Here is a 144179-nt window from a genome sequence, read left to right as displayed (position 1 = left end):
CATAGCAGCATCTTCATATGGTAGACTCGATAAGATGTTGAACCACTCTTTTTCATGAGAGGGATTCACAGTGGATAACATCTACACATAGCATATACACTTCAATGGTAGTAGCTTTCCAATGCGAATTTTCAAAGGGTATTATAACTCACCCGATGTATCTTCCTACGATACGTAGCACTGACTGTCTTTTTTATTGTCTCCACTTTAGAATCACGTTCATCCTTTGGTGTTGTGGAGCGAATCTTTTTGCATGCGACATCAAAGTCTTCCCTATATTTCAATCACACAATGAAAGAAAAACATATTATAAGTCTTCCTTCCACTTTCCCTATATTTCAATCACACAATGAAAGAAAGACATATTATAAATGAAAATTAAGCAATATTACATAATCTTGATATGCTAAGATTCTATAAAAAAACACTCACCGAGAATACCATTCAACCAAGAATAGCTTGTCTGAGTGGGTACCACTCTTGTGCCATTTTCCACTTCGCTCTGTCTTGCCTGCTCAATTTCTTTCTTCTCTTCTTCACTAAAACCCTCTATGAAGTGACTAGCAATAGCATCACAAGTGACAAGTGAGATAGTATGGTAAAGATAGTCTTTAAGATTGGTGACCACAATGGCATCCTCATTTAACCTATCAATTGAGAAGAGTTTAATTGTCATGAAAGATGTATTAAAGAATCTTACTCTTTTAGAGTGAGTATCCCACAACAAACATATTCATGATACCAAATCAATAGAGAGATTTTGTAAAACAAATCAAACATTGATGTTCAGGGCAAAAAAACATTATTTACAAGTTAAATATCTACAATGTGGCAATAAGGCGCATCTTGTCCTTGCTTGGAGAGATAATTTAAGCTTGCACTATAATATGTCGATACTTTATGTTACTATAAAGTTCTTATATACTTAGCATCCAAGAAGCTATCCAATGATTCCCTTCCCCTACAAAAAACATCTTGTTGGAAAGGAAGGCCTATGCTGCATTATTTGCAATTTCAGCCTCAAACTCATCATTAACCCAATATTTATCTCATGTAGCCCTTATGTTATCGTCCACATCCTTTCAAGTTTCATTTGGCATTGTGATTAAAAGGATGAAAGAGCCCTTTGTGCTAATATACCCCTCTTCTTCAAAATCCCTCTTTAGAGTGGCAAGATCACTTCTTAATTGCCTCAAAATTGGATTAACAATACATCTACACAAGGGAATGCAAGGGGGTATAAGCTCTTTATGAATAGTAATGTCCTCTAGGACATCCCCACCTTCAGGATTTTCAATGCTAGCTGGAATAAGATCCTCCACGTCATCTTTATGATTCTCTTGTTTATCTTCTCCATTATTGTTCCCTCTTCCCTCTCTGATGGGATTAAAGATACAAGGAAGACCCAAATCAAAGAGTGAGTGAAATATATACCCAAATCAAAGAGTGAGTGAAATATATACCCAAATTAGAGAGTGATTCTCTTGTTTATCTTCTCCATTATTGTTCCCTCTTCCCTCTCTGATGGGATTAAAGATACAAGGAAGACCCAAATCAAAGAGTGAGTGAAATATATACCCAAATCAGAGAGTGAGTGAAATATATACCCAAATCAGAGAGTGAGTAAAATATATATTTTACAAGAGCGAAATACTAAATCCACAAAAGGCAAACCCGTCACTATTGTAGACTCTCTCTCACTCCATATATATTTTTGCAGCAAAATACATTAATAAGGTTGCTAAATCCGCAAAAGGCAACACGACACTATTCTCATTGATCTCTCTCACTTAAACTTCATGTATATTTTACCAACAAAATATATAAAGATCGTGATCGAAGCTGCTGCCTAAGTGCAATTTTTTTTTTGAGTGCTCTCTCCATATCCAAATCCTTTCATATGACCTTGGTACACCTTAATTGAACACACACACACACACACACACACACCCCATATCCACCAGATCCTTTTGTTATTCTATGCATGCATGACTTTCGATCACTTCTGATCACTTGATTGTTGCTGAGCATCAACAAGTAACAGCAGAATATCTATGGGATCACATTGGATACATGGGGTTGATAGGGGTATATGTAATCTTATGTGTGAGATCCCTTTGCCCCCTCCGCGCACCGTTTTCTTGGTAGCTAACAGCAGAAGGAGCCTCCTCATGCGCAGGGTAGGGTTTCTCACTCGGGGCCTCGCCCAAAATGTTCGGGCACAAGACTAGGCTGGTGGTCACTCCGAAAACCGAAATCGGGAAAATTTCCCATGCCCGGAAAGCGGGGATGATTCCACCTTTTTGAATTTTCTTAACGAATTTTTCTAACGCGATCAATTCTAAGCTATCCTTCAACTGAATAAACCAGATAGAAGGAAACTATCACTGATATAATTTGATCATTTTAGTAAATTCAACGCTTTTTTCCTGATCAAGATCAGGCACAGCCATTGATCCACTCATTTGAAAAATTTATTAGGGAATTGACTAGCTACTCGAATCCTAGCGTAATCCTAAGATTTTTCAGTTTGATTATTAAAACTCCACTGATTCCAGCCTAACCCCATTTGGCCCATAGTACCACTGGAATCGGTGGAACCGAACAAGTACTCACCCACCCATAATTGAAATGCCATTCTTAACTTTAGCTTTAGAAAACAGATACGCACACACTCCTCTTTAAAAGTTTAATCTATAAAACAATCCATTGACAAACAATTTACTGGTTACACATGTCATACTTCAAAATTTCCATTGAGTCTTTGTTTCTCACAAAACAGTATCACTATAGACTCTCCGTTGAGACCAGCGAGTCAACAACAACAAGATCCAGTGATAGATTACAATAAACATAGGTCCATCATATAATCTTCCTCGACATACGCATGGATGTCCTCGGCACCGTGAGCCCGTGCATCTCTTGGTCAGAACCCTCCAGGATCCTCCTTAGGTGTCCTGGCACTTCACTCAGGGACCGCTTCGTCGGCCCTCGTCCATCGTACCGGAAGCGCACCATTTTAACCATATCGAGGCTGGTCAAGACTTGGGCAGGCTTTGCCGCGTGAGCTATCCCTTGAACACTCCCCCGCCAGCTGTTGCAACCGAACTTCCCTTAGAAAACATAAATGCCAAATGCTCCCTCCAGCATTCTGGTGCGTAAGACAGTCCTTTTAAGAAAACAAGGTTTCTATGCAAGTTTTCAGTTTTGATTTTGTTTGAATACCATGAATAAATCTTAAATCTGTATCCCAATACTTCTAGATCCAGGTCTGAATTCCAAATAGAATTCCTCGAATTCTGTTAACTTGATCCTCAGATCAAAATCAAAGTCTTAACTTAGTTTCAGATTCGGTGGGTGTTTTGAGTGCATTTTTCCTGAACTGATCACATCGTCATTGACGAAGGAATTAGGTCTTGGTCAATGGTCTGAATCAGAGTTTGGGTCTGGAAAGGTTCTTCCTAAACTATCTTTCTCGAAAGGTACTATTTCAATTTCTCTTTTTCTAAATTTCATTCGATGAATATTTGCTTACAGATTTCTAAAACATGGATTTCTTAAGAGGAATAAAATAATCATTTATCTCGATCTCTGACTTCGATAGTTTAATTGAATTTTCTCATTACCATCTCAGTGAATATGAAATGGTAGAATTTTCTCTCACATATTATCTACCTATTTATTTTTTTATTTTTTACAAAAAATTTAACAGAAGATTAAAGAGAACCCTTATTTAATTATAAAGATTCTATATGCATCTAATTATGCATAAAATCCAATTCTGATGAAAGTAAAAATCATCATAAAAATCATTTATGATGGAAGTCACTCTTTTAACATGAAAGAATTTCTTTTATGCATATATTTATGCATACAAATCATTTATGATGAAAATCACACTTTTAATATTAAAAAATATCTTCTATGCATATGTTTATGCATAAAAATCTTTTATGATGAAAATCATACTTTTTAAATAAAAAATATCTTCTATGCATATGTTTATGCATAAAAATCTTTTAATTGATTTTATGCATACTTTTATGCATGAAAATCAATTATGATAAAAGTAACACTTTTATAATTAAAAATAATAATCTTTTATGCATGAAAATTAATTATGATAAAAGTAACACTTTTATAATTAAAAAATAACCTTTCATACATACTTTTATGCATAAAATTTAATAATGATAAAAGTAACACTTTTATAAAAAAATAACCTTTCATGCATACTTTTATGCATAAAATTTAATAATGATAAAAGTAACACTTTTATTAAAAAAATAACCTTTCATGCATACTTTTATGCATAAAATTTAATAATGATAAAAGTAACACTTTTATAATAAAAACATAATCTTTTATGCATAAAAATCCATTTTGATGAAAGTAACACTTTCATAATAAAAGAAAATTATTCCTTTGTGCATAAAAATCTATTTTGATGAAAGTAACACTTTCATAATAAAAGAAAATTATTCCTTTATGCATAAAAATCTATTTTGATGAAAGTAATACTTTTATAATAAAAGAAAATTATTCCTTTGTGCATAAAAATCTATTTTGATGAAAGTAACACTTTCATAATAAAAGAAAATTATTCCTTTATGCATAAAAATCTATTTTGATGAAAGTAACACTTTCATAATAAAAGAAAATTATTCCTTTATGCATAAAAATCTATTTTGATGAAAGTAACACTTTCATAATAAAAAGATTATTCTTTTATGCAAAAATAATAATAATAATCAATATGCATCTTCTATGCATGAAAATGACACTTTTAGAGTATAGAATTGATAGGAATTACTCTTTTAGCATAATAAAAGATAATTCTTATTTCCAAAAATTTTGCCATAACCTCCTTTGTATGGCTGACCATTTTTTAATTTTTCCTACTTAATTTTGTCTTAAAAATTAACTCTAATTGATTTAAAGCAATCTATACTAATCAAAATTCACTTATAAAAGCGAAAACATTATAAAAAGTTTAATTCCAATAATTATCACTTAACTAGGATAAAGAAGGGTTGATTCTAAGAAGAGAGAGAGAGGAAAAGCCTTTCGATCAAGGCATAGCATCCATTTATCACTTCAAACAATAATAAACATTAGAAAAACATAAAATCAATAAAGAAAATTACAAAAATCTCTACTTACATAATTTCTTGGAGATTTCCTTTGGCTTGATGGTTTGAGGGTTCAACTCTTGTTTGTAACAAGAGTGGCCACCAATCTTTGGAAGAGGGAAATGTCAAAAACCAGTGAATTATTAATTAAATTCACAGTTCTTGGCTTGGGAGGAGTAGAGTAACAATGCATAAACATTATTGTTTTTCAACAAAGAGGGAGTCTTCTATTTAGGAAAAATTGAGCTCCTAACCAAACAAACTGATTCTAGAATTTTCTAAATCAGTTTGGTCAATTTTTGACCATTTTTAGGTCAGTTGAGCTAACTTTTTAGAACTAGACTTGAATTAGGAGAGATGAAATATCTCAAATTTTGAAGATTTAAAACTCAATTGCACATGTGAAGTAGGCTCCTCATTCATGAGGGGGGAATCCCCCATGCAGAGGTGTCAAAAATGCATCATTACTTCTAAATATCTCCCCTTTTTAACTATTAACCTTGTCCTTAGTCAACTCTTCTAGTCAACTCTTCATCTTATGTGAGTATTTACTCATTTTTTTGGGGGATTTTTCTTTTATTTCTTCATTTATCTCCTCCCTACATTTGGATGAATCTTATTGGTCCATAGGAACCTTAATTTAAAATTTTAAAAAAATCTTCACCCCCAGGATAATGCCTCTTGAACAGATTATACTTAATTTCTAATGCACCTTCTGAAAATCTTTTTGAACTTCTGTTTTGAGGAAACTTATTTTAATAAGTAGAGATATTTTTCCATCCAAAAATATTCAAGATCCGAATATTCTCTCTCTAGAATATTTTCTCTCTCTAGGCTAAAACAGGTAGAAACAAGATCTTTTATATTTCTGAAGAGGGAATTGATTACAGGGAAAGATGCTGGACATCTTGAGAGGCTGGGGAGGAATCTTACATTATGTAATATTATTAGATGGTTGAGCAATCGAATGGGGTATTCTTCTCTGGCTCTGCAAAGGTTACATTGCATGCATGGGGGCTGAATGGGGTATTCTACTCTGGCTCTGCAGGGGTTACATTGCATACATAGGGGTTGATAGGGGTGTATGCTCTCTTATGCAGTAATGCCAAATTATTGAGGAAGCCCAATGGGATAAAGGCATTCATGCTCAAATTATTTGTAGAGGATATGAGCTAGATGTTTGTGTTGCAATTCCCTTATTACAATATAGCATCAAGGTATGGTTCTCAAATGCAGCATCAAGGCATGGTTCTTAGCATGAATGGGTATCCCCAATCAAGTATTCCACCCGTGGAATAGAGATAAGATAATGGTCTAGAGAGAGATTGCATTTGCATGACTCAATGATTAGAGATTTGATTGATAATATTCTTCACAAAGTACAATGCCCTTTTGTAGGTTGGAAGCCTTATCTTTTCACACATTCAAACACACTAAACAATGACACTTGGTATATGCCATGACATCACTACTTATGTCGCACACACACACACAAAACAATAACACTTGGTATATGCCATGACATCACTACTTATTTCACACACACACACACACACACACACTTATCTTATCCACTCTAAGATTGGGTTCACACCCATTGGGTCATGTAAAAAGGGTCAGAGGTACCATTCCATGGTGTCTATTTTTCCATCATGCAAGTGTGAGGACTTTGTAAAATAAGGGCATGCTCTGGAGGAGGATATGTGCCATGCAAACACCTTTATTACATCTACCTCACATATTTAGGGCTTGATGATGCAGAGAAATATATGTTTGTTCACCAAGCAGCTTTAACCAATCATGAGCTATACCAAGCATTGCATACCCTTATATAACACTGGCAATAGAGCCATGCCTTGTTGACCTGTTTTGCATTTCTACTTATACATGCTTTTTGGAAAACGTTTTTAATGAATTTATTAGAAACCCCAACATTCATTTTTCTTGATATTCCATTTGGATATGTAAAAGCATTTTCTTGATATACCATTTGGATGTGTAAAAGCATTTTTCTTGCTTTTATGTTAGCATATCGAAATTATAAGTATTAGAGAAATTCCAACAATGTTTTGATCAAGGTAATATTCAAATATGTATCTTTGATTTAATTACTTTTTATGATTCAATGTGCATAATTTGGATAATGTCAAATAATGTTTTTATATACATAGTTTTCATAACTTATATGAAAAATACTATTTTATGAAGTTAGAAACTTATCTATGCCTTCACTTTGTCGATCGGATTGCTCGTATGTTTTTTCTCGAAAAATGCTCGTCCCCCTCCACTCTCCCAAGCCTCACCTCTTGCTTTCACTAAGAAGGTGTTGCACCACCTTGCAAGGATGCACTTCTCTCTCCCTCTATCTCTCCCTCTCTCTCTCTCATACATATTCTCATGTACTAAGAATAACAATTTAGTCCTCTCAACTCTCCCCCCCCCCCCCCCTCTCTCTCTCACACACATACAAGAGTAAAGAGCAAGGAGCATACAAGAGCTCAATTAGCACAAAGTAGAAATGTGTTTGCATTATGAGAAAAATGACTTATATACAACTAACCCTTCCTCCATTTGGGCATCTAAAACTTAAATAATTGACTAGGTGGTGGCAAGCTTATCTCATAAAGATAAAAATGTTTATGGTGTCTCTTCATGGCACTTATTGCTAACTCTCTTGGTGGTGGAGAGTGCTTTCAAGATCTCTCAACCATTCACTCTTAACAAGAAGCTTCCAAGCTCAGGATCTTTGTAGCCTCCAAGCTCCACCACCACTAGTTGCTAGCTCCACTCTCCCAAGCCTTACCTCTTGCTGTCACCAAGATGTTGTTACACACTGACTTGCAAGGATGCACACCTCTCACTCTCTACACTCTCTCTCATAAAGCTTATAGACAAACTAAAGATGAGGTTCCTCATAAACTAGCTAGCCCTAAGGTGCCCATTCACATCTAGATGGCCATGGGGAAAAACCTAATGGGACAAAAGTGCCCATGGCATAAGTGCATGACCAATGCTCGCATGGATTCCTTTGTGATAAGATAGTCCTAGACACTGGCTCCTTACCCCTCCCCATGTTGCCTATTATTCACGATGCACATTTCCGAAGGAGACATCTTTTGGGGTGGGGATCCCTTTTTTAGAGCGCGGGCCTTGATATATGTGTCGGCACGTTTGATGGTGGCGGGGCTTACAAAAACAATTTTGATGAAATTGTTCGGGGTTTTTCCTAGTCACAGAGGTGCAATCCGTTCATCAATTGGACACCCAGACATGCATTTATCAAGGTTGGAAGTTTACCATAATTTAACTAAAAATTTACGTAGAGGCTTATTTCGGTGTCCGTTTTGAGTGCTGTAAAATCCTATATGAAGGTAAAATCATGCGTAGATTTCAAATTTGGACTCCGAATTTTAAGATTCCAAGTAGAAATAGCTCAATTATTAAAATGATGATTTTTACACTATAAAAAGGACCATAATTTCATTTATTAAATTGACATATATTATTATTGATGGGAAGATGGGCATGTTACAGACTCCCTTTCACCAATAACTTTGAAAATTCCTACAACCACCAACAAGGGAGTACTATCCTGCCATCCCTAATCTTTAGCTCAATTTTCAACATTAAAACCGCGTTGACATTTTTATAGTATGTATATTATAAAGAGAATGTGGGGGGAGAGGAAGAGCTTCAAACCCTAGCAAGCAAACACACACACACACAAGAGAGAGTAAGACACAAGAGAGAGATGGGTAGCTAAATTTTCTTCTATCTTGTTCTTCTCTACTCAACCAACATAACATAAAGATAAAAGTACAAACTATATGGGTTAGTACTCAACTACTACAACATACAAGACTCGGTCCATAATGTGAACCTGACTAAATGAACTGGTACTATAACTATGCCAATCTCTAGTAATTCAAAATGGCTGTCACACAGCCTATACTCCCACTAGCCACATATTGTACTCGACATGGTAACTGTTGGGCTGCTTCTTACTGCTCCAACTCACAGCAGCACTCCCAAATGAGAACATAAAACCACTGGTAGATCTCATGTCTGTAATACTACTACCATCCCAAACAGCATCTGTGTACCCATTCAAATGTCTGTAATACTACTACCATCCCAATCAGCATCTGTGTACCCATTCAAATGTATCTCTGTACTAGCCTCATAGAAAAGTCCATAATCAATTGTGGACTTTATATACCTGAGGATCCGTCTAGCCGCATCCAAGTGTGGCTTCCTAGGGGCCTGCATAAACAGACTCACAAGTCCAACAACATAGCTCAAGTCTGGCCTTGTAATGGTCATGTAGATCAAACTACCCACCACTATGCACCTGTATGTAGTGGGGTCCTCCAAAAGCTCACTTGTATCTACGGAAAGCTTTGTGTTCTGCTCCAATGGCACTGAAATAGGCTTACAGCCTGTCATACCATACTTGGACAACATGTCCAAGCCATACTACCTCTGCAATAGCAAAATGCCATGAGGTGATCTCACCACCTCTATGCCCAAGAAATACCACAGCTCACCCAAATCCTTCATCTCAAACTTCTGCTTCAAAAGCATCCTGACATCATATATGTCTGCATCACTATCACCAGTGATAATCAAGTCATCCACGTAGATAACTAATAGCATGATCCCTGTATATCTGTCTTTTTCACATATAGTGAAAAATATGCATTGGATATCTGAAATCCAATGGTAACAAGATACTCCCCGATCTTGTTTGACCATGCTCTGGGTGCCTACTTCAAGCCATACAAGGCTTTGCGTAACTTGCACACAAAATCTAGATTTGCATCACTCTCATAACCTGGTGGCTGCATCATGTACACTTCTTCTTGCAAATCACCATGCAAGAAAGCATTCTTTACATCCATTTGATGTAGAGACCAACCCTTTGCTGCTGCAGCCATAGCAATGACAGCTCTCACGGTTGCCATTCTTGCAACTGGGCTGAATGTCTCCTCATAGTCTATGTCCTAAGTCTGTGCATAGCCCTTGGCAACCAATCTTGCCTTGTACCTGCTCACTGAACCATCAACATTGTGCTTCACTTTATACACCCACTTACATCCAATTGCCTTCTTTTCCTTAGGCAAAGGCACTAACTCCCATGTTGCATTTGCATCCAATGCTGCCATCTCCTCATCCATGGCATCTTCCCATTTCTTATTTTCAATTGCCTACTCAAAGCAAGTGGGCTCAACCTCCTGTATTGCTTTTACCATGTAAGCATAATGATGGGCTGTGTATCCATCATATATCAACCTGTCAACAGGGTATCTAACCCTCATAGACTTGCATAGACCTAACAGCCCCGGTTCTCCTTACACTAGGAGTAACCACAGACGGAATTCCAAGCTCCTCATCAAGGCTCTACTCAGAGCCACTAGAGTCACCATCCACATATGAGTGACCTACTGACAGATCAGGCACAAAAGGTTGATCTACCTTTTCCTTCCCTTTCCATGATACATGTGTACCTGCATCATTCCTCAACCTGCCTAACATTGGATCCACTGCTTGAGGACTCCCCAGGTGTGATTGCTGCTCTACATGTGGTGCAACATCATCACTTCTTACTTCTTCATCTTCTATTGCCTTCACTACTACTGGTGCATACCAGCTACTCATCTCATCGAAGACAACATCTCTGCTTACTCGCATCTCACGAGTGGTAGGGTTATAGCATCTATAACCTTTTTGCTCCATAGCATAACCAATGAAGATGCATTTCTCTGCCTTTGGATCCAACTTTGTTCTCACTTTATCAGAAAAAGGTACATCTGGTCTTATGCCTGTCAACTTCTGTTCAGGAGTCATACCATGAACAGCCTAGGTAGCAGTGGGTGTCCTATTCATAATGTGCACAACAGTTGCTACTACTGCTTCTGCCCAAAAGTAATGTGGCATATTCTTTTTAGCCATCAAGGCACGTGCCACTTCTGTAATGTGCCTGTTTTTCCTTTCTGCAACACCATTATGTTGCAGAGTGTACCTGCACGTAAACTGCCTCTTGATTCCCTGCTTTCTCACGAAATCGCTAAACTCATTGGAGAAACATTCTCCCCCACCATCTGATCTTAGGCATTTTATTTGCATGCCTTTTTCCTTCTCGACCAAGGCTTTAAATCTCTGAAAGTGAGCAAACACCTCACTTTTCTCCTTCATGAAATGAACCCACACTTTCCTAGTGTGGTCATCAATGAATGTAACATAGTACTTGCAACCTGCAATTGTTGCAATCTTGGTCAGTCCCCATACATCTGAATGTATGACATCCAATGGCCTTGCACAATGGCCTTGCACACTGACATGCTTTTCATGTGGGAAATTATGTTTGGCCTGCTTACCAAGTTGGCATGCTTCACATACCTTATGCATACCGTCAACCTTAAACTTTGGTAAACCTGCAATAATATTTTGGGCCTACATAGACGTCAGTCCACTGTACATTCACATAACCAATGTGCTTGTGCCATATGTCAATATCTGCAATGACACGTGTTCCATGCGCAAACATGGATGCCTTTATCTCAAGCATGTTCACATCCAAAGTAAACATCCTGCCATTTTTGTTATCCTTTTCAACCAAGCAATGCTTATTTTTGAAGTCTTCCACAAAACATCCTTGGTGGTGAGGATCAAACCTCACTTGTTGCAGACCCTGCTCAACCATCTGTCCGACAAAAACCAGGTTCTTTGTAATATTCAGAACATGAAGTACATCAACCAAGTACTTCATTTTGCCATCGTGTATAGACAATGGCACTTTACCAACATGCACAATGGGATGCATAGTATCCTCACTTGTTTCTACATAGCCTAGTTTTTTTATTTTTTTGCATATCTCTAAACCACTCAACATGACTAGTCATGTGGTTAGAGGCACCAAAATCCACATACCATAAAACTTGACATCCTGACACATCCCCTGTTAATGGAACTAAGCATGTGCTGCATCACAAATAGCTGCTCACTTCTGTCATCACCTCCATGTTTGCTAGATGATACAGAGTTGCCTTGCTTACAACTTCCCACTTTTAATGTCATTCTGCTTTTTATAGCAGTCCTTTGCCATGTGTCCTGGTTTGCCACAGTAATATCACTCTATGCTATTTACATTTTGATTTCTTTGCCACCTCAGCCTCTTTGGCTCCCCCTACCTCTAGACTGGCCTCTTCCACCTGTGTATGATTGCTGCTGTGAATCATTGGACTATTATTGTCCAGAATTTTGATTTCCTTATCGGCCACCACCTTGGCCTCGACCACGGCCTCTACCTGTTCCTCTACCTGAATTAGAGTAGAAGGCATGTTTAGATGTGTTCTTGCTTTGTGTGAAGAAGAATCCTCACCTAAAACCTTTTCTTCTATGATCAGCATAGATATCAAGTCCCGAAAGTTGGGAATATTCTCCCTAACTACAATGGAGGTCTTGAATGGCTTGTACTCTTTGCCAAGCCCATTCAGACAGACACTCACCAAATCATCAGTCCTCCACTGATACATTGATAGACCCAAGGGATTCAACAATGCCTTGGATCTTTAAGGCATGTTCATTGATGGACTTGCTTTTCTTTTCCACAGGACGTAACTCTTGCTTTAACTGCAACTTCCATGCCTTTGTGTTAGTCTAGAACATCTAAACCAAATTCTACCATGCAACTGCTAGAGTGTTTGCATCCTGTATGTGTAATCCTGTATGTGTCCTGTCATAGTGTCTGTGACACTAATTAAAAGCCAGTACATGACTTTTCTTGCACCCTGATTCCAATCCTTGAATGCCTTTATATCTACAGGAGTGGCATTCTCCTCAGATATGTAAGATTCCTCCCCAGCCTCTCAAGATGTCCAGCATCTTTCCCTGTAATCAATCCCCTCTTCAGAAATATAAAAGATCTTGTCTCTGCCTATTTTGACATAGAGAGAGAGAATATTCTAGAGAAAGAATATTCAGATTTTGAATATTTTTAGATAGGAAATTTTCTCATATTATTAAAATGAATTCCCCTGAAATAGAAATTCAAAAAAGAACTTTCCAATGTGCAATTAGAATTTATTGGAAATGGGTATAAAGGACCTTAGCCTAAGGGTCTAGATTTTCATAAATTTTTGGATTATGGTCCAATTAAGGTTCCTATGGGCCAATAGCATCAATCCATGTGTAGGGAGGAGATAAATCCAATTTGTAAAAGAAGATACCCAAAAATGAGTAAATGCTCACATAAGATGAAGAGTTGAAAATGTACAAGGTTTATTAGTAAAAAACTATGAGCAATATTAAAAATATGAGATATTTTGGGTATCCAAAAATGAGTAAATGCTCACATAAGATGAAGAGTTGAAAATGTACAAGGTTTATTAGTAAAAAACTATGAGCAATATTAAAAATATGAGATATTTTGGGTATAATGATTCCATTTTGACACATATGTAAGGAAGGGGAGTTCTTTAAAGGAGGTGCATATTTCACATGCTTGAATGAGTTTTAAACTCAAAAATAATGTGATATTTTTATCTCTTCTCTCTCTTGAACCAAACCAAATCAAAATGGAACCAAACCGAATCAAAAAGTAACCAAACTAGGTCCAAATCTAGTTAGGGGATACACGTGTCTCATCCCTCCAAAATGTGTAAACCAGCTCTTTCATTTCATCTGTGATTGTGCTATGAGCGACGGGCATGTTTTTGACATGCAGTCAATGAAAACATTCCACCGTCAACATTCGATGTCACCCGCAGTTTAGCCTTGTACAAGGATCGACGCAGAACTTTAAGGAGTCTCGAGACTTTTGACATTTGCATGTTCTCCTTTGAATTCAACATCATGGACAATGCTGTATGCTTCAAATACAACTCCTCATTACAGCTTGGCTGCTTTACAAGCGCCAAGGTGTTACGAACATTGCACATGATTGCACTTTGAATAGTAGACTCCTCTGGACACACTGCTTGCAGGACAGGATGATGAGATACTAGATTCCAAATTTCTTGCTTGTCTTCTGTACTAAGTCCTTCAGTCCTCCTCTTGAACAGTGCCACAATCTCAGACGAGATTTTCTTCTTCTTTTCCTCCTCAAAGGCAAGCTCTCGAACCTCAACCTGCTTAAGTTTTTTCTTCTCTCGTTGTTTCCTCTTTCTTTGTCTCTCATAATCCCTAATGGCAGTACAAGTTGGGTCCTCCAAGTTCGGATTCATTGTCTGTAAAGGATCCCTTCTGCTAACGTCATCTGCTGCCCTTGAACGCGCAAGTAAACCTACCAGATCAGATTGCAAGGTATGGTTCGCCATAACTCTATGAGATGGGGAGGAAGTGGGCTACACGGAGAGAATGTGAGGCAAAGGGAGAGGTTGAGACTGTTTGAGTAGCATCAGAGAGAGAGAGAGAGCGAGCGAGAGAGAGAGAGAGCTTGGCTTACACAGATCATGGAGAACCTCGAGAGAGCGAGAGAGAGAGAGAGACACAGAGACAGAAAGATAGATAGATAGATAGATAGATAGAGAGAGAGAGAGAGAGAGAGAGAGAGAGAGAGAGAGAGAGAGAGAGAGAGAGAGAGAGAGAGAGAGAGCTCATCCACTACACCATGATTTCAGTAACTGAAAAGATGCTACATTTGAATTTGGCGGTCGAGTAAATTTAACATTAATTATGGAAAGTTTATTTCAAAATGGACATATTCTTGGCTCTCGAGTGTATGCTAACAAGCACTACTAACTAGCATTGTCCGGGACAGTATTTTTTGTGCACGTTAACATGCTTTTACCCAATCCTGAGTCCCAAGAAAAACATTGTGCAAATTAAATGAGTACTTTTTAAGTTGTACGTACCTTCAACTATATATTCAATGGTTCTTTCCTCCACATCACCTATCTATCTTGGTTTGTTTACGAAACCACCTACACAATAAATAATTAGACATTGGTTAAGTATTTAAAAAAAGATGTCAATTGAAGTTAAACGTTTAACCTCAAAGCTTTAGCTTTATTGGTGATAGAGGACTATGTGTAGGACCCAATGTTGGTTGGAGAGGAGCCAAGGGAGGCTTTCCTCTTTTAATTCCTTCCTTCTTGCTTCTTTGTTCACAAAGAATCCATATGTTAGTGATGGAGTATTGTATAGAGGAATTCAGAAAATAAATTTTTAACATACCTGTGTAGGTACTACCTCAGTTGCTGCTTGGAGACCTTAGTAGTGAGGTATACAAATCATCCTCATTCTTACTATCTTTGACCTCCTCACCATCATCATCCTCTTACCTTAGTGAGGTATACAAATCATCCTCATTCTTACTATCTTTGACCTCCTCACCATCATCATCCTCTTCTCTTCATCTTCGTCGAAGTCATGAGATCCTCCTCATACTGCTTGATTCTTCCTCTTGCTCCTCTTTGGCTTGAACATGTATTCCTTACCTTTTCCCTTCTCACTTTGAAGACTTTCTCCCTAAACATTAATGTTGTGTTGTATAAGTTGTCGACAAGCCTTGGTGTATGAAGAACACTTTTGTAATAAGACTACATTAAATTTTTTACCGGCTTTGTCCTTCTTGTTGTCAATGCATGAGCATATAACTTCTCCTCCTCTTTTGAAAACTGATCTTTATAGAATTCAAGGAATAGTGGATAACTTCTATATATTGTAGATGACCACACATCTCTCCATTGTGCTTGTGAGTGCATGGTGTTCACATGATCAATGTCATACCATTCCTTCAAAATTCGTGGTGAGTGAAAAATGGTCTTACTTGCAATGCAGCTTTGTATCCATCTGTAAAAGAATAGTTAAAAAATATTATTCATATCTAACCATAATGTAATTAAATTGATACCGTAATCAATTTAATGCTACTTGAGTTAAGGTACAAGGCATTGCACCTGTAAACACATCTTGTCAGTTGCAAGCTTCACATCCGGATGTGAGTCGATTAAAGAGAATGTGGGAGAGAGAGAGAGCTTGAGTTTCTTGTAAGAAAACACACACACACACACACACACACACACACACACACACACACACACACAAAAGAGTGCAAGACACAAGAAAGATGGATGGTTGAATTTTCTTCTCTCTTCTCTTCTCTATAACCATATATCTAAAAGATAAGAGTACATACATAAAGGGAAAGTACTCTCCAACAACAACATACAAAATAGTCGGTCTATAGTGTGAACCCGACTATATGAGTTGGCACTATAACTATGCCATAACTTTAGTACTCCAAAGTGGCTGTCTCACAGAGTCTATCATCCACTAGCAACTACAAGATACTCTCCCATTGTGCAATTGAGTCTTGCTCTTGCTAATCCTCTTGCTAATCTCTCTCCCTAATGCATGCTAGTGAGTGTGTGTGAGTGAAGTGAGGTGAGAGCAGGGACGAGTACCCGTAGTGCAACACGGTTGTGTGACAACGCGCGGTGGAATTTCTTCTCAAGGAGTTGTAGAGCTTGGAGACCTCAAGGGTTACGAGCTCAGCCATTGGAAAGATCCTCACTCACGATAGTTGCGGTTCACTAGGTAATCTCTTTTTGGATGTGTTTTAAGGAGGGTTAGGGTGACCCTTAACATTTTTGGCATCGCTGCTGTCAGGGAGCCATTCCTTGGCTTTTTCCATCATTTTTCCTCTAATCTACGTATTATACCCATTGTCCATTATCTTGATTAATGGTTTCCCATGAAAAAGATGTGGATGATAGTGATTTGTGTGAGATTTGGTGTAGAATAGCTCTCTTTTTTATTTTTGAAAAGAATGTATTTTGCTTAATTCGTTGTTTTTGTTGTTATTATTGTAGTTTTTCATGTTCTTAGGGCTTGCACATAGTTTGTATTAGGCTTAGTTTGCATCCATTGCATCAAACAATACAATAGAATGTAATTTTTAGTGAATATTAGATCTCTTTAGTGTTAAACATAGAACTACGATCATGATTTTTAGTTTAATTGTGTGTTTGTTGTTGAAATTGTTTGGATTAGAGTGTTAGCAAGCATTAGAAGTAGCTTAATCTTTCAAAACTTTTCTTAAAACCATAAAAAACCCTTGAATCTGACTAATTTCTTTTAATGGACTGGTTTTTGTCGTTAAGGGTGATTAATCTTGTTCAAGAAGTAAAAAATTTAGAAAATGTGTTAATTGGGGTCTAAATTGATCATATGAGTGGTCGAAATTGTGTTTTTGTGTTTTGAGAGCATCTAGATGCATCAAAATACCTAACTACATCAAGTTTTTCATTAACTGGAGAAATTTATCTCTCTTTGCTTAATTTTACCTTAAAGAGGAGACCATAATTAAGAGTCTAATTAATCTCCTATTTTAGATTAATTTACATATTTGTTGATGCACAAAGATTAGCATTCCCTTGCTTTATCCAATGACGTGCTCAATTGTGTGTGAATTAATTAGGAATTAGTGGTTAATTAGAGTCCTTGATTAGTGTAAAAGAGAGAAAGATTAGTGAAAAGATTAATCTTGGATTAATTATTAATCACTTTTTTACATAACTCATTAAGGCTAATGAGCATTCAATGAGTAGATGTTCATGAGTTGTAAAATTATCCATTTTGGGAGTTATTTATGAAGGGTATAAGGGGTGTCATTAAAAGCTTGACTTTTTTTATTCCCACTTACCTTTTTAGGAAAATGCCCATATCTCTTTCATTTTAAATTTAAAAAATATCTCCCCCAAAAAGGGAAATTCGTATTTTCCACTAGACTCTAAAAGAAAATCAAATTTAATATTTTCGTGAAGTCCGGTTCACGGCATGAACCATTTTCTACAACTTCATGACCTAAGGGTTTACGTCCTCAGAAATCACACCCTCGAAAATCGCGCTAAAAAAAAAGAATTTAATATTTTCGTGAAGTCTAATTCACGCCGTGAACCTTTTTCTGCAACTTCATGGCCTAAAGGTTCACGTCCTCGGAAATTACGCCCAAAAAAAATTCAAATTTAATATTTCCGTGAAGTCCGGTTCACGGCGTGAACCATTTTTTGCAACTTCACGGCCTAAGGGTTCACGCCCTCGAAAACCACGCCCAACAAAAAAATTGAATTGAATATTTCCGCGAAGTCTAGTTCACGGCGTGAACCATTTTCTGCAACTTCAGGGCCTAAGGGTTCACGCCCTTGAAAACTGCGCCCAAAAAAAATAAAAAATTAATGTTTCCGTGAAGTCCGATTTTCACGGCGTGAACCATTTTCTACAACTTCACGCCTAAGGGTTCACGCCCTCGGAAACTATGCAAAAAAAAGAATTTAATATTTTCGTGAAGTTCGGTTCATGACGTGAGCCATTTTCTGCAACTTCACAACCTAAGGGTTCACGCCCTCAAAAATCGTGCAAAAAAAGCAAATTTAACCTTTTTGGTTCATGACGTGAACCTATAAAAGGATTCATGGCATGAGACTCTTCGTTGACGTGAACAAACATAAAAATAAAAATCCTATGAAGTCCGCTTTACAGTGTGACCAGGGGTCCGTCGGCCCAAAAAAAAGACTCTAGAAAACACTCGTGTTTAGAAGCCCGTATCTCCTAAACCGTATATCCGATGAACCCAACGAAGAGAATGCCAAGCCTCTTGAGGCTGTAAACGGGTTGTGGGAGTATTAAAAAAAATTTGTGTTTGCTCATTAAGGAGAATTTACGCAATCAGACTGCCAACGAGATAGAGGGATTTCCAGGGATCACACAAGGACTGAACCCAATGGTCAACATCTTCAAGCCATTGAGATCTATGCCACAAATGCACCTCCCAATACCATTGGCTATGCCTATAATAAGTGTGTCATCGGGTTTTACACCCCCTATCACTTCGATCCCATCGGCGGGCTTTGGTCCCTTACCTATCATTTCCACAAATCCTATAAGTACCAACCCTTTCCTGGATGCCCACACCTTGGACATACTGACTAGTCTAGGAAGGGGGGTATCCCAAGGACTCAGTGAGTCTCTCCCAACAAAAGTACTCACATAAGGTCTCAGTGACTCATTAAAAAATACGGCCGTACAAATTTTCAAAATTATGGGTAAATACGATGGAACAACAGACCCTATTTAATTCATTCAAATGTTTGAACAGAGATGTGAAGCCTTTGGAAATCCCAACTGTCCCACCACCAAGGTACATGCATTGAACCTATGCTTAAAGGGAAAAGCTAGTCGATGGTTTATCACATTGATGCTTATGATCAAGACCAACTTCAAAACCTTGAAATTAGCCTTTATACATGGCTTTTTCAAACAAGGTGATCGGTGGAGTGCAGCAACAGGACTCTTTTCAATTGAGCGTCAACCAAATGAATCCATTAGAGATTTTATCCTTCGGATAAAACTCTTGGACTCACGTTGTGAGTCATGGAAAAAATTAAACGATGTTCAATTGAAGAGATGTTTCATGATGACGGGCTTGAAGAATAACAGCTTACACAACTTGGTCATTGTATCCAATCTCCACAGAAACATTCAATCAATGTTGTAAAGAGGCAATACGTTTAGATGACAACATGTTGGAAGATGATCATGCTACGAGGTGTTCCTCATCTTAACCAAGTGAAGCAATGGTAAAAGAAAGATTGATCTCGGAATTGACATTCCTAGAATTCTATGCAGCCTTACTTAAAACCTTTCCACACCAACATCTCTAAGAGAGGATTAACTCCTTCAAAACCAGACATCCTTAATGCCTCTACAAGTGAGGAACGAAATGCCTTGTGTTGAGTGCAATCACTACGACCATCCCAATCCCCATTGTGCATACAAGGCACCTGTTCTTCTATACTGCATATATTGTAAAACCTTTGACCATGATACTAAAAAGTGTCCCGTTTTATCCACAATTGACTCAAAACCTCCATCTCCCGTGCACCAAACAGAAATAGTCCAAAGAGTAGAAACTGCTTTTACGAAGAAGCAGTTAATCGAACACTTCAGTGCTTTTATTGTTGTGGACATCACAAAGTGGCAGCCTGCACAGTTTGGAATACTTCCATGCCCATAGTCACTGACACCTTGCAACCCATGTGTGAATAATGTGGCATTAATCACATGTTCCAAAATTACCCAAGAGGAGTTGCTTCAATTAAACTTGCCTCACAAAATACAACTCTTAACATCTTAAGTGTACAAAACGTCAATTGGCCATAGTACCCTAGAATGTGCTTACACGCTTACAAGGCACGAGAGACAATCAAAAAGGACACGAAAGACAATACCTCAACGTGGTTAGAAGAACATGCTTTAAAGAAGGACCCAAAACAGAAAACAAAACCTTTTAAACCCAAGAAAGATAAGGGGTTACAAACTATCAAAACCAAGGTTGAATTAAAGGACAGGGAAAAGGAGCCTATGGAGGACATAAACCCAAAAGGGGACATAAACACAAAAGAGCCAAAAGATACACAAGATGCAGAAGCATCCACCTCAAAAGATACACAAGATGCAGAAGCATCCACCTCAAAGGCCGCCACACAAACCTCAAAACCCATATGTGCGACACATGGTACAAAAGCCTAAAGGAAAATTTGATCTCATCGCATGGGCAAACATAATGAAAAATTGACAATCCAAAGAAAGTCAGAAAATGAAACAAGTTCTAGTACATCACTAAGTGAGAATGAAACAAGTTATGACTCTTCACTCAGTGCACTACATAGACCAAACAGGAAACTAGAACCCACCCAACCACCCCAAATTGATAATAATAATCACATGAGATATGCAGAATGCAAAAAGTAAGCTCAAGAGAGCATGCTTAGCTTGGTTGAATGTCGGTTGTGATTGAGCCTCATAATGCCAATCCTAAAAAAGTAACCAAAATACAAAGCTCAGAGGAGTACATCTTCCCCTTTCAAGAGGAAGACATACTACAGAAGAGTCAATTGAGACAGATTACACAAACTATATGCTTGAGAAGGCATGTGAGGAATTCGATAATTCCCTTACAAGATTAAAAGAGTCTCTCAAAACCTCATTTGGAGGAATTCTCTTCTCTCATGGGGTGAAGCCAGCATAACATCCACACTTGCACCTTTAAGGGCTCAACCTGAGTTATACTAAGACATAAAGAACTCCATAGAATAGGACTGTGAGGATTCGCAAGTTTCCAAACGGATCTCGTTAAGAAGTATCAGAGGGCAAAGTTGTTGAGAGTTTTGATAGCCCAAGCTCATCTACATCTTCATCTATGGCAGTACATCATGAGCTTGAGAGGGGCTGTTGAGATTCAAGCTCAATGTCAGCTTGTGGTGGCAGCTGTGCTATGTGCTGGCATGTTAGGTAGCAGCATGTGTGAGACATAAATGACCGCGTTCAGCTGGTCATAGTGTGTGGACATTAGCTAGGGTTAGTAGTGTGTGGACACAACACATAGTGTGAGTTGTGTATTATGGATTATGGCTTTATGCATTGTGTGAGAAGGGAGATGGCTTCCCTCTATGGTTAGGGTTTGCAATATACATTAGGGTTTGCTCCTGTGTGTATGTCGCCTCTCCCTCTACGTGTTTTTCATCATGGTATCAGAGCCTGGTGCTCTCTATTAGGGTTTATGAGTGAGTGAGAGAAGAGGGAGAAGAAGTTATGAAGAAAAGCTGTGAAGCTTTGCCATTGATGCTGTGAAGCTTGGAGCATACCGATTTCTATCAGATCTGAGAGCTTGGCCTACCGGGTAAGGACTACTAAACACCCTTAAGTGGATTGTAGGTGATTCAAGCATAAACAAGGCAAATTAGGGTTGCCCAAAGCAAAAGAAAATTCTGGTTTTTTGCAAGCTTTCCATTGGAGCTTGGAAGCGGTGATGTATGGTGAAAACAGATGTAATCTGGCAAAGGAAACATGTATGTGACAAGGATTAATGTATTGGCAACTCATGTGCAAGCCCTACAGTGAATTTGGAGCAAGTATGATGCATTTGAATGATTAAAAATTACTGTTTTTGAAGCTCTCACAAAACAGAAAAAAAGAGTCACTTGGTGGATGAAATTAGAGCAAGTTTTGGCAAAAATCAGATGATTGATGGGTTACACACATGCCTTGGAGTGTTAGGCAACTACAAATGGTCTCAATTACCACAACAATCATCCCAAATCCCCTCTACAGCAGGCAGCGTAGATTCTACAGAGAAACAGAGTACTTTTTCACATGCTTTTGATAAGTGGAGGCCAAATTCCACTTGTGTGGTTGATTAATTCCAAATTTTGCTTAGCAATTGGGTAATACACAAACTCAAGGAGGTTTCTACATGATTGGTTGGAGCAATTATGATCTATGGAGCTGGAAATGAGCTGATTAAACAGGCTTTCTATTGTGATTAGTGAAATAGAGTGTGATTAATCGGCTAATTACTCTCTCATCTTAAATAATTGGTCTAATTCCTTTTACATGGAGTTAGTGGACATCATTGCTAATCTAATGAATGCCTAGTCTCTCAATTTGGACAAGCATTGAAGAAATTAGAGCAATTCTACTACTGGTTTTTACTGGTTTTTTTGGTTTTTCTCAAAACAGAGAAGGGGGTTTGACAAAATTGGTATGTACACACCTTGGTTGGTGCTGATATGCAACATTGAGCTTGTTTAGGTGTCAATGCAAGTTATCCACACTTGATTGAACAACTACATTGCAATTTGAAGCCTTGGAAAGTGCGCCAAAACAGGGTACCTTGGACTGCGTATGCCAGTTCATTTTGGATGAAACCAGTTTGATTTTCTACATCAAAAGTGAAGTTTGTTGAGTACTTTGGAGTAGCTGGAACACTTATTAGAGTGTGGTTGAGCTGAGGAAGGCTCGTTTATAGATTTGGACGTGTGCAGAAGGTACATTTGCATTGAGCAAATATGTCAAACAATCTAGTATAAATTATGGGAGAAAAATTGGATAGGAAGAACTTCCAGGCATGGAAGTATACATGATTAAAAGTTTTTTGAAGGAAAAAGGTTTTTGAAACCTTATTACAGTACGGAGCCAGAGCTCGAACTACCCCGACAACCTACACAGCAGCAGGTTATAGCTCATAAGAAATGGTCAAAAAGAGCATACAAAGTGTTGCATTATCTGTCTATATGTATCTCGGATGCTATACTCATACATATACATGATGCTGAGAATCCCAAGGATGCATGGGATACATTGGTAAAGCTGTTTGATACAGACACTAGTGCTCGCAAGTCTCAGTTTGTGACAACAGATTCATAATGTGAAATAGAAAGAAGGAGCATCCATGATTATGTACAAGAGATAAAGAAGTATGCAGATGCATTGGCAACAATCAATGCCCCCATGCCTGATGATGATTTGGTAGACATTATCTTGCGTGGTCTTGGCAAGGAGTATAAGTCTTTTGATACATCCATCTCGGTCCGAAGTACAGGTTTACCAGACTTTGATGAGTTGGTTTCACTCTTGCTTCTTGAGGAAATCAAACTCAGTGACTCCTTTCATGATGCATCTACTAGCCATGATGATAATGGCAGAAATCAGGCTTTCTATTCAACAAAGGGGATTTAGAGGCAGGAGGAGATTTGCATCATGTGGCCATGGTAATGGTCATGGATGGCAGGACAGGTCACCACAACAGAATTTTCAGCCTACATATGGTGCTAGAGGTGGTCGTGGATATACACCTCAGAGAGGCAGAGGTAATCCTCGTGGTAGAGGACGTTGGCAAGGCCAACAAACATCTATGCAAAATGTGGAATGCCATTACTGTGGGAAATTTGGTCATATGGCACGTGATTGTTTCTGCAAACAAAATGATTTGAGAGGGGGTAGAGCGCAACATGGTGGACATTATACACAACATGGTGAAAATTATGCATCAAGCAGTAAAATGATGGCAGTGCAAATCACTTGTTTGCCATGAAACATGTTGTGGGATCTATGATGTCGAATGGTGAAAATGATGACACTTGGTATATGGACTCTGGAGCATCAAACCATATGACTTGTCATGGTGAATGGTTTGAGCATATGAAGCATATGGATGTGAAAGGCTATGTGGAGACAGGAGATGATACCCAGCATGCTATCACACATGTTGGAAGTGTACCATTGGTTATGCACAATGGTGAAACAAAATCTAATACAGATGTCTTGTATGTGCCTTCTATTACAAAAAGTTGGTCAAATGGTGGAACAGGGTTTACAGGTTCGTTTCAACGAGCATGGTTGCTTCGTTGAGGATTTCAAAAATGGATGTAGAGTCATTGCCAAAGGCAAGAAAGAAGGCAGGTTGTTTAAGCTGGATGCTGGGATTCCTGAGTTGAAATCAGCCATGTTCTCTAAAAGCCGAAATGTGGTACAGGACATTGACATGTGGCATAAGAGGATTGGACATGTAAACATATAAAGGTTAAAGAACATGCAGGCAAGAGGCATTGTTAGTGGGCTGCCTAGATTCAAGTATGATGGGAATATGCATGTTTGTGATGCCTATCAGTTTGGAAAGCAGGCAAGGTTGCCATTTCCTAAAGAAGGCAACATGAGTTGCAGGCCACTTGAGATAGTTCATAGCGATGTATGGGGTCCTGCACAAAATCCATCCATTAAAGGCAGCTTATATTATGTGACATTCATTGATGATTTTAGCAGAATGACTTGGATTTACTTTCTCAGAGAGAAAAGTGAAGTGTTTGGGTAAGTTTATGGACTTCAAAGCTTTTGCGTAGAGAAGCAATATGGCTCTTGGATAAAATGTTTGAGGACAGATGGAGGTGGTGAATACACCTCACATGCTTTTGAGCATTTCTTGAGAAAGCATGGCATAAGAAGGCAGTTAACTTGCAGGTATACACCTCCGCAAAATGGTGTTGCTGAGAAAGAATAGAGTCATTTGTGAAGTGGCCAGGGTGATGCTAAAAGAAAAGAGCATGCCAGACTATTATTGGGTAGAAGCATGTATCACTGCAGTGTATATACTTAATTAATAAGACACCCACAGCAGCCATACATGGAAGTATGCCAGAGATGCGACTTACAGGTTTTAGGCCAGACATTGGACACCTCAAAGTGTTTGGATGCATAGCTTATGTACATGTGTCTGACGAGAGAAGGAGGAAGTTGGATCCTAAGGCAGAGAAGTGTGTTTGGATGCATAGCTTATGTACATGTGTCTGACGAGAGAAGGAGGAAGTTGGATCCTAAGGCAGAGAAGTGTGTGTTTGTTGCATATGCATAAGATCGCAAGGCATATAAATGTTACAATCCACAAACTAGGCAAGTGGTTATCTCATGAGATGTGGTGTTTGATGAACTTGCTAGTTGGTACAAAGCAAAGGATGAGGCTATCATTGATTCTCTTGATGCTGATGTGCATGTGAACTTGCCACAAGCAAGTTCTATCTCTATGTTTGGGCCAGCAGAGTCTGAGAGTAGCACTATACGTTGTCGTGACGTGGGCGGTGTCGCTGGGAACACACTGGGTGTCTGGCTGTGAGAGTTACATCCAAAATCCCTTACAATCCAACTAATATGCTCTGTATCCCTCGTACCTTAAACCTTCATCCCAAGAAATGCCCCAACAGCCTTCAAACAAGACAACATGCTCATCCACAACTGATACCATGCAATATAGAATCATCCAAAACAACACCCAAACATCATAGAAATATCATCGTGTATCACCATCATCCCATTTACCATATGTTCAAACCAAATCCTCAGTCATCTTTGCACTTGCTAAAAAAAGATGTCTCAACAACCCTGAGACAGGGGACTCATACACGAGAAGAACAAAAATATAGACATGAAAGTGAACATCCACAAGTGGACTCAAGAAAATAGAACCTCAAACTTGCATCCTCATCATATGACTCAAAATCTCACATCGCTGGCTTGCTCTTCTCCAGCTGCCTTCAGAGCCCCGCCGTCCTCTTCTTACGAGCCGGCCTTCCATGTATACAAGTTCACAGTCCTAATAATGAAGGAGCAGACCCTGGAATTTCAGCGTGGATTTCCTTTCACTATTGGCTTCAGCTGCTCCAAGGGCGGCCTTCACCACTCTGCTCCTCTTCTGTATAAATACCCAGCCCTCTCATCATCTTCTACAGCGGCTGTTGCGCCCATCAGTTACCTGCTGAGGTTGTCTGGCCTTCCCAGTCACTCTCCTCTGTGGCTTCAGCTGCCCGGTTTCACAGCGTCTAAGAGCCCCCCCAGTACGTCTGCATCTGAGAACCCCCCCACACTCTTCTCTTTCAGGCGACGTCCTTTTTTCTATCTCTTCCTCTGCAGATGGCTGCCGCTACCCCTTCTCATCAGCAGCCTTCAGTGCCTCACACCCGCTGTGATCCTTTTGTGGTTGCTTTTTCCAGGTACCCCAACACACACAGGGCGGCTCCTTTCAGCGCCTGCAATGGCGACCCCTCCACTGTCTTCTACCCAGCGGCTCGCTTCCTCAGTCAGACGATCCCCTCCTTTTTCCTCAGGCCGCCAGCTCACCAACCTATCCGTCTTCTCACTATTCCCACGATCACCAAGGCTGTCGTCTTACCAAGCGGCTTCCCGCCTCTGGTCCCTGAGAATCACCAAGCGGCCACCTTCCTTTTTCTGCAGCAGCTGCTGCGCCCTTCCTCCTAGAATTCCCCTGGCCCCGCCTGTTTTTCCACCAGGCCGTATCCCTTTCTCCCTGCAGCCCGCGGTTCACCCCCACCACCTCTCCTTCTCGTAACTTCTCTTCACGTGCTGGCCAGCTACGCTTGCCGTAGTTCTACTTCCACGTGTCTGCTTTTTGGGCCACGTTTTTATCATTTATTTCTTGCATTTGTTTAAAACCTAATGAATGGCCACCATCCCTCTTATCCTTTTCACACCAAATGTTCAAAGCAACCTTGGCCCCTCTAATCATTAATTGCTCCCCATGCCATACCTCTTCAAGACGCAGCATACAAGTGCCCGCTCATTTCTTTGGGGACGCGTACACACTGAGACGGCCATCAAGCAGCTAAAGTCACCCCTACTGACCTTACTCCAGACAGGCTTGTAACAAGCTCAGCACCAAACCATTTCACCTGTACACCTGGCGACGCCCTCAAAAGCAAAACTCTCCACACACCATACATCCCGTATGTACACAGACACTTAATCCCATGCATCTGGATTTGTATTTAACGGCCTCACATGCATGGTTTCACACCATAGACGTGCCGTGGCACGACAACGTCCATGGTCAGGATGCTTGAGACATGAGAGTGTGAGCACTTGGAGTAGTGCTGTCGATAAAGGGAAAAAGAAAGTTGAAGGAATTGGCATTACAGGTTATGAGTCGTCAAGTTCAGAGAGTTTGGATGAGGAACTTGGCATACCAGTTTTACGCACACCTGGTGCAAGGCAGGATAGATATGTGCCTCCACATGCTAGAGTGACAAGTGTTCAGAGTGATCCGCATGCATTGTAGAGATTCCAAAGGGTTAGATATCCAGTTAGGTTGACATATTGTGATTTTGCTATGCATTACGCATATATGACCTCTTTGGTGAAGCATGTGGAACCTACATGCTATACAAAAGCTATTGGGAAGCATGTATGGGAGAAGGCAATGGATGTTGAGATGGACGCATTGGTTCATTAATGAAACATGGGATTTGGTTGCATTACCACAAGACAAAAATGTTATTGGTTGCAAATGGGTTTACAAAGTGAAATGCAAGTCAGATGGTTCCATTGAATGCCATAAAGCGAGATTGGTAGATAAGGGTTATGCACAAACCCAAGGCTTGGACTATGATGAAACATTTAGTCCAGTTGCAAAGATGGGAACAGTGAGGGCAGTCATTGCTATGGCTGCAGCAAATGGTTGGGAAATGCATCAAATGGATGTGAAAAATGCATTTCTAAATGGTGATCTACAAGAAGAAGTTTATATGACATAGCCAGAAGGATATGTACACCCAAAGTATCCCACTCATGTATGCAGATTAACGAAAGCATTATATGGTTTGAAGCAAGCACCTCGTGCTTGGAGTGATAAGATGAGCTGATATCTTATCTCCCTTGGATTTCAGGTTTCTACAGCAGATTCTTCACTCTATGTGAAGAAAACAGATCATGGGATTGGCTTACTTGTCATCTATGTGGATGACTTGATTGTCACAGGAGATCATGCTACAGATGTTATGCATGTCAAGAGGGCAGTTCGACATGAAAGACTTGGGTGAATTGAGATATTTTCTTGGAATTGAAGTGATCAAAGACCATGCAGGTACATGGTTAGTGCAACGCCAATATGCATTGGATATGTTGGCAAAATATGGGATGACAGTGTGTAAGCCAATGAGTACACCTTTGGAGCAGAATGTGAAGTTGCGGGCTGTTTTTGGTGAAGAGTTGGATGATCCATCTATGTATAGAAATATGGTTGGTAGTCTCATTTACATGACTATCACACGCCCGGATCTCAGTTATGCTGTGGGGCTAGTAAGCCAATTTATGTAGAGCCCCAGAAAACCTCATTTGGATGCTATGAGACGCATTATGCGATATGTAAAGACCACTGCACATTATGGTCTTCTTTATGAGTATGGTAAAGGCTTGGATATACATGGCTACACAGATGCAGATTGGGCAGGTAGCTTGTATGACAGGAGGTCTACTAGTGGTTATGCCTTTACATTTGGAAGTGCAGTGGTGAGTTGGAGTAGCAAGAAGCAACCTACTGTTGCTTTATCTAGTACAGAGGCTGAATACAGGGGTGCAGCCATTGCTACATGTGAAGGAGTATGGTTAAAGAATCTCTTGGGTTGATTTGGGTGAGCCTATTGATGGCAAGGTTGTCATTCATTGTGACAACATGAGCAGCACATACAGTTGGCCAAGAATCCAGTTTTTCATGCGCGCGGACCAAACACATAGAGGTCCATTATCACTTTGTCAGAGAGAAAGTGCTGGTTGGTACAGTGGATTTACAGTATGTGAAGACTGAGCAGGTGGCTGACATCTTTACAAAGCCACTTAGCAGGGAGAAGTTTGAGTACTTCCGTGTACTATGTTGGGAGTACGTGGGATGAGCTTGAGGGGGAGTGTTGAGAGTTTTGATAGCCCAAGCTCATCTACATCTTCATCTATGGTAGTACATCATGAGCTTGAGAGGGGCTATTGAGACTCAAGCTCGATGTCAGCTTGTGCTAGCTATGCTATGTGCTGGCATGTTAGGTAGCAGCATGTGTGAGACATAAATGACCGCGTCCAGCTGGTCATAGTGTGTGGACATTAGCTAGGGTTAGTAGTGTGTGGACACAACACATAGTGTGAGTTGTGTATTATGGATTATGGCTTTATGCATTGTGTGATAAGAGAGATGGCTTCCCTCTATGGTTAGGGTTTGTAATATACATTAGGGTTTGCTCCTGTGTGTGTGTCTCCTCTCCCTCTACCTGTTTTTCATCACAAGTGTGCCAGTGTACACATTGGGTACTCTTGAAAAAGTTGAGAAGGGAGATGGCTTCCCTCTATGGTTAGGGTTTGCAATATACATTAGGGTTTTCTCTTGTGTGTGTGTGTCTCCTCTCCCTCTACCTATTTTTCATCACAAGTGTGCCAGTGTACACTTTGGGTACTCTTGAAAAAGTTGAGATTCAAAATGAGGATGAAAGTGAATGGGAGCATGAAACAGAAATGGGATCTGAAGCTGAAATAAAAAACTAAAATATCCATGGTTCCTTTGGAAGATTCTATCATGGTATGGTTGGATTTCCCTACAGGCAATGATGTTAAGCCACAAATGCGTATTGATTAGCTCTCGCGCTAGTAACAACATCATGACAATAGACACTTGGGTGTCATTGGGACAATCTAAACTCATCCCTACAAACAATACTCTTGCGACGAGGAGCCAATGGACAAAACATCGAAGTTCTAGGTTACTTTAGCTACACTACTCAAAAAATCAGTGGAGATATGAAATTTGCATTCCATGTTACTCTAGATTCCCTTGAGTATGATTTTGTCCTAGGTGGAACTTGGATAGGTGAATCGTTGTATTCAATAGATGAATCCATGCAGACAGTCACCTTGAACACTCCTGCGGGCAATGTACAATTGCTATTCGGGAGAGGAAGAGACCTTGGAGGAGCTGGAACTTCTAACATATCTTACTGAAAAGATCCCTAGGATTCTGATTGGATTAGAAATTTCAAATAAAAGCACCACAGCTCAAGTACAGCTTTATCCAACACGAGAACACAATCTCATGACCCTTGAGCTATGGGATTTGTTAGGTCAACCAACACTCATAGCCCATCCAGAAAGAATAAACTTCACACAAGACTTGAACATGCCATGTTTGGGGTACTTTGAACATACAATGGATATTGATACTAACCCCCTCACTTGCAAGTTTTTTGTGGTTGAGTATGTGTTGGAAGCAGATTTGATTTTGGGGCATAAATGGACTATTGCTGCCCAAGCACCATTATGCTTTGCTAGTGATACAATCATCATGATGGTCAACGATAAAAATTAGACAATACCATACTGCAAAGAAGAGGATCCAACTTTAATGTATTTCTATGATAATGAATGCAAAAAGTTACAAGCCTCTTCCACAGAAGCCCCTCTACACAATAACCTACCATTTGCGTCTACAACCAACTGTGTTAGAGCATCTACTCCTTCAATCCCATCCTCATCTACGAAGTTCGATGCCAAAACCTTGCAATCAATAGCTATTCTTGAAGAAGTTCCCATAGCTCAACCTTCTATTTCTAGCAAGGAGCTCAAAGGAAAAGCCCCGGAGCCTATGTATCTTCATCGACAAACCTCACCAAAAGAGACAGCCACATGCTTGAAAGCCTCATCATCGACATCCACTCCACAAGAGACTGTAGTCTCCTCATCGTAAAAAATGCCCGTGAATCTCAAACCTGTAGTCTCAGCGCCAACCAAAGTCAAGGAGGGCCCAAAACCTTCCACATCAACCCAAAAGAAAACTCCACCAAGACAACCACAATCAAGGTATCTTAATAGTATCAAGATGTGGGTGGAGAAGCAGCTACTTGTAGCTCAAGGCTACTATAAAGGTGCCAATCAAATTTGGGTGCCTTATGTTGAGATATCGAGCTCTAGTGAGGCGGTGGACACTGATGACCCGCCTGGGGGATAGGCCCCGCACTTACACCACTGGCATGGTTGGTGAGATCTTGGGTGATATACGGCCAGTGGGATGACAGGCTGTGTGACAGCCACTCTAGAGACTGGCATAGTTATAGCGCCAGCTCATTTAGTCGGGTTCACACTATAGAGAACCCGTGTATGTATTGGTTGAGTACCTTTCATATTGTGTGTACTCTTATTCTTGTATATGGTGTGTTGAGTGTAGAGAAGAAGAAGATTTTCAGCCTCTCACCTTGTGTGTTCTCTATTAGGGTTTTGTGAGTGTGTCTGTGTGCTTGCAAGAGCTCAAGCTCTCTTCCCCCCTGCAACTTTTCATGGTATCAGAGCCTGGTTCATGCTAAGGGCTGAGCTGCAAGCAAGAGAACCACAGGAAGCGGTACGAGGGTAAGAGCTTCAACTACTCTTCCCTATTGTGTTGGTGACTACACCCTTATCGGGAGCTCTACGGGAGGCACCGGCAAACGGTCTCTGATTGAGGAGCTTTCTTCGCGGGAGTAAAGCTATAGGGCAACTATATAGTCCTTTGGACTGATATTTTCGGGCCGAAAACGCGTTTCGGGCGCGTCTGGACCTCCGTTTTTCAGAAAGCAGGCAATTTCGAGCACTGCGGGTAAGTCATCGATTCTCTGCAGAACTCTGTTTTAAGTACTGTAGGAAAACAGATTGACTGTGCAGACACTGTGGGTGCTGCAAAGAGGTCTACAGTTGCCATTGGGTGTATGTATGCACATTGAGGTCACTGGTTGTGACATTTGAGTGGACTGCAGTACCGCTGTGCAGAAAATACAACAGTTGTGCAGGAAAAACCAGAGTGCAGTTTCTGGTAAAATTGTGTGTTTGGCAAGATGTCTAATGATGGCATAACACAGATTGTGGCTGAGAAGCTTGACAAGAATAACTTCCATGCTTGGAGGTTCAGGTTAACGAATTTCCTGATGGGAAAAGGCTATTGGGACTACATAGAAGGTGAGCATGAAGAGGCACCGGAGATACCGGCGACTGCTGCAGATGTGAAAGAGTTTAAAGACTGGAACCAAGGAGCCAGGAAAGTAATGTATTGGCTTTCCATTAGTATACAGGACACCATGATTGGGCACATTCAGGATGCCAAGTCCCCCAAGGAGGCGTGGGACACCTTGGTAAAGCTTTATGAAACAAATACCAAGGCACGTAAGATACAGTTGAAGAATGAACTTCATACTGTGGAGAAAAAGAGCATGTCTGTGAATGACTATGCGTTGAAGATAAAGGGTATTGTGGAATCCCTTACATCTATTGGTATGTCAGTAGATGATGATGACAAGGTGGAAGTCTGTCTATGTGGTCTCAGGCCACAATACAAGGCGTTTAAGACGTCCATTCAGACTCGGGAAAACATTCCCAACTTTACAGATTTGGTGTCTATGCTGATTATCAAAGAGAAGAGCTTGGGTGAAGACCAACCGTCTTCACAAAGCAAAAACAGTTCAGAGCAACAGGCCTTCTACACGAGTTCAGGAAGAGGACGAGGTAGAGGAGGCCGTGGACACGGTCAAGGAGGTGGCCGAACAGGTAATCAGAATTATGGCCAGCAGCAGCAGCAGCAACAACAGTCTCAGAATCAACAACAACAACAACAGCACGCAGGTGGAAGAGGCAAATTCAGAGGCAGGGGGAGTCAAAGAGGCCGTGGAAATTGGCAAAGGCAATATAATGATGCACGTGAATGCTACTATTGTGGTAAGCCAGGACATGTGCAGTCAGAATGTTATAAGAAGCAAGCTGACATGCAAAATGGGAAAGTGCAGCAAAACAACTATGCATCCTCAAGCAGAAATAATGAGGATAATGAAAGGTTGTTTGTTATGCAGCATGTTGTGAATGCCATGTCTGAAAATGTTGATGCAGCACAAAAAGATAATGTATGGTATGTGGATTCAGGCGCTTCGAACCACATGACGAGTCATGGGGAGTGGTTCAAGGAGATGAAAAACCCGGAAAGACCAGGTTTTGTGGAAACAGGGGATGACACTGCTCATCCAATTGCCCACATTGGGGAGATGTGCCATTGTCTATGCAGGATGGCAAAGTGAAGTACCTTGTAGATGTACTTCATGTACCGAACATAACAAAGAATCTGGTTTCAGTTGGCCAGATGATTGAGCAGGGTTTGCAGGTTCGGTTTAACCCTGATGGGTGTTATGTTGAAGATTTTAAAGACAAGTGCAGGTTGGTTGCAAAAGGCAACAGAGTGGGCAGAATGTTTACGTTGAATGTAGACATGCCTGAAATGAGTGCTGCGATGTTTGAAAATGGTTCAGGAGTTGTTGCAGACACAGACATATGGCATAAAAGAATTGGACATGTAAATGTGCAGAGATTGAAGTCTATGCAGACAAAAGGAATTGTGACAGGGCTGCCAAAATTTAAAGTGGAAGGTATGCAAAAAATATGTGAAGCATGCCAATTTGGGAAGCAAACAAAGCATGTGTTTCCACGTAACAGATATGTGAGCAGAAATGCACTAGATGTTGTGCATTCAGATGTATGGGGTCCTACGAAGACCGTGTCTATGGGAGGCTGCAGGTACTATGTCACTTTCATTGATGACCACACAAGAAAAGTGTGGGTATATTTCATGAAGGAGAAGAGTGAGGTGTTCACTCACTTTCAGAATTTCAGAGTTTTGGTTGAAAAGCAAACAGGGAAATATGTAAAGTGCCTAAGGTCAGATGGAGGGGGAGAGTACTTCTCCAATGAGTTCTCTGAATTCTTGAAGAAGAATGGTATTCGGAGACAGTTCACATGCAGATATACTCCGCAGCAAAATGGAGTTGCTGAGCGAAAAAATAGGCACATTGCTGAGATTGCGTGGGCATTGATGGAAGAGAAGAATATGCCGCATTGCTATTGGGCTGAGGCTGTTTCTACAGCAGTATACATCATGAACAGGACTCCAACTGCAGCCATACATGATGTAACTCCAGAGGAGAGGTTTACTGGCAAAAAACCAGATTTGTCTCATCTGAAAGTTTTTGGATGCATTGCATATGTGCATGTGCCAGATGAGCTGAGAACTAAGCTGGATCCGAAAGCTGAAAAATGTGTGTTTATTGGATATTCCCTTGAGCAAAAGGGATACAGGTGTTATAACCCTGCTACACGTGAGTTGAGGGTAAGCAGGGATGTTGTGTTTGATGAGATGAGCAGCTGGTATGCTGCTGAAAAAGAAACTGTTGGGGCTGATGTGAGTGGAAGTGTGGTTGCACCGAATGCAGGTCAGCAATCATAGTCTTTGAGTGGACCAGGAGAGTCCTCATCTAGTGGGTCTGTTGATAGACCATGGAGTGGCAGGCTGCATCATAATACCAGCCCTGCAAATGTGATTATAGTACATCACGTAAAGGAAAAGAGAAAGTGGTTGAGCCCCTTGGTATGCTTGACATTTCTGCAGGGCATTCTCATGTTGATGGAGAGTCTAGTGGCTCAGATATGAGCCTTGATGAGGAGCTTGGGATCCCAGCTATGAGAACACCTGGTGTAAAGAAGGCTATGGAAGCCATGAATGAAAAGCTGCGAAGATCAGGGAGAGTGAAGAACCCTGTGCAGAGATTTACATATGATGGTTATGTGGCACATCACTATGCATATATGGCAAAGGTTGTGCAGGTTGTAGAGCCCACATGCATTGATGAGGCTGTTGGAAATGTGTGTTGGGAGAAAGCTATGGATGAGGAGATGGATGCACTATATGGAAATGAAACTTGGGACTTAGTGCAATTGCCTGAAGGCAAGAAAGCCATTGGATGCAAGTGGGTGTACAAAGTTAAACATAACAGTGATGGAAGCATAAACAGGTACAAGGCTAGATTGGTAGCCAAAGGATATGCGCAGACATATGGGATTGATTATGAGGAAACTTTCAGCCCAGTTGCCAAGATGGCAACGGTGAGAGTTGTGATAGCAGTGGCTGCGTCAAAGCAATGGTCTTTACATCAGATGGATGTAAAGAATGCATTCTTGCATGGGGATTTGCAAGAAGAGGTGTATATGTTGCAGCCACCTGGATATGAGGATGTGAGTCACCCCGAGCATGTTTGCAGGTTGAAGAAAGCCTTGTATGGTTTAAAGCAAGCACCAAGAGCATGGTCTGACAAGATTTCTGAATATCTTGTCACTATTGGCTTTCATGTAGCCAATGCAGATTTCTCATTGTATGTGAGACATGGTGATAGAGGAGTTGTGCTTGTTGTCATCTATGTAGATGACTTGATCATTACGGGGGACCATGATGCAGAGATCTTTGATGTAAAGATCTTGCTAAGACAGAAGTTTAAGATGAAGGATCTGGGGGAGCTCAGATATTTCTTGGGCATTGAGGTGATTAGGTCACCACATGGTATTGGATTACTGCAGAGACAGTATGGCTTGGACATGTTGTCCAAGTATGGTATGACAGGCTGTAAGCCTATTTCTGTGCCATTGGATCAGAATGGCAAATTGAGTGCAGATTCAGGAGAGATCTTGGAGGATCCTACTATGTACAGGAGCATAGTAGGAAGTTTGATCTACATGACAATCACCAGACCAGATTTGAGCTATGCTGTTGGGTTGGTGAGTCAGTTTATGCAGGTTCCACGGAAACCGCATTTGGATGCAGTGAGACGCATACTGAGGTATGTGAAGTCTACTTTGCATTGTGGACTATTCTATGAGACTGGGACAGAGATATGTGTACATGGGTACATAGATGCTGATTGGGCTGGTAGTATCTCAGATAGACGATCTACCAGTGGATTCATGTTTTCTTTGGGGAGTGCTGCTGTGACTTGGAGCAGCAAGAAGCAGCCTACGGTTGCTCTATCGAGTACAGAGGCCGAGTACAGAGGAGCTGCTATGGCAGCATGTGAGGTAGCTTGGTTGAGAAAGCTACTTGCAGATTTGGGTCTATCAGTGGATAGACAAGTTGTCATTTTCTGTGACAACATTAGTAGTATACAGTTGGCCAGGAACCCAGTCTTTCATGCTCGTACGAAGCACATAGAGGTCCACTACCACTTCGTCAGAGAGAGGGTCTTGGCAGGAGACCTTGACCTTGTCTATGTCAGCACAGAGGATCAGGTAGCTGACATCTTCACCAAAGCATTGGGTACAGAGAAGCTCCGCAGATTCAGGGCTTCGCTTGGTGTACATGAGATGGATTTGAGCTCGAGGGGGAGTGTTGAGATATCGAGCTCTAGTGAGGCGGTGGACACTGATGACCCGCCTGGGGGATAGGCCCCGCACTTACACCACTGGCATGGTTGGTGAGATCTTGGGTGATATACGGCAAGTGGGATGACAGGCTGTGTGACAGCCACTCTAGAGACTGGCATAGTTATAGTGCCAGCTCATTTAGTCGGGTTCACACTATAGAGAACCCGTGTATGTATTGGTTGAGTACCTTTCATATTGTGTGTACTCTTATTCTTGTATATGGTGTGTTGAGTGTAGAGAAGAAGAAGATTTTCAGCCTCTCACCTTGTGTGTTCTCTATTAGGGTTTTGTGAGTGTGTCTGTGTGCTTGCAAGAGCTCAAGCTCTCTTCCCCCCTGCATCTTTTCACCTTAATAGTCAAAGCCTCTTCCCCAACACAGCACTGAGAGGCCGAGGAAAAAGAAAAATACTCCACAACATAGTCCATAAAAGCCTATGCGAGTTCCTTAAAGAACACCACCAAGTCAACAAGTGTGGGTACAAAAAACACTATTGTAGGCACAAGGGTACTACCAAATAAATACCAAATCTTGGGTCCCCGAGTGCATCACAAAATCCCCTAAGCTTGCACAACGAAGGAAGACTCAGCACCAACCACATTGGCCACCGGTTTATAGTGTTCATCAACCTATGCATGTGCTTCAACAACATGGATACTGGTTGCCAAAATTGAACAATCTGAAGAAAGCCTCATTGACTTCAACCTCAATAGCTTCACCTAAGGTTTGACAAGAATGGAGACCCAAGCAACAACAAGCAAATCACTCAACCACTCTCATGCATTCAGCACCAACACAAGAGCTTGTGTGCTCAAGCAAATAATCAGCAGTCTTCCCTACTACCTCGACAACATTTGAGAAACAAATTTAAGAATCAATACCCACATCTACAACGGAGACTTATGAGCGCATCAAGGACAAACTAACAATGCTCTTGTCACCCCTCTGGATGTGAGAAGTAAGTGAACAAGAACCTGTTGCTCGCATGCCATGACCTAGCTGACCCATAAAAGCATTTAAAATAAAAAAACCATCAAGTCAAAAAACCTACAAACGGGTTCAAAACTTCCAACTTCACGAAATTCCATCTCACGGAATTCCAGTTCACGGCCTGCACCTTCACAGAATTCCATCTCATGGAATTACACTTCACGGAATTCCAATTCACTTCCTGCACTTTCACAGAAACGCCATTTCATGGGATTAACTTTCACGGGATTAGGCCATCTCATGGAATATCCCTTCACGGCAGCCAAAAAACTTGCAATCTCACGAGTTCAGGTTTCTCACAAATTACAGTCTCGCGGCTTAAGAACGTGCACTTTCATGATTTAAGCCTCATCATGGATTAAGCCATCTCATGCATTAACACTTTTCCAATGATATTCAATACCCATTATATATTGTTAAGCTAATTGCTTAATGTTGTTGAAATTTGAGCATAATGATGAGCTATGGTGGATCAAATACTAGAATCAACATCATTAACAAAGTGATTAGTAAATGATTAAGATGTAATTAGTGAATAATTAGCAAATAGATTAATGTAGGCATGGATACTCAAAAACCAGCAAATTCTCATTAGGGCTATGCCTCAATTTATAGAGTTTACATCAAGCATCAAATCCCATTGATTTCTCCATGATTCACTCCCAGAATATCTCCACCTCTTGCCTGATTCTCTCCACCTCTTCTCTTTTCCCTGAATATCTCCACCTCTTGCCTGATTCTCTCCACCTCTTCTCTTTTCCCTGAATATCTCCCAGCTTAACTCCACACTCCTAAATTCTCTCATGCTACCCTTTATTCTCTCCCAGTAGATTCTTCTCACCTTTTCACAGGTTCTTTCACAATTACATCTTCTCTTTTACAACCTCTAACCAAGGGCTTGTTCCCGCACACACCCTATTCACTTGTATTTTCAACACCTCCCCTCAAGTGAATAATCCTAGCACACCTAGACCCTATACCAAGTTTGCCTCCCCTTACTTGATAGCCCGCGACTAGTGTCTACTCCTCCCCTCAAGTTATCTTAGCACACCTAGACCCTGTATCAAGTTTCTTTCTTACTTGACAGTCCGCGACCAGTGCCTCAAGTCCCTAAACTCCATAGTCCTTGACACTCTCTCTCTCTATGTGTCCAAGGCTACTATAAGTGCCCGCGACCTTGACTAAAGTGCTCACACATACATCTACCACGTGGCCTACATCATCGGTGGCTCAGAGGTGGTTTTACTTTGTTGGGGCAGGTTACATTGGGTTGTGGGGTCTCTCTCTCTCTCTCTCTCTCTCTCTCTCTCTCTCTCTCTCTCTCTCTCTCTCTCTCTCTCTCTCTCTGAGATTTTCACATGGCTCCTCACTCTTTGGAGCCTCACATCTTCTCTTTTCTTCAGTCTTCTTGTCGTGGCAGCTTCTCTCCACGCGTCCGTCTCTTCTTTCAGTCTTCTTGGGGCAGCTTCTCTTCTCGTGGCAGCTTCTCTTCTCGTGTCCATGTCTTCCTTCAGATCTTCTTCTCGGTGTGGATCCTCTTCTTGGAAAGAGATATTCTTCTTCTTTCATGGCTGGGGCCATGAGCTCGTCCGTCAGGTCTTCTTACTCTATGTGAGCAACATGTTTCAATGTTTTGCTGATAGTTCCTTTGGGTTTTTGATGTTTATCTAGTATCATTATGCAATGCAAACCCAAAATTATGCGGGAGGTCTTACCTCTTACCTTATTCTGGACAAGGGCAGTGTCTGTTCCCATTTTTACACTGATGTAATGTGCCCAATACATAATGCGTATAGCATTCATTCTCATGCACATTCCAAATGCAACTCTGGCTGTGAATAATCTTGAATTTGAGTGAGATTTACAGGCATTAACCAAGGGTTAAATGCAAAATGATGATTATCACAATTTTATCAGCACAATTTTACCAGAAATTACATTAAATCAAGGGTAACCAATTTGTACGGGATGGTTGGAGTATCAAACCAACTCCGATTTGTGATCTAATAGGGATCTGTATCAGATACCTAATGGTTAATTTGAACCCTCAATTGTACCAAAATACAGTGATTAGCATTGATTAGCAAATTAATGCTCTGTTTTGTGTGCAAAAAACAGAGGATGCGGGGAGCCCAGATCTGGTGCCTTACACTTCAAATGAGCTCAAATGCTTTCAAAGGCATCAATAGCAATGAGTCTAGTAGAGGATTAAGCCAAGAAACACAAGATTTGACCAAATATTAAAAGCTTAATCTCTGTTTTACCAAAGTCACCTGCAGATTTGATGAAGAGCTTGGATCTCAATGTAGACTTGATGAAATCGAATTCTGTCTTCACCAGCTTGTAGAGCATGCTCGAATACACCTTGGGCTAGGAGAAATTAGAACATTTGAACTAAGCAAGAAGAAATCTCCAATCTCCTTTAGAAAAAAGGCACCGACGAAAATAGCGATTTCTCCTAAATTCCTTCGCGGTTTGCTACGCCGTCTTGATGGGCTTGAAGCCAAGGATGTTGACTAGCTTGTGTTAGAAGGGCTTGCCCTAATTCTATGTGTGCAAGGTGAATGGAGTCCTCCACTGGCTGGGGGTGAAGGGGGAAGTGAAAAACTAACTAAAAATTTGATAATTTACTAATTATCTACTAATCCTAATTAATTAGATAATGGGCTCATGAATCTGATAGATTCTAGGCATGGCTCTGATACCATGTTGAAATTTGAGCATAATTATGAGCTATGGTGGATCAAACACTAGAATCAACATCATTAACAAAGTGATTAGCAAATGATTAAGACGTAATTAGTGATATAGATTAATGTAGGCATGGATACTCAAAAACCAGCAATCTCTCATTAGGGCTATGCCTCAATTTATAGAGTTTACATCAAGCATCAAATCCCATTGATTTCTCCATGATTCACTCCCAGAATATCTCCACCTCTTGCTTGATTCTCTCCACCTCTTCTCTTTTCCCTGAATATCTCTCAGAATAACTCCACACTCCTAAATTCTCTCATGCTACCCTTTATTCTCTCCCAGTAGATTCTTCTCACCTTTTCACAGGTTCTTTCACAATTACATCTTCTCTTTTACAGCCTCTAACCAAGGGCTTTTTCCCGCACACACCCTATTCACTTGTATTTTCAACAAATGTAGAGCTGCTCCATGAGTACATATCCATACTCATGCATAAGAGAACATTTGCACCAAAGCCTCACCATTGACAACTTCAGGTACATCTCTAGATGTGGGGGCCATGGTGGTGGGCAAAAGCCTGGTCAATGATGGTACAACCCATCACCTGGAATTTTCCTTCAACTTAAAAACTTTTCCAAACAATGCCACCATCTTCACAAATCAATGATCTTCAATCCTTAGTGAAGATATCTATATTAGCCTCACAAGTCGATGTAATTCTTTGAATCCTCACCAACAAGTGACTACTTCAACATAGAGTAGTTCAATAAGAGTCTATATTACTCAATTCTTGTACTTCATGTATATCTACGTCATAAGAGCACTTAAATATACATAAAAACATAAAAAACACATGGGCTGAGCTTAAAAAAAAAAACAAGGGGGCTCACACAAATATAAAAATGCAATCATTCACAAAAAACCCCACCCCCACCCCATTAGGAATTCCACATAAACCACTAACCTCTTCATTCACTAATTAGCTTTTCTTATTCCTTCCGGAGGAACAAAGACCATTGAACGTCGTGAACATCAAAGCCATTGGCAAAGCTTGTTCATTCTCCCCACACAAAGGCCTTCAACGACGTGATCACCACACAAGAATGTGATCGGCCCCATCAGGAAGGGGGGAATGTTAACCCAATTCTAGGGTTAACAAGAGCTACCACCATTATCTTACATCAAGGAGTCACGATAGACACACCAAAGGGTCATACATTCAAGATATAAAGCAACAGTGTCCAAAGCTACAACTTGGATAGGCGCTCGTAATGGTGTGACGGAGTATTTATGGCAATTCCCACTTTAAGAGCGTGTGGTAGAAAGCCAAGATGAAGTCCTAAGTGATGTACTTCATGGATATATTATCAGAGTAGTCATTGTAATAGCATTAGGCCTCTTATGAGCCTAAAGTGCCCGGTTGGCCACCGTTTAAGTGAGTGTGAACACTTATGGCCATGTATATTAGTGAACTTCTCTCATAATACAAGATACTCTCCCATTGTGCAATTGAGTCTTACTCTTGCTTATTTTTCCATTATGCATGCTAGTGAGTGTGTATGAGTGAAGTGAGGTGAGAGGAGGGATGCGTACCTGTAGTGCAACGCGATGGTGTGACAACGCTCGTGGGAGGCGCAGTGGAATTGCTTCTCAAGGAGTTGTAGAGCTTGGAGACCTCAAGGGTTACGAGCTCCGCCATTGGAAAGATCCTCACAATAGTTGTGGTTCACCAGGTAATCTCTTTTTGGATGTGTTTCAAGGATGGTTAGGGTGAGCCTTAACATGCCATCTCCTCATTCATGGCATCTTCACATTTCTTATTTCTAAGTGCCTGCTCAAAACAAGTGGGCTCCAAATCCTGTATTTCTTTAACCATGTAAGCATAATGATGGGTTGTATACCCATCATATCTCAACTTGTCAACAGGGTACCTAACCCTTGTAGACCTGGGTACACCTGGATCACTACCAGGTGTCCTCAAAATAGCCCTCATTCTCCTTACACCAGGAGTAACCATAGATGGGATGCCTCATCAAGTCTCTGCTCACAAAGCCGGAGTCACCATCCACATATGAGTGACTTGCTGGGCAGATTAGGCACAAAAGGATGATCTACCTTTTCCTTCTGTGTGTGTGATACATGTGTACCTACATCTGTCCTCAACCTGCCTCACCATGGGCTAACATTGGATCCACTGCTACTAGAGAACTCTCCAAGTCCACTAAGCACATGTGATTTGCTGCTCTACATGTGGTGCAGCATTAGCACTTCTTACATCTGTATCTTCTATTACCTTCACTGCTGGCATATACCAGCTACTCATCTCATCAAAGACACTCACATCTCATGAGTGGTAGGGTTATAACATATATAACCTTTCTGCTCCATAGCATAACCAATAAAGATGCATTTCTTTGCCTTTGGATCCAACTTTGTTCTCACTTCATTAGGAACATACACATATGCAATACACCCAAACACTTTCAAGTGAGACACATCCAGTCTTATGCTTGTAAACTTATGTTTAGGCATCATATACAATGAATAGCTGCAGTGGGTGTCCTATTCATAATTCCTATTCATAATGTACAGAGCAATTGCTACTGTTTCTTCCCAAAATAATGTGGCATATTTTTTTCAGCCCCATCAAGGCACGTGCCACTTCTACAATGTGCCTATTTTTTCTTTCTGCAACATCATTCTCGTATGGAGTGTACCTGCATGTAAACTGTCTCTTGATTCCCTGATTCCTTAGAAAATCGCTGAACTCATTGGAGAAATATTTTCCCCCACCATCTGATCTTAGGCATTTTATTTGCATGCCTTTTTCCTTCTCGACCAAGGCTTTAAATCTTTGAAAGTGAGCAAACACCTTCATGAAGTTTTCCTAGTGTGGTCCCCAACCATCAATGAATGTAACATCATACCTGCAACCTGCAATTGTTGCAGTCTTGGTCGGTCCCCATACATCTGAATGTATGACATCTAATGGTCTTGCCTTGACATGCTTTTCATATGGAAAAACATATTTGGCCTGCTTACCAAGTTGGCATGCTTCACATACTTTGTGCATACCATTAACCTTAAACTTTGGCAAATGTGCAACAATATTTTGGGCCTACATAGACTTCAGTTCATTGTACATTCACATGCCCAATGCGCTTGTGCCATCTGTCAATATCTGTAAATGACACATGTTCCATGTGCAAACATGGCTGCCTTTACATCAGGCATGTTTACATACAGAGTAAACATCCTGCAATTTCTGTTACCCTTTGCAACCAAGCGACACTGATTTTTGAAGTCTTCCACAAAACATCCTCGAGGATTAAACCTCACTTGCAGACCCTGTTCAACTATCTATCTAATAGAAACCAAGTTCCTTGTAATATTTGGAACATGAAGTATATCTACCAAGTACTTCATTTTGCCATCCTGTGTATAGACAATGGCACTTTACCAACATGCCCATTTCTACATAACCTAGTTTTTCCATTTTCTACATGTCTCTACACTACTCAGCATGACTAGTCATGTTGTTAGAGGTACCAAAATCCACATACCATGTATCTTGAGATCTTAACACATCTCCTATTATGGAACTGAGCATGTGTTACATCACAAACAGCTACTCACTTCTATCATCACCTCCCTGCTTACTAGATGACGCATAGTTGCCTTGCTGCAACTTTCCACTTTTAATGTCATTTTGCTTTTTATAGCAGTCCTTTGCCATGTGCCCTGGTTTACCATAATAATAGCACTCTATGCTACTTGCATTTTGATTTCTTTGCCAATCACCTCGGTCTCTTTGGCTCCCCCTTCCTCTAGACTGGCCTCTTTCACTTGTGTGTGCTTGCTGCTGCAAATCATTGGACTATTGTGTTGTTTGAATTTTGATTTCCTTGTCGGCCACCGCCTTAGCCTCGACCATGACCTCTAACTTTTCCTCTACTCTTGAATTGGAGTAGAAGGTCTACTCTGATGTGTTCTTACTTTGTGAAGAAGAGTCCTCACCTAAATACTTTTCTTCTATGATCACAACATAGACACCAAGTCCCGAAAGTTGGAAATATTCTCCCTGACTGCAATGGAGGTCTTGAATGGTCTTGAATGGCTTGTACTCTTTGCCAAGCCCATTCAAACAGACACTATGCGCCTATACATAGTAGGATCCTCCAAAATCTCTCCTAAATTTACACTCAACTTGCCATTCTGATCCAATGGCACTGAGATAGGCTTACAGTAGCCTGTCATACCATACTTGGATAACATGTCCAAGCCATACTGTCTCTACAGTAATCCAATACCATGTGGTGACCTAATCACCTCAATGCCCAAGAAATATTTGAGCTCCCCCAGATCCTTCATCTCAAACTTCTGTCTAAGCAAGATCTTTACATCAAAGATCTCTGCATCATGGTCCCCCGTAAATGATCAGGTCATCTACATAGATGACAACAAGCACAACCCCTCTATCACTGTGTCTCACATACAGTGAGAAATCTGCATTGGCTACATGAAAGCCAATAGTGACAAGATATTTAGAAATCTTGTCAGACCATGCTCTTGGTGCTTGTTTTAAGCTATAAAAGGCTTTCTTCAACCTGCAAACATGCTCGGGGTGACTTACATTCTCATAACCAGGTGGCTGCAACATATACACCTCTTTCTGCAAATCCCCATGGAAGAATGCATTCTTTACATCCATCTGATGTAAAGACCATTGCTTTGACGCAGCCACTACTATCACAACTCTCACTGTTGCCATCTTGGCAACTAGACTGAAAGTTTCCTCATAATCAATGCCATATGTCTGCGCATATTCTTTGGCTATCAATCTAACCTTGTACCTGCTTATGCTTCCATCACTGTTATGTTTTACTTTGTACACCCACTTGCATCCAATGGCTTTCTTGCCTTCAGGCAATTGCACTAAATCCCAAGTCTCATTTTCATATAGTGCATCCATCTCCTCATCCATAGCTTTCTCCCAACACACATTTCCAATAGCCTCATCAATGCATGGGCTCTACAACCTGTAAAACTTTTGCCATGTATGCATAGTGATGTGCCACATAACCATCATAGGTAAACCTCTGCACAGGATTCTTCACTCTCCCAGATCTTCACAGCTTTGCGTTCATGGCTTCCATAGCCTTCTTTACACCAGGTGTTAATAGCTGGTATCCCAAGATCCTCATCAAGTCTCATCTCTGAGCCACTAGACTCTCCATCAACATGAGAATGCCCTGCAGAAATATTAGGCATACTAAGGGGCTCAATCACTTTCTCTTTGCCTTTATGTGATGTACTAATCACATTTGTAGGACTGGTATTATGATGCAGCCTACCACTCCATGGTCTATCAACTGAACCACTAGATGAGGACTCTCCTGGTCCACTCAAAGACTGGGATTGCTGACTTGCATTCTGTGCAACCACATTTCCACTCACATCAGTCCCTACAACTTCTTTTTCAACAGCATACCAGCTGCTCATCTCATAAAAAACATCCTTGCTTACCCTCAACTCACATGTAGCAGGGTTATAACACCTGTATCCCTTTTGCTCAAGGGAATATCCAATAAACACACATTTTTCAGCTTTTGGATCCAGCTTCGTTCTTAGCTCATCTGGCACATGCACATATGCAATGCATCCAAAGACTTTCAAATGAGACAAATCAGGCTTTCTGCCCAGTAAACCTCTCCTCTGGAGTTACATCATGTATGGCTACAGTTGGAGTCATGTTCATGATGTAAATTGTTGTAGAAACAACCTCAGCCCAATAGCTATGTGGCATATTCTTTTCTCGTATCAATGCTCGCGCAATCTCAGCAATGTGCCTGTTTTTCCACTCAGCAACTCCATTTTGCTGCGGAGTGTCTGCATGTAAACTGTCTCCGAATACCATTCTTCTTCAAAAATTCAGAGAACTCATTGGAGAAGTACTCTCCCCCTCCATCTAACCTTAGGCACTTTACATATTTCCCTGTTTGCTTTTCAACCATAACTCTGAAATTCTGAAAATGAGTGAACACCTCACCCTTCTCCTTCATGAAGTATACCCACACTTTCCTTGTGTGGTCATCAATAAATGTCACATATAATACCTGCAGCCTCCCATAGACATAGTCTTCGTAGGACCCCATACATCTAAATGCACAACATCTAGTGCATTTCTGCTCACATTTTTGTTACATGGAAATACATGCTTTGTTTGCTTTCCAAATTGGCATGCTTCACATATTTTCTGCATACCTTCAGCTTTAAACTTTGGCAGCCCTGTCACAATTCCTTTAGCCTGCATAGACTTCATTCTCTGCACACTCACATGTCCAATTCTTTTATGCCAAATGTCTGTGTCTGCAACAATTCCTGAACCATTTGTAAACATCACAGCACCACTCACTTTAGGCATGTTTACATTCAATGTAAACATTCTGCCCACTCTGTTGCCTTTTGCAACCAACCTGCACTTGCCTTTAAAGTCTTCAACATAACAACCATAGGGTTAAACCGAACTTGCAAAGCCTACTCAATCATCTGGCCAACTGAAACCAGATTCTTTGTCATGTTTGGAACATGAAGTACATCTACAAGGTACTTCACTTTGCCATCTTGCATAGACAATGGCACATCTCCAACATGGGCAATTGGATGAGCAGTGTCATCCCCTGTTTCCACAAAACCTGGTCTTTCAAGGTTTTTAATCTCCTTGAACCACTCCCCATGACTTGTCATGTGGTTTGAAGCACCTGAATCAACAGTTGTTTTGTTGCATTTCCCATTTTGCATGTCAGCCTGCTTCTTATAGCAATCTACCTACACATGTCCAGGCTTACCACAATAAAAAGCATCCACGTGTATCATTATACTACCTTTGCCAATTTCCACGACCTCTTTGACTCCCCCTGCCTCTGAATTGGCCTCTTCCACCTACGTGTTGTTGTTGTTGCTCTGCTGTTGGCCATAATTCTGATTACCTGTTCGGCCACCTCCTTGGCCACGTCCACGGCCTCCTCTACCTTGTCCTCTTCCTGAACTTGTGTAGAAGGCCTGTTGCTCTGAATTGTTTTTGTTTTGTGAAGATTGTTGGTCTTCACCCAAGCTCTTCTCTTCTATAATCAACATATACACCAAATCTATGAAATTGGGAATGTTTTCTCGAGTCTGAATAGACGTCTTGAACGCCTTGTATTGTGGCCCGAGACCACGTAGACAGGCTTCCACCTTATCATCATCATCTACTGAAATGCCAATAGATGCAAGGGATTCAACAATACCCTTGATCTTCAATGCATGTTCATTCACAGACATACTCTTTTTCTCCACAATATGAAGTTCATTCTTCAACTATATCTTTTGTGCCTTGGTATTCATTTCATAGAGTTTTACCAAGGTGTCCCATGCCTCCTTGGGGGACTTGGCATCCTGTATGTGCCCAATCATGGTGTCACTGTATATTGATAGAGAGCTAATACATAACTTTTCTGGCTCCTTGGTTCCAATCCTTGAACTCTTTCACATCTGCAGCAGTTGAATTGATTTCCGGTATCTCCGGTGCCTCTTCATGCTCACCTTCTATGTAGTCCCAGTAACCCTTTCCCATCAGGAAATTCGTCAACCTGCACCTTCAAGCATGGAAGTTTTTCTTATCAAGCTTCTCAACAACAATCTGGTTTATGCCATCATTTGACATCTTGCCAGACTCACAAATTTACCAAAAAACAACACTCTGGTTTGTCCTGCACAAACTACTGTATTTTCTACAGTGGCACTATACTACACTCAAATGTCACAACCAGTGACCTCAATGTGCATACATACACCCAATGGCAATTGTTGACCTCCTTGCAGCACACACAATGTCTCCGCAACCAATCTGTCTTCCTGCAGTTCTTAAAACAGAGTTTTGCAGAGAATCGATGACTTACCCATAGTGCTCGAAATCGCCTGCTTTCTGAAAAACAGAGGTCGTAACGCGCCCGAAACGCGTTTTTGGCCCGAAAAATGTTGTCCGATAGGATTGTATAGCTTTACTCTCGCAAAGAAAGCTCCTCAATCAGAGATCGTTTGCCGGTGCCTCCCGTAGAGCTCCCGATAAGGGTGTAGTTGCCAACACAAATAGGGAAGAATAGATGAAGCTCTTACCCTCGTACCGCTTCCTATGCTTCTCTTGCCTACAGCTCAGCCCTTAGCATGAACCAGGCTCTAATACCATGAAAAGATGTAGGGGAGAAGAGAGCTTAAGCTCTTGCAAGCACACACACACTCACAAAACCCTAAAAAGAGCACACAAGGTGAGAGGCTGAAAATCTTCTTCTTCTTCACACAACACTCAACACACCATATACAAAGATAAGAGTACACACAATATGAAAGGTACTCAACCAAATACATACTAGGGTTCTCTATAGTGTGAACCCAACTAAATGAGCTTGCGCTATAACTATGCCAGTCTCTAGAATGGCTGTCACACAGCCTGTCATCCCATCGGCCGCATATCACCCCCATGATCTCACCAACCATGCCAGTGGTGTAAGTGTGGAGCCTATCCCCCAAGCGGGTCATCTCACTGTCCACTGCCTCACTAGATGAGCTCGATATCTCAACAACATTGGTAGACCCAAGGGGATTCAACAATGCCCTTGATCTTTAAAGCATACTCATATAGACATGCTTTTCTTTTCCATAGTATGCAACCTTGCCAGTGGTGTAAGTGTGGGGCCTATCCCCCAAGCGGGTCATCTCACTGTCCACCGCCTCACTAGATGAGTTCGATATCTCAACAACATTGGTAGACCCAAGGGGATTCAACAATGCCCTTGATCTTTAAAGCATACTCATATAGACATGCTTTTCTTTTCCATAGTATGTAGCTCTTGTTTTAGCTGTAATTTTCTTGCCTTTCTATTAGTCTAGAACATCTGCACTAGGTTCTACCACGTAACTACTAGAGTGTTGGCATCATGTATGTGTTCTATATGATAATCATGTATATGACACTAATTTAAAGCCAATACATGACTTTCCTTGCACCCTGGTTCCAATCCTTGAATGCCTTTATGTTTGCTGTAGTGGCATTCTCTTCAGACAACTCATGAGGCTCCTCATTGTCTCCTCCTTCGACATAGTCCCAAATTCCTTTACCCATAAGGAGATTGGTCATTCTGAACTTACAGGCATGGAATTGTTCTTGTCCAACTTCTCACTGACAATCTGATTGATTCCATCACCAGACATGTTTTTTTTATAATAAAAAAACTGTAACATACAATTTTTGTATGCAACTTGTAACACCTATGACTACTGCAGCAGTACTTCAGCACAACTTGTAGGTCACGAGATCTGGCCAAAGTACATGTACATACACCCAATGTCAACAATACGTGTGCAAACACTGTCTGCACTCCCAAAGTGCACTGTTACACTACAAAAAACAAGATTTCGACTAGGGACAATTCTCAACCAGAACTTCCCAAAACTATCGAAAATACCTTGCAGTGACAAAACGGAGACCGAGACGGACCCGAAACGCGATTCTGGTTGTAAAAGTACTGCATACCACACAGGCACCTCCAAGCCTATGAAGATAGTTCCTCAATTGGATATGTGTAGCTCCCGGAGCTACTTAGGGGTGTTGTACCTAAACTAAGAAGGGAAATAGATGATGATGCTCTGTGTACCGCCTCCTTCCTTGCTTATTCTTGCCTCTTGCTTGCCTCCTTAGCTCTCTTGAGTATAAAGAGAATGTGGGGGAGAGAGAGAGCTTGAGTTTCTTGCAAGCAAACACACACACACACACACACACAAAAGAATGCAAGACACAAGAAAGATGGATGGTTGAATTTTCTTCTATATTCTTCTCTTCTCTACAACCATATATCGAAAAGATAAGGGTACATACATAAAGGGAAAGTACTCTCCTAAAACAACATACAAAATAGTCGGTCTTTAGTGTGAACCCCATTATGTGAGTGGGTGCTATAACTATGCCATATCTCATACTCCAAAGTGGTTGTCACACAACCTGTTATCCACTGGCGGCATATCGATCATAATCTCACCAACCATGCCAGTGGCATAAGTGCGGAAGCTTTCACCCAGGTGGGTCATCAATGTCTGCCGTAGCATTAATTGAGCTCGATATCTCAACATCAATGCTCTGGTTTGGTCTCACCTTCACTACACACTCAAACGAATTCTCTCTATGTTGACGTGTCAACTCAAAAGTCTCCATAGCAAAGGTGGTTGACATGACTACTATGTACGTGTCTTCTATATGTTTGACAAATAGACATCCATACTCCACTATTTGATGCCACATCACCTCCCTCCAGCCAGTCATGAAATTGCATTGTTCGAGTTGTGTCATCACCTCCCTCCAGCCAGTCATGGAATTGCATTGTTCGAGCTATGTCGTCATGCATTAAATGCAATTCAATAACAATTATGAATTATTCATATTGACGTCACATTTAATAATAATAACTTACACTTAGGTACTCTAAAAGACACAAGCATGTGTGCATCTCATGACCATAGTGCCTAACACATTTGTCTTCTCAGAAGGTGGCAAGGTCAAAGAAGTTAAGAAGCTGTACAGCCTCTCCTCGTTTAAGCAAGTAGGCTTCTCCTAGTTTACTTGAGATAGTAATCTTCAAAAAAGAGAAATAAAAGAAAATTCAAGGTTCATTTATGGGACTAAATGCTACAAAGGTTTATAGTACATTATACCTGATGAAGAACTCTTCTCCTTGTTCAAGACTAGCGATCACTGCAAATCTCCAGGTAGTTTCCCTCACCTTTGGATTAGGCTTGTAGTATGTATCCCGCCATCCTTTCTTGAATTTCTTTCGAGGGAACTGATCTTTCAATATCTCAATTTCTCTTATTGCTGCTCATCTTGGAACACAACATGATATATGCTTACATGAGTTTATATATGAATCAAACCATTGAAAATGTCGTGGAGCTTTACGATTATACTATGGTTACCTGTAATACTATTTGTGAGAGTATGCCAAGTAGAAAATTATACTAGGATGGTCGACTAGCTCTTCTTTGGGTCTTGACGTAATTCTCATTCCACTTCTTATTAAACTCTGAAGCTTGTTGAAGTATTATCTCCTTGTTGGATTGTCCCAATGCTCTTATCCAACACAATCTTATCAATGGGAGAGGAAGGAACATATCCAACCTCATTCATCCTAACACAGCAAAAATATTAATATTGGATCACTAGAAATGTGTATACGTAGAGATACATGGCATGCTTAAAACATGCATACCTATTCAATCTAGCAACAAGAGAGAGCACCTCTCCTTTTACCTCCTCCTAGAACTCCAAGAGAATCATAACCACAGCTAGGTGGTAGTCCTCTCTATGTTTGAATGCTGCGTTTTAAACTTCAAAACCTCAAGACATTCATTGCTCACAAATTTCAAGAACATTTAAATAATTGATTGATTTAAATGCATACCTTTGTTTATCTCCTCCATCCACGCAATCAACTGATGGTTTCCATCCCAAACATAGTACATCGTCTTTCAGAGGAACGACCACTCTGTATCTTTAATCAGGTTCTCAAAGTCCTAATTTTTCTTGTGCTGTATGTCATCCCAAGATGCCTTGTCAGCTTCCGTTATGTCTCTCATATGCAACTTTGATGACTTCAATGAGCATATAAACTTTGCCTTGTCCCTCACATATCCATAATAAAAAAAACTCATAACTGAGATTTTGATATCTAGAAATCACCCTTCTTATGAAAGGGTTGCTCACTAAATGACTTAGAAGGAAAGGAGGCAAGGGAGTAGACTTTGTAACCTGTATAAGGATAAGAAGTGTGCAATTGCTATTATGCTACATTTCAACAAAGTATAATCCCAACAATGAATGAGGTAAAAGGCTTACCATAAATCTCTCTTATTGTGTTTTTTAATAGATTCAAACAAAGCCTGGTAGAATATGTTACTTTGAACAGATCTTGTCTTACTCCTTAGTCTACCTCCACCTCATCCTCCTCTTCACTTTCTGCAATCACCTCCACTTCTCCTCTTTGTCTTTCTCCAATGTGTTTTGGGCGGTGGTCTCCTCTGTCCTTTTTGTCCTCTGGCTAAGTGTAGATTTTCCATACTCTTTTCCCCTTTGCCTCTTTGACTTCTTTTTTTGTTCTCCAGTACTTGATGGGATCCAATCGTCCTCATTGTTAGCAGGCACCACACGCTTCTTCTCCTGGAATTTTTGAGAAGCAGTACTTCTCGAAACTTTCTTTCATTTGGAAGCCCTCGTGGCTTTCTCAATGGTTGAGTCTTTTTCCCAACCCTGGACCTCTTGTGCAGCCTCCTCTTTCTCCATTTGTACCTATATAACAATGTACCATAGAATGTTATAGATTGACAAAGCAAGACGAAAAAAAATCATAAGAAGAAAATACTTCTCTTACCAAATGTTTCGTAGGCCAAATTATGATGGATTTGATTGCCTATGAAGATATGCAATTTCACCATTCTCTATTGGGAATGGTAGAGGTACGTTTTTCTCTTCACAAACAAGCATCGACAGAAATGCCTATGTGATTTTTAGGCAAAGGTACACCATGGACTCTATGTCGCCCTCCTTTCATTTGCAATACGATACCGGAACTAACGTGTACTTTGTTGTGGAAAAAATTCACGTGATCTCCTCTTGAAAAATCCATACTATTTGCCAAACATAAAAAAACCAACCAAAAAATGAAATTTGATTTTTTTTTCATCATTAATAAAATCTATGGAAAATTAATGACCTATTCAAATTTTTACTGGATAATGGATAGGAATGGAGAAACTGGCCTTGCGAGTATAAGTTGTTGACAGAAGCTCTAGTGTACCTAACCCTTTGTATAAAAGCAATAGTTAAGAGCTTAATGAACCTCTTTTTTAGGCTACACACACATCCTTAATCCACACATTCTTCTTTATCTATACTATTAGTTGTTAGACTAACACATGCTTAACTCACAAAACATGATAACGTCATTTGTTATAATGCTAGAAATCAACTTTTGGTGTCTTTCAACCAAGATTGATTTATGATGTTGCTAGAAATAAATAAGCATTTAGAGTATTTTTCATGACAAAATAAGGGCTAAAATTCTGGCTCGCTTTGAGGTTTCTATTTAATATTATATAATTTTGAGCTTAAAAGAATGACCAAAATTTTGACCACTTGGGGAAAATGGCTCTTGTTTTCTTAACACACTGGGAAAATCTGCATGCAAGAAATGATAAAATAAATGAACTGGTATCTGGCTTTCTACTACAAAATCAACACCAACTTGGCAAAAATATTAGGGGGTTAAAAATGCTACATTTAGCAACAACGATCAACCCAAGTTTCCTTCTATTCATCAAGGGGTCCAGATGTCGCCAACCCCGAATGCCATGGCTCCATGGGAAATGGTATGGGCAGCGTGGTCACCCATCGGCAATGATGATGACAATTTAATTTGTAAAGTATATGTGATATATCCATATTATCAATACAATTAAGCATGTGTTCAAGATTCAAATTACATAATACAATTTCATATCATCAATCCAATTAAGCATGTGTTTAAGACTCAAATTACACAATGAAACCACTAAATATATCATGATTCAAATTCATATTAATGGTTTGAATTTTGCACTAGCCATGGCAGCACCTCATGTTGCTGGGATAGCAACGCTGGCCTCTAGCACACGAGCCATAAGGCCTGATGATAGCACAAGCGGGCTACAAACTTGAGCCGGGCGCAACACAAACAACAGCCATCCACCAGGCACGCAGTCAGGCAGAATAGCCAGCAGGTGCCAGCAGCAGGCCTTGGCCCTTAGAAGAGTGAGATAGGCGTATAACAAACGTGAGCTGGGAATAATAGCCAGCAGGCGCTAGGCCTTGACACACAGAAGAGTGAGGTAAGCACACAACAAGATTAAGGCGAGTCTAAAAATTCATTGAATCCGCTGTGATAGCATTTGTGGAGAGATAAGAGGAGGCTGATGTTTTCTGAGCTTTGCAAAGCTAGTCTTTGAAGGGTCACTCACTATAAAGGCAATGACGCCAAAACCCCTTGCCTTCTTCACCACATGGCCAACACCACTACCTGCCGTCGCCAGGGCTAGCACCACCATCCGCTACACGAGGGGGTTCAAAAGCGCTCTCTCATATCACTCATAAAAAAAACCTCTCTCTCACATCTCACTCTCTCTCTCTCTCAGATCACTTGTTGTAAAGCTTTCTCTAAAATCTTGAATCGTGGAGGCTCTTCAACCCATGACAACACTATCCTAGGATGCAACACTTAACACATGGACTCTCCCTCCCTCCCTCCTTCTCTCTCTCTCTCTCTCTCTCTCTCATCTCACTCTTGAATTAAAAAACCTGTCTTTCATCTCACGCTATCTCTCTTGTAAAGCTTGCTAAAATCTTTAATTAGCCCCACCTTTTATATAAAGAACTATATTAAAATTGAATCTTGGAGTCTCTTCAACCCGTGACAACACTATCCTAGGATGCAACACTTAACACATGGACATGCTATATATATACATATATCCATAATACAAAAATAAAGGGGGTTTCGACTCTCTCTCTCTCTCTCTCTCTCTCCATCTATCTATCTATCTTCAGCTTACTCCTTCCCTCCCTCTGTCTTTCCTTCTATCTTCTCTCTCTCTCTCTCTCTCTCTCTCTCTCTCTCTCTCTCTCTCTCTCTCTCTCTTGTTGTTCTATATTAAATGCAAAATATTCTTCATTGAATGTTGAAAATTCTTCATTGAATACAAATTATATTTCATTTAATGTTGAATATTTATTTATATCTTTCTATTTCCTATTGATACATATGAAAATTTAATTTATTAGGTCATTATATCAATATTAGATTATTTGTTTCATTTTTTACATTCTATTCTTTATTTTGAGATTCTTCTTCTTGGATTTGGGTGAAAGCAAGGATTGGTGGTACAAAAAAGGGCTAATTTTTTTTTCACCTTTTTGGTACTTTGGGGGGGGGAATTTGAGGGTAAAAGGTTTGTATTTAGGAACTATTTTTAAGATCTTTGAGAATCTTTTGTGCACTACCACCCTGTGAGAGTAGTGGTGTCATGAGTGGTGGTAGTGGTTTCAATTTTTTATTGTTTTTGCTCATTTGTGTTTGAACTAAGCGGGCGTCGTCTGGTCGCCTTCCTCTGACCATCTCTCTCGCTCTCTCTCCCCGCATTCAATTGTAGCAGAGCTGCTTTGCTCTAGAGCTCGCATTGATCAGTCGTCTAGCCATGAGGACCCCAAAGGCCAAGGGAGCTGCTGCCAGAGCAGAGCGTCACCTTTAACATGCAAACTGAAAGCGAAGGCAAAGGAGGGCATGGTGCCTCCTGTCTCTCTCTCTCTCTCTCTCTCTCTCTCTCTCTCTCTCTCTCCCCCCGCATTCGATTGTAGCAGAGCTGCTTTGCTCTAGAGCTCGCATTGATCAGTCGTCTAGCCATGAGGACCCCAAAGGCCAAGGGAGCTGCTGCTGCCAGCAGAGCGTCACCTTCAACATGCAAACCGAAAGCGAAGGCAAAGGAGGGCATGGTGCCTCCTGGCAGCAGCAACAAGAAGGGTGCTTCCACGACACCCCCCCAACAAACAAAGCCGGAGCACATAGCCAGTCCCAACACAAGGGCAAGTGCAAAACAGTGCAAGGTCGACTCCGAACGGACCTCACTCCTCTTCGACGACGACGAATCAAAATCTACCAGCAAGTCAAGACGTGGTATGCTATTCATTGGCATATGCATGTGCTAAGTAAATGGTTCATGTTCACTCCCTGCACTGACATTTGAAGTTAAATGAACAGTACTATATTTGGTAGCGTCACCTTCAACATGCAAACTGAAAGCGAAGGCAAAGGAGGGAATGGTGCCTCCTGGCAGCAGCAACAAGAAGGGTGCTTCCACCACACCTCCCCAACAAACAAAGCCGAAGCACATAGCCAGTCCCAACACAAGGGCAAGTGCAAAACAGTGCAAGGTCAGACCTCACTCCTCTTCGACGACGATGAATCAAAATCTACCAGCAAGTCAAGACGTGGTACGCTATTCATTGGCATATGCATGTGCTAAGTAAATGGTGCATGTTCACTCCCTACACTGACATTTGAAGTTAAATGAACAGTACTATATTTGGTACTTTGCAGTAGCAAATTTGGTACTCTTTGAGTACCACAATTGGTACTGTAGGGCATCACCTCACATTAGACACAATGTCGGGCACCACATTTAATCTGTAGGAGTCAGCAATTCTCTGATTGGCATATGCATGTGCTAAGTAAATGGTGCATGTTCACTCCCTGCACTGACATTTGCAGTTAAATGAACAGTACTATATTTGGTACTTTGCAGTAGCAAATTTGGTACTCTTTGAGTACCACAATTGGTTCTGTAGGGCATCACCTCACATTAGACACAATGTCGGGCACCACATTTAATCTATAGGAGTCAGTAATTCTCTGATTTGTTTTGAACACATTTTAGGTAAGAACAAAATGGAGGAGTACCCTCAACAAACCAGGTTCTGTTACACGGCACAGGACCTGAAGAGTACGGTCTCAGTCTTGAGGGCAAACTCTTCAAGGACTTGAGTGATGAGGACATGCCACCCGAGCAATGGTTAACTGTATTCAAGTTCAAGTACCAAAAGAACAGCAAGATCTATTTAAACCATTTGCAGCCACAACTGGTGGAAGACTGCAGACTTCTATTCTCTAAAGTTTATCAGGGGCCCCTTTCATGTGGTGAATTGACTAACAAATTTGCTACATGCTACGCTTTTGAGAAATGCGAAAAATGACCCAGCAGGGCATGAGTAGCATGGGCCCGGTTTGGGGAAGGAGTGTTGCAGATGATATCATCTAGGAGTGGCGGGCTTGAGCGTAAAATTGAGGCATGGAGGAGGCAAAATGCTTCCTCCCCTGGCAGTGTCCTGCATTCAGATAAGAAGGCCCGGATGACTCAAAGTGGTAGTAATATCTACACAGAACCAGAGAATGCTGGCAGAGGGGTAATTGCTGACTACCTACCTGATTTAGAGGCATTGTTGCAAAGACTGGCACACCCACAGTGTCACATCCAGGATGGTCAAACCTCAGAAGCCTGAAGGCCTCTATTCAAGCAAACAAGGACCAGCTACTACTGGTATATGAAGGTAGAAAGGACGTGGCGAAGAGTTTGATGGAAGACATCAATACCCTGGAAGCACGCATTGTTCAGCTTCAGCAACAAATCCCTGTTCTCCGGATGAAGAGATCAGAGAGGTGGAGGCTGAGCTGGGAGCAAGTCGGTGCTTGTTGCGACGACACGGGGTTTTCGAAAATATCCAAAAGCTCCAAGCGGAGGTTGAACAGCAGGAGGTATTGTATTTCTGGCCTATTGCATTGTGTTTGACTGTTGATAGTGTTTAATTTGCACATGGTTTGGCAATTTGGCATGTTTCACTTCTTGATTGGTTTATCTGCTGACATTTTTGGTGGTTTTGGAACTTCTTGAACTGTTTTGGTACTTTCTTTACTTGTTTTGGTATTTTTTATAACACCTGCTGGTGCCTTTCTTGGTACTTAATGGTGCTTCTTTATTTCATTTGGTCCTCTATTGAACTATTTTTGTGCTGTTTTGGTACTTTCAGGTTACTGAGTTTAGTCTAATAGGGCACCTTTGGTTGTCTTGGATAATTGGTTGCACCCATGATGACTGGTACTTTTGGTGCTTTGCTGTTCATTTGAAACTCTTTTGACCTATTATGATACTGCTTTGGTACTTTCTAGCTACAAGTTTTAGAGTCTTTAAGGTATTGCAGGTACATCTTGGGTTCAATGTTGGCACTAACTTTGGTACTTTTTGTGCTTCTTTGCTTCATGTGGTACTCTTTTGAAGTGTTTTGGTACTGAAGTTGAGCTTTTATTTGGTCTTATATGGTAGTGCTAAATATGTCTTGGGTGCTATCTAGGTATTATCTTTGGTATTTTTTGTTTTCTTTGATTCGTTTGGTACTTTTTGCACTATTTGGTACTAGTTTAGAATTTCACTATGACAAGTTTTTGGGTCTTTTGGGTATTTTTGGGAGTCTTGTGTGTTTTTGGTACTTAATTGTACCAAATTATTGCTGTTTATAACTGTTTTGGCATAATTTACATGTTTTGTTTAGTTACCTTTTGGTACTATTTTGATACTGATTTGTTAACCTTTTGGTACTGTTTTGGTTTGTCATTGGTTTGTCTTGGTACTATTTTGTTACCTATTTTGGTACTATTTTGGTACTATTTGGTTTTGTTTTGGTAGTGTTTTGTTTCCGATTTAGTGCTATTTTGCTACTATTTTCTACTATTTTGGTACTGATTTGCTACCTTTTTAGCACTGTCTGTAACCTATTTAGTACTATTTTAGTACTATACTATTCTACTACTATTTGATATTATTTTGATACTGCTTTGCTACATTTTTGGTATTGTTTTGGTAGTTTTTGGTACTTCATGTACCAATTTTGTGTTGTTTAAAACTATTTTGGTACAATCCAACCTTTTTTAGTACTGTTTTGGTAGTTTTTGGTACTTCATGTACCAATTTAGTGTTGTTTAAAACTATTTTGGTATAATCCGACCCTTTTTAGTACTGTTTTTATTCTGCTTGGGTTTGGCTTGGGAGTTATTGAAACTTCATTGTACCCATTTAGTGCTGTTTAGAACTGTTATGGTACAATTTACCTGTTTTGGTACCTATTCTGGTTCAGTTTTTGTACTGCTTGTGTACTTCCTTGCTAATTGTTTGTTTTGGTGGATAAGTGGATAGAGTATGTCTGTTTTGCAGATGGAGTATGTGAAGCTCCACAATGAATGCTTGGAGACCCAAGACCATCAAGAATTTGTACATAAGTTGTGTGCTGATGTGAAGAGGGGGATGAAATATACATTGACTCCAAGGCCTCATGTTGTGGACCCTGCCAACACAATTCATGTGTTTGGTACTTGTGTTGCCTGTGGGGAGGCTTTGGAGGCTTCTTACGTGGTTGGTACCTTCATGCTTCCCTGCAGGCATCAGTACCATCCATTGTGTTTTGTAGCTGTGTTGAGAACAAGAGATATGTGCGTGAAGGCACGTTGCAACACCGCAATCCCTTCGGAGGCAAAGGCCTGGGTGTCAGGGAGGTCATTATTGAAGAGTAAGTGGGGTGTTTGTGTTGGACATTGTATGTTTATATTGTTTGAACTGATGATCTAATCTTGTCTTTCATCTTTGTGCATATGTAGGTAGAGAATCTTTCGGTGCGGACACCCATAACAACACCCCAATGGATAGGAAGGATCTCCCTGGTCACAGTAAGTCAGATGCCACTTACATGTTTAAAGAAGATCCTTACAAGTCAGTGCAGAAAATACTGCAAGACCTTGATGCCAACACAAGGGAAGGGAAAGGGGCTGAGCCTGCTGTAGACTCACTGCTGTAGACTCAAGCATGGGGGAAGATCGACTAAAAGCGAAAGTGCAAGAGAGAGACAAAGATGAAAAGGGACTGGAGGAGAAAGAACAGGGGGGAAGTGATCTGATTGAGGAGGTTGCTGAGCAAGAGACTGACCAAGGCGAGAAGAACAATGAAGAGATGCCGGCTGTTGAGGAGGTGACAGTTGAAGTTCTCAGAGGCAGAGGTTTTGGCTACGGCATCAACATGTGCAAAGGACAAGGCAGGTAGAAAGAGGAGGAAGAACGGAAAGAGGGCAGCGGAAGCTACTCAAAGTGCACAGGAGGGTGCAGGTGCAGAGGAGCCCAAAGACACTGAGGAGGCTAAAAGCAATGAGGAGGCCAAAGCGGCAGGGGAAGCTACTGAAAGTGCTGAGGAGGTGACATGCTAAGTTCTCTCAGAGGCAGAGGTTTTGGCTGCGGCATCAACATCTGCAAAGGACAAGGCAGGTAGAAAGAGGAGGAAGAACGGAAAGAGGGCAGCGGAAGCTACTCAAAGCAGGTTAATGGTGATGGAAAAGAGAAGAAGCGAAAGGACTTGGTCGTGGAAAGGATGAAAAGTGCAACTTTCATTCATCTCTTTTCAGATCATCTGAAAAGCTTCGTTAAGCACAACTTTATGTTTAGGTGGCAAGCCCAACAATTCAAAGACTGCTTGCTTAAGTTTCCCAGAGATGTTGTGGTATCTGTTGTTGATTTTGCAGAGAATTACAGCTTTAAAGTGCAAAATGAGATCCAGTCCATGCATTGGTGGTCAACACAGGTAACAATACTGGTACACATCTCTTATATCGAAAATTCAGTAGGAGCTATTGAAGACTGTGCATTTTTACATATCAAATGATAAGCTCCATGACACGCTCTTTGTTCAGCATTGTTTTATGTTGCATGACAACTGGATGAAACAGCAAGGACACCGTTTGCGTTATCATTGGGTATGGTCAGATGGTGCCGCTTCAGAGTTCAAGGCACGAAGACCACACTATTTCGTAGCCAAGTATTATCAGTTGACAGGATTGCTTATGATGCATAACTTCTTTGCTTTAGGGCATGGAAAAGGAGAGCATGATGGTGCAGGTGCTATTATCAAGAGAACCCTGACGCACGAAGAGCTAAAACCCGATGGCTGGCCCATGAAGTGTGCGGCTGATGTGGTCAATTTTTTGAACGCGAGGTTTCAGCCGACAAAACGGAAGGTGGAAGTGCCAGCACAAGGAGGGTGTTCTGGTTGGTTTCACCGAATGATGTGCTACGTTTTCCATTGTGGGACTATAAACCAATTGCAGGCTCTCGCTCATTCCATTGTGTTGATGGCTACTCAACGCACAATCCATGTGATGTGCGTTTTCGTACGTTGTCATGCTTCTGTGATCCATGTGTGAATGGGCAGTGGAGGAGATGCAATAATAAACAGCACATTGAAGAATGGAAATATGTCTCCATCGAGCCATTGACAGAGTCAGTACAACCTACAAATAGTGATGAGGACGAAGATGATGAGGAGAACTACAATGATTTGTTTTCCTCCCATGTGAGTGAGGATTTAAGCATGCCTATGTATGAAGGAGACCCTGAGGTTTTGAGCCAATTATTGTCCATTGGGGATAACTTTGCAGTGAACGCAGCCGAGGAGAAGGAGGACTTCTACCTTCTTAAGTGCACAAAAACCGTTTATGTAGCACCAAGAGTACTGAAGGACCTTTGGCATAACAAGATCATAAGAGGTGGATTGCTAGTTGAGGGCTTGTACTATGCCCAGGTTGAGGGCAAAGTTGATACCTATACCCTATTAGATCAGACACCACCGGTGATGATCTACTCGCATCTTGTTAGAGCCATACGGTTCCCCATGGAGGCTATCCCTGGCCTCCATCACCACTTTAAACTATCCTCACAGATATATGAAAATATCTACAACAGTATGCCATATGAAGACGGAAGTGACCAGGACGGGAGCCATACAGTGTTTACCCCAACTACAATTCTAACCACTGGCAACAGTTGTAATTCTCTTGAATAGAATCTTGCTTGTGATCAGTACTGTCTAATTCTCTTGATTAGAACCTTACTTATGATCAGTACTGTCTAATGCTATTGCTATGTTATCAATTTGGTACTGTGCTTTATTGTTTTTAGCTCTGCTGTGTTTTTGCAGTACCAAATTTTGGTACTGTTCCTTTTTGTTTTCACCTGACTGTTGTGGCACCAAATTTGATACTCTATAGTACTGCAGTACCAAAATTTGGTGCTATCTGCTACATGTACAATCATTCAGTTACTGTTGTCTTATACAGTACCAGTCTTTGGTGGTAATATGCCAGCAAATTTGTAGAACCAAAATATGGTAAGTACTGTGCTAATAGTTTTAGCTGATTACTGTGTACAATTTTTTTGCAGCCGGAGTTATAAAGCCCAACAATACGGTGGTAATAAGTAGCCTTTCTGGTACTATGCAATAACTATCCACTTTCTCTCACTCATCCTCCCCTCCCTTGCTCTCATCATCTCTCTCCCTTGCTTCCTGTCATCCTCTGCCTTCCTCTCATCCAGCCATGAACAGGGACTACTCACCTGCTGGCAACTCCCACTTGTCACTAACTCCAAAGTCACGGTTGTCACCAAGTAGTAACAGAAAAGTACAAAAGCAGTAGCCAAAAAAAGTACATGTACAAAAAGATAATTATCATTAAATGCCAAAGGCAATGTACTAGCATACAGAATCTTTTACACATCAGGGGGATCAAAGCGGTACGAATACCCCTCCATAGATACAAAGTAGTTGGCAACGAACGAGGAAATGTCATCCTCAACATCAAACAAGGGATTCCGGTGGCTGTAAGCAGTGGGGAACTTATCAGCTAGCCACCTGGAGATCCACGGGAAAATGACATCCATAAGACACTTCAGCTTGTCGGGGTCATAATACTTAGGCTCATATGACCGGATGCAGCAGCACGAGTCGTAATCATTCTTCAAGGACTTGTATCTCGTGTCGTCGAGGGTGTTCATTTCATTGAATTGCGGATAATTGCGCCACACTTTTCTTAGGAGCTTCAGAAAAATAGGCTTGTTACCGAACTCCTTCGCAAGGACTGGCACATCTCTGAGTTTGGTAGCCCACCTCTCACAATGATACTGGTCAAAAATATCTGTAATAACAGGTAAACCAAGCAATTAGAATAGCAGCACAAATAAGAGTACCAAAGCTAACAAACAGTACATAACAGTGAAAAGGTACCAAACTTGGTACAGCACAGTACCAAAGTACCAAATAACCAAAGTACCAAACATTATAAAATTGTGTACACAAGTGTTACCAAGCACAGAACCAAGTACCATAGTATCAAAGCACCAAACAGTACCAAATTGTGTACAAAGTAAAAAACATAGTTTCAAACTACCATAGCATCAGAGTACCAAAGTACCAAAGATAACCAAAGAGTACCAAATTATGTACAAAACAGTGCCAAATTGTGTACACATGAACAAACATAGTCCAAAGCAGCATAGCACCAGAGTACCAAAGTTCCAAAAAGTACCAAATTGTGTTAGCAGTGCCAAAAGTACCAAACTACCAAATAGTACCAGATTGTGTACAGAACAGTAGCAAAGCTAGCCAAACAGTATCAAAATCAATAAAACCAGTTGTGAAAGTTAAGGGATAAATACCTAAAAAGAGGCCTTTCATCTTCATCAACCGAGGGAAGCAAGCATTCATTATGGCCATCAAGTTCTTCCTTTGGCTACATGACCAGAGCATCACGTCGCATCACTTCCTCAAGTTGATGATGAAGTCCTCCGCATCAAGTCTGATGACACAATATTTGTATTGAGACACTTGCACACCTCGGGGCCTAATTCCATCTGGGAACGGGAGCTGCCACCACAAATCCTTGGGTGCTTCAACATAATCCTTCAGTAGCACTCCATTGACATCCAAAACAACAAGGCGCCTATTGCTTGCCTGTTGAAATATACAAGTGAATAGGGTGTGTGTGGGAACAAGCTCTTGATTAGAGGCTGTAAAAGAGGAGATGTAATTGTGAAAGAACCTGTGAAAAGGTGAGAAGAATCTACTGGGAGAGAATAAAGGATAGCATGAGAGAATTTAGGAGTGTGGAGTTATTCTGGGAGATATTCAGGGAAAATAGAAGAGGTGGAGAGAATCAGGCAAGAGGTGGAGATATTCTGGGAGTGAATCATGGAGAAATCAATGGGATTAGATGCTTGATGTAAACTCTATAAATTGAGGCATAGCCCTAATGAGAATTTGCTGGTTTTTGAGTATCCATGCCTACATTAATCTATTTGCTAATTATTCACTAATTACGTCTTAATCATTTACTAATCACTTTGTTAATCATGTTGATTCTAGTGTTTGATCCACCATAGCTCATCATTATGCTCAAATTTCAACATGGTATCAGAGCCATGCCTAGAATCAATCAGATTTATGAGCCCATTAGTGAATTAATTAGGATTAGTAGGTAATTAGCAAAAAAATCAATTTTTAGTGAGTTCTTCATCTTCCCCTTCACCCCCAGCCAGTGGAGGACATCTAGCACCTTGCACACATAGAGTTAGGGCATAAGATTTTAACACTAGCTAGCTAACATCTATGGCTTCAAGCCTATGTAAAAAACGCAGCAAACCGCCGTCAGTATGCGCCGATTTTTGCTGATTTCTGGGTGCCGTTTTTCTGAAGTATTTTGAAGAGTTCTCCTTGTGCAAGTCAAATTGATTCAATTCCTCCTAGCCCAAGGTGTAATCAAGCATGATCTACAAGCTGGTGAAGACAGAATTGAGTTTCATCAAGTCTACAGTGAGATCCAAGCTCTTCATCAAATCTGCAGGTGACTTTGGTAAAACAGAGATTAAGCTTTCATTATTTGGTCAAATCTTGTGTTTCTTGGCTTAATCCTCTACTAGACTCATTGCTATTGATGCCTTTGAAAGCATTTGAGCTCATTTGAAGTGGAAGGCACCAGATCTGGACTCCCTGCATACTCTGTTTCCTGCACACAAAACAGAGCATTAATTTACTAATCAGTGATTAATCAGTGCTAATCACTATATTTTGGTACAATTGAGGGTTCAAATTAACCATTAGGTATCTGATACAGATACCTATAACTTCAGATTTCAAATCGGAGTTGGTTTGATACTCCAACCATCCCGTACAAATTGGTTACCCTTGATTTAATGTAATTTCTGGGAAAATTGTGCTGATAAAATTGTGAAAATCATCATTTTGCATTTAACCCTTGGTTAATGCCTGTAAATCTCACTCAAATTCAAGATTATTCACAGCCAGAGTTGCATTTGGAATGTGCATAAGAATGGATGCTATACGCATTATGTATTGGGCACATTGCATCAGTGTAAAAATGGGAACAGACACTGCCCTTGTCCAGATTAAGGCAAGAGGTAAGACCTCCCGCATAATTTTGGGTTTGAATTGCATAAAGATACAAAATAAACATAAAAAACCCAAAGGAACTGTCAGCAAATCATTTGAATATGTTGCTCACATGGAGCAAAATGACCTGACGGACGAGCTCATGGCCCCAGCCATGAAAGAAGAAGAATATCTCTTCCCAAGAAGAGGATCCACACCAAAAAGATGCATGGGATGAACTCAATAAATTATTTGGTACACAAGAAAAAAATTCCAAGATAAATCTATTAATGCAATTCTACAAAATTGGACATGAAGAAAAGTGAACCTTTAATCACACACTTGAACAAATATAAAAGCATTAAGCAACAGCTGGCAGCTATTGGCAAAAAGGTAGAAGATGATGAAGCATTAGCTGTACTTTTGAAGAGTGTGGACAAAGGAGATTATGAAAACATTGTAGCAACACTAAAGAATGTACCTGAACTGAAGATACACGAGATAGAAGCAGCTCTACTAGAGCAAGAGAGCAGAGGCAAAGAGAAGAAAGAGCTCGACTCAACAGCAGGAGAGGAAAAAGCATTCTTCACACGAGGAGGATTCTCTCGAGGACGAGGACGAGGAAGAGGCAGAGTAGGAGGGAGGACCTTCACTTGCCACAAATGTGGAAAGCCAGGACACATGGCGAGAGACTGCTACAGCAAACCCAGTGAAGAAGGAATGACATCGGCAAACTTCATGGAGGCTCCAAGGGAAGTGGAGTCGGATCATCTTTTTTGAGAGAGAGAGAGAGAGAGAGAGAGAACCCACAACCCAATGTAACCTGCCCCAATAAAGTAAAACCACCTTTGAGCCACCGATGATGTAGGCCAAGTGGTAGATGTATGTGTGAGCACTTTAGTCATTCGTACACCGCATTTGGGGCACTCTCCAAGCAAGCATCTCTTTGCATGATATTCACGATCCTTAGGGCAAGGGCACAATATAAAATCCAGCAAGTTACTTATGTGTTGAAAAACAGCCTGGTTTGCAGAACATTGGCCTACCTCACTATTTGTACCACAAATGGAGCATGTACGTGGATGTTCTTTGCCGTGATGCCCAAACTTGTTCTGGCGCATTTGATTGAAAGCATCCTTGAAGTATACCATCTGGATATGGTAAATACAGCAGCAAGTATAGCGCTCTTTCAATCTTCGGACAAAAAATGGCTTGAGTGTCTCAAAGGACCTAAGTGACAACTTCACCGCAGGATACATGCTCTTTAGAGCTCCACCTTTAAACGAAAAATGATCCACGTTAGAGCTCAGAATACTATCAAACAAGAGTAAAGCACCAAAGCTGTTTACAGTACAAAATTTGGTACTGTAAACCACCAACTCATTCTAAAGTACCAAATTTGGCACTGTAGTGCCAGATATCAGACTATAGTGCCAAATTTGATGCAGAAAAGCACCATATTAGGCTCTATTTATTACCAGGTGGACCATAGTACCCAATTGGATACTTTTCTACATTAAGCATGGTACCAAATTGGATCATAGTAACAAATTGGGTGCTTTTGTGAATACAAAAAAGCACCAAATTTGGTTCTATGTACCAAGCTGGAACCATAGTACCCAATTTGGTACTGTTTTACATACTGCATATTACCAAAATGGATCCATAGTGGCAAATTGGGTACTTTTTTGGATACAGAAAAGCGTCAAAATTGGTACTATGCATCCAGTTTGGTACTTTTATGTATTCGCTAAAAGCACCCAATCTGTTTCCAAAACCCAATTTGGTATAATACTACCAAGTGTGAGTGGTGCCCAAAAACACCAAATTGGATTTGTGGAACCCCTTAGGTACTATGCAGGCACACTTAAAGCACCCTGCATAGTACCAAACTTGATCCATAGTACCAAATTGGCTATTTCTCTGTATACTTCACAGTACCATAATTGGAAGCTTAGTACAAAATTGGATACTTTTTTGGATACAAAGAGTGCCATAATTGGTACTATGCATCTAGTTTGGTACTTTCAGTATCCTCTAAAAGCACCAAATCTGTTTCCAAAACCCATTTTGGTATTATACTACCAAGTGTAAGTGGTGCCCAAAAAAACCAAATTGGAGCTGTGGAACACCTTAGGTACTAACCAGACACACTTAAAGCACCCTGCATAGTACCGAACTTGATCCATAGGCTATTGCTCTGTATACTTTACAGTACCATAATTGGATGCTTAGTACAAAATTGGATACTTTTCTGGATATAAAACGCTCCAAAATTGGTACTATGCAAGATACATCGAAAGCACCAAATCTGTCTCCAAAACCTAATTTGGTATTACACTACCAAGTGTGAGTGCTTCTCAAAAGTGCCAACTTGAGACTGTGCTTCCGTACTCTTGGACATTGCAACCAAAAGTTGTACCGTGAATCCTATTGGGTACAATGCAAAATTCAGAGAAGTGCCAAATTTGGTCCTATGGAGGTGGAATTGGTACCTACAATGATACTATTATGGAGCTGGGAATTCAAACAATGGTAAGTACTTGGATTTGGGAATTGGTACCTACAATGATTGCAGTACCAAATTGGTACTTATGGCCTAGAGTGATTGCTGGTAAAAAACTACCAGTTTGGTACTGAACAGCCAAGCTTTCAGTGCTGCCCAAAGACTACAAATTTTGAACTATTCCAATAGAAATCAAGGCCACCATGGATTGCATTGTAGCAAAAACATATTACCTGAGAGTCATCTAGAAGATGAATTGGATGTTTGATGACACATTTTGCCCAATCCTCTGCTTACAAATATCCTTTTTGTTTGGTGCAACTCTCGTCTCAGATTTCCAAAAAGCGGTCACCAAATCTCTAGTTTCACTTGTGATACTTGTATACAAAGGCAATTGTCTGTTACAAGCACTAAGTGGCAACACTTCATTCTCATCTTTCGTTTCCAGTCGACTGCTTGCTGCCGCTATATTCCGTCGATGAACACCCAAGGCAGCAGCAATTTTGGACTGGTTCACTGACATTGTTCTCTGATCACCATTGTTCAGTATCATCATCAAAGAGGCTCTCTTTACAAACAACTCACTTGGAGAGTGAGGTACTTTCAATTGAGTCAATGTGTTGCGAACGTTGGAAAGAAGACTCGATTGCACATCCGAACTCCTCAACTTGGAAAACGGCTGATGATGCATGAGCTGCTCTAGAATTTCCTGTTGTTCTACTATTGTTAGTCCTTGGGTCTGTCGATGCCAACATCTAGCCATGGCTTTGCATATATTGTTCCTTGACCTGGTTCTTGAAAGGCTACCTTCCCTTGCAGGGTTGCGCTCCTTGCATCGTTGCTCACGCTTCTTTTGCGCCCAATAGCCCCGGAGAAATTCTTGGTTACCGACAGGTTCGTGAGCAGCTTGGGTTTCATTGATAGTATCCTCTGTAAATGCAGGTATCCCTGACTCAAGGTTAGTGAAGGGATCACACTCAACCTCCAGCATCGTCTCTGTAAATATGGTGACGGCCTAAGCTGCCATGTTTATACAGAGAGAGAGAGGGCTATGGTGTTCCGCAGGGAATAGAGGATGTGCAGGACAGAGGTCTGAGAGAGAGAGAGAGAGGGGAGGTCTGAGAGAGAGAGAGAGAGAGAGGGAGAGAGAGAAATCTTCTTCCTTGCATTCCACCCACGTTTGCACCCATGTCTCCACCCACGTCTATCTGTTATGGGACGTTTCAAAAAAAGACTAAAGTATAACACCTCAGGGAATTTTCACAGCTTAATATTTCTCCTTTATTTCCTTTTTGCCCTCTTTTTCTTTACTCTTGTTCTACCAAGCCTAGGTGGTGTCAAGGACAACCAATTTTGTACCACCATCCCTTGCTTTCACCCATTTGGAGATTCTAAGTCTATCTCTCTCACACTTTTGAGCTAATCTCGCTTCTAGGTTCTCTAAGTGTACATTCAAAGCTTGTGTTTATCTCTCTCACACTTTTGAGCTAATCTCGCTTCTAGGTTCTCTAAGTGTAATTCAAAGCTTGTGTTTGCAATGGATTGCTCTGCTATATCAATATTATTTGGTGCTAGCAACAATGACCACACGGTCTCCATTACTAAAAGATTGGGAGTTACAATCCCCGTAATCCTAATGCTGCTATTAGTGTGTTTTCAATATATGTGAGTGAGAGGGCAATCCAAATCACTTAATCCAATTGTATCCAAACAAGAACACCTCCCTCTCTACCGTGTATGTTTTGGATAGGGAGTTGTTAAAAAGATACCTAGTGATTCCATCAAGTGAGTTTGAGATATATACTCCAATTGATGAAAGTACTTTCATGGATCTCACAAAAGGAGGTCCATCGTCGGGGTCTCCAGAGGTGGTCGATCACACGATCGATGAACCTTCCATAACGAGCCTAGATGCAATGCCAAAGGGTGATGAGATGAATAGCATTGTCAACCTCATAATCAACTCCTACTCTCATGGTGGTATTTTGAAGAAAATGTTGATTGCATGTTTGTGTATACAAAAAGTCCAAGAAGTGCCCAAAATATATAATGGCACCATTTCTTTTGAGCTCCCGTGCATAGGTGATACTTCTCTTTATCTCGTTCATGGAATGGAACAAATGTATGACAGCCATTGCTAGACCAATCCAGCAAAGAGTACTATGAAGTTCCCGGGCATTGTGAGGAAGAGCTATTATGGAGGGGGTTTTAAGTGCACCAATAGACTATGTGGGAGATTTAAAATCAATGGCCAAGAAAACAAGATTTCATGGTGTGGTGAGTGTTTGTATAAATTTAATTCAGTACTCACACAATATGATGCAACTAACTAATATCTTGAATTGTAGATAAATTATTGGAGAAAGTACCCCAAGTGGGGATTTCGACCTATGGTATTGGATCATTGTCTTGTTTTTACAACAAGAGCATGCCTATTTGCATTACAAAGAGTGTGGCCTCTATGAACTACTACATGCTTGACCTTGCTCATTCAATGAGGCTATTGATACACCAAGGTGTGCATCAACATGTAGTCCAGAAAGGGACTTGTCGTGCTGCCATTGATAAGACTAAGGAGCTAGTGAAGGAGGCACTATCTAAGTTATCATCCTCCACACCATCATGCAAGATTCAAATGGATACAGTGATGAGGCAAGAAAGTGTAATTGATTAATCAGATTGGCCTATGGAGCTTGGGAGTCTTTTAGAGGAAATGAAACCTCTCATTCAAGCACCCAAGTGCAGGGTTGTATAATGTATATATTTTGATCAAAGTTAAATTGAAAAGATTTTTTTATTATTAATTCCATATTTCATGTGTACTACTTAGGTTCAAGAGAATGGTTAAGGCTTCGAAGCATGTTGGATGCTCTAGTGGAAAAAAGTCCAACATACTAGAGCTAAAGAAACAATGTGTGTATGAAGTCTTTCACAAGAGTAGGTTCCCTAGACAAAGGACAAAGGACCACTAGCATTGCTATGTCTTCAAGATGTCTACTATTGGACCATCTTTGGGTGTCGACCTAGTGAGTCGGATGCATTTCTCTAGGAATGGAGATCTGAGACACGCTTGGGTTTGCTTTGACCGTGTGCGTAGGGTTACCAGGTGGACTACAATGGCAGCACATGTTTACACCCTTAGGTATACTTCATGATTGTACTTATGCAAAGTCCATGCCTAATAAGACTCTGCATGTACTCATGTAAAGAAAATCATGCTCGAGTGTACATGATCTTATGATTATTTCCACTTAAGGAGGAAGATACCGATGCACAAGCCATGTTTTGGTAGATGCTTAACGAGGTAGTGGAGCAAAAGGTGCTGCCAAAACCAGACTATGCCGGCTTCATGGTAGATGTGGTTGGGTTGAATTGGAGGGTTGTGAAGACTACTTACAATGGTGGGCCGCCAGACAATAAAATGGAGGGTAGAGAAAGATCACGTTTTTTCCATTGGAAACAAAGTCTCCACATACACACACAACAATACGTGGTGAAGAATTACCAGGATGAGCATTAGCTTTTGTGTAGGCAATGGAGGAGGACGCCTTAGATAAATACATATATATAAGAGTGTGGTGGGGTAATGGCAAAGTGGCAACAGCGGATGAAAATATTCTTGCTATAGATTTTTGGTGAGCTGGTGGAATGTCTGATACCCTCTTTAGAGAAAACAACTTGTCAGGGTGGTGAGAATCATTTATTGGTTGGTGGTAGTTATATTTATATTCGATATTCTATTTGATTTCCTTCTTCATTAGCAGGTTGTGGATGAATCTACGTCGGAGCACGTTCCGCGCAAACTTGGCAAAATCCAAGTATGCAAGTTGGATTGTTGGTGAGGGGTTCAAGGGACCATCTCTCTTTATGATGCAACAGTGATGATAGACTTAGAAAACACATTGCTTCAAAGTGCAAAAATGAAAGATCCCTGCCCCCTCCGCGCAACGAATTCAGGGGTGCTAGCAGTGGAAGTAGCACTTCTTGCGCATGGCAAAGCCTCTCATTCGGGGCCTTGCCCATGGATATCCGGACAGAGACTAATCCCTTGGTTTTTCCAAAACCGAACCCAAAAAACCTTCCCTCGCCCAGCAGACAAGCAATTCCTCCATGATAATTTTATTCTAACGTAGTCAAGGTCATCACTAACCAAACCGATCCGACTGAACCCGTAAGTCTCATGGTCAGATCAATGAAAAGACTTGCACTTGGATCATAGAGTCCAATGCTTTTTTCCAGCCGTTGATTCTTTTCCATAGAACAAGGGTTATCCGGGAATTACTTCAACTATCGTAACTTAACAGAATTGAGTCTCATTTTAGGGATCCATCAGTCCAGCCTAACCCCATCCAATCCCATGGGTTAGCCAACCGCCAAACCACTGTAGTGATAGGATCCATTTAGAAATTTGGTTATGTTTTGCCCCGGGTACCTGGGAAAAGAGTTCCCAGGCCCCCTAGCTGACGCTTCAAGTAAACTTCAAGATAGTCACACCACTTACACACCCAATATAAAACTGCTTGTTTCACAGATTCAGTTGTCCTTAAAACAATCTTTTAATGAAACCATAGTATCACTGATCATAATCCTCCAAAATATCCACGTTGAATTCTAATTTCCAATCATTCCTTCATCGGTGTACCTATGGCATCCTTGGCAACCAGAACGCTCACCATCTGTTCACTCAGGGGCCTTTTCAATAGTTCCTAGCTCATAGTACTCGAAAATGTATTCACTTAAGAAAATCTAGATGGACTCTCCATTGAAGATCAACAAGATCAACCAACAGATCCATATAAAAGAGCCATGGACTCATCCGTTGTTGAGGACCAGCAAGGACAATCAACTAGATCCATGCCCGAGTTCAGAAAACAATCAACTAGATCCATGCCCAAGTTCAAAAAACAACTCTAACTCCTTGCTCCATTTTCTTCCTCGACACATGCGTGGGTATCTTCGGCGACCCAGAGCCCGAGCACCGTATGGTCAGCACCCTCTAGGCTCCTTTGCAAGTCACGTAGCGCTTCACTCATAGGCCGCTTCCTTGGTCCCTCATCCACCGTACCCGAAGCTCACCATTTAAATCAAACCGAGGTTGGTCAAGACCTCGGCCACCGTGCTACACGACACGTCCCCGTTGACTCTCCATCAGCTATTGCAACTTTATCACTTAGGTCTCCACGACCTCATTCACAAGACGGTCAAAATTCTTCCCCAGCATTCTTGACATAAAACAGTCATTTAAAAACAGGTCATAAATACAGTTTCTAACAACTCTCATCTTTCCACATTGTTCCACATCATTTCTTGTTATTCCATATTCTTCTACATCAATTCACATTGCTTATTCCACATCCAATCATATGTATTCCCATCGTCTTCATCCAATCACATCATATTACATCTCATCACATCTATCTACATCTATCCTCATCACATCTCATCCATTCACATTGCTTATTCCACATCCAATCATATGTATTCCCATCGTCTTCATCCATTCTCATCCAATCACATCATATTACATCCATTCTCATCCAATCACATCATATTATATCTCATCACATCTATCCACATCTATCCTCATCACATCTCATCCATTCACATCACCCATATCCACATCTATCCACATCTATCCTTATCACATCTCATTCATTCACATCTACCCATATCCACATCACATCACATCACATCACATCCATTCACATCATCACATCTCATCCATTCACATCTACCCCGATCCACCTCACATCACATCACATCCATTCACATCACATCTCATCCATTCACATCTACCTAGATCCACATCACATCACATTCATCCACCTTACATCTCATCCATCCATTCACCTTACATCTCATTCATTCACATCTACCTAGATCCACATCTCATCACATCATCCCATCCATCCACATCACATCTCATCCATTCACGTCTCGTCACATCATATTCACATCCATTTACATCTCATCGTATCATATTCACATCACATGACATCCATTCAGATATCATCACATCACATTCACATCCATTCACATCTCATTACATCCATTCAGATATCATCACATCACATTCACATCTCATCGCATCCATTCAGATATCATCAGATCACATTCATATCCATTCTCATCGCATCCATTTACATCTCATCACATCCATTCAGATATCATCACATCACATTCACATCTCATCGCATCCATTCACATCTCATCACATCTAGTCGCATCTCATCACATCCATTCATATCTCATCACACCCATTCACATCCATCACACCCATTCACATCCATCACATTCATTGCATCCACATCACATCACATATATTCCATCCACATCTATCCTTATCACATCACATTCATTCCATCCATATCACATCACATTCATTCGATCCATATCACATCACATTCATTCCGTCCACATCTATCCACATCACATCTCATTCATTCCATCCACATTACATCACATCCACATCTATCCATATCTCATCACATCTCATCACATTCATCCACATCCATCCATTCATTCTTATTCACATCTATCCACATCCATCCATTCATTCACATTCACATTCACATCTATCCACATCCATCCATTTATTCACTTGCACATCTATCCACATCCATCCATTCATTTCACATGCACATCTATCCACATCCATCGATTCATTCACATTCACATCTATCCACATCCATCCATTCATTCACATACATATCTATCACATCACATCTCATTCTCATCTATTTACATCACATCACATCCTTTAACATATCATCACATCTCATTCTCATCCATTTACATCACATCACATCCTTTCACATATCATCACATCTTATTCACATCTCATCACATTCACATCCACATCTATTTACATCACATCACATCACATCTCATCTCATTCACATCCAAATCTATTTACATCACATCACATCCCATCCACATCTCATCACATCCACATCCACATCCATTTACATCACATCACATCTCATTCACATTTAGTACCGCTTTCTACTTTCGATACCGATGGGACTTTTTTAAGTTTCTGCCAATTGCTTGGCCTAGTTAAAGGTACTTTTTCTCTCGATAGATATTTTCATATTCTTTCTCAAATTTCTCAAGTGAAATATATTCAATATTCTTCTTTTTGAGTGAAACAATGATACAATGTGGGAAATTCATCATACAAAAATTAACAAAAATTAAGCAGTCACTTGTCAAGCATGGCTAGGTGGACAAGTAGGGAAATGTAGAAAACAAATCAAGCAGTCATAGGACGAGGAGTCCCGACACCCAGCTTTTATGGGATGCGTGAGTGGACACGTCGGCAATGCAGACAATTCATGTGGTTCTGCAATACAAGCATGCACCACACATGGTCCATATTCTCCATAATCACAAATGGGCCCATGTACCCTCCCAACTTTTGGCTAGTTCAAAATGGCACAAACCTTATAAGAGCAATGAGATGCAAGCTCTAGAAGAAGAAGAAGAATTTGTTTTGTAGCAGCAGAAGGAGAGTTTTCAAGAGAAGAACACAATAGCAAGAAGAACCCCGAGGTACAAGATAGGAGTGCTGCAAATAGTAGCAAAAAGGATAGATAATGCTCTCACTTTGTCAGCTTTAGTAATTATTACAAAAAGGATTGTGAAGAAAATAGAACACAAGGTTGTAGTAGAGTCTGAGTCTTCAAGGATGCAAGGTGAGAGGTATGATGTGACGATTGCAAAGCGATCATGCTATACATGTCCAGATTTTCAATTGAGAGCAGGTGGTGTGTTGAAATATACAAGTGAATAGGGTGTGTGCGAGAACAAGCCCTTGGCTAGAGGCTGTAAAAGAGAATCTGTAAATGTGAGAGAACCTATGAAAAGGTGAGAAGAATCTACTAGGAGAGAATAAAGGGTAGCATGAGGAGAGATATTCTGGGAGAGGTGGAGAGAATTAAGCAAAAGAGGTGGAGAGAATCAAGCAAAAGAGGTGGAGTGAATCAAGGAGAAATCAGTGGGATTGGATGCTTGGATGTAAACTCTATAAATTGAGGCATTGACCTAATGAGAATTTGCTGGTTTTTTATTATCCATGCCTACATTAAGCTATCAGTTAATTGCTCACTAATCACGTCTTAATTATCGTCTAATCTCTTTGTTAATGATGTTGATTCTAGCATTTAATCCACCATAGCTCATCACATTGTTGTAACTTTAACATGGTATCAAAACCTAGCCTAGAATCCATCAATTTGTGAGCCCATTATCTTGCTAATCACCTAGCTAATTAGGATTAGTAGATAATTAGTATTTTTACCTCTTTTCAACTAGCCCGCTGTACCCCCAGCCAGTGGAGGGGCTTGATCTCCCTCCAGGAGTAACATTAGGGCAAATGCTTTTAGGCAAGCATAGCGAGCCTCCCCACGATTCAGCCCATCAAGACAAAACCTCAAACCGCCAAGCATAGCTGCAGTTCCACGCTATTTAGCAGGCACCATTTTTCTAGAGAAAATCCAAGATTTATGCTTCATCAAATGCAATTTCTCTAATTCCTCTTAGCCCTAGGGGTTTTCAAGGGTGCTCTACAAGCTGGTGAAGAAAGAATTTGATTTGATCAAGTCTACAGTGAGAGCCAAGCTCTTCATTAAATCTGCAGGTGACTTTGGTAAAACAGAGATTAAGCATTCAATGTTTGGTCAAATCTTGTGTTTCTTGGCTTAATTCTCTACTAGACTAATTTCTATTGATGGCCTTGAAAGGATTTGAGCTCATTTGAACTCTAAGGCCTCAGATATGGACTTCCCGCATACTCTATTTTTTTGCACACAAAATAGAGGATTAATTTGCTAATTAGTGATTAATCAATGCTAATCACTATATTTTGGTAAAATTGAGGGTTCAAATTAACCATTACCTATTTGATACAGATCCCTATAACTTCAAATTGCAATTCAGAGATGGTTTGATACTCCAACCATTCCGTACAAATTGGTTACCCTTGATTTAATGTAATTTCTGTTAAAATTATGATGATAAATTTGTGGTAATCATCATTTTTCATTTAACCCTTGGTTAATGCCTGTAAATCACACTCAAATTCAAGACTATTCACAGCCAGAGTATTCACAGCCAGATTGCATTTGGGAATGTGCATAAGAATGAATGCTATATGCATTATGTATTGGGCACATTACATCAGTGTAAAAATGGGATCAAACATTACCCTTGTCCACCAAAATAAGGCAAGAGGCAAGACCTCTTGCATAGATTTGGGTTTGCATTGCATAATGACACAAGATAAACATCAAAAGCCCAAAAGAACTGTCAACAGTACATTAAAACATGTTGCTCACAAGAGCAAGAACTGATGAACACGCTCATGGCCCCAGCCATGAAAGAAGAAGAACATCTCTTTCCAAGAGGAAGATCCACACCAAGAAGAAAAGCTAAAGGAAGCATTGAAGGAAGGCATGGACATGTGAAGAGAAGCTGCCACAACAAGAAGACTGAAAGAAGAGGAAGACATGGATGCGTGAAGAGAAGCTGCCACCCACGACAAGAAGACTGAAGACAAGAGAAGATGTGAGGCTCCAAAGAGTGAGGAGCCAAGTGAAAATCTCTGAGAGAGAGAGAGAGAGAGAGAGAGAAACCCCACAACCCAATGTAACTTGCCCCAATAGAGTAAAACCACCTCTGAGCCACCGATGATGTAGGCCATGTGGTAGATGTATGTGTGAGCACTTTAGTCAAGGTCATGGGCACTTGTAGTAGCCTTGGACACATAGAGAGAGAGAGTGTCAAGGACTATGAGTTTAGGGACTTGAGGCACTCGTCGTCGCAAGTAAGAGAGAAACTTGGTATAGGGTCCAAGAGTGCTAGGAGTATTCACTTGAGGGGAGGTGTTGAAATATACAAGTGAATAGGGTGTGTGTGGGAACAAGCCCTTGGCTAGAGGCTGTAAAAGAGAATCTGTAAATGTGAGAGAACCTGTGAAAAGGTGAGAAGAATCTAGTGGGAGAGAATAAAGGGTAGCATGAGGAGATTTAGGAGGTGTGGAGATATTTTGGGAGAGGTGGAGAGAATCAAGCAAAAGAGGTGGAGTGAATCAAGGAGAAATTAGTGGGATTGGATGCTTGGATGTAAACTCTATAAATTGAGGCATTGGTCTAATGAGAATTTGCTGGTTTTTGATTATCCATGCCTACATCAAGCTATCAACTAATTGCTCACTAATCATGTCTTAATTATCATCTAATCTCTTTGTTAATGATGTTGATTCTAGCATTTGATCCACCATAGCTCATCACATTGCTGTAATTTTAACATGGTGGACGTCCATTTGTTGCATGTAAGTACATGTATTTTGTCTACCTACCATGTACTTGGGCTCGATGTAAACAATAACATGTTCATACAGTAGCCACATCTAAAGAAGGAAGACCTTGCCAGGATTTTGAGTGCCAGAAGGTCAAATGCCAATGTAAGCATGTAGTGTTGAGGGATCATTTTTGTGTATCTCTCCTTTAAAATGGCATGATCACATGCCTTCGGATGATTTTTTTGTAATCCTATTTATGAATAGTGTCATAAAATATCTTCATTTCATGAAATCCATGTCTTGAAACCATATTTTTCAAGAAGGATCTTTTTTAAAGAGGAAAATACTCATTTTTTATGATGTTAATGGAATAGAATAGAGTGGAGTGGAATTCAATTTTACTTTGTCGAATAACGAGTGAACACAGTGGTGACAAAGGACTTCTAATAAAATAAAAAAATAAAAGGAATCCCCTTATTCTTTTTTGAATAACATTGTGGTGGTAATGAGCTTTGATTAATTTAATATTGAAAAGGAAAATCAATTTTTCTTTTGCGAATAACAAGAGACACTTTATGTGCGCCCAAGAAAGGAGTCGTGTTCATTTTTGAATGCACCTAAAAAATGAGAGGTAATCCTTGCATGGCCAACCATTTAAAGGAATGGTGTAAAACTATATGAAAGCCCCACCTCTCTCTCATTAGATGTACCATGATTCCTCTAGTTAAACACATAGTCCCTCAAGAAGATCTTCCTCATTCCTTCTCTGCCTCTCAACCCTAAACCCTAACCCTCTTTCTCTCTCCCTCTCATCGCTCCAACATGTCTACCTCCTCTAGAGGCAACATCATCATGACAAACATGAAAGAAGCCTTCACCAAGCTCTTGTCTAAGCTGTCGGTGCAAGTCAAAGAGAGAGAAGAGCCTGAATGTGAAATATTTAAGTGCATACGCAACAAGGTCTAAAAGCGCAAAAACTATGGAATAAACTCAATGAAGATAGAGATGTATATCAATGGAATTTGAAATTGAGTAATGCAATAGAGATTTGGCAAGCATTTGGATACATCACTGACAAAACGAAGAAACCATTCTTCAAGAGGAGCTTGGGAAGCTAGTGAAAGAGAAGGACACCTAGTTCAGTAGTGGTGCAAGCAGACCATGCAATGTTGCCCATTACTTGAATAAAGGAGAAAATCCAGGGCAACTAGAATATCTATGTGTGGATTTTCTCTTTTTGGTTAGTTAGAGAACTCTCATTTGTATGGAGTTTTTCTTATGTGAATGGAATGTATTTTTCTTGGTGAACTTCATTGTCTACATGAATTTCTTTGAGCAAGTATGCTATCGTTTGTTTTTTCCCTCAATTTTAGTCCTCTCCTTATAATGTATTTTTCTTGGTGAACTTCATTGTCTACATGAATTTCTTTGAGCAAGTATGCTATCGTTTGTTTTTTCCCTCAATTTTAGTCCTCTCCTTATAATGTTATAAATTTGCTGTTCTTGTTAGAGAACTATCATTTGTATGGGGTTTTTCTTCACAAAGGAAAAAATCATTGTGTACATAAATTTTTTTGAGCAAGTATGGCATCGTTCGTTTTTTCCCCTTCAATATCTCTCCTCTCCTTAAAGTTATGAATTTGAATATGCATATAGAGAGGGAGATAGATAAATAGAGGAGCTTGGGAAGGTAGTGAAAGAGAAGGACACCTAGTTTAGTAGTGCTCAAAGTAGACCATATAGTGTTGCCCATTAAAATTGAATAAAGGAGAGTAATCATGGCAAATAGAATATGTAAATGTGCAGATTTTCTCTTTTTGGTTAGTTAGAGAACTCTCATTTGTATGGAGTTTTTCTTAACTAAGGAATGTATCTCTCCTCTTCTTAAAGTAACGAATTAGGGAATTTGTGTATGGTCAAAAGAGATAGAACGAGATGTAGAGAGAAAGTGAGAGATAGAGAGAAAAATAATAAGGATGAGGGAGAGAGAGATACTAAGCATAAGGAAGAGGGAGAGAGAGAAAGAGGGGGGATAACAAAACGGGGGAAAGTGGGGCTAGTTACAAGAAAGCGGAAGAGAGATTGGCGGGATCGATCCCTTTTCCCTCTCCCGCTCTCTCTACATACATAAATATAGAGAGGGAGAGAGAGAGAGAGAGGAAAGGAGAGGGAGAGGGAGAGGGATAGACAGCACGAGGGTGCATGTTGAAGGACAAAGAGAAATAGAGAGAGTGTGTGTTCAGAGGAAGAGAGAGAGAGTGTGTGTAGAGGGATAGAGAGTTTGTAGAGGGAGAGTGAGAGAGGGAGCAAGAGAGAGAGGGAGAGAGGGATGGAGAGGGTGGAGAGAGCATGAGGGTGCGTGTTGAAGGAGGAAGAGAAACATAGGGAGAGAGATAGTGTAGAGGGAGAAAGAGAGAGGGAGAGGGAGGGAGGGAGAGGGTTAGACAGAGGAGGTGGAGAGAGCATGAGGGTGCATGTTGAAGGAGGTTGAGAAAGAGAGGGAGAGAGATAGAGATATAGTGTGTAGAGGGAGAAAGAGAGAGAGGGAGGGAGGGAGGGCATGTAGAAAGAGAGGGAGAGAGGGGGGGAGGGCATGGAGAAAGAGAGGGAGAGGGATAGATAGGGGGAGAGAGCATACGATGGGGCAATGAGAAAGAGAGAGAGAGAGGGGGGGGGGATAGACAGAGGTGGAGAGAGCATGAGGGTGCGTGTTGGAGGAGGAAGAGAGAGAGAGAGAGAGAGAGAGAGAGAGAGAGAGAGAGAGAGAGAGAGAGAGATGGGGAGAGAAAGAGTGTGCAGAGGGACCATGTTTGCAATGGGTTGGAGGAGGAGAGAGCATGAGGGGGGGAGGGGCTGGACTGGGCTAGAGAGGTGGGATGGACTAGGCTAGGAGTAGGGAGGAAGGGAGAAGAAAGAGAAGACATGGGTATAGAGGGAGAGTGGTTGTGAAAAAAAACCCGCTCCAAAACCCGCTCGGAGAAACCCGCTCCGTGCCCATCCCCGAGACTCCAAAAGTCTTCATATTTCTAAAATCTCCATTTTCATCTTTATAGGCAGCTTCATGATCTCTCCAATCACCAAATGCAATACTAATGATAATAGTGTACTTAATTTTTTTCATAATAAAAGATGCAAAATTATACAATATGCTTAATCAAATGAACTCTACTATACATACATATCCACCATAATCAAGAGCTCATTCTAGCTCTGATACCATAAAGAGAATGTGGGGGAGAGGGAGATCTTGAGTTCCTTTTTTGCGAGAAAACATGCACACACAAGAGAGAGATGGATGGCTGAATTTTTTTCTATCTTCTTCTCTTCTCTACAACCATATAACTAAAAGATAAGAGTACATACTATAAGGGAAAGTAATCTCCTACAACAACATACAATGGTCAGTCCATAGTGTGAACTCGAGTACATGAACTGGCACTATAACTATACCATAACTCTAGTACTGCAAAGTGACTCTCACACAGCTTGTCATCCAACCACAGGCAGCATCTCAACCATAATCTCACCAACCACGCCATAAGTGCGAAAGCTATTATCCAGTCGAGTCATTAATGCCCATAGTAGTAGTTGAGCTCGATATCTCAACACTCCCCCTCGAGCTCAACTCTACACATTGCACTCCAAGTAAGCTCCTAAACCTATGGAACTTCTCTGTGCTCAGTGCCTTTGTGAAGATGTTAGCTACCTGATCCTCTATGTTGACATATACCGGATCTACATCACCTACTAGAACCTTCTCCCTGGACAAAGTGATAATACACCTCAATGTGCTTCTTTCTAGCATGGTATATTAGGTTACTAGCCAACTGTATATGCTACTCATGTTACCACAATAAATGACAACTTCCCTATCCACGAGCGTATCCATATCACCAAGTAGCTTCTGAATCCAAGCTACCTCACAAGCTGCCATAGAAGCACCCTTGTACTCTGCCTTTGAACTCAACAAAGCAACTATTGGTGGGTATTTCTTACTGCTCCAACTCACAATAGTACTCCCAAACAAAATATAAAACCACTGGTAGACCTCTTGTGTCTGTGACACTACCAACCCAATCAACATCATGTGTGTACCCATGTAGTTGTATTGTTGTACCAGCCTCATAGAAAGTCCATAATCAATTGTGGACTTTAAAGACCTAAGAATACGTCTAGCCACATCCAAGTTTGGCTTCCTAGGGGCCTGCATAAACTAACTCACAAGTTCAACATCATAGCTCAAGTCTAGGCTAGTAATGGTCATGTAGATCAAGATACCCACTATGCGCCTGTATATGTAGTGGGGTTCTCCAAAACCTCACCTGTATTTGTGGAAAGCTTTGTGTTCTGCTCCAATGGCACTAAAATATGCTTAAAACCTATCATACCATATGTGGACATGTCTGAGCCATACTTCCTCTGTAATAACAAAATGCCATGAGATGATCTCACCACCTCTATGCCCAAGAAATACCACAGCTCACCCAAATCCTTCATCTCAAATTTATGCTTCAAAAGTCTCCTCACATCATGTATGTGAGCATCACCATTACTAGTGATAATCAAGTCATCCACATAGATAACTAATAAAATGATCCCTATATGTGTCTTTTTCACATAAAGTGAAAAATCTACATTGGATATCTGAAATCCAATGGTAATAATATACTCCCCGATCTTGTTTGACCATGTTATGGGTGCTTGCTTCAAGCCATACCAGGCTTTATGATGTAACATGCACACAAAATCTGGGTGTGCATCACTCTCATAACCTGGTGCTTGCATCATGTATACTTCTTGAAAATTACCATGCAAGGAGGCATTCTTTACATCCATCTTATGTAAAAACCAACCCTCAGCCATAGCAATGACAGCTCTCACAGTTTCCATTCTTGCAACCAGGATAAATGTCCCTTCATAGTCAATGCCATAGGTCTGCACATAGCCCTTGGCAACCAATCTTGCCTTATACCTGCTCATCACTGGACCATCTATGTTATGCTTAACCTTATACAACCACTTACATCTAATTGCCTTCTTTTCCTTAGGCAAAGGCACTAACTCCCATGTTGCATTTGCATCCAATGTTGCCATCTCCCCATTCATGGCATCTTTCCATTTTTTATTTCCAAGTGCCTTCTCAAAACAAGTGGTCTCCAACTCATGTATTTCTTTAACCATGTTGAGATTGGCAATGCTGAATTGTTGAGATTGGCAATGCTGAATTGTTGGGGGGGGGGGGGGGGTGAGAGGTGAGTTGGTAAAAAATGATTATGAACACCCAATTTTATATTGAGGAGGGGTGTTGAAATGTGCAATGTAAAATTGCAATGAGTTTTGATGTATGAGTTTATGTTTGTTTGGGAACACACCTTATGGGTAGGATGAGATATTATGTGGGATGTGATTTCTAAGAGCCACACAAGAAGATGTGGGATAGAGATTGCCACATGGCATGATGATGTGTAAAGGAGATTGGGTCAATGGCTATCTATATCAGGAGCCTTTCTTTGTATAGTGAAAATATATGCAATAGAGTATTGTTGAGTGTGCTAGTCTCTCTTGGAGATTTTAACTTTGTAGGCAGCTTCATGATCTCTCCTCACCAATAGCATAATCTCTCTCCAAATGCAATACTAATGATAATGAGTGTGCTTAATTTTTTTCATAATAAAAGATACAAAATCATACAATATGCTTATTTAAATGAACTCTCATAAAAGACACAAAATCATACAATATGCTTAATCAAATGAAGTCTCATAAAACCTACTATACATAGATATCCACTATAAGCAACAAGAGCCCATCCTAGCTCTGATACCATGTTAAAAAACCTAATATGGGATTGATCATGATGTTGTGCAACATAGATTAAGCATAAACTATGGTGGGTCATACCACACCAAGAACTCCATGACTAGAGAGAGAGAGAGAGAGAGAGAGAGAGAGAGAGAGAGAGAGTAGCACACTCAACAATACTCTATTGCATATATTTTCACCATACAAAGAAAGGCTCCTAATATAGATAGCCATTGACCCAATCTCCTTTACACATTATCATGCCATGTGGAAATCTCTATCCCACATCTTCTTGCATGGCTCTCATAAATCACATCCCACATAATATCTCATTTCATCCATAAGGTGTGTTCCCACACAAACATAAACTCACACATCAAAACCTGTTGCAGTTTTACATTGTACATTTCAGCAATGAGTGAGATGTCCCGATAGACAATGACATTAGTTGAGTCCTCTTTCTTTGAACTTTGATTATTGGAGGCATAACTACTAGATCCCTTGTTGGATTCCTTTTTTTTAAATTGGATAATTTTATGCCAAACTCTGATCCATAGTAAAAGGTGTTGCCTTTGTGAGCCTGTTGAATCAAAGGTTGTAGCCTTGATGATTAGAAGATTATAGCATATGTGGGAATCCCTACTCTTCTCTTCTACAACAAATGCTATTGGAGTGAACCTTCTATGCATTGGCATGTAGGTTGGGTGTACTCATAATTTACAGAGGTTCATATCTATATTTTTGGGTATGGAAGAACTCTTTTTGCCAATCTGGATGCACTCCAAAATCTTCCAGCCTTGGATTATCATCATTTGTCTCTATTTTGTATTAGCCACCACTTATCTAGAATGGATGTTTGTGTCACCATCTTCTGTTGCTATAGACTATCATATATATGATCACACCCTTATCTCTAGTAGATCTTGCATTTAGAGTTGGCCAAATTTGTGCTCTTTGCTACATTCTCCCACCACAAGGTTCCCTCCCTTGTCATCCGCACATCAGGTTGGACTTCCTTTACTATCTTCAATTTCGGCCAATCAATTACAACTTGCACATTTGTGGGATCAGCTGATATACCATCTTTTGACATTATGAACCCTAAGCATTTAATTTGGTCAGTAAAGAAGGTAAACTTACTCTTCTTGGCAAAAAGTTTATGCTTCTAAGACCTATGGTGTGATGGATTTGTGTATCCAAATAATCCTCTAACCTCAAGCACACCCTCATTCTCAAATCCAACCTCATTGATTAGATATGTTGGCGATGGTCACCAAGGATTGCTTGGCTATTGCAATGCACTAAGCCAATCGAACAGAGTTCTAAAAGACTTGAATTGTGCAGCACAATTGGAGTATAGTCATTTGTAACAACAAATGTACACATCTCTTCAAAGAAAGAAGTTCACAGCTCTTGTGCAAAATGGAGTCTCAATCTAAAACAATACAGGAGCTTGACAAGAAATTACATGGTGCACGTGTAAAAGCAACCAGCATCGGCATGAGAGCAAGAAAAAGGAATCTGAGGAACATAGAGCAACTTAATCCAAGTGGTGGAGGAGTCAAGAAAACGATACAAGCTGCAAGGTAATAAACTTCTACATTTTTATGATACAACATTTAGTGCATGTAACTTGTAAATTTATAACAAGACGAATTCATTTCAGGTGTCTCCTACATCCAAATAAAGAAAACATGTAATTGGATTTAGCAGCTAGACAATATTCCATGCTTTTATCTTCAAAGATGGTAGGCCAGATGCTCAAGGAGAAGAAGTATATGAAAGTATGACAAACATTCATAGAATAGTTTACAAAGAAAAGCCAAGTGTCAGCTCTTGATATATGAAAATGCTCTTGATGATGTTGGCATAGGGAGAAAGGGGTATTCTGAGATTTTCAAGCTAATACACTCAAAATACAAAGAAAATGGAACTCGAGCTACACTTCTTCCGAAACCATATCATGTTAGGAGAGAACATGTGGTGCACTCAATGAGCAAATCAAAACTTGGCTTGGTCAGCCTTTTTCACATCAAAGACACCTACCTTAATAACAGCGAAGAAATAAGATATGATAAGACCAACAATATTTTCTTTGATTTGAAAATATTACAAAAAAGTCAATATTAGGTAATTTGGAAAAAAATCTCACATTTTGGGAATCAATTACTCCATATAGTTTTGGACATATCTTAAACATACTAACTCCAAATTTGTCGGAGATCATAGATTTAGATTCTACTCTTCAAGATCTTTCTGATGATATGTCACATGAGGGGGTTTTGACAAACTTTTGGACAAGTTCACCATGCTCCCATTTTTCAAATGGGAATGGGATTTTTCCCAAATTATCTAATATGGTGTTAAAAGGAAATGGTCTAATTTTTGGAATGACCTTGGTAGAGACTATAGGAGTCCTTAAGTTTGTTATCAAACTTGATGAATGTGAAGTTGTGAAGCAAAGGAAAACAGAGAGAATAACAATCACATTAATGAACATGGCATTGGATAACATAGTACAAAAAAAAGATCCCAGATATTTTAGTGTGCAATGAGAGAACAATATTTGGTGCTTGGGTCATTTGAGGTATGAATTTATTCTTTTTATTTTTGGTTTCATGAACTCTTTCATTAAAGAAATCTCACTTTCAATTTTATCATGTAGGTTGATGGAGGACCATGATACCCTCCATTGGGTGTTCCATAATACAAACATACCTAACATAATTAGGAGGCAAAACGAAGGAGAAACGCTTCATGTAGAAGATATAGGAATTTTCACTGTGGAATGGCATATGGTAGGGATAGCTTGTATTAAGAGAATGACACAAAAAGCATTCCCAAATAGTTCTTCTAAATAGGAAGCATTTAATAACAATTCTTTTGCTTTTATATTTCAAGAGACTTGAAAACACTCAAGTGCATGTACAATATTTCAAAGGCTAGAAATGTAAAGTGTCCCTGCCTATATTTCATGGAACATGTAAGTACGATGGACAAAAGAAACTGGTCACGGGACCCTAACAAGCATGAGAAAGATCCAAACTTCCGACCTGTGCTAGATATTCCTCTTGCAAAGAGTACATATCTGCACATTGCATGGCGGGATAATTGAGAAACTCGTATTCTTATACATTGGATTTGCTTGAAAGCTCTTGCATATATGCAGGAGAAAAAGGGCTATCAGAGCCTTGGAAAAAGTTCTATCTGCTGACAGTGGCTTGCATGGGGGCAATGCAAAGATAACAATTAATGAAAAGGGGTCAACAAAGAGTGTCCAAGTACCATCAAAGCCATCAATTGGTGGAGCGAAAGTTAGGCGTTTTCTTTCCAAAAATAGACATAATGTAGAAACAAGGAGGAGGAGCACTACATTGTCATATGAGAAATGGAAGGCATTGAATAATGCAGTAAAGGATCATGGGGATAATGGTAGTGCAAGAACAAAGAAGGCAGATCTGTGAAAATCCATAAACAAGATCTTCCATTTCTGCGAGAAGAAATGTTGAAACAATAATGAACTTAAAATCTTCGAAGCCACCATCGAGAAATTTCAAAAATCGATGAAAGATGCATGGAGAGAATTAAACATCATGCATTATATGGTTGAATTCATTTCATTCATTCAGCAAGGACTTGTTTCATTCATCATGCATTGTAAGGTCAGAACTGATTTCATTCATAATTTTCTTTTTGCAGCACATAATATACAACCATCTACCATGGTTTGTGAAAGAGGATGGAACTCCATCAATACGGTCAACACAAGGAATAAAGAAGTATCACTATCAAGCAAGAAATGCATACTTTCACCACACTAGACATGCAGGAGGGAAAGTGAGAGCAAACAGTCTACATGAAGTATTCCAATGGTTTTCCCAGAGGAATCTACAAAAATTACGAATAAGAAGTGAATTGGAGCGCATGAGGCCTTACAAAGAGCACATCGAAAAGCACAAAAAGAAAAAAGGCAACAAGCATTCAGAGGGTCAAATGTTGCACAAAAACACTCAGAGTGGCGATCACAAAAAGTGTGCATCAAAAAGTACTGCACAGAATGAAGCTACTCTTTTGAAAAAAATTTATACGTTAAAATAGCAAGAGGAAGTATATACAAGTCTTTTCATATCTAGATGGAGATAATACCAAGGAAGTTCATCATCATCTTTTTCCTTGTCTATAACACGATTCTATTAACAAGACATGTTTATTACAAAATACCATAACAATGCAACTTGTGTTGAAAGAGAACCTGTATATCGCGTTGTTATGGTCGCTCACAAAAATCGTGTTTAGCGAATAATGATACCAAAAAATCATGTTTAGTACCTCATTTTTGCATTCTCTTTTAAAGAAGTTGATCATCATTTTGTCCTTGTCTATAAGACGGTGCTATTAAAAATACATGTTTATTACATAAGACGGTGCTATTAAAAATACATGTTTATTACAAAAGACCACAACAATGCAACAAAGGGTAATCTTATATTGAAACATAAGATCTTGCATTCAAACATCTTCATTTACCGAAACATAAGATTTTTCATTCAAACAACTTCAATCAAAAACGAAACATACCTTCACAACTAAAACAACCCCAACAACGCGATATGGGGTATATTTGCCGATAGGATGACCTTGCATCGTGTTGTGGTGGTAGTTTTGGGGGATGGAAAGGACTTCCCGTCTTGCATTTCTCTTTGCTACAAAAAAGACCACAACACGATACAACACATACCTGTCGGTAGAATTCCCTCCCCTCACGTTATTGTGGTAGTTAGAGAAATGGACATTTGATTAAAGTATTTTCCCACCAAGAGAGAGAGAGAGAGTCTAAGGCAAAGATTTGAGAGAATTGGACATTTGATTAAAGTATTTTCCCACCAACTGAAATTTTGTTGTGTCTACTTCTTTTGCCTAAGATAGAGAGTGATACTTAGGCAAAGAGTTGCGAAATAAGGGCATCTGTATGGATCGTTTTAAAACCAATTTTGATTTTTTTAGAGAGACACAGAGAGAGAGAGAGAGAGAGAGAGAGAGAGACTCAGACAAAGAGCTGAGGGAGTTTCAACAAGATCATTTTCTTTGTATACATTAGAGTGAGAAGGACATAAGGGCACATATTTATATTATGAGCATAAAAAGAGAGATATTACAAAATGGATTTTTTTAAAAGAAGCCTAACTTAAAAAGATATTACAAAATGACTCTCTTAAAAAGAGTCTTTCAAGGCTACAACTTTCGTAAGTTGAGCAGAGATTTCAGCATCTTTTTCGAAGCACACACTATACTCAACTCCTTCCTTTCTATATATTTTGTGACACACCAGTTTTGCATCCCTGACCTCATTCTTTAGCCACTCTTTAGCTTGGGCTATCCTCTGGTCACACTTAGATTTTGCCTCAGCAAATTTCTGCAAGGCTTGCTTGTTGGCTTCTGTAACCTCTCTTTTCTCTTGCAAAAGAGGAAAGCACTAAGTTAGTCTTACCTATGGAACCATTGAGTTAAGCACTTAGTTATGCTTTCCTATGGAACTGTAAGATTCCTCCCCAGCCTCTCAAGATGTTCAGTATCTTCCTCCGTAATCAAATCCCTCTTCAAATATATAAAAGATCTTGTTTCTACCTATTTTGACTTAGAGAGAGAAAATGTTCTAAAGAGAGATTATTCAGATTTTAGATATTTTTGGATGGAAAAATATCTTTCCTTATTAAAATAAATTTTCCCGAAACAGAAGTTCAAAAAGATTTTCAGAAGGTGCATTAGAAATCAATTATAATCTGTTCAAAAGGCCTTATCCTAGGGGTCCAGATTTTTTGAAAATTTTAAATTAAGGTTTTGAGGGGCCAATCAGATTCATCCAAATGTGTGGAGGAGATAAATAGAAGAAATAAAGAGAATCCCCCCCAAAAATGAGTAAATACTCACAAAAGATGAAGAGTGGACTAAGGACCAAATGAAATACTAAAAAAATAAATTTTTGACACCTCTGAGTGGGGATTTCCCCTCATGAAGGAGGCGCATATTTCACATGTGTGGTGGAGTTTTAAATTCCCAAAAATTGAGATATTTCATCTCTCCTCTCTCCTAATTCAAGTCTAGTTCCAAAAAGTAAGCTAAACTGACCTAAAAATGGTCAAAAATTGACCAAACTAATCTGGAAAATTCTAGAATCAGTTTGCTTGGTTAGAAGCTCACTTTTCCTATAAATAGAAGCCTCCCCCCTTGTTGAAGCTTAATAGTGTTTTATGCGTTGTTACTCTACTCCTCTCCCCAGAGCCAAAAACTATGAATTTATTAATAATTCATTAGTTTTTGACCATTCCCTCTTCTAAAGAATTGGTCGCCACTCTTGTTGCAAACAAGAGTAGATCCCTCAAACCATGAAGCCAAAGGAAAGCTCACAGAAATTCATGTAAGTTAGAAATCCTACTTTTTCTTTATTCTTTTAATGGTTTTCTAATTTTTGTTATCTTTAAAATGATAAATTGATGCTATGCCTTGTTGGAAAGGCTTTTCCCCTCTCTTCATTCTTAAATTGAGCCTTTCTTTATCCTAGTTAAGTAATCAAATTGTTGGAATTAAACTTTTCGTATTGTTTCTCTTTTAAAAGTGGAATTTGATTAGTTTAGAATGCTTTAAACCATTTGGAGATAATTTTTAAGTAATTTAAGGTTAGGAAAAATTGAAAAATGGTCAGCCATACAAAGGAGGTTATGGCAAAATTTTCTTAAATTTTGTGAAATAAGTTTTATCTTTTATTATTCAAAAAGAGTAATCCCCATCGTTTGTGTATTCTAAAAGTGTTATTTTCATTCTAGGCATAGAAAAATGCATAGTAGAAATATTTTTATTATAAAAGTGTTATTTTCATTAAAATTAAATTCTATGCATAGAAAGATGCATATTGATTATTTTATAAAAGAGTGATTTTCATTAGAATGCATAGAAAGATGCACATTGATTATTATTATTTTTATTATAAAAGAGTGATTTTCATTAGATTTAAATTCTATACATAGAAAGATGTATATTGGATAAATTTTTATTATAAAAGTGTTACTTTCATCAATATTGATTTTTATGCATTAAATGATGCATAAAAGAATTTTTTTTATAAAAGTGTTACTTTCATCAATATTGATTTTTATGCATAAAAGAATTTTTTTATTATAAAAGTGTTACTTTCATCAATATTGATTTTTATGCATAAAATGATGCATAAAAGAAATTTTTTTATTATAAAAGTGTTACTTTCAATATTGATTTTTATGCATAAAATGATGCATAAAAGAATTTTTTTATTATAAAAGTGTTGCTTTTACCAATATTTATTTTTATGCATAAAAGAATTTTTTTATTATAAAAGTGTTACTTTCATCAAAATTGATTTTTTCTTATGCATAAAAGGATTTTTCTTTTATATAAAAGTGTTATTTCCGTAAAAGTTGGATTTTATGCATAAATAGATGCATACAAAATTTTTATATCAAAATAAGAGTTCTCTTTAATCCTATGTTTAAATCCCATGAATATTGGAAAATGAATAAGTAAATAGTCTGTGAAGGAAAATTCTACCGTTTCATATTCTCTAGGATGGTAATGAGAAAATTCAGAAAAACTATCGAAGTCAGAATTTAGATAAATGATTAATTTATTCCTCATAGGAATACGTGATTAGTTTTGAATTCAGTTAAGCAAAATACTCATGAAATTCAGTGAAGTAGTAATTGAAATATTACCCTTCGAGAAAGATAGTTCGGGGAGAACCTTTCCATACTCGAACCCTGAATCAGACTATGACCAAGACATAACTCCTTCGTCAGTTTTTTCAAGAAAAGACGATGTAACCAATTCAGTAATCTACACTCAAATCACCCACTGAATCTGAAATTAAATTGAGACCTTTGATTTTGATCTGAGGATCAAGATTACAAAATTTGAGAAATTCTGCTTGGGAATCTAGACCTGTGATCTAGAAGTCTTGGGATACGGAATTAAGATATACTCATTGTATTATTCAAACGAAAATCAAAACTGAAAACTTGCATAGAAACCTTGTTTTCTTAAAGGACTGTCATACGCCAGAATGCTGGAGGGAGCATTTGGTACATGTGTCTTTCTAAGGGAAGTTCGGTTGCAACATCTGGCGGGGAGTGTTCAAAGGACGGCTCATGCGACGAAAACCTGCCCAGGTCTTGACTAGCCTGGGTATGGTGAAAAATGGTGTGCTTCCGGTACGATGGCCGAGGGCCGACGAAGGGGTCCTTGAGTGAAGTGCCAGGACACTTAAGGAGGATCCTGGAGGGTTCTGACCAGGCGATGCACGGGCTCACGGTGCTTAGGACACCCATGCGTATGTCATGGAAGATATATATATGTATGATGATGAGAAAATTATTGTAATTTGTTACTGGATCTCGTTGCTGACCTGCTAGTCTGAACGGAGAGTCCATAGTGATACTGTTTTGTGAGAAACAAGGATTGAATGGAAATTTTGAGTTAATATCCCGAGAGAAGACAGCCATCAATACTCGGTATGGGCATTATATATTCATTGTCATGCCGTTTGGATTGACAAATGCCCTAGCTACATTCAATTGATTAATGCGGGACATTCTCAGAGAATACTTGGATGATTTTGTTCTTGTTTTCTTTGATGATATTCTGATTTACTCAAAGAATGCAGCTGACCATGAAGCTCATGTGTCAGAAGAGTTCTTGACATCCTAAGGAAGCACCAACTCTGCACAAAAGAGAAAATGCACTTTCTCTGCCGACCATGTTGAATACTTGGGCTTTTTGGTATCCAAAGAAGGAATTTCTCTAGATTTCGCTAAAGTCCAAGCAGTCATAGATTGGCCTGAACCAAAGTCAGTGAAAGAAGTCAGAGGATTTATGGGATTGCCTGGTTGGTATAGAATTTTTATACCAAAGTATGCTCTCATAGCTTCCCCCTGACTGATTTTCTCAAGAAGAATATCTCGTTTCAATGGTCTGCCAGGTGCCAGAGTGCTTTTGATAAGCTGAAGACCGCCTTGGTAACCAATCCCGTTCTAAAGCTGCCAGATTTGTCTCTACCCTTTGAGGTAACTGATGCCAGTGGTTTTGCCCTGGGAGGTGCACTCATGCAGCAGGAAGGTCATGCAGTGGCCTATGAATCCCAAAAACTCAGAACGCATGAGAGGAATTATGCTGTCCAATGACCTCGAACTACTTTCAGTAGTATATGCCCTGAAGTTGTGGAGACATTACCTACTAGGTCAAAGATTCACTTTGATGATAGATCATCAGAGCTTAAAGTGGATCTTCACTCAGAAAGATCTCAACATGCGTCAAAGACGGTGGATGCAAACCCTGCAGGAATTTGATTTTGAAATCAAGTACTGCCCAGGCAAAGAAAATGTGGTAGCAGATGCCCTCAGCAAAAAAGCCTCCTTGCTTGCAATTACTGTAGTGTCAAATCCTTTGATTATTGAAGCAAGTGAGAAGATCATATAGGATAGATTCTTTGGCCCTATTGCTACCCTACTTATGCAGGAAACCAAAACTCCATAGGAGTTGAACGTGCAGGAAAGCAAAAATTCATAGGAGTTGAACCGAGTTCAAGGGTACAGTCTGGATGATGGGATTATGTATTATAATCGTAGACTATGCATTCCCAATGATGAGGGAACTAAGGGTCAAATTTTGAATGAAGCCCATGATAGCCTTATTGCAGGACATCCAAGTTTCATCAAAACCTACATGTCTGTGAAGAAAAGCTTCTTTTGGCATGGTCTAAAAAAGGATGTGCTTAATCATGTATGTCAATGTCGGACCTATCAGAAAGTCAAGGCCAAGAGAGTAAAAATGCCTAGGAAGCTACATCCATTAGACATCCCCCAGATGAAGTGGGAATGCATCAGTATGGATTTTATTACTGGATTACCCTCAGTGCAATCAGGTTACAACTCCATCTTCGTGGTAGTTGATAGACTAACCAAAGTTGCCCATCTGATTCCAGTAAAAGAAACCTACACTGTAGTGGATGTGGATAGAGTGTTCCTCAAAGAAATCTTCAGATTGCATGACCTACCCAAAAGAATAGTAAGTGATCGAGATCCCAAATTCACGTCAAGATTTTGGACTGCATTTTTTGAAGCAGTAGGAACTTTCTTGGATCTCGGCACAGCTTACCACCCCAAGATCGATGGTCAAACTGAAAGGGTGAACCAAGTAATTGAATATATACTTCGGTCATGCTGTGGGCAGGGAACCCAAGAAGTGGCTAAGCTATCTGCACCTAGTCGAGTTCGCCTACAATGCTTCTTATCATCACAGAAGTATTGGGATGAACCCTTTCGAAGCTTTGTATGGACAAGATTGCTTAGCTCCATTAACTTGGTCTGACCCATTGATTAGGGTCAAGATGTCCAGACTGATGCTTAATGACATGGAGCAACAGATGCAGTCAATTCGCACAAAGATATAAAAGCTACCCAAGATAGACAGAAGCAGTATGCAGATAAGAAGAGGTTACAGATAGAAAATTCAAAGAAGCAGATATGGTCTTCATTCGAGTACGCCCCAAAAGAAGTTCTCTATCTCTTGGGAAGTACAAGAAGTTATCCCCCAGATATTGTGGACCATATTTGATCACAAAGAAAGTAGGTGACTTAGCCTACGAGCTTCTTCAGCCTCCTCATCTCAAAGTACATAATGTATTTCATGTCACCCTTCTTAAAAAGTATATACCAAGCCCAAATCATGTGCTTGATGATGAAATCTTAACTTCGTCAACCCAAGGGCAAATGGAACTCCAACCTGAATAAATCCTTAATGTTCGAGAAAAGGTTCTCAGGAGGAACATCATTCTGAGAGGATTATTGGTCAAATGGAAGTTCTATCCTTTTGAAGATGCCACCTGGGAGAAAGAAGCCGAACTGTTACGAGATTACCCCCAGTTTGTGAGATGAGGACGTCTCACATTTTTCAAGTGGGAGAGAATGTAAGATTCCTCCCCTAGCCTCTCAAGATGTCCAGTATCTTCCCCTGTAATCAAATCCCTCTTCAGATATATAAAAGATCTTGTTTCTACCTATTTTGACATAGAGAGAGAAAATGTTCTAGAGAGAGATTATTCAGATTTTAGATATTTTTGGATGGAAAAATATCTTTTCTTATTAAAATAAATTTCCCCGAAAAAGAAGTTCAAAAAGATTTTCAGAAGGTGCATTAGAAATCAATTATAATCTGTTCAAAAGGCCTTATCCTAGGGGTCAAGATTTTTTGAAAATTTTAAATTAAGGTTTTGAGGGGCCAATCAGATTCATCCAAATGTGTGGAGGAGAGAAATAGAAGAAATAAAGAAAATTGCCCCCAAAAATGAGTAAATACTCACATAAAATGACGAGTGGACTAAGGACTAAGGACCAAAGGAAATACTAAAAAAAAATTTGACATCTCAGAGTGGGGATTCCCCCTCATGAAGGAGGCGTCTATTTCATATGTGTGGTGGAGTTTTAAATTCCCAAAAATTGAGATATTTCATCTCTCCTCTCTCCTAATTCAAGTCTAGTTCCAAAATGTAAGCTAAACTGACCTAAAAATGGTCAAAAATTGACCAAACTAATCTGGAAAATTCTAGAATCAGTTTGCTTGTTTAAAAGCTCACTTTTTCCTATAAATAGAAGCCTCCCCCCTTGTTGAAGCTTAATAGTGTTTTATGCACTGTTACTCTACTCCTCCCCAAAGCCAAAAATTGTGAATTTATTAATAATTCATTAGTTTTTGACCATTCCCTCTTCTAAAGAACTGGTGGCCACTCTTGTTGCAAACAAGAGTAGATCCCTCAAACCATGAAGCCAAAGGAAAGCTCGCAGAAATTCATGTAAGTTAGAAATCTTACTTTTTCTTTATTCTTTTAATGGTTTTCTAATTTTTGTTATCTTTAAAATGATAAATTGATGCTATGCCTTATTGGAAAGGCTTTCCCCCTCTCTTCATTCTATTTATCCTAGTTAAGTAATCAAATTGATGGAATTAAACTTTTCATATTGTTTCTCTTTTTAAAAGTGGAATTTGATTAGTTTAGAATGCTTTACACCATTTGGGGATAATTTTTAAGTAATTTAAGGTTAGGAAAATTTGAAAAATGGTCATTCATACAAAGGAGGTTATGGTAAAATTTTCTTAAATTTTATGAAATAAGTTTTATCTTTTATTATTCAAACCATTAAAATTAAATTCTATGCATAGAAAAATGTATATTGATTATTTTATAAAAGAGTGATTTTCATTAGATTTAAATTCTATGCATAGAAAGATGCATATTGATTATTATTTTTTCTTATAAAAGAGTGATTTTCATTAGATTTAAATTCTATACATAGAAAGATGTATATTGGATATTTTGTTTTATTATAAAAGTGTTATTTTCATCAATATTGATTTTTATGCATAAAATGATGCATAAAAGATTTTTTTTAATTATAAAAGTGTTACTTTCATCAATATTGATTTTTATGCATAAAATGATGCATAAAAGATTTTTTTAATTATAAAAGTGTTAACTTTCATCAATATTGATTTTTATGTATAAAATAATGCATAAAAGAATTTTATTATTATAAAAGTGTTGCTTTCTTCGATATTGATTTTTATGCATAAAATGATGCATAAAAGATTTTTTTAATTTTATAAAAGTGTTACTTTCATCAAAATTGATTTTTTCTTATGCATAAAAGGATTTTTCTTTTATATAAAAGTGTTATTTCCATAGAAGTTGGATTTTATGCATAAATAGATGCATACAGAATTTTTATATCAAAATAAGAGTTCTCTTTAATCCTATGTTTAAATCCCATGAATATTGGAAAATGAATAAGTAAATACTCTATGAAGGAAAATTCTACCGTTTCATATTCTCTAGGATGGTAATGAGAAAATTCAAAAAAAAACTATCGAAGTCGAAATTTAGATAAATGATTAATTTATTCCTCATAGGAATACGTGATTAGTTTTGAATTCAAGTTTTATAAATTAAAGTTTAAAGAGGAGTGTGTGCGTATCTGTATTCTAAAGCAAAAGTTAAGAAAGGCATTCAATTATGAGTGGGTGAGTACTTGTCTGGTTCTACCAATTCCAGTGGCTGGAATTAATAGAGTTTTAATAATAAAATCAATCAATAGGAATACGCTTAGAACTCGAATAGTTAAATAATAACCTGAAGACTTCTCAAATGACTAGATCAATGACTGTGCCTAATTCAATTAGGAAAAAAGCGTTGATTCCTTCACGTTAAGTATGTAATAGTTTCCCTTCTATCTGGTTTATTCAGATGAAGGTTAGTTCAGTATCTTGACCTCGTTAGAAAAATTTGTTAAGATATTCAAAATGGTGGAATCGTCTCCTTTTTTCGGCCATGGGAAATTTTTCCGGTTTTGGTTTTCGGAATGACCACCAGCTTAGTCTCGTGCCTGGACATTCCAGGGCAAGGCCCTGAGTGGGAAACCCTGCCCCGCGCAAGAGGGAGCTGCTTCCGCTGTAGCAATCCGGTGCGTGGAGGGGGTAGTGGGATCACACAGTTGGTATGAGAGTGCTGATGTAAGTTTACATAACAGCATCAGAATTTGCTTAAAATTTTGAAGTAAATCTGGGAAATAATATTTTTGCTTGTTAAATTTATGTTGAATGAACTTCAAAAATTGAAAACTCATAAATTGAATTGGAAATTTATAGATGGATACCCCGAATCTATCTGGCATTCCTAAACTTTCCCAGAGTCAAGATATGATAGCCTTTGCATTCGAGCACCTCATCAACTCTGCTACGACCCGAGTAAGCAGAGTGAGACTCGCACGTCATTTTGAGAGTCTTTACTTTCCTGATCCTCTTGAGCGACGTCGGTATATGTGGTTCTGTGGAGGACGATGTATTAATGTCAGTACCAGTCAGCATCAGAGGCTCAGGCAAAATATTTCCTTAGCCATGATTCTGATAAGACTAGGGCTTGTTTAGCATATGCAACTCTTTGATCATTCACCCAGGAACTTCAAAATTTCATGCCAAATTTTTAGGCTTCTTAGCCGCTTTATCCCTAGAAGTAGAATTACAGCACCTCTTTCTGTAATGAATCGTGTGTACCATGACATGTCTCCTTCGTAGTTTCACTTCTTTATGCGTATACGATTGAGGTATTGATTTTGGGAGCCGTGATGCTCTATGTTTATATCGAAAACTTTTGATAATAAACGATGTTTTGCAAAAAAATTCCAAATTATTTTCATGATTGTGAATATGGTTAATAAAATTATCAGAGTAAATCTTGTTTCATGATGTATGATGAAATAATTATCTGTTTAAAGAATAAATCACAAAAATTAAATAATCATAAATCTGTTGTCAAAGTTAAGTTGACGAAAATCTTGTTTTGTCAGAGTCATGAGGTGCACGGCCCGTGCAAGGCAACCGGATCCTCTAACCGATGACGAAGAGTTAGATCCGGATGTTCGAAAGGCCCTGCACAGATCCCACCTGGTCCCTTCAAGGGTGAAGGGGAGCAGTTAGGTGAAGTAGTGGAGAAGTGGATTGAGGCTATGGAAGAATACTTTGATGTAACTGGCTACAATGAGAGAAACAAGATGGCTCTCGCTAGGTTAAAGATTGTGGAAACGGCCAGGGTCACTTGGAGGAATCACTAGGAGACTAACCATCTTGACCGGAATACCCAGACCTGGACCGATCTTAAAGCTTACCTCAGAAAGAGGTTTTATCCTCCAGGCTTCCTTGAAACTAAAATGAATGAGTTCTTGGAACTAAATCACGATAGCCGAACAATTGAAGAGTACCATCAAGCTTTTGCCCTTCTCCTCAAATATTCCCCATAATTGGATGAAGAGCAGCTGATGGCCAGATTCATTCGAGGAATGAACGAGCCATTGGACACCTTTGTAAAGAATGCCAAACCTGTCTCAATGGCCGAAGCAGTAAGAATGGCAAAAGACTTTGCCAAAGCCTTTGTTGTTAAGGTCCCGCCAAAGCCTGCACCCTCGGGAAGTACTTCAAACTTTCCTCCCCCAAAGAGGCAGCAAGACCCAATTCAGAATCAGGATACTGGGAGATTCAGAAGTGAAGGAAGACCCTTCCCATGAACCAAAGTGAGTGAAAGAATTCAGAGAAGTCTTGGGATTGACTGGTTGGTATAGAATTTTTAGACCAAAGTATGCTCTCATAGCTTCCCCCCCTGACTAATCTTCTCAAGAAGAATATCCCATTTCAATGGTCTGCCAGGTGCCAGAGTGCTTTTGATAAGCTGAAGACCCCCTTGGTAACCAATCCCATTCTAAAGCTGCCAGATTCCTCTCTACATTTGAGGTAGTAATAGCTGATGCCAGTGGTTTTGCCCTGGGAGGTGCACTCATGCAATGGCCTATGAATCCCGAAACCTAGGAAAGCATGAGAGGAATTATGATGTCCAACGACCTGAAACTACTTTCAGTAGTATATGCCCTGAAGTTGTGGAGACATTACCTACTAGGTCAAAGATTCACTTTGATGACAGATCATCAGAGCTTAAAGTGGATCTTCACTCAGAAAGATCTCAACATGCGCTAAAGACGATGGATGCAGACCCTGGAGGAATTTGATTTTGAAATCAAGTACCGCCCATGCAAAGAAAATGTGGTAGCAGATGTCCTCAACAGAAAAGCCTCCTTGCTTGCAATTACTGTAGTGTCAAATCCTTTGATTATTGAAGCAAAAGTGAGAAGATCATAAGGGATAGATTCTTTGGCCCTATTGCTACCCTACTTATGCAGGAAAGCAAAACTCCACAAGAGTTGAACCGAGTTCAAGGGTACAGCGTGGATGGTGGAATTATGTATTATAATCACAGACTATAATACAGGCTGTACCCTTTAACCGAGTTCAAGGGTACAGCCTGGATGATGGGATTATGTATTATAATCGTAGACTATGCATTCCCAATGATGAGGGAACTAAGGGTCAAATTCTAAATGAAGCCCATGATAGCCTTATTGCATGATATCCAGGTTTCATCAAAACCTACATGTCTGTGAAGAAAAGCTTCTTTTGGCCTGGTCTAAAAAAGGATGTGCTTAATCATGTATGTGAATGTCTGACCTATCAGAAAGTCAAGGCCAAGAGAGTAAAAATGCCTAGGAAGCTACATCCATTAGACATCCCCTAGATGAAGTGGGAATGCATCAGTATGGATTTTATTACTGGATTACCCTCAGTGCAATCAGGTTACAACTCCATCTTTGTGGTAGTTGTTGATAGACTAACCAAAGTTTCCCATCTGATTCTAGTAAAAGAAACCTACAATGCAGTGGATGTGGCCAAAGTGTTCCTCAAAGAAATCTTCAGATTGCATGGCCTACCCAAAAGAATAGTAAGTGATCGAGATCCCAAATTCACGTCAAGATTTTGGACTGCATTTTTTGAAGCAGTAGGAACTTTCTTGGATCTCAGCACAGCTTACCACCCCGAGACCGATGGTCAAATTGAAAGGGTGAACCAAGTAATCGAAGATATACTTCGGTCATGCTGTGGAGGGAACCCAAGAAGTAGCTAAGCTATCTGCACCTAGTCGAGTTCGCCTACAATGCTTCTTATCACAGAAGTATTGGGATGAGCCCTTTCAAAGATTTGTATGGACAAGATTGCTTAACTCCATTAACTTGGTCTGACCCATTGATTAGGGTCGAGATGTCCAGACAGATGCTTGATGACATGGAGCAGCAGATGTAGTCAATTCGCACAAAGATATAAAAGCTGCCTAGGATAGAGAGAAGTAGTATGCAGATAAGAAGAGGACAGACAGAAAATTTGAAGAAGCAGATATGGTCTTCATTTGAGTATGCCCCAAAAGAAGTTCTCTATCTCTTGGGAAGTATAAGAAGTTATCCCCCCAGATATTGTGGACCATATCTAATGACAAAGAAAGTAGGTGACTTAGCCTACGAGCTTCTTCTGGCTCCTCATCTCAAAGTACATAATGTATTTCATGTCACCCTTCTTAAAACGTATATACCAAGCCCAAATCATGTGCTTTGATGAATGAAATCTTAACTTCTTCAACCCAAGGGCAGATGGAACTCCAACCTGAAGAAATCCTTGATGTTCGAGAAAATGTTCTCAAGAACAGAATTCTGAGAGAATTATTGGTCAAATGGAAGTTCTATCCTTTTGCCAGGGAGAAAGAAGCCGAACTGTTAGGAGATTACTCCCTATTTGTGAGATGAGGACATCTCGCGTTTTTCAAGTGGGAGAGAATGTAAGATTCCTCCCCAGCCTCTCAAGATGTCCAGTATCTTCCCCTGTAATCAAATCCCTCTTCAGATATATAAAAGATCTTGTTTCTACCTATAGAGAGAGAAAATGTTCTAGAGAGAGGTTATTCAGATTTTAGATATTTTTGGATGGAAAAATATCTTTTCTTATTAAAATAAATTCCCCCGAAACAAAAGTTCAAAAATATTTTCAGAAGGCGCATTAGAAATCAATTATAATCTGTTCAAAATGCCTTATCCTAGGGGTCCAGATTTTCTGAAATTTTAAATTAAGGTTTTGAGGGGCCTATAAGATTCATCCAAATGTGTAGAGGAGATAAATAGAAGAAATAAAGAAAATCCCCCTAAAAAATGAGTAAATACTCACATAAGATGAAGAGTGGACTAAGAGCCAAAGGAAATACTAAAAAAATGAATTTTTGACACCTGAGAGTGGGGATTCCCCCTCATGAAGGAGGCGCCTATTTCACATGTGTGGTGAAGTTTTAAATTCCCAAAAATTGAGATATTTCATCTCTCCTCTCTCCTAATTCAAGTCTAGTTCCAAAAAGTAAGCTAAACTGACCCAAAAATGGTCAAAAATTGACCAAACTGATTTGAAAAATTCTAGAATCAGTTTGTTTGGTTAGAAGCTCACTTTTTCCTATAAATAGAAGCCTCCTCGCTTGTTGAAGCTTAATAGTGTTTTATGCACTGTTACTCTACTCCTCCCCAGAGCCAAAAACTGTGAATTTATTAATAATTCATTAGTTTTTGACCATTCCCTCTTCTAAAGAATTGGTGGCCACTCTTGTTGCAAACAAGAGTAGATCCCTCAAACTATGAAGCCAAAGGAAAGCTCGCAGAAATTCATGTAAGTTAGAAATCCTACTTTTTCTTTATTCTTTTAATGGTTTTCTAATTTTTGTTATCTTTAAAATGATAAATTGATGCTATGCCTTGTTGGAAAGGCTTTCCCCCTCTCTTCATTCTTAAATTGAGCTTTTCTTTATCCTAGTTAAGTAATCAAATTGTTGGAATTAAACTTTTCATATTGTTTCTCTTTTAAAAGTGGCATTTGTTGATTAGTTTAGAATGCTTTAAACCATTTGGGCATAATTTTTAAGTAATTTAAGGTTAGGAAAATTTGAAAAATGGTCAACCATACAAAGGAGGTTATGGTAAAATTTTCTTAAATTTTGTGAAATAAGTTTTATGGTTTATTCAGATGAAGGTTAGTTGAGTATCTTGACCTCCTTAGAAAAATTCATTTGAGAAATTCAAAATGGTGGAATCGTCCCCGTTTTTCGGGCATGGGAAATTTTCCTGATTTTGGTTTTCGGAATGACCACCAGCTTAGTCACGTGGCCGGACATTCGAGGGTGAGACCCCGAGTGGGAAACCCTGCCCCGTGCAAGAGGGAGCTGCTTTTGCCTGCCAGCAAAATCGAGAATCCAGTGCACGGAGGGGGCAGTGGGATCTCACAGTTGGTATCAAAGCGCTGTTGTAAGTTCACATAACAGCATAAAAAATTTCTTAAAATTTTAAAGTAAATCTGGGAAATAATGTTTTCGCTTGTTAAATTTATGTTGAATGAACTTCAAAAATTAAAAACTCATAAATTGAATTGGAAATTTAAAGATGGATACCCGGAATCTATCTGGCATTCCTGAGCTCTCCCAGAGTCAGGATATGATAGCCTTTGCATTCGAGCACCTCATCAACTCTGCTACGACCCGAGTAAGTGAGTGAAAAGAATCTTCCCACTTGCCAATTCAACTTGCATAGGTTTCCCTGATTTCTGATCTAAGACTAGATTACACAAGCATCCAAGGGAAATGAAAGAATGAGTACGGCCTAAATCAAGCAAAAGCTTAAAAGGCTTACCCTAATACTCAGTTGGAGTATGGATGAGGGAGAATTGGCGATTTGGCCCTTGGTTTTCAATTGCTGCATAAATCTGTCATCTTTCTTCTTCCACTACTTCTGCTATTGTGACTACTCTGGCTGTTGCAGTCTGAGGTGGAACTCTTTCTCTTTGGTTGCAACAGTTCTAGGGGAAGGAGTTCTAAGGCTACTCTACACAGAGGCAAATGACTGAGCTAGAGTTCTCCTGGGATTGCCCTGATTTTGACAAGATGGATCCTGATTTGACTGATAGGAAGGGGCTGGTCTCTGCACTCTCAGTCCTTGACTTCCCTGTCCCCTTGACATGGCAGGAGTTGGGCAATCTTTCAGCTGGTGACCAAAACCCTGGCATCCGAAACATCGGTTCTCACTTCTGAGCTCATCCCTCTGAATTCTTGAAAGAGGTGGGGCTCCTAAGAAAGTGTTCTGTGGGAAGGGTCTTCCTTCACTTCTAAATCTCCCAGTATCCTGATTCTGAATTGGGCCTTGCTGCCTCTTTGGGGGAGGAAAGTTTGTACTTCCTTGGGTTTGGAATCTTTTAAAGTTAGAGGGTGCAGGCTTTGGCGGGGCCTTAACAACAAAGGCTTTGGCAAAGTCTTTTGCCATTCATTGAGATAGGTATGGCATTCTTTACTAAGGTGTCCAATGGCTCGTTCATTCCTCGAATGAATCTGGCCATCAACTGCTCTTCATCCAATTGTGGGGAATATTTGAGGAGAAGGGCAAAAGCTTGATGGTACTCTTCAATTGTCTGTCTATCCAATAAACCAGATAGAAGAGAAACTATTACAGACTTAACTTGAAGGAATCAACGCTTTTTTTCTAATTGAATTAGGCACAGCCATTGATCTAATCATTTGAGAAGTCTTCAGGTTATTATTTAGCTATTCGAGTTCTAAGCGTATTCCTATTGATCAACTTTATTATTAAAACTCTACTGATTCCAGCCTAACCCCATCCGACCCATGGGTTAGCCACCGCCCCCAGCCACTAGAATTGGTCGAACCAGACAAGTACTCACCTACCCATAATTGAATGCCTTTCTTAACTTTTGCTTTAGAATACAGATACGCACACACTTCTCTTTAAACTTTAATTTATAAAACAATCCATTGACAAACAATTATTGGTTACAAATGTCATAACTCAAAATTTCCATTCAATCCTTGTTTCTCACAAAACATTATCACTCTGGAATCTCCATTGAGACCTGCAGGTCAGCAACGAGATCCAGTAACAGATTACAATAATTTTTTCATCATCATACATATATATATCTTCCACGACTTACGCATGGGTGTCCTAAGCACAGCAAGCCCGTGCTTCGCTTGGTCAGAACCCTCCAGGATCCTCCTTAGGTGTCTTGGCACTTCAGTCAGGGACCGCTTCGTCAGCCCTCGCCTATCATATCGGAACCACACCATTTTTCACCATACCCAGGCTAGTCAAGACCTGGGCAAGTTTTTACCGCGTGAGCCATTCTTTGAACACTCCCCGCCAGCTGTTGCAACCGAACTTCCCTTAGAAAAACATATATACCAAATGCTCCCTCCACCAGCATTCTGGCGTAAGACAGTCCTTTAAGAAAACAGGGTTTCTATGCAAGTTTTCAGTTTTGATTTTCTTTTGAGTACAATGAGTATATCTTAATTCCGTATATCCCAAGACTTCTAGATCACAGGCTTGGATTCCCAAGACAAATTCCTCGAATTCTGTAATCTTGATCCTCAGATCAAAATCAAAGGTCTCAATTTAATTTCAGATTCGGTGGGTGATTTGAGTGTAGATTACTAAACTGGTCACATTGTCTTTTCTTGAAACTGACGAAGGAGTTACGTCTTGGTCATAGTCTGATTCAGGGTTCGAGTTTGGAAAGGTTCTTCCTGAACTATCTTTCTCGAAGGGTAATATTTCAATTACTACTTTATTGAATTTCATTCATTGAGTATTTTACTTAACTAAATTCAAAACTAATCACGTATTCCTACGAGGAATAAATTAATCATTTATCTAAATTCCAACTTCGATAGTTTTTCCTGAATTTTCTCATTACCATCCTAGAGAATATAAAACGGTAGATTTTTCCTTCACTGAGTATTTACTTATTCATTTTTCAATATTCATGGGATTTAAACATAGGATTAAAGAGAACTCTTATTTTGATATAAAAATTTTGTATGCATCTATTTATGCATAAAATCCAACTTCTATGGAAATAACACTTTTATAATAAAAAATTCTTTTATGCATCATTTTATGCATAAAAATCAATATTGATGAAAGTAACACTTTGATAATTAAAAATTTTCTTTTATGCATCATTTTATGCATAAAAATCATTATTGATGAAAGTAACACTTTTATAATAAAAAAAATTCTTTTATGCATCATTTTATGCATAAAAATCAATATTGATGAAAGTAACACTTTTATAATAATAAAAATTTATTTTATGCATCATTTTATGCATAAAAATCAATATTGATGAAAGTAACACTTTTATAAATAAAAAGTTTATCCAATATACATCTTTCTATGTATAGAATTTAAATCTAATGAAAATCACTCTTTTATTAAAAAAAATCAATATGCATCTTTCTATGCATAGAATTTAAATCTAATGAAAATCACTCTTTTATAAAATAATCAATATGCATCTTTCTATGCATAGAATTTAATTTTAATGGAAATAACACTTTTAGAATACACAAACGATGGGGATTACTCTTCTTGAATAATAAAAGATAAGACTTATTTCACAAAATTTAAGAAAATTTTACCATAACCTCCTTTGTATGGCTGACCATTTTTCAATTTTTCCTAACCTTAAATTACTTAAAAATGATCCCCAAAATGGTTTAAAGCATTCTAAACTAATCAAATTCCACTTTTAAAAGAGAAACAATATGAAAAGTTCAATTCCAACAATTTGATTACTTAACTAGGATAAAGAAAGGCTGAATTTAAGAATGAAGAGAGGGGGAAAGCCTTTCCAACAAGGCACAGCATCAATTTATCATTTTAAAGATAACAAAAATTAGAAAACCATTAAAAGAATAAAGGAAAAGTAGGATTTCTAACTTACATGAATTTCTGGGAGCTTTCCTTTGGCTTCATTGTTTGAGGGATCTACTCTTGTTTGCAACAAGAGTGGCCACCAATTCTTTAGAAGAGGGAATGGTCAAAAACTAATGAATTATTAATAAATTCACAGTTTTTGGCTCTAGGGAGGAGTATGTTGAAAATACAAGTGAATAGGGTGTGTGCGGGAACAAGCCCTTGGTTAGAGGCTGTAAAAGAGGAGATGTAATTATGAAAGAACCTGTGAAAAGGTGAGAAGAATCTACTGGGAGAGAATAAAGGGTAGCATGAGAGAATTTAGGAGTGTGGAGTTATTCTGGGAGATATTCAGGGAAAAGAGAAGAGGTGGAGAGAATCAGGCAAGAGGTGGAGATATTCTAGGAGTGAATCATGGAGAAATCAATGGGATTTGATGCTTGATGTAAACTCTATAAATTGAGGCATAGCCCTAATGAGAATTTGCTGGTTTTTGAGTATCCATGCCTACATTAATCTATTTGTTAATTATTCACTAATTACGTCTTAATTATTTACTAATCACTTTGTTAATGATGTTGATTCTAGTGTTTGATCCACCATAGCTCATCATTATACTCCAATTTCAACATGGTATCAAAGCCATGCCTAGAATCAATTAGGTTTATGAGCCCATTAGTTAATTAATTAGGATTAGTAGATAATTAGCAAATAATCAAAATTTTCACTTCCCCCTTCACCCCCAGCCAGTGGAGGACTCCATTCAGCTTGCACACTCACAATTAGGGCAAAAGCTTCTAACCATAGCTAGCTAACACACTTGGCTACAAGCCCATCCAAACGGCGCAGCAAACCGCGAAAGCGTTGAGGAGAAATCGACGATTAAGTCAGCGCTGTTTTTTCCGAGTGATTTGCAAATGTTGTGCTCATCAAATCAAATTGCTTCAATTCCTCTTAGCCCCGGGGGTTTTCAAGCATGCTCTACAAGCTGGTGAAGATAGAATTCAATTTCATCAAGTCTACAGTGAGATCCAAGCTCTTCATCAAATCTACAGGTGACTTTGGTAAAACAGAGATTAAGCTTTCAATATTTGGTCAAATCTTGTGTTTCTTGGCTTAATCCTCTACTACTAGACTCATTTCTATTGATGCCTTTGAAAGCATTTGAGCTCATTTGAAGTGTAAGGCACCAGATCTGGACTCCCCGCATACTCTGTTTTCTGCACACAAAACATAGCATTAATTTGCTAATCAATGATTAATCAGTGCTAATCATTGTATTTTGGTGCAATTGAGGGTTCAAATTAACCATGATACAGATCCCTATAGCTTCAGATTGCAAATCGGAGTTGGTTTGATACTCCAACCATCCCGTACAAATTGATTACCCTTGATTTAAAGTAATTTTTGGTGATTTTATGCTGATAAATTTGTTGTAATCATCTATTAAACACCAATTTGAGTTGTAAAAGGGTATACACTGCCCTTGAATCTTGAAATTGGATCGAGGTAAGACCCCCTTCACATCACCATGAGTTTAGCACAGGAAATAGCCAAATTTAATGGGAAACAATTTTATACATGGCAGACAAAAACCATGTATTTGCTGATGAGGAAAAATCTGTGGGGATTAGTTGAAGGGAGAGATGAATGCCCAGAGAGAGGGGAAAATGAGTGGAAGAGCAGGAATGAAAAAGCATTGGGACTTATTGCACTCAGTTTAAATAATAAAATCATTCATCACATCACAGGGATACAATGGGCAAAAGATGCATGGGATGAACTCAATAAATTATTTGGTACACAAGCAAAAAATTCAAAGATAAATCTGTTAATGCAATTCTACAAATTGGACATGAAGGAAAGTGAACCTTTAATCACACACTTGAACAAATATAAAAGCATTAAGCAACAGCTGGCAGCTATTGGCAAAAAGGTAGAAGATGATGAAGCATTAGCTGTACTTCTGAAGAGTGTGGACAAAGGAGATTATGAAAACATTATAGCAACACTAAAGAATGTACCTGAATTGAAGATACACGAGATAGAAGCAGCTCTACTAGAGCAAGAGAGCAGAGGCAAAGAGAAGAAAGGGCTCGACTCAACAGCAGGAGAGGAAAAAGCATTCTTCACCCGAGGAGGATTCTCTCGAGGACGAGTACGAGGAAGAGGCAGAGTAGGAGGGAGGACCTTCACTTGCCACAAATGTGGAAAGCCAGGACACATGGCGAGAGACTGCTACAGCAAACCCAGTGGAGAAGGAACGACATCGGCAAACTTCATGGAGGCTCCAAAGGAAGTGGAGTCGGATCATCTTTTCTGAGAGAGAGAGAGAGAGAGAGAGAGAGAGAGAGAGAGAGAGAGAGAGAGAGAGAGAGAGAGAGAGAGAGAGAGAGAGAGACCCCACAACCCAATGTAACCTGCCCCAACAAAGTAAAACCACCTGTGAGCCACCGATGATGTAGGCCAAGTGGTATTCAAGGTCGCGGGCACTTATAGTAGCCTTGGACACATAGAGAGAGAGAGTGTCAAGGACTATGGAGTTTAGGGACTTGAGGCACTGGTCGCGGGCTATCAAGTAAGAGGGAAACTTGATACAGGGTCCAAGTGTGCTAGGATTATTCACTTGAGGGGAGGTGTTGAAAATACAAGTGAATAGGGTGTGTGCGGGAACAAGCCCTTGGTTAGAGGCTGTAAAAGAGGAGATGTAATTGTGAAAGAACCTATGAAAAGGTGAGAAGAATCTACTAGGAGAGAATAAAGGGTAGCATGAGAGAATTTAGGAGTGTGGAGTTATTCTGGGAGATATTCAGGGAAAAGACAAGAGGTGGAGTGGAGATATTCTGGGAGTGAATCATGGAGAAATCAATGGGATTTGATGCTTGATGTAAACTCTATAAATTGAGGCATAGCCCTAATGAGAATTTGCTGGTTTTTTAGTATCCATGCCTACATTAATCTATTTATTAATTATTCACTAATTATGTCTTAATTATTTGCTAATCACTTTGTTAATGATGTTGATTCTAGTGTTTGATCCACCATAGCTCATCATTATGCTCAAATTTCAATAGAGTAGAGTAACAGTGCATAAAACACTATTAAGCTTCAACAAGAGGGGAGGCTTCTAATTATAGGAGAAAGTGATCTTCTAACCAAGCAAACTAATTCTAGAAGTTTCTAAATCAGTTTGGTCAATTTTTGACCATTTTTGGATCACTTTAGCTTTTTTTTGGAACTAGACTTGAATTAGGAGAGAGGAGAGATGAAATATCTCAATTTCTGGGAATTTCAAACTCCACCACACATGTGAAATAGGCGCCTCCTTCATGAGGGGGAATCCCCACTCTGAGGTGTCAAATATTTATTTTTTTAGTATTTCCTTTGGTTCTTAGTCCACTCTTCATCTTATGTGAGTATTTACTCATTTTTGGGGGGGATTTTCTTTATTTCTTCTATTTCTCTCCTCCACACATTTGGATGAATCTGATTGGCCCCTCAAAACCTTAATTTAAAATTTTTGAAAAATCTGGTGTTGGAATTAGGGTTGCAAGAAAGCACACAAAGCTTGGAGAAGAAGAAGCAAGAATGCACACAACACACAATTTATTAGATTGTGTCAATGTACAAAGATAAGTTAGCCCTAGAATAATGGGCATATATACAAGCCGGGGGAAAAAACCTCCTAAAGAGGAAAAAAGTGCCCTGGCGATCCTAAGTGTGTTCACACACATCACTGCCTATATATATGGCAACAAATCTCCCCTGGGAGTGATGGTGTAAACGAGAGTTGGCACTCATGTATAGGGAAGTGCCATGCCCGAAGTAGATCAGTACACAAAGGGGAGCAAGCCCAAAGCTTTGCGGAAAGCTTCGAACTTCTCACGAGGAAGCACCTTTGTGAAAAGATCAGCAAGGTTGTCATGTGTTGGCACATAGGCCAAGCTGATCTCTCCTGCTGAGAGTCTCTCCCTGACATAGTGATAATGCACCTCAATGTGCTTTGTGCGAGCATGAAAAACTGGGTTTCTCGCAACTGCTAATGTGCTCTGACTGTCAGTGTAGATAGAGGTGGCTGACTCCTATCCAACACCCAAGTCAGCCACCATAAGCCGTCTGAGCCACACACACTCAATCGTAGCTGTGAAAGCTGCCCTGTACTCAGCTTCACAACTAGAAGTGGCCACAGTAGGTTGCTTCTTGCTCAACCAAGATATGCATGAGCTACCAAGCATGAAACAAAAACCACTTGTGGACACTCTTGTCATAGCAACAACCAGCCCAATCTGAGTCCGAAAAAGCATGTAAATCTGGCGGCAATGATCCCCCTTGGGATAAAACAACCCAAGATGTATGGTGCCACTCAAGTAGCGAAAGATGCGTTTAACTGCCTTCCAATGCTGAGACCCTGGGCTATGCATAAACCTGCTCACCTGTGAGACTGCAAACTAAATGTCCGGCCTCGTAATGCATACATAAATGAGGCAACCAATAGCTATCTGATAGAGTGTGACATCAAAGTGATCTCCACCATCATGAAGACTCAATTTCAAACCTGTCTCCATTGGAGTAGCAATAGGCTTGCAGTTTTCAAGGCCAAATCTCCGCAACAATGTCTCAATATACTTTGTCTGACACAAAGCAATACCTCCATCACACTGCTTAAATTGTATCCCCAAATAATGATGCAAATGCCCCAAATCTGACATCTCAAAAGAGGCATTCAAATTAGCCTTAAAATCAGCAATATGACTTTCATTTGGTCGTGTGGGCAGCATGTCATCGACATAGAGAGCAATGATTAAATGTACATCATCCACACGTTTAACATACAAAGTGCTTTCTGTTGGACTATTTTGAAAACCATGTGCAGTCAAATATGCATGTATCTTTTCATACCAAGCTCGTGGAGCTTGCTTTAAACCATACAAAGCCTTTTTCAACCTGCACACTTTGTTTTCCTGCCCTCTTTGAACAAGACCACGAGGCTGCGATACATACACCTCCTCATGCAAATCTCCATTCAAGAACGCAATATTTATGTCCAGCTGATGTACATTCCAACCATTATGAGCTACCAATGCACAAATGCTACGAATGGTAGTCATACAACAAGTGGGAGCAAAGGTCTCATCAAAATCAATGCCCTTTTCTTGAGCATAACCCTTTGCAACAAGTCTAGCCTTATAGCAATCAACACTGCCATCTTGCTTTCGTTTCAACTTAAAAACCCACTTACATCCAATGGCCTTTTTACTAATAGGCAAATCACACAAAGACCATGTACCATTCTTCATTATAGCATCATATTCACTTTGCATTGCAGCCAACCAATTTCTGATTTTTGTGCCTCATCAAATGAAAGAGGTTCTTCCTCTTCACACATACTAGACACAGCCAAAGCATAACAATCTAATGCATAAGAGGCATGCTGAAAACCTGAACGAGTACGACTAGGCATAGGTGTATCAATTTTACTATCACGCAAGGTTTGCACCAGTGTAAGATTCCTCCCCCCAGCCCTCATGATGTCCAGTATCTTCCCCTGTAATTCATTCCCCTCTTCAGAAATATAAAGAATCTTGTTTCTACCTGTTTTGGCCTAGAGAGAGAAAATATTCTAGAGAGATAATATTCAGATTTTAAATATTTTTGGATAGAAAAATACCTCATCTTATTAAAATAAGTTCCCTTGAAACAGAAGTTCAAAAAGATTTTCAGAAGATGCATTAGAAATTAAGTATAATCTGTTCAAGAGGCATTATCTTGGGCGTGAAGATTTTTTCGAAATTTTAAATTAAGGTTCCTATGGACCAATAAGATTCATCCAAATGTAGGGAGAAGATAAATGAAGAAATAAAAAGAAAATCCCCCAAAAAAATGAGTAAATACTCACATAAGATGAAGAGTTGACTAAGGACAAGGTTAATAGTTAAAAAAGAGAGATATTTAGGTGAAATGATGCATTTTTGACACCTCTGCATGGGGGAATTCCCCTCATGAAGAGGGTGCCTATTTCACATGCTTGAATGAGTTTTAAACTCCCAAATAATGAGATATTTTCATCTCTCCTCTCTCTCCTGTTTCAACTAGATCCAAAAAGTGACCAAAACTGACCCAAAAATTGACCAAACTGATCTGGAAAATTCTAGAATCAGTTGGCTTGGTTAGAGGGTCACTTTTTCCTATAAATAGAAGCCCTCCCCTTTGTTGAAACTTAATAGTGTTTTATGCACTGTTACTCTGCTCCTCCCAAGCCAAGAACTGTGAATTTATTAATAATTCACTAGTTTTTGACATTTTCCTCTTCCAAAGATTGGTGGCCACTCTTGTTACAAGCAAGAGTTGAACCCTCAAACCATCAAGCCGAAGGAAAGCTCCAAGAAATTATGTAAGTAGAGATTCTTGTATTTTTCTTTATTGATTACGATGTCGTTTGAAATCTGCATAGGCTGAATATTTGCCTCATTAGGACTTACATTTGAATTCCCACCTGTAAAACAGAGGCAACAACGTATCAAATACATCGCGTGAGCTCACACCTGTCTCTTTGGTACTTGATAACAAAGGCTGCACAGCATCTTCCACAAAATCAATATCTCAACTAATCAAGATACGCTTTGACTACGAACGATACAATCTGTAACCCTTGCTCTCAGCATTGTAACCAACAAAAATGCATTTGACAGCCTTATCATCATCCAATTTTCTATGTTGTTGCACAGGCACTAAAGCATAGGCCAAGCAACCAAAGACATGCAAGTGACCAATAGAAGGCTTCCTGCCATGCCAAGCTTCGTATGGAGTAACAGACTGCAAGGCCTTAGTGGGACACCTGTTGAGTACATATGCAGCACACATGACAGCCTCAAGCCAAAATGCATGTGGCAAAGCTTGGCTCTTGACCATACATCGTGCCATCTCCATAAGTGACCTATTTTTTCTCTCAGCAACACCATCTTGCTGAGGGGTATACGGCACTGTACATTGGTGTTTTATCCCACGACTAGCCAGAAATGCATCAAACTCTTTGGACATGTACTCCCCCCTCGATCAGAACAGAGGGTGCCCACAGTACAATTGGATACATTTTCAACCATAAGCAAAAACTGTTTGAAGCACAAAAACACTTCGAACTTTGCCTTCAGTGGATATACCCATGCATGCCTTGAGTAATCATCAATGAAAGTCACGAAGTACAAGTGTTTACCAAATGACGGAGTTTGCATAGGCCCACATACATCACTATGTACAAGTTGCAATTTGCGAGTGGCCCGCACAGAACCATCCTTTGGAAACGCAGAACGCTGCATTTTGCCCAAAATACAGCCTTCACAAACATGTTTCAATGATGCCTCAAGAGGGGGCAAAGCAACCATATCAAACTTCTGAAAACGCAGCAAACTAGCAAAGTTCAGATGACCAAAACAAGCATGCCATAGTTTTGCATCTGAAACTGCCTTTTCATCAGAAACTGCATTTGTTGAATCTTCCACACACTTGTCATAAGAATTGAGCCTATACATCCCACGAAACAAGGTGCCAGATGCAATAATCGTATCACCAGAAGTCAAATCATGAACAATACATCTGTCATCCACAAATTTGACAACAAGTCTAAGTCTAGCAAGTGCAGAGACAGACAATAGATTCTTCTGTATCCCTGGCACATACAAAGCATCTGAAAGTGTGAAAGCACTGCCATTTGCAGCAGTAAGCATAATTTTACCAACGCCCTTCACTGGGTAAGAAGCATTATTGGCACATGTGACAGTATTCCCATTAGGGACAGCCTCAAGACAAGTGAACATATCATGATGCGAGGTAATGTGCTTTGTAGCACCACTATCAAAATACCATACATCAGAGTCAACAAAAACTGCCAAACATGCATCATGTACAGATGGGTCAAACTGGCAATACACGCTAAACACCCATTCTGTATCCTGCACAACATTTGCAGAATTTGCATTTGTAGAAGCATCCGCTATTGTGGCTGCATTTGACTCTTTCTTCTTTGCCTCTTTAGCCTTTAGCTTAGGGCAATTCTTAATGACATAATCAATTGCCTTATAATAGTTGCACCTGATCTTTTTCTTGCCTTTATCAAGAGCCTTCTCAGACCTATTGTTGTTACCTGTGGAAGGAGAAGAAGTTGCAGACCTACTAATAGGAGAAGAAACAGTGGAAGGGGTTGCCTTACCACTTCTTCTCTGCTGGGCAGCAACAAATGCCTGATCAACTGCACGTTGCCTAGCCGCCCTGTTTTGCTTGGACTGCACTTCTTGCAACAGCTTGTTGACTAAAGTATCATACTTTGACAACATCGAGTCTGTCTCAGTAAAACAAGTCTCCACGTGGAAGCAAAAGTCTGATATGACTCAGGTAAAGCATCAAGAACAGTCTGCACAAGAGAATGATCAGGAATAATCTCACGTGCAGAAATCAACTGTTCCTTGAGATCTTTAATCTCAGCAAGAAAAACATTCATGTCATCATCTTCTTGCATAATCTTTGATTCTAGCTCTTTACGCAGATAAGAGATTTTTGCCTCGTTAACGACCTGCATACAAACCAGCTAGAATATCTCAAGCCTGTTTTGTTGTTTTAGCTGAACGAATATGTGGAGTGATGTTACGTTTGACAGAAAGTGCAATCAAGGCATGAGCCTACACATCTTTACCATCCCAACGAGCTTATTCAGCAGTGGGTAAAACAGCAGCAACAGTAGAGCTGCCAGAACCTGCAACATCCTTAACAGATCCTACATCCACAGAACTTGGACGTACATCCATACCCTGCACAATGTTCCACACTCCTTTTGCAACCAAAACATGCTGCATCATGTATGCCCAAAGTGGATAGTTGTTGTCTCCATCTAGTTTATCAGCAGCAAGACAACATGCAAAATACATCATTGTTATTATCAGCCATGGCCACTGACTGAAATTGATGCAAAAGCTACCTGTAATGAAGCAAAGACTGAACAGAAAACAACTCGTGCTATGTAGCATGGTCCACAATAGAATATGTATGCCTGTTTTGCAGAAAACTGCACGGTCGAAATTTATGCACAAAATGACGAAAACACCTACAAGCGCTCGTGAAAGCTCACCTCAATCGGAGAACGTGAGTCGGAGGGTGCTAGCAGCGTAACCCTGGGAGCCGATGCCTGCTCTGATACCAATTGTTGGAATTAGGGTTGCAGGAAAGCACACAAAGCTTGGAGAAGAAGAAGCAAGAATGCACACAACACACAATTTATTAGATTGTGTCAATGTACAAAGATAAGCTAGCCCTAGAATAATGGGCGTATATACAAGCCGGGTAAAAAAACCTCCTAAAGAGGGAAAAAGTGTCCCGGCAGTCCTAAGTGTGTTCACACACATCACTGCCTATATATATGGCAACATCTGGATCCCTAGGATAAGGCCTTTTGAACAGATTATAATTGATTTCTAATGCACCTTCTGAAAATCTTTTTGAACTTTTGTTTTGGGGGAATTCTTCCTAATTTACTTATTATGCATAATCATAAAAATAAATTTCTTCATGATTACAATGAGAATCATTCAATTATTCTAGGATGATAATTCCTAGAATATGGTAGGAAGTCCTCTTTTCATATTATGAATGAAAATGTTTTATGTGTTTATTTTACCAAAAATTTGCCATAGCTCCGCTACTATTACTGATAATTCTCAATTTAATTGAGAGAATGAAGTTTAATATGATTAGTATGACCACTAATTGGATCATTATCCAATTATGGATTGATTCATAATTTCTCTATGAAATAAATATCATAAAAGCATTAAAAAGCCATTATTTTGGCCTCCAATTAAACAAGCATAAAAATTACTTTTGGATTAGAGAAATGCTTCATGAGAAGCACCCTATGGCCCCTTGGTCATCATAGGCCTTATCCTCATTCTTTCCTTGACAAGTCCATGTGAATAGACACTCTATGATCCCTTGGTCACTTACCTTACCATCATTATTTTCTTGACAAGTCCAAGTGAATGGACACCTATGGCCACTCGGTCATAGGCCTTGCCCTCATGATTTACTTGACAAGTACAATTGAATATACACCCTATGGTCCCTTAGTCATAGTTCCTTATAATCAAGATAGGCCTTGTAATCAATTCTAAGTAGACACCCTATGGTCCCCTTAGTCATAGTTCCTTATAATCAAGATAGGCCTTGTAATCAATTCTAAGTAGACACCCTATGGCCCCTTGGTCAATGAGCCTTTCCCCATTTTTTACTTGTTAATTCCACGTGAAAAATCACCCTTGTGCTTTTCCTTCATTCTTTACTTGAAAATTCTATGTTAATACACACCCTATGGCCTCCCGGTCAAAGCCCCCCATAACCTATTCATTTTAGGTCTTATCATCAAGTCTAAATAGATGATCTATGGTCCCATTGGTCATAGGACACCCTCATACTTGATTGACAAGTGGGTGTGAATAGGCACCCTATGTCCCCTCGGTCATAGACCTTATCCTCATTATTTACTTGACAAGTTCAAGTGAATAGACACCCTATGGCCGCTCGGTCATAGGCATTGCCTTCATTATTTACTTGACAAGTCCATTGGAATAGACACCCTTTCGCCCCCTGGTTAAAAGCCTCTTATAAATCAAGTCCTATATGTTTTATAAACAATGAAGTTTAAATAAACAACCCAATTTTGAATAGACATCCTATGGCCCCTGAGTCATATGCCTTGCCATCATGCTTTACTTTACAAGTCCATGTAATTAGACAACATATGGCCCCTCGGTCATAGGCCGCCTTGTCCTCATTATTCACTTGACAAGTCTATTTTAATAGACACCCTATGCCCCCCTCGGTCATCGGCCTCTTGTAGACAAGTCCTATAGGCCTTATAATAAAGACTTAATAGACACCCTATGGCCCCTTGGTCATAGGCCTCATTAAGTCTTATATGGCTTATTATCAATTTTATCTAGACACCCTATGGCTCCCTAGTCATAGGCTTTGCCTTCCTTATTTATTTGACAAGTCTATGTTAATACACACCCTATGGCCTCCCGGTCATAGGCCCCTAGTAACCAATTCATGTAGTCCTTATCATTAAGTATGAATAGATTACCTATGGCCCCATTAATCATAGGCCTTGCCCTCATGCTTTACTTGACAAGTCAGTGTGAATAGGCACCCTATGACCCCTTGATCATAGGCCTTATCCTCATTCTTTACTTTACAAGTCCATGTGAATAGACACCCTATGGCCGCTCGGTCATAGGCCTTGCCCTCATTATTTACTTTTGATAATTCCATGTTAATAATCAACATGTGGCCTTATAAATCAAGTCCTAGAGGCCTTATAAATCAAGTCATGGAGGCCTTATAATCAAGTCCTAGAGGTCTTATAATCAAGTTTGAATATACATCTTATGGCCCCTAAGTCATGGGCCTTGCTATCATGATTTACTTGACAAGTCCATGTAATTAGACACCCTATGGCCCCTCTATCATAGGACTTGTCCGCATTATTTACTTAACAAGTCCACTTGAATAGACACCCTATGGCCACCCAATCACAAGCCTCTTGTAATTAAGTCCTATATGTGTTATAATGAAGTTTAAATAGACACCCTATGTCCCCTTGGTCATAGGCCTATTGTAATCAAGTCCATTCTATAAGTTAACTATATACCATTCTAGTTATGAGATATGTTTTTGATGCATTTGCAAAGAAAATGTCTCCACCACCACCAAAGAGGAGATCATCTAGAAAATCACCAGTAGTTGATGGTATCGATGGACATCCTTCTCCATGGTACATGGATGTCTTTTTGCCTAATGGTGGTGAACTTCTATAGAAGGTGCACTTGTTTTTTAAAGATCGTCATGGGTCACCTTTCAAGAATTATGGAGTTGTAAAAGATATGAAGGATGATACATGTGGTCTTGATATGACTTTGTGTCTTCAAGTCAACATTATCAAAGGCCCATCTTACATGGTGGATCCTATGGCTTTCGATCATGGATCACTCAATTGTGACAATGAGTTCACAATGCTGAAGGCCAGATGGGTAGATGTCAACCAGCAAAAAGATAATGAGTGCACTACCAGTATCTTCATAGAATCATTAAAGAGAGTAAAATAATATCTCTCTAAAAAGAGGTGTATGGAGAAGAAGAAATGCAAACATGAAGAGGTAGCTACTGCCAGCCCAAGTAAAGCTCTAAAGGATATGGAGTCAACAACTATGAGAGTGCTAGACATTATTGAAGTACAAGATGCTTTAACAATTGTTCCACAAGAGTTTCAACCAACAATGGAGCATGCATTTTTATCTAGTACCAATGTAGCCATTGTGGCCGACCTAGCTTCAAGTGCTTTACTTGACTCTATTGTTTAGCCACCACTGGAGAAGGGGCTCGACAAACAGGTTGCAAAGACCTCTAAAAGTGGTCTTGATGGATATGTGGTAATAGAGTAGTATTTCAAGTTTGGAGTGCAATTTACCTCCTTAATCTCTGTGCACTCATAACCTTGCACCAAATGCTTACAAATGTAGGCCTTTGTTAGATGAATATGTTAAATATCTTTTGAAGATATTTGTAGGGCATTCAAGACCATGCTTAATTGCAGCAGATTTGATGCCTTATGATCCCTTGACAAACAAGCCTCTCAAATCAGAAGAGGTGCAATTGGACAAGCTTGACACGTACCATTACTGGATTCTTTCAGGCCAACACTCAATCATGGCTGCTAGAGCTTTCTTTTGTAACACAAGCAAGAAGTATGCCATGAGAAAAGTATTCTATGAAAGAAGGATTGCTAGGATAATTATCAATGCTCCCAAAGAGGTTGCCGTGTGGATACCTCGGATGGAGAACATCGAGACACAAACTGTAATGAAGACCCAGCGCTATGTGGAGATCCTAAAACATGCACGTGGACAATGGTTGGCTTACTCAAAGCCAATGAAGCCAAAGGCTGGAGTACCCACTGGCCATGAAAGCAAAAAGATTTGGGATGTAAGTGTCAAATTCTTTTCGTTCTCTCACCAAGTTCTCATTGCATTAATTATATCTACTAAATTTGAATTTTTTTGTGATCTTAAGGACTTTGTGGGCGTGGCAAAGATCACATTCAACACCTCGACATTTGCCACTAGAGATGCACACATGGTTCTTTTCAACATTGATATCTATGATGCATGGATAGACATCCTTGAGAAGCAACATGCAACAATGTTTGGGCGAAAGCCCAGCATTTCAATTTTTAGATGCTTGCGAGGGCTCAAAGACAAAGATGTGAGCCTCATCAATTTGAGCTATTAGAGGGCAAGATTGTGCTTGTGAAGCAAGCTGATCAGAGTGACATTCTTAACATCACTCCACGTGCAAGGGAGATAAAGAGCAAACAAAGGCATTTACTAAAGAGCTTGTGAAGGTCTTTAAGGAAGCTCATCCCTCCTCAAATGTAAGTACATGGGATGATTGTATCACCTTCTACAACACCACAGAAAAGATCTACAAGTCACTATTTATCAGTTATACACCTTGGCTGGAGTTGAAGGTATAATAGACTATTGAGACATCTGATTTCCCTAATGTCACTAGGGGATACGTTTATTGGCTCATTTCTCAAAAGAATGGTGCTTCATCTTCAAATGCTGCTTACCATGGACTGTAAAGAGTGTAGGCAATAGCCTAGAAGGGATCAAATTTCCTGGTGATGAAGAGGGATCCCCACTCTCTATTGGTGTTTGCATTTTAGATGCCACACATAGTTTCATTGCAGAAGGTCGATGGTCTTCTACTAACTTTGGAAAGGTTCTTGATGGTGTCTCCAACATATCATTTCAGCCAGCTCAGTTTGTTATTGTTGCTTTTTTTCGGTATCAACACGTTGCCGCATTAGAGAAGGCTTTAGCAGCAAAGGCGGGTTGGTATGAGATGCTAATTATAGGCATTGACTCTTTGATTTCTACAGAGGTGAGGTCCTTCACTATACAGTAAATGAGCTCTGCTTTGGTGTGGTGGTTTTCTTTAGCTAAGGAGAGGAATACACAGACTTTTCTCATATCACAAAATCCCCCATGATGCCAAAATGAGTTGTATTTACATTGAGAGTGAGCATCACAATGCAATTACGATGGCAAAGGCCTATTTAGTTAGGCGTGCCATCAAATGTTTGTGCATCAAGGAGGATGACCGTGTGGTGGATATTTTATCACTGGGATATGGTGCCAGAGAAGCACTTGAGCAGCAAAGAAGGGTTATTTATGTTGCATGTTCTAATGAGAAGATTATACAACTATAATGTACTTACATGGCAACGATTGAGACAGACCCTATTCTCAAAAAGTGGGCAGGATTGGACAAGGAAGGTAGAGAGGAAGCATCTGGCGGGAGAGATGAAGATAGCAGTGGAGAGAATAATAATGATTTGGAAGCAAATGTTGATGCTTTTCTTCAACAATTGGAGAGACCAGGTTAAATTGATATCACATAGCTCTGTTAACTAAGACATATGCTATCTTTTTTATTTTGTAATTTCTTTTGATGTAGCTTGATCTATGACATTGGATTTTGAATATAGAATGATGAAATTGGTTTTATTATCTTTTTATGTTTGTGTTACTTTAAAGGCTGTATAAAATCATTGTGTTGGATTCTTTTTTGTGAGGTATGTGGTCTTTTGATCAACTTTTAATAGCTCCAAAATTAAAATCTTGCTCTAACATTTATACAATCCTTGTATATAGACACCCTATGGCCACTCGGTCATAGACTTATGAATGATGATCTGCAAAAATATTTCTAACCTTTGAAATGCACTAGCCTATTAAAACTACAGGAGATGTGCATAGAAAGGAACCCTATGGCCTCTTGGTCATAGGGTTAGTTCCAAAAGAGAGTTCTACTCTTTTATGAAATGCATTGACCTATTGAGACTGAATGAGTTTTGCATAGAATGGACTCCTAATGGTATGCCTATGTGAAAGACCTTGCACAATCACAATCAAAATACCTCTTGCATATCCTTGTGTTGGATTCTTTATTGTTGTGAAGTATCTTGTGATCAACTTTTAATAGCTCCAATAATAAAATATTTCTCTGATATTTATTTAATCCTTGTATATAGACACCCTATGGTCACTCTTTGGTCGTAGGCTTGCGATGATAATTCACAAAAATATTTCTAACCTTTAAAATGCACTAGCCTATTGAAACTATAGGAGATGTGCATAGAAAGGAGCCCTGTGGCCTCTTGGTCATAGGCTTAGGGTTATAGTTCCAAAAGAGAGTTCTACTCTTTTAAGAAATGCATTGACCTATTGAGACTATATGAGTTTTGTATAGAAAGAAAACTTATGGACTCTTGATGGTATGCCTATGTGAAAGACCTTGCAATCAAACTCAAAATGCCTTTTACAAAAGAGAGACCTTGTGAATAGACAAATATGCTTTGCATGGGCCTAGGGGTCTTATCCTTATGTGATTTATTCTTTTTGAAATGTGTGTATCTATTTAGACTAGAGGAATTATTTTTTGAGAGAGACTCTCATAGTTCCTTCCTATGATCTTAATGCTAAAAGATATGTCAACATCATATCCACCAACTTTGTGGAATCTTCCCAAGGCGGAGAGTGTTTTATGGATGCATAGACATTGACCTCATTCTTATATCCTTTTCCATTACAACCCAAAGAATATAACTTTTAAGGATACCCCTATGGCCCCACTGTCATAGGCCTAAGTAGAGACTAACTAGCCAAATGGCCGGACTTTATGATAGCATGCATGGAGATGGATTTACTAGTGATAAATCCTCTTATGCAAATGCTTATGCACTCTCACTCAAAGGCCTTCAAGCATGATAAAAGTTATCTTACATGTATGGATATCTCTAATAATTCTATACAACCTTGATCATGTGGCTTCTTGTGCATTATATATAGAGGTAGTTTTTTTTGCTAATTACACTTATATCTCTAACAATTCTATACAACCTTAATCATGTGGCTTCTTGTGCATTATATATAGAGGTAGTTTTTTTTGCTAATTACACTTATATTGTTTATTATAGACATAAAAATCCTTTCAATATTTGGAAGGAATTGTGCAATCTTTATCCACGGGCTTCAAAGTACTCATTCTTAGCCCAAATGTATGTTTTACACTTGTCACACATATTTACCACCTTGGTATACACAAGACCCAAACAGTCGAGTATGGTTATGTAATTGTTGAAACCTTATGTGACATTTGAACTGGGGAAGAGTTGTTTGTTGCCAGCTATGAATTCCAATGACATTGTACACTTAACAAGAATGTTAGAAAGATTATGATTACTCTTTGATGTCACTTTTCTATGTATATTTTTTTAATTATCTTGTTGTGATTAAAATTATATTTTGGGAATGTATTTATCATTGAGGAGATTTTAAAATTTTTACATAGATTTATCTTTAGACAATGACTTCCCCGAAATAGACTCTTTTAAAATTTCTAGCATCTAGGGATATGGTGATATTCCTGAGAAGACGCAAATGACCCCTCTTAGCACCAGATATTGTTGAGAGACTATGCATTGTTCAGACAGCATGCATTGTTAGGACCATATGCCTAACTATCAAGCTCACACCCTCTTCAATCTAGAAGGGTGTGTTTCAAGAGACCTTATGTCGCTTATCCTGCATCTCTCTTGCCAAATTAAAGCCTTGCATGTGTGTTAGCGGAAGAGACCCTATGGCCTCTTGGTCATAGGCCTCTTGTAGAAGGACCTACTATCAAGATTACACCTCTCTTCCAAAAAAGAATTGTAATTCTCTCTTCCTAGAGAGATGTGTGTTTCAATTAACCCTATGACCTAAGCCTCTTGTACATGGCCTTGCTATCATCTACACCCCTCTAGCGTAGCACGAGAGAGGTCTAGCGCCTCTTTTATTAAAATATAGTATGTAGCCTTGCCTTATTCTAAAGAGAGTACTCTCCTAGTGATAGGCTTGTGAAAGGCCTTATTATCAATTCTACACCCCTCTTACACAAGGAATTACTTCCCCTCATGTTGGGAAGGCCCTAAGCATCTTGTGAAGACTTGGCTATCATCTACACCATCTTACAAAAGATAGGTCTTGTCCTTATGGTATTGAGAGATCTGTGTTTCAACCAACCCTATGGCCACCCGGTCATAGGTCTCTTGTACATGATTTTGCTATTGTCTACACCCCTCTTATAGCACAAGAGAGGTCTAGATCTTCTTTTATTAAAATATAGTATGCGGCCTTACCTTATTCTAAAGAGAGTAGTCTCCTAGTAGTGATAGACACAAATCCATTAAGAGTAGAGGAGATCTGTGTTAAAAGGGACCCCATGCCCCTTGGGTCAACAATTCACCCCCCTCTTATAAAAGGAAGGCCTTCCCCTCATGCTAGGGTGACCCTAAGGTCCCCTGGTCTCATAAGCATTTTGTGAAAGGCCTTGCTATCATCTACACAATCTTGCAAAAGATTGGTCTTGACTTTATGGTACTGAGAGATGGGTGTTTAAACTAACCCTATGGTCCCCCAGTCATCATAGGCCTCTTGTACATAGTATTAGTATCTTCTACATCCCTCTTCTTAAAGGACTTTCTAACAATATTGCACCCCTCTTGCAAAAAATACAGGTATTTTCCTCATCCTAGATAGATGTATGTTTCAGCTCACCATATGGCCCCTCGGCCCCCGTAGGCCTCTTTTACACATGGCCTCACTATTGCCACTCTATGGGGTCCATGGTAGAGGAAACACATAAGAGGTGGTTTCCCTACGGCGGGTGCACCTTTTATGGTTTAGGTTCCATGTGGTTTAGGGTCCATGTGAGGCACTGGCAGAGGGAGATGAGGTGTTACGTGTTCCTCGGGGATGGCAGAGCGCATGGGCTCCACAGGTTTAGCAATGAACCTGGTTGGAATCTTTCCATGAGAAATAGGGTGTGCCTAGAGAGGCAACAGTTGGGATGGAAAGATTGGCAGTGGAGAGGGGTGTGGTGGCGCGTTATGTGAGTAGTTGGTTTGCAGCAGTGCCACCAGTAAGGCTTGGGGCCCGAGAGGAGAGGAAGGTAATGTTACAAATGAGCTTTGGGCGATTATTGGTGTGGTGGCCGATTGCCGTGGAATAGCTTTCTTGCATATTGTCATCGAGAAAGATCACCCATTTGCAGGCCTGATCAAAGGTGGAGGGGTCCTTGACCAAAAGGTGGTCGTGAAGCCTTGGATTATGCAAGCCCAAGAGGAAACATGAAGCAAAGCCCGAATGATCCTTCGATTCTTCAAAATACTTATGCATCCATTCCCTCTTCGATTTTCCATTTCCTTACTCACATGTTATTAGAAGAGACCCAATCATGGGCCCCTTGTGGAAGGAGTTCCTTTCAAGATTAAACCCCCTTGCTAAAAAGAAAGGCATTCCCATGAGATTTTTCCCCTCATACTAGAGAGATGGGTGTTCCAAGAGACCCTATGTCACCCAGTCATAGTCATCTTGAAGAAGGCCTTGCAATTATCTGCATCCCTCTTACAAAAGAGAGCCCTTGCTATCATGATATGTTAGAAAACTTATTGTGGATAGATCCCTATGCCATCATGATGTATAGCTTGATCTAGGCCTCTTGTAGATGATCTAACCAACTTATCATCTATGCCCATCTTGTAAAATAGAGATCTAACCCTCATTTTGTTAAAACATAGCATGTGGCAGTGCTTGTATGTTAGTGGAAGAGATCCTATTGCCTCTCGATCATCAAATGCCTCTTATAGAAGGACTTCCTTGCAAGACGTACCCCTCTTAATAATTTCCCTCTTCCTAGGGAGATTTGTGCAATAAGACACCTTATGGCCTTCCGCCGTGGTCATAGGCCCTTCCTAGTTGAAATATACCATGCGGTCCTCTCGGACATAGGCATTGGGGTCTAATTCCAAAGAGAGTATTCTTATCTGATATGAATTAATCTTTTAAGAATTGAGCAGATCTTTGTTAAAAGAGACCTTATGCCCCCCAGTCATAGGCCTTTGATGAATGGCTTTTGTAACAAGTCTACACCCCTCTTGCAAAGGAAGGTATTCCCCTTAAGCTAGAGAGATGTGTGTTAAAAGAGACCCTATGGCCCCTCGCTTATATGCCTCTTGTGAAAAAACTTGTTATTGTCTACAACTTAATGCAAAAGAGAGGTCTTATCCTTATGTTATTGAAAAACACCCTATGGCATTTCACTTGAGAATGGAAGAAATTGGTTTTGAAGGAGACCTTATTCCCCCCCACCTCGGTCATAGGTCTCTTGTAAAAAGCCTTGTTATCAACAAGTTGATATTCCTTTTGCAAAAAGATATGTCTTTCCCTCATTCTATGCTAGATAAATACTTGTTAAAGAATCCTTATATACTCCTAGTGATATGCCTCTTATTAAATGACTTAGCTAAAGGATGGCTTGTTGACTTTCTAGCTTTAAATAATTTTATGAGGGGACCCCTATGGCCCCTCGATCATAGGCCTAATGCAAAGTCTTTGTTGTTTACTCTAAGTTCCTTTTCTTTAAGAGATATTGACCCCATGTCTTGCTATAAATATCCTTCTACGAGGAGATGCCTATGGCCTCTTGGTCATAGGCCTATTACAAAGGCCTATTCCAAGGATGTTATCTTAAGAAGGAAATATATCAATTGAGGGTTTCCTAGTATTGTCTATATAATTCAAGATAATACGAGACTATCGAGATTGACTAGTCTTATTCTCTTAACATACAGTTGTGCAACAAGGTAATGTGGTGGATTTCATAGAGATGGAAGCATCCGAATATGAAAGAGATGCTAATAAAGAATCAAATTCACTCAAAAGTAAATCTATGGTTAGTGCAAGTGATCAAATGATGGGTAGTTAGCTAGTGCATTGTCTAGTTAACAATGAAATGGTGGCAGCCCAAACTAAGCTAAAAGAAATTGTGGGCAAGTGATCTCAACAATACAAAGCTTGAAGAAGTTCGAGTAGGAGAAGGTGAGAGAGAAGTTCAACCTAGTGATATGCCTCATTTAATAGTAGAGGATGATTTGTCTAGCATGTCCATTATGAGGCTTAACCCAGTTTCCAAAGGGGATGATAACAATGATGTCTTCCAACAAATGGATCTTGAAAATAATACAAATCAAGGAAACCTAGTAGATAATGTGTCTAATGATCATGTGCTAGTTAGTTTGCCATTGGAAAGCAATGACATAGAGTTGCATAGAAATGAAAGTCAGTTGATGTGGAGAGGATAGGGGATGCCATGGTCAATATGCCAATGGAAATAGAAGATGACGCAGCGTCTAGAACGCGTGGAGAGTCAGAAGAGAAACAAGTGATGAAAACACCCTCAGATGATTTGTTGGCAAGCGTAGTGCATGTTGAACCAATGCTAACAATTATATTTAACTTGTGTGGATTACTTGTGAGGCGTTGTTGGCAGAAATCCAAAAAACTACAGAGCTTGAAGTGCGACCATGAGTATCTTGTTCTACGATCAAGATGTTTGGAATTCTTCAAGATATTACTGGATACCTTCAATGTGGGAATATGGTCAGCTGTGCAAATGATAAATTTGTGGTAGATATCATAAAGGTTTTGGAAAAAGAGGTAGGTGGGAAGCTTTCATTCTTTATGGTTTGGGGACAAGGTCGATGCCAGACATGTGCGACAGCAAAAATATGTCATCCAACTAATCCAGGTGCAAAAGCATTTTTAAACCGTTAGCTTATGCATCAAAGAGCTTTGGCTGTGATGCAAGAAGAATGCTACTCGTTGATGATGCACCATTAAAGGGATGGTTTAACTTTGCATGTAGTTGTATCTTTCCTCCTTCATTTAATGTGGATGAGGAAGATGTTTTGGGTCCTCAAACACAACACAATTAACTACTACTGACACAGCAAAGACAACCCCATTAAACAACACTAACTTCAATTCCCACATCAGACTGAACACAACAGAGCATAGAGAACACAGATTGAACAAAGATTTGCTAAAGAAAATAGAGAATAACAGAACTGAAGTACCATTGATTGATCAAGATGATTCATACATTGCTTTCTCCTTCTTCTCTTACTACTCACTACTTGAAAAAGACGACTACAAAGTCCCTATAAATAGGCGACTTCAGACAGTTTTAAACAGTTGTAACTAGAATGTCACAAGACATTAACAGATAATATCCGACTAACCAGATCATAACAAACTCCGACTATTCAATAATCCGACTGAGCAATAGTCCGACTGAGCAATAATCCGACTGAGCAAAGATACATATATCCGACTAAGCAACTATTAGATAAATATTAGGTATTCTATCTATAGTTCAACAGAAGACAATGTTCTCATGGGAGAGCTACTACCATACTTGGTTGCACTTCATCATGTTTTTGACGTTCGTACATCAATAAGCTCATCTCCTTTATGGACAAACACCAGTAGTGAAAGGTCATGAACTATACAATCGTGTTCAATAAATTGTGGAAGAGTGGGAGGAGGAAAATAAATGTTGGTCAGATATACAATACAACACAGAAAAGCTACCGAAACATGTGCGAGGTCTTAGTGGAGCCAAGGGTGCTACTTCTAGCAGTACAAGTGGCTACTCTACTCGAAGTCAAGGCCACAAGGAAAAGATAGTATCAGACCGTGATAAAGTGAGGTTGTTAAGGAGTGCTCTGTCTATAACAACCATGGAGGGAGTAGAAGCCATAATTCTTGTAGAGAAATTGGGACTCAAAGGCTCACTAATCAAGCCTCATGAAGCCAAGAGCTATCTAAAACAACTTTGGAGGCAATACAATCTCAACTTGAAACTCACTCCAGAGAGTATACAAGGATATATTACTATATTGCAAGATCCATGAACAACTCTAAAATCCTATGTATAAGGACAACTACTTAATTGACTCTTTACCCATCAACTCCATCATTTTCTCAAGATTTAACTATTTTCAATTGTTTTTTCTCTATCAACTCGGTGGCTCTAGTCTTCTCATGTAATAATTTGATATGATTGAATGGCTTGTATTATGTGATATATATCTTGAATCCTTAATTCCAAAATTGTGGCAATCAATGTTATTAATATTAAATTGGTTTTTAGGATAAGAACAATTATTTGATTGGTTTGTATTGATATTTTGATGGGAAATCTTGTGTCTCAATTTGGTAATAAAGGATGAGACCCCTATGGCTAGATAGACATAGGCCTCCTTGGCTTCATGCCACAATGACAACTAAAGGACACTTGCATGAGTAGACCAACCCTATGGACACCCGGTCATAAGCCCTAAGGAAGTGGTTGATTATTTTATACATGGTTTAATTTGTTTTGTGGGATAGACAAAATTCTTTCATTGGTTTGTGGGATTGGATGAAATACTTACTTGGACAATAGAGTTTTACCATGGTGATGTAATATGTGTAATCTTTCTTTTGATAAATTAAGAACATTGAATTGAAGTACCTTGGCTCAAGTGGACACAAGTATCATATATTAAATTATTAGACTTTTAATAAGTGATTATCAAAGATGATGTGTATCTCAAAGAGATTTTTCGTGTTTAGAAACACCATTTTGAAGCTTCAGTGAAAACCACTTCAAATCACCAACAACAGTAAATTTCCATTAATCAAAAATATATGCTCAACACTTTTTAATATACATAACAACATATTCATTTGGTGTATAACTCTTTTGACTGCATGGCCTCAAGTGCTTCAACTATGTGGCTTCAAGTTATCAAAGATGATGTGTATCTCAAAGAGATTTTGGTGTTCAAAAACACTGTTTTGAAGCTTCAGTGACAACCACTTCAAAACACCAACAATAGAAAATTCCCATTAATCAAAAATATATGTTCAACACTGTTCATTATATGCAACAACATATTCATTTGGTGTATAACTCTTATGACCCGGGGCCTCAAGTGCTTCAAGTATGTGTCTTCAAGTTATCAAAGATGATATGTATCTCAAAGAGATTTTGGTGTTTAGAAACACTATTTTGAAGCTTCAGTGTGACAACCACTTCAAATCACCAACAACAATAAATCTCCATTAATCACAAATATATATTCAACACTTTTCATTACACTCAACAACATGTTATAATCATTATTAATTTAATGTAAAACCATTGTGACCATTTGACCTACATGAATCTTAACATAAGACACATACTTGAAGCACTTGAAGCCATGTGGTTGCAAGAGTTATACACCAAATGGATATTGTTTGAACTTTTTGTTGAGACTAATGAATATTGATATCCATATGTTTGTGGAAGATGGAGGTTCATTGTGGTCAATATGTAGTGAACTTGCAAAAATAGTGTTTTTGAACACCCTCTTTCTTTGAGATACCCTCCTTTGTGTGGCATTTTTCTATAGTTGAACATGAGAGTGCTAACCATCTACTGTGACATGCTTTTCGTGGTTCTTAGAGTTCTGTAATGTTGAAGTTTTAAAGCGTGTTCCTGAGTACCACAATCCTATAGGCACAAGAAATGGTGTTTTTAAACACCCTCTTTCTTTGAGATACCCTCCTCTCTGTGACATTTTTCTATAGCTAAACACAAGAGTGCTAACCATCTACTATGACATGCTTTTAGTGGTTCTAAGAGTTTTGTAATGTTGAATTTTGAAAGCTTGTTCTTAAATACCACAATCCTATAGGCACAAGAATGGGATTTTTATTAAAATAGTATTCACAATCTATAGTCACTGAAGTTTTTTTAAAATACCACTATGCTTGCAAAGATATATTTTATCCATTGTACAATATGATTGTGCATATTTTCATACAATGTCATGCAGTAGTACTTATGTTGAAGGTTTCCTCCTTTTGCTTACATAGTGAAAAGCAACAAGGAAGGTGAAACTAGCTAAAATAAGGGCAATTCATGCCAAAAATAAGGACAATGCATGCTAAAAAACATGCAAATTAACACTTCTTTAAAAGGTCAATTTATCAAATGGGAAACAAGATTTTCCCAAATTATCTAAAATAGTGTTAGTTGCTTAATTTCTTTCTTTGCTATTGTTCATGGTTTGGCCCTTGGGTTCGTTTTTCTTATACATAATTCTCACTCGATCCTTTTGCTGCTTGTAGTGCCCATTGGAGTTTGGTGATGTACCACCTGCCGCGACCAGGAAATGTTACTTGGTCAACTCCACCGGTGGCACTCATGCTAACGTTATGATGTGAGTACATGCAATAAAGACAATTCATTTTTTTATTATCATATGGACATTGTATTTATATTATTATTTCGTTTGGGATGCAGATCCTTGAGGAAACTCATTGTATCCCTAGAGGGTGTCACCCAAGATGATTTTATAAGCTGCATAAGATATATTAGATGTAGGGTTCCACGTCAACTGAATGGCAGCTCTTGTGGTTGGCGTGTCGCATTCCATGCCTTTTGCTGATGCTTGCACACTCTGCTTGAATACCATCAGAGGTACAGTTTTGTACATCACATTCTAAATACCTTTCTAACAGTCTTTTGTTTTATGTCTGTTATTCATCCTTGACCTTTATTTTTGTTTTTTGCAGAACCCCCACTGAATGCTTACGAGGAGGAAGACTACGACATTTTTTGGAGCAAGCTTATCAAACAGATAATCAACCAAATTAATATTAGGCCCTGGGATGCCCCTTGTCCTTTCACGCCACTGGCCCCACGACAGTGGACCCTCGCCTCCCCCTCGACGCATAATGTTGTGGGAACTATCCACCTCGATAGTCCCAATCATCCTCATCTTGGTCATGTGGATTGTTATCTCTTGCTGTGGTCTTTTGTAAATAAACATCTCTTGTTAATAGCACCATGTTATAGACAAGGAGAAAATAATGATCAACTTTCTGCATTGTAAAAGTGAATGCTAACACGATTTTGTGAGCGACCATGATAACGCGATATGGGTTCTCTTTTAACACAGGACTACCCCCTATCGCATTGTTACGGTCTTTTGTAATAAATGTGTCTTGTTAATAGAATCATGTTATAGACAAAGAAAAAGATTACCTTCATCTCACTCAAAATATTACTAGAGAGAGAGAGAGAGAGAGAGAGAGAGAGAGAGAGAAATAAATAGTTATAACTACAAAGAAATATTAAGAACATCTCTCCCTCTCTCTCTCTCAAACATCATGATGACATTAGCAAATAGTAATCATCATGATGACCTCAGCAAAAATAATCATCATCATGATGACATCAGCAAATAGAACTTACAATCATCCCCCAGTTGTATTCATCATAAATTCACACGGGCACACACGCTTGAGCTAGTGGGTTAAAAGACGAACTTACACATTACACGGGCACACACGCTTGAACCGTGGTTAAGATTACAGACACTCCTTTGTCAACACAGCCACTTTATCAACACACCATCCTTTGATAACGGTGAGGTAGTGTAAACACTATGGAAAAATCACCTTTCCTGTGCACAGAGGAGTGCACAGAGGAGGTATTAGACTTTATGGAGCTTTATGAGCCCCTCCAACACCTAGTGCCCCCTCAATCATTGGGAAAGAGACTGAAAGGATGAAAGTGCTGCTCAAAATTCTGCAAGGTTACTCAGTGGTTCCTATGAGATCCCACTGCACCCTCCGCGCACAGGATTCCCGACTTTGCTGGCAGAGCAGAAGCAGCTCCCTCTTGCGCGGGGCAGGGTTTCCCACTCGGGGCCTCGCCCTCGAATGTCCGGGCCCGAGACTAAGCTGGTGGTCATTCAAAAACCAAAACCGAGAAAATTTCCCATGCTTGAAAAACGGGGACGATTCCACCATTTTGAATTTCTTAACGAATTTTTCTAACGAGGTCAAAATATTGAACTAACCTTCATCTGAATAAACTAGATAGAAGGGAAACTATTACAGACTTAACTTGAAGGAATCAATGCTTTTTTTTAAATTGAATTAGGCACAGCCGTTGATCTAATCATTTGAGAAGTCTTCAGGTTATTATTTAACTATTCGAGTTCTAAGCGTATTCCTATTGATCAATTTTATTATTAAAACTCTACCCCCATCCGGCCCATGGGTTAGCCACCGCCAAACCACTGGAATTGGTAGAACCAGACAAGTACTCACCCACCCATAATTGAATGCTTTTCTTAACTTTTGCTTTAGAATATAGATACACACACACTCCTCTTTAAACTTTAATTTATAAAACAATCCATTGACAAACAATTATTGGTTATAGATGTCATAACTCAAAATTTCTATTCAATCCCTCTTTCTCAAAACAGTATCACTCTAGACTCTCCGTTGAGACCAGCAGGTCAGCAACGAGATCCAGTAAAAGATTACAATAATTCTCTCATCATCATACATATATATATCTTCCACAACATACGCATGGGTGTCCTAAGCACCGCGAGCCCGTGCATCACCTGGTCAGAACCCTCCAAGATCCTCCTTAGGTGTCCTGGCACTTCACTCAGGGATCGCTTCGTCGGCCCTCGCCCATCATACTACCGAAAGCACACCATTTTTCACCATACCTAGGCTGGTCAAGACCTGGGTAGGTTTTTGTCGCATGAGCCGTCCTTTGAACACTCCCCGCCAGCTGTTGCAACCGAACTTCCCTTAGAAAAACACATATACCAAATGCTCCCTCCAGCATTCTAGCGTAAGACAGTCCTTTAAGAAAACAGGGTTTCTATGCAAGTTTTCAGTTTTGATTTTCTTTTGAATACAATGAGTATATCTTAATTCCGTATCCCAAGACTTCTAGATCATAGGTCTGGATTCCCAAGCAGAAATCCTCGAATTCTGTAATCTTGATCCTCATATCAAAATCAAAGTTCTCAATTTAATTTCAGATTCGGTGGGTGATTTGAGTGTAGATTACTGAACTCATCACATCATCTTTTCTTGAAACTGACGAAGGAGTTACGTCTTGGTCATAGTCTAATTCAGGGTTCGAGTCTGGAAAGGTTCTCCCTGAACTATCTTTCTCGAAGGGTAATATTTCAATTACTACTTTACTGAATTTCATTCATTGAGTATTTTGCTTAACTGAATTCAAAACTAATCACGTATTCCTATGAGGAATAAATTAATCATTTATCTAAATTCCGACTTCGATAGTTTTTTTTTTGAATTTTCTCATTACCATCCTAGAGAATATGAAACGGTAGAATTTTCCTTCACAGAGTATTTACTTATTCATTTTCCAATATTCATGGGATTTAAACATAGGATTAAAGAGAACTCTTATTTTGATATAAAAATTCTGTATGCATCTATTTATGCATAAAATCCAACTTCTATGGAAATAACACTTTTATATAAAAGAAAAATCCTTTTATGCATAAGAAAAAATCAATTTTGATGAAAGTAACAGTTTTATAAAATTAAAAAAATCTTTTATGCATCATTTTATGCATAAAAATCAATATCGAAGAAAGCAACACTTTTATAATAATAAAATTCTTTTATGCATTATTTTATACATAAAAATCAATATTGATGAAAGTTAACACTTTTATAATTAAAAAAATCTTTTATGCATCATTTTATGCATAAAAATCAATATTGATGAAAGTAACACTTTTATAATTAAAAAAAAACTTTTATGCATCATTTTATGCATAAAAATCAATATTGATGAAAATAACACTTTTATAATAAAACAAAATATCCAATATACATCTTTCTATGTATAGAATTTAAATCTAATGAAAATCACTCTTTTATAAGAAAAAATAATAATCAATATGCATCTTTCTATGCATAGAATTTAAATCTAATGAAAATCACTCTTTTATAAAATAATCAATATACATTTTTCTATGCATAGAATTTAATTTTAATGGTTTGAATAATAAAAGATAAAACTTATTTCATAAAATTTAAAAAAAGTTTACCATAACCTCCTTTGTATGAATGACCATTTTTCAAATTTTCCTAACCTTAAATTACTTAAAAATTATCCCCAAATGGTGTAAAGCATTCTAAACTAATCAAATTCCACTTTTAAAAAGAGAAACAATATGAAAAGTTTAATTCCAACAATTTGATTACTTAACTACGATAAAGAAAGGCTGAATTTAAGAATGAAGAGAGGGGGAAAGCCTTTCCAAGAGGGCATAGCATCAATTTATCATTTTAAAGATAACAAAAATTAGAAAACCATTAAAAGAATAAAGAAAAAGTAGGATTTCTAACTTACATGAATTTCTGGGAGCTTTCTTTTGGCTTCATGGTTTGAGGGATCTACTCTTGTTTGCAACAAGAGTGGCCACCAATTCTTTAGAAGAGGGAATGGTCAAAAACTAATGAATTATTAATAAATTCATAGTTTTTGGCTCTGGGGAGGAGTAGAGTAACAGTGCATAGAACACTATTAAGCTTCGACAAGGGGGGAGGCTTCTATTTTTATAGGAAAAAGTGAGCTTGGTAAAACTCTATGAAACAAATACCAAGGCACGTAAGATACAGTTGAAGAATGAACTTCATACTGTGGAGAAAAAGAGCATGTCTGTGAATGACTATGCATTGAAGATAAAGGGTATTGTGGAATCCCTTGCATCTATTGGTGTGTCAGTAGATGATGATGATAAGGTGGAAGTCTGTCTACATGGTCTCGGGCCACAATACAAGGCGTTCAAGACATCTATTCAGACTCAGGAAAACATTCCCAACTTTACAGATTTGGTGTCTATGCTGATTATAGAAGAGAAGAGCTTGGGTGAAGACCAACAATCTTCACAAAACAAAAACAGTTCAGAGCAATAGGCCTTCTACACAAGTTCAGGAAGAGGACGAGGTAGAGGAGGCCGTGGACGCGGTCAAGGAGGTGGCCGAACAGGTAATTAGAATTATGGCCAGCAGCAGCAGCAACAACAGTCCCAGAATACACAACAACAACATCAACAACACATAGGTGGAAGAGGCAAATTCAGAGGCAGGGGGAGTCAAAGAGGACGTGGAAACCAGCAAAGGCAATATAATGATGCACGTGAATGCTTTTATTGTGGTAAGCCTGGACATGTGCTCGCAGAATGTTATAAGAAGCAGGCTGACATGCAAAATGGGAAAGTGCAGTAGAACAACTATGCATCCTCAAGTAGAAACAATGAGGATAATGAAAGGTTGTTTGTTATGCAGCATGTCGTGAATGCCATGTTTGAAAATGTTGAAGAAGCACAAAAAGATGATGTATGGTATGTGGATTCAGGTGCTTCGAACCACATGACAAGTCATGGGGAGTGGTTCAAGGAGATGAAAAACCTTGAAAGACCAAGTTTGTGGAAATAGGGGATGACACTGCTCATCCAATTGCCCATGTTGGAGATGTGCCACTGTCAATGCAGAATGGCAAAGTGAAGTACCTTGCAGATGTACTTCACGTTCCGAACATAACAAAGAATCTGGTTTTAGTTGGCCAGATGATTGAGTAGGGTTTGCAGGTTTGGTCTAACCTTGATGGTTGTTATGTTGAAGACTTTAAAGACAAGTGCAGGTTGGTCGCAAAAGGCAACAGAGTGGGTAGAATGTTTACGTTGAATGTAGACATGCTTGAAATGAGTGCTGCGATGTTTGCAAATGATTCGGGAATTGTTGCAGGACACAGACATTTGGCATAAAAGAATTGGACATGTGAATGTGCAGAGAATGAAGTCTATGCAGACTAAAGGAATTGTGACAGGGCTGCCAAAATTTAAAGTGGAATGTATGCAGAGAATATGTGAAGCATGCCAATTCGGAAAGCAAACAAAGCATGTACTTCCACGTAACAGATATGTGAGCAGAAACGCACTAGATGTTGTGCATTCAGATGTATGGGGTCCTACGAAGACCATGTCTATGGGAGGCTGCAGGTATTATGTGACATTCATTGATGACCACACAAGGAAAGTGTGGGTATATTTCATGAAGGAGAAGAGTGAGGTGTTCACTCACTTTCAGAATTTCAGAGTTTTGGTTGAAAAGCAAACAGGGAAATATGTAAAGTGCCTAAGGTCAGATGGAGGGGGAGAGTACTTCTCCAATAAGTTCTCTGAATTTTTTGAAAAAGAATGGTATTCGGAGACAGTTTACATGCAGATACACTCCACAACAAAATGGAGTTGCTGAGCGGAAAAACATGCACGTTGCTGAGATTGCGTGAGCATTGATGGAAGAGAAGAATATGCCGCATAGCTATTGGGTTGAGGCTGTTTCTACAGCAGTATACATCATGAACAAGACTCCAACTGCAGCCATACATGATGTAACTCCAGAGGAGAGGTTTACTTGCAGAAAACCTGATTTGTCTCATCTGAAAGTCTTTGGATGCATTGCATATGTGCATGTGCCAAATGAGCTGAGAACTAAGCTGGATCCAAAAGCTGAAAAATGTGTGTTTATTGGATATTCCCTTGAGCAAAAGGGATACACGTGTTATAACCCTACTACACGTGAGCTGAGGGTAAGCAGGGATGTTGTCTTTGATGAGATGAGCAGCTGGTATGCTGCTGAAAAAGAAGCTGTTGGGGATGATGTGAGTGGAAGTGTGGTTGCACAGAATGCAGGTCAGCAATCACAGTCTTTGAGTGGACCAGGAGAGTCCTCATCTAGTGGGTCTGTTGATAGACCATGGAGTGGAAGGCTGCATCATAATACCAGCCCTGCAAATGTGATTAGTACATCACGTAAAGGAAAAGAGAAAGTGGTTGAGCCCCTTGGTATGCCTGACATTTTTGCAGGGCATTCTCATGTTGATGGAGAGTCTAGTGGCTCAGAGATGAGCCTTGATGAGGAGCTTGGGATCCCAGCTCTATGAGAATACCTGGTGTAAAGAAGGCTATGGAAGCCATGAATGAAAAGCTGCGAAGATCTGGGAGAGTGAAAAACCCTGTGCAGAGATTTACATATGATGATTATGTGGCACATCACTATGCATATATGGCAAAAGTTGTGCAAGTTGTTGAGCCCACATGCATTGATGAGGCTATTGGAAATGTGTGTTGGGAGAAAGCTATGGATGAGGAAATGGATGCACTATATGGAAATGAGACTTGGGATTTAGTGCAATTGCCTGAAGGCAAGAAAGCCATTGGATGCAAGTGGGTGTACAAAGTAAAACATAACAGTGATGGAAGCATAAACAGGTACAAGGCTAGATTGGTAGCCAAAGGGTATGCGCAGACATATGGCATTGATTATGAGAAAACTTTCAGCCCAGTTGCCAAGATGGCAACAATGAGAGTTGTGATAGCAGTGGCTGCGTCAAAGCAATGGTCTTTACATCAGATGGATGTAAAGAATGCATTCTTGCATGGGGATTTGCAAGAAGTGTATATGTTGCAGCCACTTGGTTCTGAGGATGTGAGTCACCCCGAGCATGTTTGCAGGTTGAAGAAAGCCTTGTATGGCTTAAAACAAGCACCAAGAGCATGGTCTGACAAGATTTTTGAATATCTTGTCACTATTGGATTTCATGTAGCCAATGCAGATTTCCATTAGGGAAAAAGGGAGCTCATTTTGGGGCCCTGTAAGAAATTCACTATTTTTTTATTTATTTCTCTCCTAAAAGACCTCAAAAATAGTAAAATACAGAAACGTGGCTCAGAACTGTCAGTAAGGACTACAGAACTATCAGTTCAGAAAGGAATAAGATAATCTTTTGTCTAACTAACACAATTTTGCATTAAATATCTCCTTAGTTTTTTTTTGTTTCCCGAAGATTCCGTATCTCTTTTGACGACGTGTGCAGGCCTCTCATAAAGAATCCATCTCACTGAACTTGATGATTGCACTTTTTCAAAATATTTACATGGATACTGCCACACTTCCACGATTCATGTTACAAAAAGACTATGAGATTGACAAGCATATTGAAGAAATATTTCATGGTGGTAAAGGAACCACTGTGTATGACCCTTGGAACAATATATTTGTAGATCTACAACAACTTCAAAGAAGAATGGTCGAGTTTTATGGAATAACATTTGAGGAGTGCAAAGGCATTTTGAAATTTGTTATCAAATTGGATGAGTGTGAGGTTGTAAAGGAAAAGAAAATGGAAAGGATTACTATTACATTGATGAATGGAGCACTTGATACATCATTGACTGAAGCGAGTTCAAAGTATTTTAGTGTGCAGTCAGAGAAACACATATGGTGGTTAGGCTCGTTCCAGGTATGATTTTCGTACTTGATTTTAGTCATTGTTTTCAAATCTTTTATAGTAAGACTTTTGTTTTCTATAATCACAGGTAAAGATAGAAGACCATGAAACACTAGATTGGGTGTTTCACCACACGGAAATACCAAGAATAAATACCAAGTGCGAGGAGAGAATCTCCATGTTGCAGGAAAAGGTGATTTTCAAGTAGAGTGGCACATGGCGGGGGATCTTAAAACACTTAAGTGCATGTATAACGTTAGTAAAGGAGGCAACTCAAAGTCTCCTTGTCTTTACTGCAAAGAATCAGCTCAAGTAATGGATTCCAAATGGTGGAAGAGAGCACCTAATAGAGATAAAGTTGACCCTGACTTCAAGGCCATTCTTGACATTCCACTATGTAATGTTCACATATACTCATTGCATGGTCTATGTCGAATTATTGAGAAATTGGTATTTTTGTATATTGGATTTGCTTGGAAACTTCGTCCCAAAAAAAATAGAAAGGATGCTTTTCAAGCATTGGAAAAAGTGTTATTTGATATAGGTCTGCATGGAGGTGATGTTCATATCACAAAGGATTTTAAAAAGTCTACCAATGGCAAGGAGGTACCAATCAAGCCCTCTATTGGTGGTGTTAAGGCAAGAAGATTCTTATCTCGACCCAAACACAGTAGTAAGCAAGGCAAGGTAGAACAGTTTCAAGGATTAATTATGGATTGTGGAAGCAAGTCCATAATGCCGTGAAAGATCATGAGGCAGATGGAGAAGCACGAAATGTGAAGGCAAAGGTGTGGAGGTCTCTTGATCAACTCTTCATGTTCTGTGACAATGTAACATGGACAAAAAGTGATTACAAGAACTTTGAAGAGGCAATTAAACATTTTGGGAAGTCAATGAAAGACGCATGGACAACCTGCAATATAACTCACTACATGGTAAAGTTCTGTCTTCTTCTTTTACTTAAGTGTGATCCTCTTTTTTTATATAACTCACTACATGGTAAAGTTCTGTCTTCTTCTTTTACTTAAGTGTGATCCTCTTTTTTTATATAACTTACTATGCATTCTTATGTCTCTGTGAAAACAGCATATCATCTACAACCACCTTCCCTATTTTGTCAAAAAGTATGGATGCCCAGCAATTTGGTCTACCCAAGGCATGGAGAAGTCTCACTACATGGCACGTAATGCATTTTTCAGACACACACAACACTACAGAGGGAGTCAAAAGGCAAATAGTCTGAAGGAAGTCTTCCAATGGTTTTACCGAGGCATACTACAGAGGCTGCATGCTAAAAGAAAAGTTGCTAGCTCCAAAGTCAAGCTTGCTTTTATTCTAGCCCAAAAGCAAAGACGAAGACAAACTTTGGACAATTCAGAGAGACATAGACCATGGAGGGATTCGAAGATATTTAGAACCCATAAATGGACAAGTAAACATGAATAGCAGTTTGTAACTTATTGGTGTTATGTCCACATGTTTTCAAACTCAATCAATAGATTTTTATTTTGTGGAACAAGTGACTCTTGGTGTTATGCCTATATGTTTTGAGACTCCATCAAAAGTATTTCTTTTGTGAAACATGTGATCTATATTAAACAAGCATCAATACATCCATGAGCTACACACAAAAAATTCAATCATTACTACTTAATTATGCTAGACACACTATTGATCCTTACCAATAAGGTACTGAGTGTGTACTGAGTGTCAAAAGCTTTTAAAAGCTACTGAGTGTGTACTGAGTGTCAAATGCTTTTAGAAGCTACTGAGTGTGGGAAGAGTATTGAAGTGTCGTACGGTGATGGGACAAATGCAAAAGGGAAAGGTAGAGGATCAAAGACTTTGTACAAATCAGTTCAACTTCAACATAATGTTTGTGCTATATTTGATGACTAAATCCTATTACTCCCAGGGCCTACCAATCGGAACTCTCTTTTTGATCTTGATTGGACTCTTTTTCCTGGAGAGTGATATCTAATTCTTGCTCTGCCATTTCTGTTGCCACAGGAACATCCTCTTTTTACTCTGCTTTAAATGTGTCTTGTTCTTCAGTCTCTTGCCCTTGCTCTTCTAGAGAGTACTGACTAAAGACAATGTACATAAGGAATGCCATGGTTTCCTCAAGCACTCTATACTTTCTGGTGTGCAAGCTACAGTTGAATTTATATTTCTCAGGCAGGCTGTCAAATCTTCTATTCACATGGTACCTCAGCCTGTCAATGGAGACAATATGATTTATATGCACAAAAACCTTTTCACCTTCCACAATTCTTCCTGCCTCTGTCAGTTGTTTGAAGGTATCCCAATGATCTGAAAGAAAATCTCTGTGATGCTCCAATACAGAGCTCATAGTAAACTCCCTGTTTGAAAATATTGTGGTATATGTGGAAGTTCCTCTGAGCCTTGCATTTGTGAAGAAAGTCAAATAGGAGCAAATCTGGAGATTTGTGCTCTTCTGATTCCTTTTGTTTTGAGAGGGAAGACTCAGCTTTCTGCTCCAGTCTCTTCCTTTTGCCTGAACCAAAATTTATATATCATGAATTCTATATATGCTGACATATGTAATCAGGGAATGTATAGGATATCACCAAACAACTCCCTTCATGAGCACACATGACTCACCTGGTGATTGCTGTGGTCTAAGTATAGCAGCAGAAAAGTCCAACTTTCTCTTGAAAGGAGGGGCCTGAGAATCAACTGTTCCAAAGCAAAAACTTTTCTCATCATCAAGGAAGAAATCCCCAGGGCCAAAGAAAGCAAAACAATGAGGAAGAAATGAAAACCAAAAGAAATATAAGAATTTGCAAGAAAACGCGATATAGGGCTATTTGGAAAATTTTAAGCACTCTCCTCGTATTTTGTTGCAAACTTCTAGGTTCTATTGATATCCATCTCCAATCAAATAGATAGCTTCCAGGTCAGTAAGACTCTCTATATCCTTATCTTCTTGTTTAATAGTATAACACACATACTTTTGGGATGTGATGTAGCTTAGATATTAGGATAAATACCACAAGCAGGAAGACTTTTGTATTGGACTGGTTGAAATGACTGAAGGCATGTTCCAGCAGGCTGTCTCATGAATTTGCAGGAAAACGCGAGGAGAAAGCTTTAGGAATTTCAAACAGCCGAAATCGCATTTTGTTGCAAATATAAAACTAGGATGTGGAAATTTGGGATATGGGATGTGGTGGATGGGAATTGCCCAGATATCTGGATATCAAGAATTCTATGGATGGAAGAAATATATATCAAAAAACATTGAAAAGGATATAGAACTCTGACCTTTCTTTTCCTTTTCCATGATGTTGGAGTTGCACTGGTGAATCTTCTGCTCTCTCCCAAACTTGAGCTACAGCCTAGGTAACTTGGAGATTTGGCAGTGGTAGTAGTCTTCAGGCACAGGTTGCAGTCTGGATGGAGTGTGTTGGGTAGGAAGGGATCAGAGAGGGAAGAAAAAGGATGATGGGAGGGTGCTGGCAAGGATGAAAGACGGGGAGGGAAGAGTGGTTATGGAACTGATTATAAAATCATGATTGGCACAAGTTCCAAGGCAAAAAGTGTCCCATTCACAGTGCCAAGTTTCAAACTCCAAGAGATCTGGGTCCCATCCACACGTGTGAAAAAACGGCTCCATCATTTAGTAGCTGCCTTTTTTGTATTTTGCACTAATCTTTTCCCTCTTGTTTAATCTCTCCTGTCTTGGCCCTCCCCTCTCAGCTCTCTTGCCTCCCTACCTCCCTACTCTGCACCATCAGCATCCTGACCAGCAGCACAGGTTCATCCCTAGCACAGGGTACTCATCAACAGCACAGCACACCCACAGATAGCTTCCAGGTCAGTAAGACTCTCTATATCCTTATCTTCTTGTTTAATAGTATAACACATACTTTTGGGATGTGATGTAGCTTAGATATTAGAATAAATACCACAAGCAGAAAGACTTTTGAATTGGGCTGGTTGAAATGACTGAAGGCATGTTCCAATAGGCTGTCTCATAAATTTGCAGGAAAACGCGAGGAGAAGGGTTTAGGAATTTCAAACAGCTGAAATCGCGTTTTGTTGCAAATTCACTTTTGGGGCCTTTTTTGGCCGTTTCCGGGCCTCCGGATGTCCGATTCCAGCGTTTCAAGTGCCGTTTTTGGGGTTTTGGGCCGTTCCGGACGGGTTTGCAGTGTCAGAATCACCAAATTCTGCACAAAAAATAATTTTTTTAAAGATTCAAATTGGATCACCTTATTAATGTGACACGCTTCTATGAACATACAGTACTATTTGTTTTTCTTATTTTCATCTTCTTTTGTTGAATTTTCAACGTAACGTTGGCCCACTCCTGATTGGTTGAGAGCCTATTTTCTCTCTCTTCTAAAATGCCCCAAAATGAGCTTCCTTTTTTCCTAATGTATTGTATTTAGTTGTAAAGACAGAGAAATCACTGTAGGAATGTACCAACATGTTACTTCAAGTATTTGCAGAAAAACGCGAGAGTGAGCTATTAGGAATTTCAAACTGTTGAAATCGCGTTTTGTTGCAAATTTATAAATGTTGCTTCATCCACCCCTGTCATTGCCTTTTTGTATCATTCCATGTTCTCCATGGCTGTAATCTCTTTCCATTGCTTTGTGTGCAGCTTGTCAGAGTGATGGCTAGAACCAAGTCAACTGCAAGGAGTGCTGGCAAGGGGCCAGGGCTTGCAGCAGCAGTAGCTGGGGCAGGTATTAAGGAATTTACCAAAGGGAAGAGTTGCACATGGCAGGAAGGGGAAGCCAATGAGCCTTCTCCAGTAAAAGGCCAAGAGATTGAAACATGGTGCAGGTGTGCTAAAGGAGATCAGGAAGCAATAGAAAGCTATAGGCTTTGCAATCCCCAAGGTACCTTTTTAGAGACTAGTGAAAGACATATGTGATAGTTGGCACCTTGGTTTCAGGTGGAACAGGACTGCCATTCTTTCCTTACAGAAAATGGCAGAGGATTACTTGGAGAAATATTTTGAAGATGCAATGTATGGCAGGACATCAAGATGAGAGACATATTATTAATTCCACCTACAAGAAAGTTGAAGGTAGATGAGGTTAAGGTTGTTGAAGTAACCCACTCAAAGAACACAGAGGGAAAGCTACTTATGAGGAGTCACTGAAGCAACAAATAAAAGAATCCAAATCTGTTATAGATGAGGAGACTGTACAGAGGGAGCTGCAGATACAAAGAAGGTTGCAGGAGCTGGGGCCCTAACATAGTTGTCCATATTGAGGATGAAACTTCAGTGAATAATTTTGACTTGACAAAACCATGCTTGGCAGCATTGGCTCATAAGAAAGAGTATTGCTCAGATACTATCATTCTTGCAATGCTCTAGTAAGTGTCTTTTATTTTACATTTGTTTGCAAAACAATCCTTCTTGTACCTCCTTTACACCCTACCCTAATTATTGTTTGGTCCAATGCAGCATGATGAGAAGCTGGCTTAACCACGCTGTACAACATACAGTTCATATTATTAATCCTGCCATTTCCTCCAGGTTAAGAGATGCAAAGAAAACTCCCATGGATATTTTCAATTGGTTCAGACACTGCAATTTTGATGTTATCGATGTTTTGCTACTTCCATACCATAACAGGTATGTGGGTGACTGCTTCTTTTGGGATTCTTCTTTAAGATTGAGAACTCTTGTAGCCTTTGATTTCTTAATGCTTTTTTCCTTACACAGTGACCATTGGAGCTTTGCTTCTATTGATATCCAGCAGAAGCAATGCTTTATATTCAACTCTCTTAAAAACACACAGAGAGAGCTGAAATTGTAAGTGGTGTGTGTGCTATTTTTAACTTTAAACTTTATTATTTTGTTTTAATGCACACTAACTGAATTATATGTATTGCAGTTGTATTAGAAGGTTTCTAGATGCATTGGATCACTGCCCTCGTAATGTCAATCTTTTGGATTCAATAGAGTCAATAAATTTAGAGGTAGAAAGTCGTTTCCCCTACTGATGTCTATTTCATGATGTGCCTTTGAACCTATTGAATAATTTTGTTTTGTTCAGATGTTAACAGTTTCTAACAT

Source organism: Cibotium barometz, chromosome 33, assembly GCF_041138505.1.
Source record: "Cibotium barometz isolate CiBa-2024 chromosome 33, ASM4113850v1, whole genome shotgun sequence".
In the NCBI taxonomy this organism is placed as follows: domain Eukaryota; kingdom Viridiplantae; phylum Streptophyta; class Polypodiopsida; order Cyatheales; family Cibotiaceae; genus Cibotium; species Cibotium barometz.
This window is presented reverse-complemented; position numbering follows the sequence as displayed.